General features: G+C 43.5%; 2 protein-coding genes across 5 annotated transcripts; one reads left to right on the forward strand and one right to left on the reverse strand.

The window, feature by feature from the left end:
- The first annotated feature begins 32,405 nt into the window (after positions 1-32,405).
- On the forward strand, positions 32,406-98,397 carry LOC147880676 (Mitochondrial import inner membrane translocase subunit Tim17/Tim22/Tim23 family protein). 4 transcript variants are annotated; one of them, XR_015540599.1, is made up of 8 exons: positions 32,406-32,646; positions 32,735-32,836; positions 33,066-33,321; positions 69,077-69,154; positions 91,096-91,275; positions 95,996-96,045; positions 96,458-96,511; positions 96,618-96,635. XR_015540599.1 is itself a non-coding variant. In XM_087371254.1 (6 exons), exons 1-5 carry the CDS (start codon positions 32,602-32,604, stop codon positions 91,257-91,259), a joined length of 645 nt encoding a protein of 214 aa, XP_087227380.1. In that variant the 5' UTR covers positions 32,406-32,601; the 3' UTR covers positions 91,260-91,275; positions 97,899-98,355. The 4 variants fall into 4 exon arrangements, 2 of the variants coding, with proteins under 2 accessions (XP_087227380.1, XP_087227381.1); XR_015540600.1 differs by lacking the exons at positions 95,996-96,045; positions 96,458-96,511; positions 96,618-96,635 and adding an exon at positions 71,118-71,290 and having other exon boundaries at positions 91,096-91,231; XM_087371254.1 differs by lacking the exons at positions 95,996-96,045; positions 96,458-96,511; positions 96,618-96,635 and adding an exon at positions 97,899-98,355.
- A 16,254-nt stretch (positions 98,398-114,651) lies between these two features.
- LOC147880677 (uncharacterized) lies at positions 114,652-117,421 on the reverse strand. Its single transcript, XM_087370787.1, has 3 exons — positions 116,443-117,421; positions 116,220-116,349; positions 114,652-116,118 (listed from the first exon to the last, which is right to left on the reverse strand). Exons 1-3 carry the CDS (start codon positions 116,573-116,575, stop codon positions 114,834-114,836), a joined length of 1,548 nt encoding a protein of 515 aa, XP_087226913.1. The 5' UTR covers positions 116,576-117,421; the 3' UTR covers positions 114,652-114,833.
- Positions 117,422-144,179: the final 26,758 nt, after the last annotated feature.

The following is a 144,179-nucleotide window of genomic DNA, read 5'->3' on the forward strand; positions in this document are numbered from 1 at the left end:
CTTTTTGTGTGTGTGAGAGAGTTCTTTGGAAGAGATATCCTCTTATGTGAGAAAGAAAGATATGGATCTTCTTTCAGATGTGCATGTGACTTTGCACACAACCAATGAAAGCAACCAGCCAACTAAGCCTCACAAGACTAAGCGACTCCGACCTATTCTATTCGATGACCTAAGCCTCTCCAACTGGCTTAACGCTGATGATCAGCAATCAACATAGCCTCTCCATGATAGCATATTTCATGAGGCTCTCTCCAGAGCAAACAAGGAGCTCCCCCGACTATTGCTATAAAGTAGCTTTCAATGACCTCCTCGACCTTACTGAGCTTCACAGAACTTCAGTTGAGGCTCATGATCAATGGACGCCCTTTACAAGCTTCTACCGAGTGGCTCTCCATCGACTTCATAGTCGACATGGCCTCCATAATGCGGGCAACTCCAATAAGGCAAATGGCCACAACGAGTATCAACGGACGCCCAGTCGATGGCCTTGGCTCAACTCCTGGTCACTCCAAGCACTCAGCTACTATTGCCAACAAGATGACACGCTCTAGCTGGCTACCACATAAGTATGCTAGCTTGTAGGCTGCCTTGCATAAAAAGAGAAAAGCCAAAAGCCAACACCCATCCAAAAGTAGAGGTTGAGAATTTCATAAATTCCCAAAAAACTCAGAATAATCACAAAACTTTAAACCAACTCAATCCTTAAGCACTGTCTCTAGGAGAGCTAGTGCTGATGACAAAGTTGTAATGATTCTGTATAGGGAGAATCTTAGTTTAGGTAGACTTGATATAAAATAGGTTGGTAGGTAGTACTCCAAAACATTTTTAAGTAAATGAGGTTGTATTTAGTCTATCAATGATAGTTTTGTAGGGAGAAGCTAAGTTATAGTAGACTTGGTATAAAATAGGTTGGTATGCAATATTGTAGGACATTTTTTAAGTCAACGAGGATAGATTTGGACTATCGAGATGATAGGACATTTGAGATGACCATCAACACATTTCAATCTAGATAAATACACTATAGTCTGGACCCTAATGAGCTTTCTCCCTCCTTTTCCATTGCATTCTAGATATTAAAGTTTTTATATCACAAAGCAATATATTGTGTGATATTTTAATGTTTCTATGTGAAAGGTAGAAACCATTAATTTTTCACTTGCATGTCTCCATAATTTCAAATGGTGGACTAAATATTTGGGATGCACCATTTTAGCACAAATTCTATTTATTGGATTTTTGTTTGCTATCATAGTTCATTTGTCCTTCAATGTTGCAGCAAATGTGGGTTCATGTGCTACAGTGAGCCACTCGTAATCCTAACAAGATCTTTGAACAAAGGATGTTCTTGTCATTTTGTTTGTATCTATACCAAAATTTATGATATTGTGCTCATGGATTGCATTCTTCACATGCATGCAGGTGTGCCATTCAGAATCTTGAAAAGATGTTTGCTTTGCATCACCTTTAGCATATTTCATCATTCTGTCATGTAGTGTTTCTACAATGTGTGTGAAATTATGGGTAACAAACATGGCGCTTGTGGACATGGGAGACTATCTATAGCTTTCCTATTGCCACACCGAAAAAAATTCTTATCTTGCAAGTGAGATTGTGTGTGTCAAGTAGTTTAAGAAGGCTGTGTTTCTTCTCATCACTTTAAAGTTTGTTATTTTTTGGTTTTCATGTTAGGGAGGAATGCTTTTTGCTTCTATAACTCTGACATTAAGATGCTCAACATAGAAGGTGCTTTTGTTTTACATAGCTTGTAGTTGTGGTTTGTCTTTCTATTTGGAGACCATTTTGTTTTTCATTCTATACTTCTTCATAGGCGACCATTGGTGCTTCAAACATTGATATTTGCCTACAAGTATTTTATTGTCATCTTCTGCTACTCATTTCACTCACAAGGGATGCTAGTTAGGGAGGAACACTTTATGGTTTGTCTTTCTATTTGGAGCCCATTTTGTTTTTCATTCTATACTAAGTCTTCATAGGCGACCACTGGTGCTTCAAACATTGATGTTTGCTTACAAGTATTTTATTGTCGTCTTCTGCTATTCATTTCATTCGCAAGGGAGGCTAGAATGATACAATGGCCAAGCATCCTCCCACACATAGGATTTTCTAGCTTTTGTAAGTACATTAATCCCCCTATTTTAGCTCTCACCTCTTTTTCTAGATTTTGTAAGTAGATTAATCCCCCTTTGTTAGCTCCCACCTCTCCATTCCCTACAAGCCTCTTTGTGCCCTCTTCCACTCCACTTCTGCTTGACCGTACCTCGATTACAACCATACTATTCAACTTTAATTTGATTGAGCTTTAAGTTTATGGCAAAATAAAATCATTGGAAGAGTTTGTTGCAATGCCTTCTCGCCTTTTCTTCCTCTCATTTTTTCTTCTTGCACTCTTCACCAACCTCCTATCCATTTTTCCAACCTTGTCCTTTTTCGCTCCCCTCTATTTTTATATTTTTTCTTTTATGTTATGTCCTTCAACAAGTGTTTGCTTGTTGTTGAAGGATATTAGGAAATAGCTCCAACATTAGTGTAAAATATAGTCTTATTTTTAGTCTTTCGCATGTATGTTTGCTATACTTGTACAAATAAATTGCAATTGTAGAAGTTTCTACATGACATTGTGTTATTGTGGTAGAAAGTAGTGCTCATGGATGTGAATTTGTGAAAACCTGGAAGCATTTATCAGTGAGGCTATTGTACTTATCAATATATATGGTTGACAATTGCGTGGCATTACTGAAGTTATTTGAGGTCTATATGTGTCCTTTTGATGGTTACATAAATGATATCTTTGTTTCATGATGTTTTATAAGGTAGGTTTTGTGAAAACAATTACTTTAACTTAATTTCGTTGTATGTTGAGATAATTATTATTTTTTTGCCATCAAAGTAAGCAACGTGTATTTGGTAACAATTGTCACAATGTACAAGTGGTTGCAAACATTTTATGTGTACATTTATAGAGTTAAAGAACATTTATAAAGTTGATGTGTGTGTAGATGCAATATTTGGTAGTCAACTATAGAAGGTAGTTGTTTGAGGTCAAAATCCCCATATATCATCACTTGACATTCAAGATAGTCACTGTCATGGCTCCAGAGTGGTCTTTGTTTGGAAAAGCTATTCTATGATATATTCTTTGTTAATTTGTAAGATTTGTATATGTAGAGCACTATAGTAATTTAGGAATACACTATTATGTGAAGGATAGTTATCAAGATCATGCAACATTTCTTGTCATTGTTGTAGTAGCTTTTCATCACTACATCCCTATGGAGTGAAAGGCAATGTTTTAGAAAAACTACTTGGTCCTCCCATCTCCTGATTGCTTTCACCATGCCCTAGAGTAATGATAGGATAACTCAACTTGATGGATCTCCATGGCCTAGAGGTTTAGTTGCTGAGAACTTTTGTACTGATTTGCTAGTGACTATGGATGACTTCCTTTGTAGTCTATTCCAAGCTGTCTTGTACCTCTGATGTGTCTCAAGACTCTTTTGGTTGCATTCCAATAAGACTGTTTTGGATTTGCCATAAACTGTGCTAGTGAGCTTACTGCATGACAGATATCTAGCCGTGTGATAGTCAGATATATAAGAGATCTGATGAGCTGTCTATAGTACCTATCATTGACTGTAGGCTTTTTTGAATCTTTTGTAAGTTTCAAACTCTGTTTTATGGGAGTGGCTACAATCTTGCAATCTGCCATATGAAACTTCTTCAAGAGACTGTCAACATATTTTAGCTGACTCATAAAGGTGCTGTCTGAATCTCTCCAGAACTCAATTCCAAGATAATAGTGCATAAGTCCAAGATCTTTCATGTCAAACTCTATAGATAAGTCTTGTTTCAGGCTTTTGATAAAGCTATCATTGCTTCCAGTCATAATCAGATCATCTACATATAAAAATGCAATAGTAATGTCTTCCTCTTGAACTTTGTAGTAGAGAGTATGATCTGCATTGGATTTCATGTATCCTAGATTAGCAAAATACTTGTCAATTCTTTTGTACCAACTTCTAGGTGCTTACTTTAAGCCGTAGAGACTTTTCTTGAGATGGCAAACCTGATTCTCTTTTCCTGGTTCAACATAACCTACACTGGTTGTTGCATGTAGACTTCCTCGTCTAGATAACCATTGAGAAAAGCATTCTTAACATCGAGCTAGTACACATTCCATATGTTGAGTGTCACTAGTGATATCAAGAACTATATGGAATCCATCTTTGCTACTGGAGCATAAGTCTCATCATACTCTTGACCATATTGCTATGCAAATCCTTTTGCAACTAGTCTAGCTTTGTATCTTTCAATGCTTCCATCTAGATTGTACTTCACTTTGTATACCCATTTGTTTGCTATGGCCTTCTTTCTTGGTGGAAGGTCACATAATTCCCAAGTATTATCCTTATATAAAGCTTCCATTTCTTCATTCATAGTAGATTTGCCATTCTGGCTTGTCGACTGCATCTTCAAAGTACATTGGCTCTTATATAGCCATGATGGTAGTCATAAGAGCATAGTTGGTGGTTTCAACCTAAATTGCTTTGCCTTTCTAAGCATATGTCAATCTGGTTGGAGGTCTACTTTCCTAGTAGACCATTTGAGTTGATTTGGCTCTTCTTGGGGTGCTTCTGGCAATTCTTGCGCTTCTTCATCAACCTTTTCTGTAGATGACTGTGTAATCGGTGCGTCTATCTCTTGTGTATTTGAGGTTTTCCATTATGATTCCTCATCAAAGATTACATCTCTAGAGATAATGACCTTTCGGTTGATGGGATAATACAACTTGTATGCTTTGCTCTCTTCATTGTAGCCAACCATGATGCATTTACATGACCGCATCCAATTTTTTGTGATGGTTGTCATGTATGTGGGCATAGGCTATGCAACCAAATATGCGAAGATTCCCAATGTGTGGCTTGTGTCTAGTGAATGCTTCATAAGGTGTCATACCCTGAATTGGTTTGGTCGGAAGCCTATTAAGCAAGTAGTTTGTAGTGGCTATTGCTTCTGCCCAATATTGATTCAGAAGATGCTTCTCACTGAGCATTGCTCTAGCACTATATCTGCTAAAGTACCGTTCTTCCTTTCAGCTCTTGCATTCTGTTGAGGAGTATTTGTGCATGTGAATTGTCTTTGAATGTCGTGATTTTTGCAAAAGTTCATGAATGCTGAAGACATCTATTCACCTCCTCTGTCTGATCTTTTTGCCTGTTTGGTTTTCTACCATGGCTTTGAATTCTTGAAATCTAGAAAAGATCTTAGATTTCTCTTTTAGAAAGTAAATGCAACAATATCTGATGTAGTCATCGATGAAAGCAAGTAGTAAACTGAACCATTGATGCTGCAAGATGTAACTAAAAGTGAACCACTTTCCAATTGTGTATATAGACATAAGTGCACATAAATGAGAGTGTGCGAAGGAACATAACTCAAAATGAAAAATATGGAATGAACCACTTCAAACTTTCAATTATAATGAATGCACATGCACTTATTAACTCTCACGTGCATTTAGAATACTCACAAAACATCTACAATTGCGAAGCACAAGATGTATTATTGGACATAGGGTGCTCTTATGAGTACATGTAAGTGCACATAAGTGCAATGTGTGTGCACGTAAGTGCAAGTGAACCAATTTCCAATTGAGTCTATACACATAAGTCCATATAAATGAGAGTGTGTGAAGGAACATAACTCAAAATGCATATGTGCATGCACATATGAATTCATGTACGTGCAATGTGTGAAAACCTGCCATTAGAGCAAAACATATGTGTGAATGCACATTGTGTGTGCCTTATGAAATTGATACCCTTTTGAAACATATATGCACTCTCACGTGCCTTTAGAATACACACAAAACATCTAGAGTGTGAAGCACAAGATTGGCATTGTATGCAAGTGCACATACGTGCAATGCATATGGAATCCACAATGAACCACTTCAAACTTTCAATTACAATGAATGCACATGCATTTATTTACTCTCATGTGCATTTAGAATACTCAGAAAACATCTACAATTGCAAAGAACAAGATGTATTATTGGACATAGGGTGCGCTTATGAATACATCTAAGTGAACATATGAATGCACATAAGTGCAATGTGTGTGCACGTAAGTGCAAGTGAACCACTTTCCAATTGTGTATATACACATAAGTGCACATAAATGAGAATGTGCAAAGGAACATAACTCAAAATGCAAAATACGGAATGAACCAATTCAAAGTTTCAATTTCAATGAATGCACATACATTTATTAACTCTCATGTGCATTTAGAATACTCACAAAACATTTACAATTGCGAAGCACAAGATGTATTGTTGGACATAGGGTGCTCTTACAAGTATGTAAGTGCACATATGAATGCACATAAGTGCAATGTGTGTGCACGTAAGTGCAAGTGAAGCAATTTCCATACACATAAATGCACATAAATGAGAGTGTGCAAAGGAACATAACTCAAAATGCATATGTGCATGCACATATGAATGCACGTACATGCAGTGTGTGAAAATTTGCCATTAGAGCAAAACATATATATGAATGCACATTGTGTGTGCACATAAGTGAAATTGATACCCTTTCAAAACATATATGCACTCTCACATGCCTTTAGAATACACACAAAACATCTAGAGTGCAAAGCACAAGATTGGCATTGTATGCAAGTGCACATATGAATGCACATAAGTGCAATGCGTATGCAAGTGCACACATGAATGTACGTGAGTGCAATGTGTGAAAATCTGCCATTAGAGAAAAACATACATATGAATGCACATAAGTGCATTGTGTGTGCACATACGTGAACGTGATACCTTTCAAAACATATATGAACTCTCACGTGTGCATTTAGAATACACACAAAACATGTAGAGTGCGAACACTTCAAACTTCCAATTACAATCTTCAACATAGTGCAAAGGAACAAAAGGCAGTATGCCATCAAGGTTCTGCATTTGCATGTCATATAATTGCATGATTTGGCATTTAGGCTTTGGCACACGAGTAGAAGACAATGACAGTTTGGGTGCCAAAGTAGTAGTGTTCTTTGACATCTTCTTTGAATGTGGTCTCTCAATGAATGGGCGAGACCTTTTCAAGGAAGTACCAAAACCATCATCTACTGTAGATAATGACCGTGCAGGTTGGAGTATATCATCATGCATGATTACTTTAACCCGACCAAGCTCACAATGCACTTATCCAGCATAGAGTCCAAGTGTTTGAAAATGGATATGAACCTGAAAACAAGTTTTTCTTATATAAGAATTACCAACAATCAATAAGTATCCACAACATAAAGAAAGAGTCCTACATACCTGCAATAGACATCAAGCATGAGAACTTTGTCTCAGGAGAGGCCTTTGTGAATTGCCAACATCTATCAAGAGGAAAGTAGCTATCACTAACACATTAAAAATTTGAAGGAAATCCAAGATTAAAGTCACATAAAAGTAGTGTGCAACATTTGAGGCTTACCCTCATCTGCAGTGGCTACCATGTCATTCCCATCATCTGCCATTGTTTGAAGCATAGGTTCGGGTTGCATTGCAATCATGAATGGTAATAATGAGACAATTGATAGGATGCAGATGCTATAAAATATTGCAATGTGAGCATAACCCATATCTAGAGGAGCATTAGAGGTCGCATCTTGATTGTACATGTCCATTGCCTTTGAGACAATGGTATGCACTAAAAGTCCTGAAACTATCATTACCTTGGCTTGATGCTTGCAATTGTTTCCTTTCTTTGCACATTCAATGCCCACTCACTATTGGCATTGTAAACATTGTGATAGTAATCCACCCGTGACATGCTAAGCACATGTGCACTAGTGCAATCGTGCGCGTCGAATGTGATATTCGAGCCTAGGATTTTCATTGCCTCTCGAACTGCATGCTCAACAATGCCTTGAATATTCCAATTCTTGTAGAAGCCTGCGGCTTTCAACTCAGTAGCATACCAGTAGGATGGTAAACATACTTTTGTTAACTTGTGAAGAAGCCAATCCAAGCACCTTCCAAACATGTCTTCTTTCCCTAAAGAAATCTAGCCTTTAATGTGCCATGGTAAGCCTCTATTGCACCGTTGGTATCTTGGTTGGCATGTGGTAAGGATCGTGTAGAGCATATCTACATGTCTATAAAATCCAAATGGCAATAAATAAAATATTGTATCATAAACAATAAGACTAGTAGTTAACAACTATAAGGCATGTACTGACACTAGCAGCCCAAAATGTTTGGAAGTACTCAACGAATTCTCTATGCTCCCAATATCATAAACAATAAGACTAGTAGTTAACAACTATAAGGCATGTACTGACACTAGCAGCCCAAAATGTTTGGAAGTACTCAACGAATTCTCTATGCAAGAATGAAGAAATCAAATTTTGAGCTTCCTCCTTGTGCTGCTCCATTGTCTCTTGAGTCTCCCAGGCCCCCACGCATGTTCATGATATCACCCAAGCTTTTGAACATAGTAGCCCGAGTAGGCCAATCATGCACCTTTCAAACAAGATGCTTAATCCAACTACGGCACACATGCCATAAACACAAGTAGATGGGCACTCCAAAAACACGTCTACAAAAGAGCATAATGGCTTATAATGTGAGAAACATACATATGGGCATCAGAAGTGTTTCACTGAAGAAACTTCTCCCCATGGGGGCTGGCTTTTCTACTCTAAAGACTATGTATTGATCATATCCTTGATGATATAATACATTACAAACATTTTTTTCTGCTTTAAAAAAAAAAAACATACATATGGGCAAGGAAACATTATACATACTAAATGTGAATCTCTATAGAACGCCTATGTGTGCACCATAAAGTTTGAAGTTCCACAGCGGCATCATCCACCATGAAAGCATTTGGCTCCCATGACTTGTTGTGGTCAAGAACCCGATTGTGTAATGCGATTAGCCAATGCTCACACTCTTCCTTACTAGGGACAACACAAAGTCACATATCTATTGGCCCTTATACATATATTAATAAATGTGTCTAAAAGTTTATGGAAACATATGATTGGGGATAGAGACACCCCAAAGGCATGAGCTGACTTGAAAGTGGTTAAAACCAAAAGAGCCTTCTTGCAAGACAAAACCATGCCGGCAAGGTGATTTTAGCAAAGGAACCCTGGGTGTTGATAGAAGTAGGAGACCTAGGTAAAGAGCATTATCACGTGTATGAAAACCCCAACCGGGTACATGCATAAATTAAAGAGTTCCTTTACTTAAAATGAAAAAGTAAGTGGTCTAAAGTCACATTACAACCTCCTCCTTGCAATAGGAGGTAATGGTCCAAGCAATAGGGACACCGTTGCGGTGCTCATCGAACACCAACAAAGAGTATAAAGGGGAAGTAGCAAGCTAAGGGTGTCCACTTTTTGTTCACTCCCCAATCCTTAAGAGGTGGAAAAACAAGCTTTTTAGCACACAAAAATGCAAATCTCACCTACTTCCCTATGGATCTAGTCTTTGAAGCCTTCAGACACAACATCACACATGCTATTGTGCACACAATGGTATAGTCTGATCAAAAATTCGATGCACACACAAAAAATTTCTTTGTGTCACACGGCATGGTTCCAGGGCGGTCACACCTTTGTCACAAATAGAGAGTGTCATATTAAATTCTAAATTTCTCACTCATTTTAGATTAAATGTTATTGAAACTTTGTAGGTGGTCTCTTTACATTATGTAGAGCTTAACTTGATTTATTGGTAATTATTTGAATGATTTATCTAATTATAAATAATTATTTATAATAAATAAAGTCATAAAATACATGCATTTTAGTAGCACACCACATTTTTTAAGTATTTTGAATAATGAAGCAAATCCAATTCAGTGGAAGGTTAGTAGGCACATAAGGGTGTGTGGTTTAATCATCAAATCCCAAATCCAACGGTTAGATTTAGGAAGATTGAAGTTTAATTTTTACTTTTACTCATTAGAGGATCAACAAAGAATATTAAAAATAAATCTAGTAATTCTCAAACATGACCAAACATTTCAAAAATGTCAATATTTTTAGTCCTCTGCATGATGAATAAGAGGAAAAAATTTTGGTTAAATTTGAGTAAGGGAAACATACAATATGGCCTCCAAGAGTGAAATCTCCCTTTTATGGGGGAAAAAGGGCCACCCAAGCCTAATACCAAGACAAGGTAGGCTTGGTATTAGGCTTGGTGAGGTAGGCTAGGAGCATCACCGACCCTAGTGGCAAGCCTTTGGAGTGTGCATGCTGCCCATGTGGAAGGCTGAGTCATCTATTTTTGCCTTGCAACCATGCCACGTTGTTAGACCGCATGGTGCCATGTCATTAAGGAGATGTGACCACTCCATGCCATGTCACCTTAGATTGCCACACGTGCTGCCACATCAGCCACATGTGCCGCCTCATCATTCCACATCATAGGAACTCTTGGAGCCATGTCATCACACCTTGCCACCTTGGCATACCTCGTCAACATTGCCACATCACCAATCCCTCCACCTCAATTTGCCATGTCAATCTACCACCTCATGAATGCCAACTCATCATGCCACATCACATTTCCATGTCATGGAAGAGACTCATATATTCCACACCATATTGCCACATCATCACCATGCATGGTGCCACACCAGCCACATGTATACACATCATGATGATGGCGAGCCACATCATCAACATGTATGGTAAGTTATACATGCATGTGATTTGAGTGCGTGAGGCATAGAATACCACAATCGAGGTTTATGACCACGATGTGCGTGAGGCATAGAATACCACAATCGAGGTATTTGGAGGTATTTGGAAGTGGCAAAATAATCAAATGACAAATCAAATTGTCATGGTTTATGACCACAATCGAGGTATTTGGAGGTATCCAACGGTGGCAAAATAATCAAATTGTCATGGTTTATGACCACGATCGAGGTATTTGGAGATATTTGGAAGTGGCAAAATAATCAAATTATCATGGTTTATCACATAGGTTATTCTCAAATTGCATTAACGAAAATATTAATCAAGATAGGCACATATATTATGTGAATATTAAACTGAAATAAAATCAAACGATGCAAATATTCAAAAATAACATTGGATTCCATGTATATATAATATGATTAAAATCAACTTATTTGAGTAGACCACAAAAATTAGTTTCAAAACAAAATCAAGCATAATTTTAGTAGCCAATTATTTTCAATCTTAGCACCTTCTCCACCAATAATAATCAAGAGCAATCTAGTGGATGAGTAAGAGCAATCTAGTGGATGAGTTCAGGCTCTCTATAAGACACCACGTTTTGGTTCATTTCACCCATTCTTAGCCATTCTTGCCTCCCCATCACTTTGTCACACCTTCCATCCTACTTTCATTGAGAATGGGTTCTCAAAGCCATAGAGCTAGTAGATGTGAAAGATGTAGGAACCCCCCCCCAAATCTCATTGACGAGGAGCGCAAGCGAAAGGCTCATGAGTGCAAGAGAGCCTCTAAGCTAGAGCTCGTGCTGCCACCACCGATCCACCTCCACCTCTACATCCCACCTCCACCTCCACCCCCACCCCCACCTCCATTGCCCCCCCCTCCACATCCTCATCTGCTCCCCTACCTCCAGCCTCCGCCCTTCCCCTAGCCACCTACATTTTGCCCTCCACCTCTACCTCTTCCCCCTCCACCCTCCCCCCTCCCCCTCCCCCTCCCCCCCTTCCCCTTGGTGCCTCCCTTCCCCCCTCCACCCTACCATCTCCCATTGATCCCCTTGCCCCACCTTGCAGCAACAGTGTTGCTTCACGACGTGACTTGCTGAAGTCCACTATCCGTCGTCGTACTAGCAAGATTGTGCAGTCTTTTTTTAGTGACCTTATGCCAGCTTCGGAGTGTGCTTTTCTCATGTCCCTGATTGATCACCCTGACTTGGTAGAGTGTAGGAGGCTTGCTGGTCTTGGTGCACGTAGAGATAGGGTTGTATGTAGCGAGGTCCTTAGCAGTGTTTGACGTTCCTATGCTTCTATTAAGCATAGGAACTCCAGTGATGCCTTGGTAGCATGTCGTGCTATTGTGGCTGCCATTCATATGACATGCCATGTGCGTACCGCTTCACGTCTTCTTCATATTGCATCGTGCACATTGCGAGCAGGCATGATTTTAGGAGGCAGAGTCTAGAGGATAGTGAGACTGATGCTCTTTGGGCTTCGAGTGGTCGTGCACCTCGCAACGATTGATTGTTGGATGATTCCACTAGGTCCTTCATACAACTATTTTGGGAGGAGCATTGCAGAGCATCCCCGGTGTTCAAGAAGGCATTACGGAAGAGGGTGTCATGCGGTGTGTACATTGAGCATGGTGCATATTTTTTGGAGTGTACCCAGACTAAGTTGTACACTCAGTTTGTAGAGGCGCACCCGGAGTTCAGGATTAGGCAGAGGTCATTTGAGCGATGCAGGCCATGGTTTGTGTGATGCTCTCAGGAGCGTGACACGTGCTGTTGTCGCTACCATGTGGATTTTGGATTGATGTATGACGTATTCCATTCCCTTGATGGTCATAGGGGAGTGGTTCCTACTATCCCTCGTGACTTCATTCATTCCATATTGTATACATGAGATGACAATGCTTTATTCCACTCCCTTGATTGTGTGGAAGGCATGTGTACTTTGTGTGGTGACTTTGCTAGAGAGCCACGAGTTGCACTAGATACTTGTGACGTGCAGATGGTTCGTTGGCAGCAGTATGAGTATAGTACCCTGACATTAGATGGTGGTGCATAGTCGAGGAGGTTGCAGCTTGTGGGGAAGGAGACACCACGTGTTATATTCATTGATAGTTTTCGAGGGAAGCTGTACCGCTACATACACCACTCGCACACTGCGAAGTGGGAGGATTGTCAGTTCCGTGCATGTTTGAGGACATTTCCTATAGGGGTGGTTATCTCAGTGGTGGACTTTGTGGAGAATTATACCTTTGCACCACAGCATGAGATCCAATCGAAGTATTATTTCTCTGAACAGGTGACGTGTGATTGAGTTATTGGTTTTTTTATGGCTTCATTATATTGAATTATTTCAATAGTCATATTTTTTTTCAATGCCATATTGCAGGTTGCTATATTTGTGCACATTAGCTATCGTCATGCACAGGTTCAGGTGGATGGCATTGATAGCACCATGGACTCACGCGTCATTGTGCAAGAGTATCACTTCTACATTAATGATGATCGATTGCATGGTGCCCATTTTGTGCAGCATTGCTTCACTTTGCATGATAGTTTCTTGAGGTATCATGGTGTCACATGGCAGCGGCGCTGGATCTGGTCAGACGGCTGTGGTGGTCAGTTCAAATCTGCTAGACAATTTTTTTGGTTCTGCAAATGGCACTGTGAGGCAGGCATTCGGATCACATAGAGCTACTTCGAGACAGGGCACGGTAAGGGAGAGCACGATGGTGCAGGTGCTTGCGTGAAGCGTGCTTTGCATCGATACCAGTTGCATCATAGTGCCGATCGCTTCAAGGATGCACATGATGTGGTGCGGTGGTGTAGCTAGCACTTATCCACTAGTGCTATCTCCTCGTTTCAGTCGCATGACGATAGGGTGGTGAGCCGATATTTTTGGTGCGTGGACATTGGGAGTCTTAATCGGCAGTCTAGGCCTTTTGATTGTCGTTCAGTGTCTAGCACCCTTGATTTCCATTCCATCAGGAGCATAGGTGAGTCTCACCCCATGATCTTTTCTCAACGGTTTGCATATTTTTGCTCCACATGCATTGATGATGATTGGGGAGGGTGCACCATGATACCATGGGCCGATCCATGGGCACGGCGAGTGCTTTCTCCCTTCCAGCCTTGGGAGGAGGTACATGATGATCAGGATGCGGGATTCAGTTCCTCTAGAGATTATGACCAGCTTACATATATGTTGCGTATTAGTGATATCTTCGTGGTCATTGCTTCGGAGGGCAATGAGGAGGGTGTGGATTATTACTTGTTGTGATGCTCTATGGTGAAGAGTGTGCTGAATGAGGATACAGTGGATGGGCATGGGATGCACTTCGATGCTCATAGCATGATCGTAAGTGGCCAATATTTTCAGCAGATACAGAGGCATGGTCATTATATTGAGTTCCAGGAGTACATGGTGGATCAGGAGGCATACATGTATTCCCATATTGTTGTTGCGATCAAGATTACTTTGAGTCGTGTTCGCACTCGCAAGGCGATGTCCACTCCATGATGGCGCCTTGCAGTCGAGGGTCACGAGAGCATACTTGCAACTATTGGCATGAGAGCCGATCTTGAGGAGTAGCACATTACATATCATAGTTTTGGGATCATCAGTTGATCAGATAGATTTTTATTAGGTATCACTAGTTGATTACATATTTTTGTATTCGATATGTATAAGCTCACTGTGTGACTGTACCATTGTAATTTTCATGGACTCATATTTTGTATTTCACTACGATGGTTTTATACACGTTCATACACATCATTGTATTAGATTCTATTTTATATATGATGTCCGTTGTCTTCTCAATGGGATTTGTTGTTTTTATAAAACAAAAATTGTTTATTAGTAGTTATGTTGTAATTGTGTTTTGTGCTTTAGGACATTTTGAAAATGTGACTAAGAAAATTTGTGCACGTACTAACCAAATACACATGTGGACTTATCTGTTGGGGATGAAACTCTGCATGGCTCTTAGGCTACCCTAGACCTACATCCATGCAATATTTGGTCTCGAAATGATTTGGTATGTGCCACGTGGAAGGTATAATGCTTACATTTTTGCAAGCACTCCCTACTAGTGACAACGTATGGAAAATGTCACACGTACTAACCAAATACGCATGTGGACTTATTTGTTGGGGATGAAACTTCGCACTGCTCTTAGGCTACCCTAGACCTACATCCATGAAAGATTTGGTCTCCAACTGATTTGGTATGTGCCACGTGGAAGGTATAATGTTTTGCAAGCACTCCCTACTAGTGACTACGTATGGAAAATGGCGCACGTACTAACCAAATACGGATGTGGACTTATTTGTTGGGGATGAAACTTCACACGGCTCTTAGGCTACCTAGACCTACATCCACGCAAGATTTGGTCTCCAACTGATTTGGTATGTGCCACGTGGAAGGTATAATGCGTACATTTTTACAATCCCTACTAGTGACTATGTATGAAAAATGGTGCACGTACTAACCAAATACGCATGTGGACTTATCTATTGGGGATGAAAATTTGAACGGCTCTTAGGCTACCCTAGACCTACATCCATGCAAGATTTGGTCTCCAACTGATTTGGTATGTGCCACGTGGAAGGCATAATGCGTACATTTTTACAATCCCTACTAGTGACTATGTATGAAAAATGGCGCATGTACTAACCAAATACGTATGTGGACTTATCTGTTGGGGATGAAACTTTTCACAGCTCTTAGGATACCCTAGACGTACATCCATGCAAGATTTGGTCTCCAACTGATTTGGTATATGCCACGTGGAAGGTATAATGTGTACATTTTTACAATCCCTACTAGTGACTACGTATGAAAAATGGTTAACGTACTAACCAAATATGTATGTGGACTTATCTATTGGGGATGAAACTTTACACAACTCTTAGGCTACCTAGACGTACATCCATGCAAGATTTGGTCTCCAGTTGATTTGGTATATGCCACGTGGAAGGTATAATGTGTACATTTTAACAATCCCTAGTAGTGATTATGTATGAAAAATGGCGCACGTACTAACCAAATACGCATGTGGACTTATTTGTTGGGGATGAAACTTTGCACGGATCTTAGGATACCCTAGACCTACATCCACGCAAGATTTGGTCTCTAAATGATTTGGTATGTGCCACATGGAAGGTATAATGCGTACATTTTTACAATCCCTACTAGTGACTATGTATGAAAAATGGTGCACGTACTAACCAAATACGTATGTGGACTTATCTGTTGGGGATGAAACTTTGCACAGCTCTTAGGCTAGCCTAGACCTACATCCACGAAAGATTTGGTCTCCAACTAATTTGGTATGTTGCACGTGGAAGGTATAATGCATACAATTTTACAATCCCTACTAGTGACTACGTATGAAAAATGGCACACATACTAACCAAATACGTATGTGGACTTATTTGTTGGGAATTAAACTTTGTACATCTCTTATGCTACCCTAGACGTACATCCATGCAAGATTTGGTCTCCAATTGATTTGGTATGTGCCACGTGGAAGGTATAATGTGTACATTTTTAGAATCCCTACTAGTGACTACGTATGAAAAATGGTGCATGTACTAACCAAATACACATGTGGACTTATCTGTTGGGGATGAAACTTTGCACGGCTCTCAAGCTGCCCTAGACCTACATCCATGCAAGATTTGGTCTCCAACTGATTTGATATGTGCCATGTGGAAGGTATAATGCGTACATTTTTACAATCCCTACTAGTGACTACATATGAAAAATGGCGCACGTACTAACCAAATTCACATGTGGACTTATCTGTTGGGGATGAAACTTGCACGACTCTTAGGCTACCTTAGACCTACATCCATGCAAGATTTGGTCTCCAACTGATTTGTTATGTGCCATGTGGAAGGTATAATGCGTACATTTTTACAATCCCTACCAAAGACTACGTATGAAAAATGGCGCACGTACTAACCAAATACACATGTGGACTTATCTGTTGGGGATGAAACTTTGCACAGCTCTTTGGCTACCCTAGACCTACATCCATGCAAGATTTGGTTTCCAATTGATTTGGTATGTGCCATGTGGAAGGTATAATGCGTACATTTTTACAATCCCTACTAGTGACTAATGAAAAATGACGCACGTACTAACCAAATACGCATGTGGACTTATCTGTTGGGGATAAAACTTTGCACAGCTCTTAAGCTACCCTAGACCTACATCCATGCAAGATTTGGTCTCCAAATGATTTGGTATGTGCCACGTTGAGGTATAATGCGTACATTTGCATTCACTCCCTACTCATGACTATGTATGAAAAATGGCGCACGTACTAACCAAATACGCATGTGGATTTATCTATTGGGATGAAACTTTGCATGGCTCTTAGGCTACCCTAGACATACATCCATGCAAGATTTGGTTGCCAATCGATTTCGTATGTGCCGCGTGGAAGGTATAATGCATACATTTTTGCATGCACTCCCTACTAGTGACTACATATGAAAAATGGCAAACATACTAACCAAATATGCCGGTGGACTTATCTGTTGTGCATGAAACTTTGCATAGCTCTTAGGCTACCCTAGACCTATATCCATGCAAGATTTGGTCTCCAACTGATTTGGTATGTGCCACGTGGAAGGTATAATGTGTACATTTTTACAATCCCTACTAGTGACTACATATGAAAAATGGCACATGTACTAACCAAATATGCATGTGGACTTATCTATTGGGGATGAAACTTTGCACAGCTCTTAGGCTACCCTAGACCTACATCCATGCAAGATTTGGTCTCCAACTGATTTGGTATGTGCCACATGGAAGGTATAATGCGTACATTTTTACAATCCCTACTAGTGACTACGTATGAAAAATGGCACACGTACTAACCAAATATGCATGTGGACTTATTTGTTGGGGATGATTTTGGACCAATCGTACATAATCATGTATTAATGTTTGACACATGTTACTACCAATGAGCGCCATTCCATGCTAAACATTGATATTTTTTTCTTAATCTACAATTTACAAAAATTAGTGACAATATTAGTGTAATAATTGCAAGCATTGATATATACGAAATTCAATATGATATTCAAAATGGTAAAGTTCATAGGAAGAGAGAGAGAGAGAGAAAGAGAGAGAGAGAGAGACCTTATACTTGAACACCTTTTCAATGCTTAATGTTTACAATTACTTCACACGGCATTATTTTTAAAATACCTTATGTATTAAATATTGAGATATCTGAAATTCAAAATGATACTCCTAATTTTAAATGTTTATGTTAGATTTGAACAAACTATAAACTGAGATAAACAAAGTAAGAAGAACATCATGAAAGTACCAAAATGCTCATACATCATAAAAGTAAGAACAACATCATGAAAGTACCAAAATGAATGTGTACATCATCATCATCATCGTGCAGAAGTGCATCCCTAAACAAGATATGTGTGAAGCCTAAACAATCATCCTAAATCAGATCTTAAGGCCATATCTAGGAAAATTTCCTATAGTATTTCTAGACGATATCCTTATTTATAGTAAAACTAGGAAAAAGCATTTGGAACATTTGCGAAAAGTGTTCCGACTACTTAGAGATAATTCACTCTTTGCAAAAGAATCCAAATGTGAATTCTTTGCAAAAGAAGTGAAATACTTGGGGCATATAATATCCCAAGAAGGGGTTCATATGGACCCTGACAAAGTAAGGGCCATATTAGAATGGCCACATCCTACAAATCTAGAAAAATTATAGATATTCTTAGGTTTGTCAGGATTCTATAGAAGATTCATCCAAGATTATGCAAAGATTACTGTTCCGATGACGGACCAGCTTAAGGGGAAGGGAAGCACCTTCATATGGGATGAACTTCAAAAGAGAAGTTTTGAAAAATTAAAGGTAGCTATAGTGGCAGCTCCTGTCTTAAAAGTAGTGGATCCCAATGAACCATTCGTGGTTGAGACAGATGCCAGTGATTTTGCTGTTGGGGTGGTACTTATACAAAAAGGTCGACCAGTGGATTTTGAAAGCAAAAAGCTAGATCGTGCCCAACGGAATTACTCGGCATATGAGAAGGAACTATATGCTATAGTCTATGCTTTGAAAAAGTGGAGGCACTATTTATATGGTGCAAAATTTGAGATCATCTTTGATCAGGAGAGCATTAAGTGGATTTGTAATCAGCCAGAGCTTAAAGGTAGAAAAGCCAGATGGGCTGAGTTAATGCAAGAGTTTGATATACAATTGACATATAGGAAATGGAAGTTCAATGTGGTAGCAGACTCTCTTAGCCGAATGCCAATGTTAATGAATTGAGTTTTACTCAATTTCAGAATGATTTCTTAGAGTCCTTAAAGGGGAAATGTGAGTTTGATCCTCACTTCTCTGAAATATGGAAAGTAATAAAAAATAGGGATCCAACTAATCGAGAGGCTTTCACTGAGGAGTCACATGGAAATGGCGACACACCACAGGTTGGTGATAAAGGACTCAAGTGGAGAAAATATACTATTGAAGATGGCTACCTGCTCTACAAGGGTAGAGTATGTGTCCTGGAGGATAATGACATTAGGTGCCAAATCCTTTTTGAATGTCATGATAGTCCGAGTGCTGGACACCCGGGAATTCAAAAGACATATGTGCTTCTAAAAAGGCAATTCTTTTGGCTTGGAATACCTAAGGACATCCAAGATTATCTATTGAAGTGCCAAAAATGCCAAGTCAATAAGGCTGAATGCCTTAAGGTAGGAGGTCTCCTACACCCATTGGAGATTCCATCTGGCAAATGGGAAAGTATCTCCATGGATTCCATTGTGGGACTACCTAGGACATAGAGGGGTCACAACTCTGTGCGGGTAATTGTGGATCGGTTGACCAAGATGGCTCATTTTATTCTTGCCAGTGAAGATGTTAAAACTCTAGAATTAGCTAGGCTATTTGTGGAGCATATCTATAGACTGTATGAGCTACCAGCCGGTATTGTTAGTGACTGGGATAGCAAATTTAACATCCATTTTTGGAGGACTGTGTTCAAGAGGTTAGAAACTTCATTGAATATGAGCATTGCGGATCATCCACAGAGTGATGGTCAAATTGAAAGGGTCAATCAAATCATTGAGGATATGCTTTGAGCATATGTAAGTAAACGGCAAACTAATTGGGAACATTATTTACCCATATTAGAATTTGCATATAACAGTGCCAAACATTCAGCTACAGGTTTCAATCCATTCATGATAATGTATGGATTTCAACCAAGAGCCCCAATGACAATGGGACTCGATAAAGAGAAGGTTCAAGCGGCCAAAGACTTTCTTGAGGATATGAATCAAACGCTTAAGTTAGCTAAAGATAGCATAATAAGAGCTCAAGATAGAGCATGAAGTTATGCAAACCCCCACTGTAGAAAGTTGGAGTTTGAAGTAAATGAGAAAGTCTACCTTAAAGTACCTGAATCTTCAGAATCACTAAAGACAGGTAAATGTCCGAAGTTATCTCCTAGGTATTGTGGACCATTCACAATACTTAAGAGGATTGGAGAACTTGCTTACAAATTAGCCTTACCTGAGGGATGTAGAGTACATCCAGTTTTTCATATTAGTAGGCTAAAAAGAAAATTAGGAGATGATGATAATCTCATTGGAAATGAAGTCCTAGTTGAACTCATTGAACCTGCATCTTTACCACATGAACTAGAAAGAATTTTAGATAAACAAGAAGAAAGAACGTGACATACTATATGGCAAGAATGTCTGGTTAAGTGGAAAGATAGATCTAAAGAGAGTTCAACATGGGAAAGGGTAAGCAGTCTCTAGAGGAGGTTTCCCGATTTTGTTTTCAAGGACATAAACCATTCTTAAGGGAAAGGGAATGTTATGTCAGCCATAATCCGGGGAGTGTGGATATGGTGAAGTGGGAAGCCAGAGGGCTTGATAGTGCAATGGTGGACACGCGAGATTAATGCCTAGCATTATAGAAGGATGCCAAGAGGGGTCAAAAGATTAAGTTCCTTTGAAAGGACACTTGGCATAAAAGGGGGTCCACATGTCATGCACTGGGTTCAAGGGAGATTTCTAGAGACAGGCTCCATAAAGGAAAAAAACTAAGGAAGCTCTTGGGGAATCATGGCTGGGTGGAATGAGCAGTAAAGAGCCCTCTTGTTCAGGAATTGTTACATTTCTTTTCCTTATGAGCTATAGTCTTCCATTAGCTCTACAAAGTGCACCTCAATTGAATGTACTACAGTTTGATCTACATCACCACTATGAGGTCTTCAGTGCTATGAGGACTACTTCATTGATTGAAAGAAAATTGAGATAACAATTCATTGATTACATGACTCATACATGTAATGTGAGGTGCAACATCGCTCTATACACGATAGCTAGTTCAGGGGCTTCTATGACATAAGAGTGTCAATATGTTCATATTGTTCATTATTTGATATGATAGAGCCTAGTAAATGTAGGCTCAGTCTCTCTTCGCCTATCCTTTAAATGCCTTATGTATCAATATAATTCATCAAAGGGCAACACAAGGGAAGTAAGAAGAGTAAAGTTGATGTTTCAAAGACAAGTTTTGGTATTGTACAGGATTGAGTAGAGCATGAGTTAAGCCATCCTTTGCCTTGATTTATGCATGCATCGAGAGATCGAGAGTAGTGGGTTTCCCTATGGCAATGTAAAGTGGAAGAAGTGCGAAGAGTCTTTTCAGGTATTCCGAGATGAATGGTGGTGTGATTGAAGTGGGTGAGGTGGTCTACCAACCACTCTTAGAGATGGTGCAAGGGTCTTGCTCTAATGATGGCACTCGGGGACTTGTCATGGAGGAGGAGTCCACTCAGCCTAGGAAGGAAACACAAAAGTTAGTGTAGTCTTATGCCAAGACATCAGCGAGGAAATTGCACAGCAGTTTCTCCCCACTCTCCCAAGAAGAAGCATGGAATCTATTGTGTGGGGACGTTTCCAAGAGAGAAGCTCACTTATCTAAGATGCCATAAGGTTGCGTGCATACTTGAGTTTGATTTGATAAAAAAGGAACTGGAAAAGCTGGCCACAACGAAGGTGTGCATGTGCTTTTACTGGTAGAGTTCCTACATTCAGTGAGCTTTGGGAGTTTTTGGCTTTGGAATGTGGTATTCCAGCTAAGGGATATGAAGCTACATTCTTGGGTAAGGAGCTCTTTGTGGTTTGGTGTGTTTCCAAAGAGTTCAAAAATGATATTTTGGGAAAACCATACATGTTCTCCGGTGTGGTGGTACATGTTCTCCGATGTGGTGGTGCTTATTTTTCCTTGGAGTCCCAATTTTAGCATCAATGATTTTATGTAGAGGGAATGCCTAGTCTGGGTGGAGTTTCCCACCATACTGTCTTGGCTAGGCTTAAGTTTGGATGCCATCATGAATGCCTTGGGAAAGGCATCGGTGGTTCCTGATTTAGTGAGGAGGGTATTTGGCCCCAAGAGAGCATTGCTCTTATGGGACAAGGGCCAAGATATACCTAGCTATCAGAGGAAATGTGTATTTTCTAGAAAGTGGTTTTGGGCCTTTTCCAAACTCTTGCTATCTTTGTCGGAAGACTAGCCACTATGCTAGGAACTACCCAACAAAGTAGGAGAACACAAAAATTGCCCAAGGTGTAAAGACTAATGATGAGACACAAAAGTCTATCAGGATGAAAATCGACCTCAACTGTCTATTTTGGCTAAGGACATCCCTAGCACAAGTGACGTCGATATGCAACACAAGTCTTAAGCCTCCCAAGTCACAGGTGAAAGACTTTTGAATGTGGTGGAGGTGACATGCATCTCTATCAAGGACATGCAAGATGGAAAAGAGGTACCAAGATGAATCGAGAGTTCAGATTCGAAGCATGCAACAAATGATCTGGTGTTTGACTCAAGGCAAGATGCTACATCAAAAGGCAATGGAAAAGAATGCTAATGCCAAATCCCTGATTAGAAAGTGGTCAGGAAGAAAGGTAAGACTACATGCCTCACTCCTACTAAGCCTAAAGTTGTTGGTAAGGGTGAGTCTCTTGCTACTCCCATAGAGGTGGACTAGGATGAAGAAATACCTGAGGCAAACCATCACAAGAGACTATTGGAAGAGAAAGTTGGCTCCAAAAAACCCTTTCTCTTGCTACTCCCATGGAGGTGGACTAGGATGAAGAAATACCTGAGGCAAACCATCGCAAGAGATTGTTGGAAGAGAAAGTTGGCTCCAAAAAACCCTTACATGAAAATAATCACATGAATTGAGTGGTGCCGTCTCCAAAAAGATAAAAAAAATGGCTAGGAATGTGGAGCAAAGTGGAAAGGAGAATTGGTTTCATTTTTTGCGGGATGACTATAAAGCATTGGCCCAAAACTTAGCCCTAGGGAAGGGGCTCAAACAATGTACTCTAGTTTCATGGAATGTGAGGGGTGTATGTGACAAAGTCAAACAAAAGACGTGTTGTCATGTGATAAGCCATTGGAATGCCAATATGATCTTGTTGTTGCAAGAATTGAAGCGTGGTCAATCTCATGATTTCTGGCTTACTCTGGAGAAAATTGGCAACTCAGCAACCATTCATAACTTGTAGAGACGTAAACGAGGTTTGGCTAAGCTTTCAGTGTGGTGCAAGGAATTGTTCCATTACAAGGTGGGTTGGTTTTTGGGAGTGGAGATGGATCTTGCTGGATTCTCCTGTAAGCTGGCAAATGTGTATGCCCCTAATGCTATCAAAGGCCATTTTGAATGTTGTTGCGGCCCTTGACTATGCTGGACAATCTTGATCCAAGACTATTCTGGTGGGCTTTGATTTTGATAAGGCATACAACCGCATTAGGTGGGATTGTCTCCTAAAAGTCTTAGTAAAGCTTGGTGTTGGTCGTCCTTTTGTTGAATGGTGGGCCCCTTGTTTAAGAATGCTTTTGATGTATTGTGCATTAATGGTGGAGTTGTAGGGAGGTTTGATCTTAAAAGATCAATGCAGCAAGGGTGCCCTTTGGCCCCCATTGCTATTTGCAATGGATACAGTCCCCCTTATAGTTGGGATAAAGAAAGAGATAGAAGCTATAAAGAAAGAGATAGAAGCTAGCCGAGTCAAAGGCCTGAGACTCCCTTCTAGGGTGCAATTATACTCACGGCTCTTTGTAGACGATATGGTGGCAATGTTTGAGGAGTGTAGGGAGAGTGTGGAGAATTTGATAAAAGTCTTAGAGAAATTTTGTGTTGATTGGTGCAATTGGGAGAAATATTTTATGATCAGATCTGATATAGGGGTTGAACCTGACTGGGTGAGTAAGTTTGCAGGAAAAATGAGTAAAAGAGGAGAAGTCATTAGATACCTTGGAGCACCGTTGGGGGTAGGAGTAACTCTTAGGCAATGCTATGAGAAAAGCTTAAGTAGAAACTCAGAGCTTGGAGTGGTGTAACACTGGGATGGAATGCTTGATTATTGGTAATTAAACACCTACTAGTAACCCATGGTTAGTTGAGTAACAAGTTGATACCACTACCAACCATGAATTAGATGCGATTTTGGATCCACTACAGGTTGATCTTTATCACTACTATGAGGTTTTCTTTGCCTTATGAGGTCTACCTTTCCACTAGCTACAAAGTGCACATCGATTGGATGTACTACAACATGATCTTCATCACTAGTATGAGATATTTAGTGTTATGAGGTCTACTTCATTGATTGAAAGAAAATTGAGATAACAATTCATTAATTACGTGACTTATACATGTAATGTGAAGTTCACCACCACTTTATACATGATAGCTAGTTAAGAAGCTTCTATGACATGAGAGTGTCAATGTGTTTATATTATTCATTCTTTGATAGAGCCTAGTAAATGTGGGCTCACTCTCTCTTCGCCTATCATTAAATGCCTCATGTATCAATATAATCAATCAAAGATTGCATGGAATTAGGTGAAGGGTATTGTTTTACTAGCCAATGGACACTAAATTTGTTATTCTTTACCTTACTTTAGTAAAGATGGTCTCTCTCTCTCTCTCTCTCTCTCTCTCTCTCTCTCTCTCTACGTTGCTCCCCTGCTTGCAGCTTCCACTGCCCTCCTCCCCTGCCGATAGCCTACTCCCCTACCTGTAGCTCTCACTGCTCTCCTCCTCACCCGCAGCCCCTCTTGCTGCTTTGCTGCCCCTCCACTCTCCCTCCACTCTTGCTCCTCCATCCTGGGGTGCCAACTCCCTTTAATAAGAAAACCTATCAAAATCTTGAGAATGAGATGAATTTAACAATATTCCATAAGTAGAAATTAGTCAAATTAAGATGCTTGTGTTCTACACTAAAAGAGCTTCAAATATGTCTTTGCACCTTGAAATTTTGGGTAACACATGAAAAGCTTACATTAATTTGAAAGCAGATGGGTTTTCATATTTTAGTGTATTTTTTGTTTTACCCCCCCCATCCACCCCCCCCTTTGGGCCTCACATATTATGAAAAATATAAATCTTAAAATCTTGCATATTTTTCAAGGTATATACCTTTTCTTTTGTGGGCGAGGGGACATGAAATTTCATATTTTTCCCTTGCATATTTGAAAATTTATTAATGAAATCCATGCATTTTCTATATGGACCATGTCCTCCCATACCCTAGATTTTAGACGAGGGTAGTAACACATTACATATTGAGTTGGCGCCCTAGGTCCACCATCCACCCCCTCGCTTGCTCCTCCACTCCCTGCACAACTAGCCTACCCTCGTACCTCTAGCCTACCCCTTCGCGCACCTCTAGCCTACCCCCACATAGCTAACCTACCCCATCCCTCCCCATGTAGTAGTTAGCCTACCCCGCCCTAGCCCCCCAGTGTAACAACATGCTGTTGTTGCTGCTTTTGTGCAGCAACTCCCCCTCCTCTACATCAAACCGCCCCCCCCGGCCGCCTCTTCATCGAATCTCCCCCCCTGCCTCTTCATTGAACCCCCCCTCCCCGAACAGGCTCGGGTGTGCTTGCCGCCATGGGGGGTCCCCTTGTGCTTCCACTCCCGCTCCTACAATAGGACCTGTACAAGACCTAGAAGTGGGAAAGGGCGATAAAGAGATGGACAAAACCAAGAAAGATGACCAAAAAAAAACACCAAACACAACTGAAACTCGAGGATGTGAACACGCACTACAATCAAAGCGGACTTAGGGTTGACAGCTTAGCAAAGGCGGTATCCACCTTAGCCTCTATCTCTGCTCCTACTTCTACTTCAACCCCTGCTTCAGCTTTAGTTCTAGCCTTAACCCCCCCCCCCCCACACTGCATCCTCATCTTCAACTTCAGCCTCAATTTCAGATGCGGCCTCTACATCCCCAACTATAGTTACTGCCAACAACATACCCATGACATTGGCCTCTTCCCTCTCCCTTGGGATAGGGGGGTTGTCTCAGATTTCATCCCTCCCTTCCTCTCCCGTTACAGCTCTCTCACCGCTTATGACACCTACCTTGGAGGTGTCATACACTGCTCCACATTACACCTCGACCTTTCTTTCCCATCTCCCTCTCAGTCAGCCTGGGCTCCCACACCTAGTTGGGATCGCCTCATCCATGCCACTATCATCTCCATATCTTACCCAGCTCACCCAGTCACCACCCACTATTCGGCCTCATTCTCATGCTTTTGTGCCACAGCTCTTCCAGTTTTAGCTAGGACATGAACGAGCTGACCAACCAGAGGCCTAGAAGACCTTGCTTATGGAGGTACACAGTATCCGTGTGCGCAAGATGGAGCTGACACATTTCACACAGGAGCACGTCCACTTCACCCAGGAGCAAGACCACATTTTACATGAGTAGGCTTGCGCCATTTGGGAGCAGGATGACATCATTTAGGGACTCAAACATGATATCTCACAACTCCGGTAGGAGGTCATAGCCATATGCATAGTCTCAAGGAGCACTCCAGTTGTTGAGGCACAAATTGCGAGCATGCAATCAGTAATTGAGGAGACTTCCAGATGGGTTGACATGGCCAAACAGGAACCTGCAAGGGCAACCGTTTCGACTATCCTCATGGAGCAACAATAGAGAGCCAGTAGGGCTCTCAACATTAGAGTGCGTGGGATCCCACACACTAAGGTTACACCAATGATAGATGCAACAGCTTTTGTGGCCACTACTCTGGGTGTAGCTAAGCACAGGATCGAGAGGGCATGACGGGTGGGGGGAGACCCCAACCAAGAGCAGCCCCTGATCATACGATTCCATGACACTTAGGCATGACTTTTGACTTTTACGAGATCAACTGCGATATCCATGGATGAGGACCTCACCCTCCTGCAGGTTGAGGAGAGGTGCTCCTGTTGGAGGAGAGGGATCAGGCGTGCACGGATGGGAAATGGGTGGTGGTGCAAGATGGATGACTCTTACAGGCCCCCGTCTGACTTCAGCCCCCCCTCCCACATAGGGAGGTGGGGTCTATGAGACTCAGATCTCCGAGACCCTATCCTGTACCATTTGGAACTGTAATGGTACCTTATGGTCAGAACCAGGAAACTTCTCGAAATCTTATACAAGTCACGACATAGTCTTTTACATAGAGACACATCAGAGTCCATAGCGCCCACTACCAGTAGTTAGCGGCGGGTACACATGGGAGTTTGCTTATAGAGATGAGACGAGGGACACAGGGGGAGTACAAGGGTCCGGAGGAGTAGTTCTTTACAAATCCACCCTTTTGGGGACCATCTCAGTAGAGAGAGATACACATTCTAGGTTTCTTTGGATCCAGATCTGCTGACACATGGACAGTCGAGATCTGTTTGTTGCAATATGATACTTCCCTCTCGAGACCTCCCACTTTGCTAGAGATATTCGAGATGAGGCTGAGACATCTCCATTTGCAGCTCTTTATTAGTCCATTGCTGACTTCTCGAGCGGCGGAGAAGTCTTCCTAGTTGGGGACTTCAATGCGAGGATAGGTGCCCGTCAGTTACCACTCCTCAACTTCAGAGATGATTCCATTCTACTGCCATACATTGACCTTGAGGGAGCAAGTATGCTATGGGTTTTGGTTGACAGACGAGAGGCCCAATCACATCTTACGGGTAGGCTCTATTGGATTTAGGCAGGATACATGATCTCATTATTTATAATGGTCTTGATAGATGGCCCATTGCCTCAGGTGGTCTCACATGCTTTCCACATGGGGGGGGGCTCTAGCGTTGTTGATTCAATCATGGAATCCCATGCCTTCACATCTCGCATCACTGACTTTATTGTAGCACCTCTTCCTCCAGGGGCTGATCATACCTACCTTTTCTTTAGTATTTCCACTCCCTGTCGCATAGCACCTTCCACCCCACAGACTCCTTGCTCCACCTATCATGACATATGCTTCGGACCGTGATCTCTCACCTATTTACTCAGGCCGTCTGTACACACTTCTCACTTATATTGACTTCATACGCCTATTAGAGGACCGTGCTACCCTGATCACCCACTCACTACACATGGCTACCCTCTATGCTTGAAACCTCACACCACTCGCTCCACCTGCCCACCACCACGTGGGACCGTACCTTGTAATAGTTGGTCCGATGATGAGTGTAAAGCTTTACGCCATTAGCTCAGATTTGAAACCAAAAACAATATTTTGAGCGAACCAGAGACGTTACGTGAGTATTGTCGACTGGTACGTAGAAAGAAACTAGATTCCATTCACTGGAACGAGGAAGAACTACTGAACATGTTGTTTAGTAACAACTCTAAGGACTTTTGGCAGATATTTCTAGAGGGACGGTCCCCCTCACCACTCACTAACACTCAAGTTTGGTATAACTATGCACACACGCTATATGATATCCCAAATCAGCCAGTTCCTGACCTCTCACATATGCCACGCCCCACATCCTGTACCCTCTTCACTAGGGGAGGAGTGAAGGATGCAGTAATGAAACTTCATAATGGCCAAGCGAAGGATCATGAGGTGCTATACATTGAGTTCATTGCATATGGGATTAACCTCCTGGCCCTGATCTTAGCAAAGCTCTTTAATGAAGCTGTTTGTTTGGGGTTTCCATGCACCTGGACCATTAACACTATTTCACCCATCCACAAGGTAGGGGATCCCATGAGCCCAAAGAATTACAGGACCATTATGATTGGGCATGTCATGTCCAAGATTTATGCATCAGTGCTTGATTTTGAGGTCAGTCGATTTGTAGGGTGTCAAGGACTTAAAGCAGCAGGACAGGCTGGATTCCAACGTGATCATGGAACCATGGATCACATTCTCATGCTCAGGTGTATCATCGAGGAGGCGAGAGCATGGAAGCAGAGGGTTTACTTTTGCTTTGTGGATTTTTGCAAAGCATTTGATACGGTTCCATTGATACGGTTCCAGAGCCTGTCTTCTCCAACGCCTTCAGCATTTGGGTTATGATTAGGAGATCATTTGGGCTGTCATGGCACTTTACGAGAGTCTCATATGGAGTCCAGGTAGGGTCTGGGTGGACAAATGAGATCATGAGCACTATTGGGGTCAAACAAGGGTGTTCTTTATCACCTACCCTGTTTGACCTCTACATTCACAACAAGCTCGAGATAGTGATGCAGACACGGGGGGGATGGATGCTCTCTTACTGGCATGTTGATTTGGATATTGCTGTATGTAGACGATGTGGCACTTTTGTCTTCCTCAGGAGAGGGGCTCCAGAGACACCTTGGCGCACTACAGTTTTTTTGTCTCATGATTTGAAGGTCAACCTTGGTAAAACTGAGGTTATGATCTTTAATACATCTCGAGCCGTCATGCACTAGGAGTAGTTCACTTTTGATGGGTCACCTGTTGAGATGGTTTCGTTATACATGTATCTTGGAGTTGTCTTCTCTAGACCCATCTTCACTATAAAACCTGCGAGGCAAGCCCGCTTGGGTAGGGGTTACTCTTCATTGGCCAGACTAGAGAGGCAGTGCTTCAGCTCGCACTTTTAGGATCCACGGGCCAAGGGGTTGCTTTTTGACTCCTTGGTCTGCCCACTGGGGATGTATGGCAGCCCTTGCTAGGGGCCAAATTTGTTGGATATAGAAAGGGCTCATGTGGAGCGGCTATAGGTACTCATGCGATCACAGATGTTTCATGGTAAGCCATCCATTCCTCACCAGATCATTCAGGCTGAGTTTGGGTCATCCCCATTACAGCTAGATGCGGGCATTTCAGGTCATAACATATCTGTATCGAGTCAAGGAGTATAGGGATTACGCTTTTGGTCGCAATAGACTACCATGGCTAACATTATCCTCCTCTATGGCATGTTCAGCAGGAGGTGACCAGAGATGCTGGTATGCACACACAGAGAGAGGGTTTGAGCGAATGGGGCTCCACATGGACAGACTCCCTCCCTTTCAGTATAGTATGGATGCTATGTTTTCTTCCCTCATGTCGCACGAGGCCAACCAGGTCATTCGGGAGGATCTCTTACAACTACACACATTTTGGACCTGGCTGGGACCGAGCGATCTTCCAATGAAGCTCAGCTTCTATAGGGATCACTGCTGGCATATCACAGAGCAGGGTTTCATTGACCCACCAGGATACATGCATATCAACTTACCCCACTCATTGAGGATCTCTATTGGGCAGTTTCATGCCTCTTCACATTTCGTATCGAGAGTGGTAGAGCAAATAATCTACCCAAGGAGAGGCGCATATACACATTATGTGACATACAGGAGGTTGAGATGGAGGAGCACTTCATCTTCAAGTGTCCTGTTTACTATGAGTTCTGAGGGCGTTTCCATTGCCTCTTCAGAGATAGCTCTGGGGTTTTGTCCCGATTCCTCTCCTATCCAGACCAGAGATGCTTGGCGGATTTCATTCATGAGGCAATCCGGCACCGCGAGTGGCTACTTTGATCACGGAGACAAGAGTAGACTTCTTCCTTGGCATATTCCTCTCAGAGCTCTATCACGGAGTTCTTCTTGCTAGATCACACGGACCCCCACGATACGAGGCCTCGACATGACCATGACCCAGAGCCAGTGACTTGACAGCTCAGACAGAGGGTCGATGCGCAGGTTACACTTGGGGATATCCCCTCTCTATTCAGAGTCACGGAGCTCGACCAATAGGGGTTACTGTAGCCCTTGTTAGGCGTAGAGCTATGACCAGGAGACATTACCCGTGAGTAGTTGACAACACTCTATCGTCGATTTCATGCCTTCATTGCCTCATCCACCCTACTGTCCTGATGATGATGATGGTGATGATGACGAGATTGATGTGTAGTCGACCACTGACATGACTATGTTGTACTTAGTACTATCATTTTGCATTTTTTGCATTCTGCATTGGTGTGGATGCTCGTTTCCTCACAGCTCATTTGTACCAGGATTTTCACAGTCTCATAGACCCATAGGTCTTCCGAAGACTTTAATAAACTTTCTTTCTTCTCTCTCTCTCTCTCTCTTTCTCTCTCTCTCCCCTTATCCTCAAATTCCTTGTATAAAAGATTGCATGGAATTAGGTGAAGGGTATTGTTCTACTAGCAAATGGCCACTTAGTTTGTCCTTTCAAGGGGTTCAACATTTTGTATGCTCAATCCTCAAGCATCATGCAGCTTAATGAATGGCTCATGCTAGGCAGGCATACATTGACAATTGTGAAATATTTGAAGACGTTTGTAGGACACATAGACCCTTGAATGGTTCAATTAGCCAATCTTGATAGTCCGTTCAACTAGTTGACCTCAAAGACCCTCAATTTCACCTGGTTTATTGGTTTGTAAGGGAGGGAGTGTTGAATTAGCCTATCTTAAGAACTCTCAAATTCACCTACTTAATCTGTCCCATCACTTTGGAAAAGATGAAGGGCACTTGTTTGATGGTTGAAGATTCAACACATTTTGGGGGATGGAGGTAGCATACCCCCTATAGGAGAGGGGACACACTTTGACCTTGATTTTGAAACTCCTATCTGTGAAGGAGGAGGACTTGAAGTTAAGCCTATTCTCTGCTTTGTTGAGACATCAGACAATACTTGAGAATGATTATTGAATCTCCATGGCAACCTTTGATAAATACGTGTATTGGTGCGCAGTGAGCATCCACTAGGATCTTTGGAAAGGGCCTAATAGAATGGGATGCCTTGCCCAAATGAGTAAATTTATCCTAGGGGAAGTAGAGCTCTAAAGAAAAAAAACATTGCATACCAGTGTAAGTAACAGGGGGACCCCTTAGCGGAGGAGTGGTAACTCCGATGGTTTGGGCGTTGACTCACCAAGAGCTAGTTGCTCGCATCCTACTCCCTCGAGGGAGCCTAGGCCACGAGTGGTTTTGCCCCTCGTAGATGGTGGGGAAAAGATACACATAGAACGGGAGCCCATCCTTAAAAAGGTGGTGTGAAAGGCTACCGTTCTACTTGGCTCAGTAGGAGGGATGAGCCTGGACATTGAAACAGAAGTTTTGAGTCCAATACCTCAAGGCCACCCAACACCAGGGGTGGCTGACATAACTTCCCACAAATCGTGATATGAAACCTCACGGGGAGGGGCCCGGTCATTGGCACCAATCACGCTTTGGGGATAATTAATTGGAGCCTTAAGTGTAAGTCATGGATGTCGGGTGGTGTGAACCAAAGCACCCGACCGTCGGCGACGGCCATTGGTGAGACAAGCATTTCGGCCCTAATGTCTCAAACAAGCCAGCTCATGTTGCCACATCCTCTCGCTTCTCAATTGGTAGTGTTGCTTTCTCTCTCTATGACATTTGTATAATCGTTCAATCATTAAGCTCATAACCTGCAAACAGGCCCTCAGTGTTTAGCTTAGTTAAGCTGCAGCGCTGCGCGATGCTGATCTAGAAGATTTTGCATTACTTTCAAGAATGGCTTCCCCTGCCCCTGAAGATCCCATCAAAGCTGCTCAAAAGGTTCGGATCATGTTTGTTCTTTTGCGCGATCCGAACTTATCGTGCTCGAGAAATATGTCAATTCCGTAATGGATTTCTGCCTTGCCAGGCTGCACTTAAAGCCGAGCTTCAGACGTGGGGAACAAAGACAACATTTGGAGTTTTAGCAGGCATGCTCTATGGAGGCTGTAAAGAGGCCATGGTCTTCTCTGTAAGTTGCCAAATATTTATTTAATGGTTGCTGTAATTGGAAATTCACCTAAGACTTCTTTACTGCGATTATGTCGGTCTTCGTCAGCTTGCATGCTTATCCCTACGATCTATGTTTACGAATGAATGATACTGTAACTTCTAATGTTAGCAACATGACTATGGCATTCTGCTGTCTTGTCATGATAATATATTCCTTTTGTTGCTTACGTTATTTGTGCCATACGCAGGAGCAGGAAGAAGCACTTCTTGCTAAGCAGTCTAGCACAGTCGGTCCCAGACAACGACGTAATCTCATAAGAGAAATAATGGAGTACAAAGTTTTGCGAGTTGCACGAGGCACAGCCATTGGGGGCGCTAAACTTGGACTGTTCACTGCTATGTTTTGCGCTGTGGACCAATATTTGGCTATTGAGCGTAAAGTGCATGATACTTTGAATGTAGTTGCAGCTGGAAGTTTGACAGCAGCCACTCTGGGTCTCTTATGTACTTACTAAACCTGATTCTACTGGATTTGAAGTAGATGTTTTAGAATGTGAGCATTTTTATATCTATTCTTGTTTGCAATGTACTAGTTTAGGATGCATGAAAAACGTAGACTAGTAAGGTTCAAGCTTACGTGCTGCTGTATGCACAACGCTCGCATTGTCAAGTGAGGGTGCCTAACTTATGCCAACTCTGGAACAAGGTATTAGTTACGCTGTCACAAGCTTATAACTCGAATTGTCGAGCAAGGTTGCCTAACTAATGCCAACTCTGGAACAAGGTGTTAGTTACAGATTTAAGGGCCTTTTTTATAGTCCCGATCTAGTCATTGCTGTCAGACAGAAGACAGTCTCTCTCATCATCGACTTTGTTGCAAGGGGAGGCTCTTCAATGGGAAGATTGACAAACTCCAAGCACTCGCCATAATTCTTTTTCCCAGACCGGGAGTAGAAGTCAGCGTAGACAACTCTATCGATTACCACTTTTGTCCCTAATATTGAGACTTTTCCAGCAGACCAAGGGGCTTGACGGAGAGGTTCTGAGGAGGTATCACCATTTCTTCAGATGAGTGTCCACTCTCAGATCAATTCTGTCTGCAGGATTTCTGGTTTCTTATTGGTCGAAGCACTTGGGCTCTTCCATTTTGGTACTATCTACTATTGTACATCGAGACACAAGACTGCCTATCCATGCTTATCAAGGAGTTGAATGAAGCGTGGCAGGGAGTCATAAGCATTCCAAAAGGCCCAGTAGTGCTGAACTCTAATGATTCTTACAAGGTTGCATCTGAAAACGAAGTGCTTCTCTGACTTGACCTTTCCCAGGGCATAGTGTTTGCATATTTTGTGTTCCATAGGGATCACAGCCTTTTGCGGATACCTGTCCTGATATGAGCTGGTGAGAGGAAATCCAAAGTTATCCCAAGTCCATGTGTGTGGCATGAGAGAGATGGATGCTACATACCTTAGGTGCTGGATGAGTCTGATAGAGGTGAGGCACGTAAAATGTTCGTAGACTTCTTCCTAGATTGGGGGAGAGAAGCGCACTCAATCTTCAATTGTGAAATATATTCTTTGATGAGATGGTCGATCGCTTATTTAGAGCACAAAGTCTGTCTTACCTATACCAGAACAGTTGCGTTGTGTCCACTGAGCAGCCTATTGACGAGCTCATTTTGCCATGGAATCACCAAAGATAAATTGGTGATCTGGAAAGCTGCTTGCAGCTAAAAAGGAGAAGCTGCAATTTCTACCATGAGCTCTTGTAAATGTTGAGGCGTGAACAATCAGTGTAGGAAAAACATGATCTGGAAAGCTGCTTCCAGCTTTCCAGTGTAGGAAAATCATGAGCTCTTGTAAACGTTAAGGTTGGAACAATCAGTGTAGGAAAATCATGATCTGGAAAGCTGCTTCCAGCTGAAAGGGAGGAGCTGTGATTTCTAATATTAGCTCTTGTAACTATTGAGGTGTGACCAATCACTATTGGGACCCAGTGTGTGTGCATGCACCTAGCTGCTGGTTTGAGTGAACAGTCAAAGAGCTCCCTCTACATCCTCAAAATGGATGTGGAAGCGCTGCCACTCACCCTTGTACTCAGTAAGGACTCTCCCTTCTCAGTCAACTGAGTTGAAAGGAAACAAATAGAAATGAAGACACAAAGAAATCATTTGCAACATGCAATTTGCAATTTTTGTGAAAACCACAAGTACTTATTGCCTGTAGATGTGATCTTCCTGAACAAGGCCAAATAATGTCTTCGTTGCCTTGTTTGCCTCTAGCAAGGACATCCATAGAAGCTTTGTTTCAATTGGGGGCTTCATGAATTGGAAGAAAATTCATTTTCTCAATGTGGCGTAGCTCAAAGGACCCTATCTTAATGCCAACAAATTAGCCATGCAATCATCTTGGATTGATAATGTGAAGTATCTAATGAGGAAGAGCAAACCATCCATAAATATAGGAAGCATAGCTTTAGTTCAAGCTAATCACTATAATCAATCTAATGTCAATACTTTAAGCTAAGCTATTTTGAAGCTCATGATACTATCAGGCTAAAGCAATTGTCAAGGAACACACAGCTAGCGGGGGAATCGAAATTTAATTTGCAGACGGCATCATCCTGTGTCGAAGGGACAATTTGGAAGCAATCAAAATTTGTCGGCAAACAATGGGGCTCTTTGATGCCCTACACATGGTTTGTACTATAGAAGAAAGATAACTGCAACTTCGAAACAAGAGGGAAGAGCATGAACAGCTCGGAAAGGCTGCAAGTGCCTTAACATTGCAGGAATCGCAAACACCTCAATGCAGCACCACAGATACTGCAGAGGTTCAACACATCTCATGGTTTTACGTCAAAATAGTGCTGTTGATGAAAAGGCTTCTCTCAATCAACCACGTGCCCCAAAGAATTATCAGGATATCGAATATCTATCCTGAAAAGAAGATAAGGGAGAGTTTTCATGCCACAGAGAGAACACCTTTTGCTTGGCTTTCTTCTGCTGTAGATTGTGCTTTGAGCCCCTGTCTATGAAGGAAAGAGGGTGTCAGGCAACCAGGAGTTGCTTGTCTGCCCATAGCCATTGTGCCCCACTAATAACACAGGAATTAACACTAGGGCCTGAGGGGACCACGAGAGTCAACCCACCCCCCCTTGTATCATACATTTTTTGATGTGACATCTCCACCCCCTGTTATTTTCTCCTAGACTTAAGAAAACCCAGTTACAATGAAAGCAGTAGACAGGCAGCCATAGCCAAGGCTGATTTCTGTGACGAGAAAAATATAAAATATTCGTGCTGTGGCTGCGAGAGAGAGAGAAAACCCAAATAAAGGAACAACAAGGGGAAGCTGCTGGTCATCTACCAATTAGTCAGCTATCCGTCCCAGTGGTTGGACCTATGCATGCTGTCTGTGAGACCAACTTCACTGGACGGCTGAGGAGAGACAAGAGGAGCGATTGTTGTAGTGTTAGGAATCCTTGCTTTTTGTGTTCAAGCATACAAGTGGAACACTTTTCAATGTGATTTATCCAATAAAGGAGAGGATGCCTGTGTACTTTGTGACACCAACTCATCCTTGAGGCTTTTATGTTCATGCATAATGTTAGGCTGTTGTATTGGTTGAGTTTGGGCATGTTCCTAGATGCAACTAGATAATGTTCTCACCTTATCAGTGGATATGAACTTTTGTTCCATTGTAACATGCAACGGTAATCTGATCGTGTAATTCACAGCAAGACCTTCTTTAAACCTTTAGCGAGGAATGAGCGTTGTTTACCATAGAGAGAGAAAGGAGATGAGGGTAGAGAGAGAGTAGAGTTGACAACCGATTGGGTCCTTGTACCCACTGAGGGCCCCCTCCCCCAATCAGGGGAGAATTTGCTTTATACTTCGAGAACTGAGAAATACAAAGAACACTCTTCAAGAGAGCATGGAACGCGCTTTGGAAGAGCTCACTGTGCACACGTATAGCAGACTCAAAGACCTAAGAGGCAACGCCGACCAATACCGAGACCTTGGTGCTGTCCACACTGACGATGTAGGATGCTTCTGCAAGGCAAGGAAGAGGCTTGAGCTGTCTACCGGAAGACAGGGTTACTGCATGAGTGAGAGAGTGAAAACTAGGAGTGATAGATCCTATGAGAGAACTGAGAGATGACTGAAATATAGAGCTGAGAATGAGCTGTGTAAACTGTAAAGAGAGGTGAGAAAGCTGAGGAAACAGTGTCCAAACCTCTCTCCGTTTGTTGGTGCAAACCTCCGACTGTTGTGCTGTGTGGTCACCTTGAGATCAGGCTGAACTGATGGCCAAGGGACTGAGGCTAGAGCAGGACCAGATCTGAGGATCTCAGGAGCTGCACAAGGAGGCTGAAGTGGAGCTGTAGGAGAGCTGAAGGCAGGAGCACTGAATGAGGAAAGAGGGCAGCCAAGGGGCCCTTTTATAGGGCTGGAACTGAGCCAACCCAGTCTGTAAACAGCTGACTGAGTCGGTCTGTTTTACAGACTGGTTGGCCTACAACCAGCCTATAAAAGCCCTCCCTGGCTCATTTGCCAGGGGAGTTTTTGGGCAGCCTTTGCAGGCTGCCTTCCCTGCTTACCTGTCCAGCCTTTGGGGTCCCTAAAGGGGCTCCTAACCTAGGCTAAGACCTAACCTATAAGATGGAAACACTTAACCTACTGTTCTCCAGTGGGTACTAGTGAACAAGAACTGAATTACTGACTTGACCTAAGGCTGAGAGACTGACCTATGTAGCTTGTGCCTCACTGTCCTTGGACAAGGGCTCACAAAGGGGTCATAGCATATGACAAAATCTCCTATGGGAACTATAATGCACTTGTTGATGTAGCCAGTGTGTCACCTTGCACCCAAGTGCAGGGGTGCATGTGACATTCCCTCCTTCTTAACTTGGCGGTAGGTTCATTGCTTCCAAGTAGTCCGCCAATATCTGGGGAAACTCCAGGAAAAAATCTTCGTGCAACCACACTGCTTCATGGGTACCTCGATGATGGAACTTGGTGTAAAACTCACGGATCCTGCGTCCTGACCCATGCTTGAATTTATGAAGAAAGATCTGTTCAGGCTGCAAAACTTCAGCTTCATCAAGAACTTCAAGTTGTTGCTCATCGGAAATCTCTGAAAGAGGAGGTCCAAAATATGGCTTCAACCAAGCTTCATGGAACACGTTATGCATAGTCCAAGTGTCTGGTAGGCGTAACTTCATTGAGACATTGTTGATCTTTTGAATAATAGGGAATGGTCCGAAGCTCCTGAAGGATAGCTTAGGGCATCGCTTGCCCTCCTTCTTCAATCTTTGCTTGATAATGCATAAATACACCCATTGACCCTCTTTATATTGGACATCTCATTTGGACTTGTTAGCCTGGCGCGTATACGATGCTTGAGCTTTGGCGATGCGGCCTGTCACGGACTCCGTAATCTCTACCATTGATTCGGTGGTTTTGTTGGCTTCAAGAGATGGAGACACCATCCGGGTGAGGAGTGAGGTAAATCACCATCCAAACGCTGCTTCATAAGGTGTGCGACCAATACTCGAAGAATAGGTATCGTTCAGAATGGCCTGCACAAGCGGAAGAAACTGCTCCCACTTTCCCTGAGCATCATGACAGTATGATTTCAAAATATCAAATGCCATACCATTATACTTTTCTGTCTCGCCGTTCGATTGCGGATGGAAAGTGCTGGACATCTGCAGCTTAGTACCAAAATTATCAAACAAGGCTGGTCAAAAGTTAGACGTAAACTTTGAGTCCCTGTTGGATGTGATGGTCTTTGGCAACCCTCCAATGGGATATCAATACTTGATAAACAAACGAGCTACATCTTCAACGCTGGCCGTTTGTTTGCAGGGAATGAGCATACAATATTTACTAAAGCGACAAACAATAGTAAGACATTGAGTATTACGCGTACCTGCGGATGCTGGAAGTGGCCCCACGAAATCCATACCTATGTCCTGAAAAGGACCAACGGGGATTGGCAATGGCATAAGTAAGCTTGCCGCTTTCTTGTGGGAAGCCTTGACCTTTTGGCATATTTGACAATTCTGCACATAGCCATATACGTCCTTCTGCATCTTTGACCAATAGAAATAGCGCTCTAACTTCTCCAAAGTCCCGTTGATACCTCTGTGACCACTGGTAAGGGTGTCATGGGCATCATGAAGAAGCAACTGCCGTTTGTCTTTGAGTACACATAATCTTTTCTTATAGAAAAGCCAACCATCCTCTAATTAGTAATGGCCTGGAGCAAGCGTCGTGGCTAACTGGAACTGCGTGCCAAACTCTGCTGACTCCGCGTACTGTGCCTTCATGCTATTAAGATCCTTTCCTTTGATTTCATGGCCTGCTCAATGGTCTTGATGGAACCTTTTTGACTGAGAGCGTCTGCAACGGGGTTGTTTTTGCCAAGAACGTATTCGATCATTCTCCCAAACTGCTAGAATATCTGGCTCCACTGCTGTTGCCGATCGCTCCATTGCGTACTAGGCATTGTCTGAAGCCACTTAAGGGCTTGGTGATCTGTCTTCACTGTGAAAGTCCGTCCGTATAGGAAAGGCTTCCAATGCTTTAATGCCTGGATGACACCGAGAAGCTCTCTATCATACACTGAATAGTTCTTTTCGGCATCGTTAAGCTTTCTGCTGTAGTATGCCACGGGCCTATCCTTTTGCTGTAAAACTGTCCCTATGGTGACATTGCTAGCGTCTGTGATTACCAAAAATGGATCATCCCAAGAGGCAATCTCATAACTGGTGCTGTTGTGGCCAACTGTTGCAAGTCGTGGAAAGCTTGCAAAGCTTTGCCTGTGACTTGAACTTTTTGTCTGTGTGTCTTTACCCCCTTGAGGAAATCTGTAAGAGGGGATGCGTATGTTGAGAAACCCTCCATGTGCGAGCTGTATGCTTGACACAAACCCACAAAGGAGCGGATCTCCTGGGCTGTCGTGGGGACAGCCTAACTTGTGATAGCTTTGATCTTCTCAAGGTCCAATCGAATCCCTTAAGCACTAATGATGTAGCCCAAATACTGAATTTCCAGCAATCCGAATTCACTTTTCTTTGCATTGAGATATAGCTGTTTATCACGTAATAACTGTAGGGCACATCGCACATCCTTAATATGCTGCTCGGCTGTCGCGGAAAAGATAAGGATATCATCGAGAAAGATGAACAGGCACTTCCGAATATACTCTTTGAATACCTAGGATGCCATCTTGTTGAATGTTGGTGGTGCATTCTTCAGACCAAAGGGCATGACGACGAACTCGTAATGAGCTCGCTCAATTCGGAAAGCTGTCTTTGGGATGTCAGCTTCAAAAATCCAGACTTGATGGTAGCCACTCTTGAGGTCAATCTTTGAAAAAAATCTTGCACCATTGAGTCTTTCCAAGATGTACTCGATGCGGGGCATACGAAACTTGTTGCTTACCGTAAGCTTGTTGAGTGCTCTATAGTCGACACATAGTCGTGTGGACTTATCCTTCTTTGCCACAAATAGAATGGGTGCAGCAAAAGGCGAAAAAGAAGGCCTTATAAACCCTGCGCGCAGTAATTGAGACAATTGCTGCTCTAACTCCCCCTCCATAGACTTTGAAAGTCGATAAGGGAACTTACTTGGAGGTGTCGAGTCTGGAAGTAGATCGATGGGACGGTATTTCGGTCGGTTGGGAGGCAGCTGGGGTGGCAGATCGTCCCGAAGCTTGATGTCTTTGAACTCTTGGAGTAGATCCATCATTGCTTGCCCCATCGGAGGAGGGGCTTGAACTGCAGTGATTTGGCACTGGACATAAGCAAGTGCACACATGGCACCCTTGCGGGCGGCGTGACCTGCTTGAATATGAGAGATTAATGGAATCCCTGGTATGCTCCGATCATCGCGTATCACGACGGGCTCAGATAAACATTCCACAATCGTGAAGGTGTCCTGCCGCCAATCAGGCGTCGGAACATGCTCATGGAACCACTGAATCCCGAGGATCATGTCGCACCCCATCAAAGGAGTCGATATAAAATCCCACGTAAACATGGCCTTCTGAACTGAAAAAGTGAAATGGATGGCCTTATGCGTGATGTGTGTGTGCAAGCCGGGCGTGAACCCGTCCACTGCAAGCTCGTGAGGCACCAAGGTGCACCCCACTGTCTTGGCAAGCTGAGGGGAGATGACATCTTTTGAACTCCCCATATTGAACAGGACAATAAATTGATGCCCGTTAGCTGTGTCGTATGCTCAAATGAGCGTCTTCTTTTGATCTGAGAAGTTGCCCTCCTTCTTACCTTGAAAGACCACCGTGGGAACGCGTTCAAAGCAGGGAAGACGGCATTCGTAGTTGAGGATGGAGGCGGGGCTGGAAGAGCCAATACATTGGCGACGGACGAAGTAGGGCTTTCGCAGCCTTTTTAGCAAGCCACTTCGGACAATCCTTCTTGCCATGCATGCCCAGCGATGTGGTGGCAATGAAAGCAGTGATGTTCTTGGTGGTACCGCTTTTGCTCGTCGGGTTGTAGATAGCCTCCCGTAATACCCGCTTTAGCCTTTTCATCTGGACGAAGTAGGTGCTTTCGCAGCCTTTTCGGCAAGCCACTTCGGACAATCCTTCTTGCCATGCCCAACGATGTGGTGGCAATGAAAGCAGTGATGTTCTTGGTGGTACCGCTTTTGCTCGTCGGGCTGTAGATAGCCTCCCATAATATCCACTTTAGCCTTTTCATCCAGAGTCATCTTTGGCTTGGACTCCTTTTGACTAGAAGCCTGGCCGTCTTTCTTTTGGAACTGGTTGTCCTGCTTCTGATCCTTACCCGCTGTGTTGTTTGACTGCTGCGGGGCTTTGGAATCTTTCTGGACCTGCTTGGGCTTTCCCCCATTCAACATCATCTCCTGATTTTGTGCGATAGTCAACGCCCGCTCGTAATTCGGTGGATCGAAGTTTCGAATGGTAAAACGTATGTTCATGTGCAATCCTCGAATGAATTGCTTCATTTTGGCGCTCTCCGTCACACCCAACTGTTGCGCTAGCGTGATGACCTTGTTACTGTATGTCAACACAGGCAAACCATTCTGGGAGAGATTGTCACGATCTGTGACGTATTCCTTTCTCTTTCTAGACTTATGGATGGTTTAATGAATGGACACTTGTGGAAGGGTATGACCTTTCGACGGGACACTTGCCCTTTCGACGGGACACTTCCTAATGAGGCATAACTCTTCACAAGAGGCATTCTAATGAAGAGACATTCCTATTGTAATGTACCCTCTCATCAAGGGTCACACCCTTCACAAGGGGTACACACCTCTTCATGCACATAACCTTTGAGTTCACACCTTTTCATGTGTGACTCTTCACTCTCTATATAAGAGAGGCCAAATTGTATGGATGACAATCACATCCACCCTACAGACATTCAAGCAATACAGTTATTCCTTGTTCTCTGCTATCTCAGTCTCCTTTCTGTTCCTTGGCACAGTTCTAAATATAGTAAATCTAGGATTTCTTACAGTGGTATCAGAGCAAAATTCGCTCCTGCCTGTAGGAAATGCCCCCCACCTTCTAGCGCTGATCTGATACATTTTTGCCGCTAGAAGGACATCCGTGCACATTGTGCATGGAAGAGATGGAGAGGATGAGCGTAAAATTTTTAAACGCCTACCCGGCCTAAAGTCATCCTGGCCTCTCCATCTCCCTCACATCACAAGTTGATGTGAATGGACACGACCAAAATCGTGTCCTTTAAGGTGCTTGGGCTGTCCCAAAACCAAGGGACGCGCCTTTTCCACCATGGGACACACCTTTTGGTGACGAGTCTCGACTCCTCACTCATGGGACATACCCCATCGTGGGCAAAGGGACATACCTATTCATGCAGGGTCGCATCCCTTTTAACAATAGGGACATATCCCCTCATGAACAGGTGCACCTATTCCAAGGGTCACACCCCTTCGAATAGGCACACCTCCTAGGCCCCAAGTACCTACAAAAGGGTACCTAGAGGGGTAAAAAGGGACAAAAATTAAACCCATCCCCTACCCCTAGGTTTACCCTAACTACCCTAGGGTTAAACTAAACCCCCATTTAAATTTTTGGGGCAACTAACCCTTTAGGCAGCCTTAGCGAAAAGTCGTAACTTCTCCTTCAATAAAAGACAGAAACAGTACGGACGTCCGTACCTGCGCCATCACCTGTGCCATCACGTCCGTACCCTCCTGCGCCATCTCGTCCGTACCCTCCTGCGCCACTTTGCAGCCAGCCGTACGCTTGCGCAGTCAGCCGTACATTCCTGCGCAGGGAGTCCGTACATTTTGTACGATTTTTCGCCCAGCCTGCCGTACAGGCCGTACAGCCTGTACCGTACACGCCGTACGGTCAGCGCAGATCTTTATCAGTCTGCGCTGCCAGGCCCTACTTCGTCATCTGCGCTGCCATTTCCTGTTTCCTGCCATCCTTGCCTCGCCATTTTCGCTGACAGTCCGCTCCCTATTTGCAGCCCTGGATACCACTTTTCCTGACAGTCTGCTGCCCTCTCCTTGTTTCGCCATTTTCACCCTGCCAATTCAGCACCAGTTGCCACATTTCTCGCAATGAAGACAGCCCGTTGACAGCCCGGACCAGACAAGCCTCGAGCACTCTTTGCAAAACACTGCAACATGGACCTCCGGACAACGATTTGCAGCCTTCTTCTACGCAATCACTTGGCAGATTAAAGTATTGCCAGGTGGAGTCTTTCCAATCTGCTTTTTCAGGATTCTTTTTAACAAATTACAGCAAATGAAAGAATCCACATTAAAGCATGGAAACCCCTGGTAATTCACCCGGCCATTCAAGGACACCTCAGGCACTTGCTACTACACAATATCGTGTTCAAATTGCACAGCCAGCCCATTTTGGAGCCTTTGCATCTTGGGTCTTCTGTGTCACGTGCCCTCCGAGTGACTTGGATCACATCCTCTACCTTCTGCGTGAGGCACCTCAGTTACATTATTTCCTCAGCACAGTACAGGTTGTGGTCCACGAGACACGAAGATATCCGGAACACGATATTCCTCAGGAGTTTGCTGTTCATTTTTGGAGAGAGTTTTACCCTTCACCTTCGGCATCCCCAGGGTACTCTCCACCTCCTTCAGCTCTCCGATATCCTCCTCTACAGGGTGTACCTTCTCCAAGTCAGTATTTACATCCTGAAGGCACTCCCTCCCCTGGATATCCTCCTCTTCCGACAGCAGCTCCTTACCCTTTTTCAGATCCGTGGACTCTGCTACCTACCCCTGTCTTATCACGAGCAGTAACACCTTTTTCAGAATCTCCAGTGTTACCTCCGACAGGACCTCCCTTACCAGATTTCCACGGGTGGTTCCATCCTGCCTCGCCTGCCCCCTCCAATATGAGCAACCTCAGGGAGCAGCCCGAATCCTCTTTCAGGGATGGTACAAACTAGAGCGCAAGTTCGCGCTTTTCTTACAGGGATTTCCGACATGTCGCACCGCTCGCGTGAAGCCTCTCCCGAGATTAAAGAATCAAGTCCCAAAAAGATCCCTGAAGGCAACGTCCAAAGTGAATCTCTATTACAACTTCAAATATCTCAGCTTCAGGACAGCATCTCCGACCTGGTTCAAAAAGTTCAACAACTCCAAGATTCTCGAAGTCCAGCACATACAGAGGACGACGTGACGCAACCCGATGACGATGCGGACTCTTTCCCACTAGAGGTAGAAAACACTGAATTGCGTACTCTCTACCGATTACTTCAAGCTTCCAAAACAAAACGACTTGACGTCAAACTTCCGGAAGCCTACACTGGTCAACGTAATCGCCGAACTGTTGACCAATGGCTCGCTAAAATGCGCATGTATTTTGACACTGTTGACCTCACGGAAGGCAAAAAGATCGCCTTGGCAGCCTCCCTCCTGAAGGATACAGCATTTCTATGGTGGCAAAGACGCTTAAAGGACGGAAAAAGTGTGTTAACTTGGGAACGTTTTGAACACGTGCTCCGTAAGCAGTTTGTACTTGCCAATGCGGACTTCCAAGCACGATCAAAACTTCGACAGTTGGAGCAAACGGGTTCCCTGTCTTCTTATATCTCTCAGTTCACCACATTGGTGCTAGAGATTGATTGTTTAACTGAGGATGATCGCCTTCATGCTTTCATCTCAGGCCTACAACCCTCGTTACGCATTGATGTTCTTAAAGCCAATATCACCACCACAGATGGCGCTATTGCTTACGCTGAGCGCATTACAGATTTCCTAAACACAGGGAAGCAGAGTGCTAATCGCACACAGAACTCTCCTATGGCCAAAGGTGCTCGCCCTCAAGATAACACCAGGTTTCGAAAAAACTTCGGTAATCAAGGTCAGCGACAGTCTCAAGATCCCCAGAAGCCTCCGAAATCATTTGCTGGATTCCAATAGAAGCACTCCCCCAAGGATCGTGTTTCTTCTTCTTCACAAAGTCATTACCGACATCCCCAACATAAAGGTGCGGCCACTGACAAGAAGAACAACTCCAGCTCCAAAGGACTTTGTACCATCTGTACAGGCGACCATAGATGGTTCGATTGTCCCAAGCGACCAAAGCAAAATTCTAATATGGAACCTAGCACTTCCCCAAAAGAAGATGCTACCTCAGCACAAGACAAGAAAGGCAAAGCTGTTCGAATGGCGAATACCATCCACTTGAGCCTTGCCAGCAACCCCGAACCTTCCCTGGCCACTCAAGTACTTTGTGTTCAAGGATCGATTCGTGGAACAACGGTCACCATCCTCATCGACAGTGGCTGTTCTCATAATTTCCTAGCCAGTTCTCAACCAACCTTTTTTCCAGCCTTACCTGGATCTTTTTCCACAGGAATTGCCAAAGCAGTTACCACCTCGACGGCCAGTGGATCACCCAATCGAACTTATTCCCGGCAGTAATCCACCGTCGAAACCTCCTTATCGGGTTTCTCACACTCAAAATGAAGAAATCCAAAGACAGGTCACCGAGCTACTCGACAAAGGTCACATTCGGCCCAGTCGCAGCCCTTTCGGATCTCCTGTACTACTTGTGGAAAAAAAGAACAAGTCTATGCGCCTCTGCATCGACTACCGAGCCCTCAACAAGCTCACTATCAAAAACAAGTATCCATTGCCTCGCATTGATGACCTCTTCGATCAACTTCTACATGCAACACACTTCTCCAAGATTGATCTTCGTTCAGGTTATCATCAAATTCGTATACGAGAAGGCGATGAATACAAGACAGCTTTTCGAACAAAGTATGGACACTATGAATGTTTGGTCATGCCTTTTGGGTTAAACAATGCCCCGGCCACATTCATGACATTAATGAACGACATCTTCAGGCCTTTCCTCGATAAGTTCGTCATCGTTTACCTCGATGACATCCTCGTTTTCAGCAGATCACTACATGAGCACAAACAACATCTACACCACGTTTTTGAAGTTCTCCGTGCAAATTCTCTCTACATCAACATTGAGAAGAGTGAGTTCTTCAAGACCCAACTCGAATATTTGGGACATGTTATTTCTGCTCAAGGTATCTCTGTGGATCCCAAGAAGGTCGAGGTAATCCGCAACTGGCCTACTCCTAAGAATGTTCATGATGTCCGCTCTTTTCTCGGATTGGCAAACTTCTACCATACAAAGGTCTATCAGTTTTCCGAAATCGCAGCTCCTATGTCCGAATTATTGAAAAGCACAGCAATTTTTCAGTGGCTTCCCGAAATAGAGTATAGTTTCCAACAACTCAAGCAAGCACTCACTACCACACCAGTTATGGCTATTGCTGACCCAAATCTTCCATTTGAGGTCATGACCGACGCTTCCGACATCGCTACAGGAGCAGTCTTGATGCAAGAAGGCAGAGTTATTGCTTTCGACAGCCATAAACATTCTGATATCCAAACCCGATATCCGGTCTATGATAAGGAGTTTCTTGCTGTTGTACATGCTTATCGCTCTTGGAAACATTATCTCATGGGTGCCGACTCTGTGGTCAAAACAGACCATCATTCTTTAAAGTACATCTTTACTCAGCTAGTCATGAATGCTCGACAAGCACGCTGGGTTGAGTTTCTGGCCAACTTTCACATGACCATTGAGTACATACCAGGACTACGCAATGTAGTTGCAGATGCTCTCAGCAGGTTACCTCTAGCATCAGCCATGGTAATCTCTACATTATCTGTGGATGTTCCGAATTCATTCAAAGGAAAGTATTTCAATGATAAAGACTTCGGCACCGCAGTACAGGTTCTTTCCAAAGATCAACTTTCGACTTCCGAACAAAAGATTTTCTCATCCTATTCCTATACGGACGACCTTCTGTATTATCAAGATCGCGTCTGTGTACCACATGACAAGGATGTTCGACGTCTTTTGTTAAAAGAGCACCATGTAGTTCCTTATGCTGCCCATCCAGGCATCAATAAGACTTATCGGTTACTCAGTGTAACATACTACTGGCCTCAGATGAAACGAGATGTCATCAAAATGGTTACATCTTGCTTATCCTGTCAACAAATGAAAGCAAGTCGATGACTTTCAACAGGACTTCTTCAGCCTCTTCTAGTTCCAACTGAAAGGTGGGAAAGTATTTCCATGGATTTCATTACAACACTACCACGATCTTCCCGAGGTAACACTCAGATTATGGTAATTGTTGATCGCTTGTCCAAATTGGCACACTTTGTTGCTTGCAAAAGCAGTGCACAGGCCCCGGACATAGCCAAACTTTTTATACAACACATTTTCCGACACCATGGATTACCCAAGAATATCATATCCGACAGAGATCCTAAGTTTACCAGTCACTTTTGGATTTCACTGTTCGAATCTTTGGGTACTACTCTACTGTTCAGTTCAGCTTACCACCCCGAATCAGATGGCCAGACTGAAAGAGTCAACCAAGTTCTGGAAGAAATGCTTCGACATTATGTTCAGTCACGCCTCGCCGCCTGGGAAGAGTATCTACCACTCCTTGAGTTTGCTTATAATAACTCTTTCCATAGTGCCATCAGCATGACTCCATTCCAAGCAGCTTATGGACACACTCCGATTGTACCAACAAATTTTGTACTTCAACATCGAGTGGCCCTAGCTGATCAACTGGTTCAAGAAATGCAAGACATTCTACTACAAGTCAGGGATCATATGCGAAAAGCGCAAGAGCGGTATCAACGGTCTGCCAACAAACATAGACGTCACCTGGAATTTAACACTGGTGACATGGTGCTATTATTTGTAGCCCCACATCGCTATAAGACGGTTAAGTCTGTGTTTCCTAAGTTGCGATCCAGATACTATGGACCTTTCCGGATCGTCAAGAAAAATTCACCTTTAAGTTATAAATTGGAATTACCACCATCATGGGGTAAAATCCATCCAACATTTCATATTTCTTGGCTAAAGACGTACATTCCAGGCGATGAAGCAGTTCCTCCTGCAGGTGATTATGTCCTAGAAATCGAAGACGATTATGTTCTCCTTATTCCTGAGCGTATTCTGGACCATCGACAGCGAGAGACTCGACATCGACTTATCATGGAATTCCTTGTTCTTTGGCGAGATCTGGACGACTCCGACGCTACTTGGCAGTCTGATGAAGACTTACAGCAGTACCCTGATCTTTTACAGCAGTATTTTCAGAATCTACCATGATATTTTCTACATCGGTTCATTATCTCCACCAGGGTCTTCTTTTGAGTGGGAGGGGATGTCACGATCTGTGACATATTCCTTTCTCTTTCTAGACTTATGGATGGTTTAATGAATGGACACTTGTGGAAGGGTATGACCTTTCGACGGGACACTTGCCCTTTCGACGGGACACTTCCTAATGAGGCATAACCCTTCACAAGAGGCATTCTAATGAAGAGACATTCCTATTGTAATGTACCCTCTCATCAAGGGTCACACCCTTCACAAGGGGTACACACCTCTTCATGAACATACCCTTTGAGTTCACACCTTTTCATGTGTGACTCTTCACTCTCTATATAAGAGAGGCCAAATTGTATGGATGACAATCACATCCACCCTACAGACATTCAAGCAATACAGTTATTCCTTGTTCTCTGCTATCTCAGTCTCCTTTCTGTTCCTTGGCACAGTTCTAAATGGAAAATGAGCTACAAACTGATGAATAAATTGCAAAATTGCTGAATGGTCACACTTACCATCATACTTAACAAAATTTGGAGTGGACCGAGTGAGTGGTGTTACCTTTGTCGATGGCGAAGGGTGGCGGAGACGGCTGTTGCGCTCAACCTTGCCTGCATAGCGGCTAACATCTGTTTGTGTTGGAGAAGCATCGCCTCTCGGTCTAGATTTTGTTGCCTCTCTGCCTAGGCGAGCTCTACGCGTCGCAGTGCCTTCTCATTTTTGCGTTCCTCACGCATCAACAAGAGCAGTTTTTCAAAATCTGTGGTTCCTCTTTCTTCCAGCGGCTTTTCTGCTTCTTTTTCCTCCAGACATTTTGTCTGGACCAGTTGTCTTCTGCTTTCTTCTAGCTGGAATGAATGTTCTTCGAGTTGCTGCAGGAGGACCCGATTCTACTCTAGAAGGTTCGCTATCACTTCTTGAGCATTTGGCGGAAGCGTATCTTGTTGCTAGTCTTTCTCCAATTCAAAGTCTTCGAAGTTGAAATCTTTTCTTGACCCTTCCATGGCGCTTGATTGTGTGTCCTTTCCGGATCTCAACACAACTATACACTTGCGGTAGTCAAGCTGGATACAGACCGAAGCTCTGATACCAATGTAACATGCAACGGTAATTTGATCGTGTAATTCACAGCAAGACCTTCTTTAAATTTTTAGCGAGGAATAGGCGTTGTTTACCATAGAGAGAGAAAGGAGATGAGGGTAGAGAGAGAGTAGAGTCGACAACCGATTGGGTCCCTGTACCCACTGAGGGCCCCCTCTTGCTTTATACTTGGAGAACTGAGAAATACAAAGAACACTCTTCAAGAGAGCACGGAACGCGCTTCTGAAGGGCTCACTGTGCACACATATAGCAGACCCAAAGACTTGAGAGGCAATGCCGACCAATACCGAGACCTTGGTGCTGTCCACACTGACGATGTAGGATGCTTCTGCAAGGCAAGGAAGAGGCTTGTGCTGTCTACCAGAAGGCAGGGTTACTGCATGAGTGAGAGAGTGAAAACTAGGAGTGATAGATCCTATGAGAGAACTGAGAGATGACTGAAATATAGAGCTGAGAGTGAGCTGTGTAAGCTGTAAAGAGAGCTGGGAAAGATGAGGAAACAGTGTCCAAACCTCTCTCCGTTTGCTGGTCCAAACCTCCGACTGTTGTGCTGCGTGGTCACCTTGAGATCAGGCTGAACTGATGGCCAAGGGACTGAGGCTAGAGCAGGACCAGATCTGAGGATCTCAGGAGCTGAAGAAGGAGGTTGAAGTGGAGCTGTAGGAGAGCTGAAGGCAGGAGCACTGAATGAGGAAAGAGGGCAGCCAAGGGGCCCTTTTATAGGGCTGGAACTGAGCCAACCCAGTCTGTAAACAGCGACTGAGTCTCTTCATTGGCCTCGGTTAGTTCCTATGGGGCTTCTACCCTTGAAGCCCAGTTGGCCACATCAGTTTTTGTTGGCATGACTAACATTTCACCTTCTCATTAGGAGTGTTCAGGACTAGGGGGCTTAGTTTTCAGTCCCACTGGCCATGATGCTCAACATGAGAGGGCGTCTCAGGGGTTTGCCAGTGTCAGGCCTAGTAGGAGGGAGTACCCTCATAATTGGAGTTGCAGGCATAGCTATCACTAGTATGGAGGTTGATGATTCCTCGGCAGTCCGTGAGGATAGTCATGTAGTTCCCTCTGCAGCTCCCCTTTGTCAATTCTTTAAAGAGGCAGCAGTTGTAGTACCAGTTAGCAAAGAGGTTGACGAGGCCTTCCCATTATTGTCTCCTTCACTCTGGGAGGTTAGTCATACAATGTCCTCTCCAACAGATTGCGAGCCACCAGTGTCTACATTGGCAGTTCCATTGGTGATGACAGTAGCTCGGTCGATTCATTAGAGGTGTGCTCATTAGCCTTAGTTCTTCCTCAGTCTCTTAGGGGGACATGCTTAGTCCCAGTATCCCATCAGGAAGAAGCTATGCCAGCCATCTCTCACTCCTTTCGAGAGGCATACCAGTCATTCATGGTAGACGAGGTGTTCTCAACAATTCTAGGGTATCCACTTTTTTAGTTTTAGTTGCCCAGCCTCAGTGGTTTTCTCATTACCTAGTGGTTCTCGGAGTAGCACTAGCATTTCTATGTCGGTGGATCTTCGGTAGTGGGGAGAATGCATGCCAACAGTTGGTAGCCAGTTTCATGCCAATGGACTTCCAGAGTGTAGTGCCTCCACGTCAGCAGCCCAATGAGTCCTCAGCAGTTCACGGGGATAGCATGTAGTTCATCTTTTCAAGAGCCTATTAGAGTGCCATACCATTCGAGGATCAGGAGTTCGTAGTAGTGGCATGGTGGGATAACTAGTCTCAGCAGTTCGGCTTCCAGTCTTAACAACAGTACCTGTTCTCGGGAGTTTTTATTGAGCCGCCGTGTCAGCATAAGAGAGCATTTGTTCCTCAGCCTCTTGGAGTGGTACTAGATCAGTCCTAATGACAGATTGTTATGCCCCAGTTCCTTGGGAGGATAGTCAAGTTTCGAGCAACTGTTGGTGGTCATCAAGATCACATTTGCTTGGCAGATTCACTGAGGCACACAACAACTATCATCATCCAAAATTTCACCAGGAGGGAATGCCACATGCACCCCTACACTAGGCAGCATTGTGACACTCAGTATGACCCATTTGTCGTACGCTGTGACCCTGTTGTGAGCCCTAGTCCAGGGATGAGTCAGGCACGAGCTACGGGGTTCCATTCGCAATTCCCAAAGTCACAAGCCATGATTCACTGAGTCACACAGCAACTATCATCATCGAGAATTTCACTAGGAGGGAATGTCACATGCACCCCTACACTAGGGAGCATTGTGACACTCAGTATGACCCATTTGTCGTACGTCGTGACCCTGTTGTGAGCCCTAGTCCAGGGATGAGTCAGGCACGAGCTACGGGGTTCCATTCGCAATTCCCAAAGTCACAAGCAATGGTGCAGCAGTTCAGGTCGCTAGGGCAAGGTACCCACCTTGCAACAAGTTCAGAAGAGGGGAATGGCACATGCACCAGTGCTAGGCACAGGTGGCAGTGACAACTAATTGCACAGCCATCAAATCTCAGCAAAGTTGCAAACCTTCTTGGGGTGGTTTGACGGCCAATTAGCAGGCCCATTGGGTCGTCTAGGGGCGGCCTTCAATAGGAACCAAGTCGGGTCAATGGAATCGAGCTAAACAGGTCGGTCAACTGACTAGTCTGGTTGGTCAATTGACCAGCTAGTCGGCCCATGGACCAGCCGTATCAGCAGCATAGATCCCTCTCCCTCAATCGTAATTAGGGGGAGTATTTAGCTCAGTTTTTGAAACCAAAAAGGTAAACTCTTCCACACAAATTCACCACTTAATCAATTGGAGAAGAAGAACACAAATCACACCATGAAAGCGACAACAGGCTGGGTACAATCTCCCTCCCCTAGATGAGTGGCTCACCCTTCCTCATCTAGAGTATTTATGATATTTCATAAAAGCACCAGGAGCCAAAATTATCCCTCTCTTCCAAAATGAGGGATTTGCTTTACATAGCCATCTTTGGGCCCCAAATTGAATTATGTCCCTCCAAAATATATTGCTCAAACTTGCAATAATAAAGAAATACAAATTGGCCCATGGTCATAAATAATGCACTGTGCGACACCTCCATTGGTACCCTCGCACTAACTCCAATCCTCGCTATGAGTTCCATCACCTGTACTCAAGCCGCCAATTACATTAGTTATTAACAATCGATTGAACGAATCACCGAATCAACTGATCCCAACATAACCGCGCTCAAAGCACAATAATCAAGCACAACACCAATAACACTAGCGACATCAGTATTAACATGGAATCACCAACAATATCGACCATCTAGCATGGCAAAACACAAGCTAGTCAGGCGTCCCCAACTAACCACACAAAGTATCCACTAGGACCCTTGTTGGGTCCTGTGCGCCCCTGTGGAGTACTTTGCCATAGTCACACTTGATTAAAGTAATAATATCCTAAGCAAGATATATCCGAAATATAATTTTTGTAACAGTTTTGTATGCCAATTTGGCAACCATGTACAACCGTAGTCAGGGCATTTACGCCATCAATATGAATTAAAGCAGTGTACTATTGAGTTTTTCCTTCATCTCCAGAGTGCCAACAGAAACTCAGTACGAAGACTTTGTATAAATGGATGCTCAAGTATGTGTGGGTGTGTGGATTTGTATGTGTGAGAGCGTATTTTTATACTATGATCTACACCCACTCTTGGACGCTGATGACGTTAATGGGGATGTCATAGTAGCTAGTCCCTGCTATGCGTGATGGAGTTTATGGTTTTCAACCTTATGAGTGACTATCATGAGATTGAAACTGCACTATGTTGTGTTTTTAGAGGATGAGTTTGGGAAGGTTCCTGGATTCATCTAGGTATATGCTTCTTTCGTATTAGCGGACATGCAAATTTCACCTTGTGAGGTTTTCGTCCATGTTGTGGCTTGTTGGTATTGTGATAACTCTTTCTATCTTAAATGGTGCATTGCCATATCTGCTAGATTTAGATGCTCCTTTGGGAGAGACTAATATGAAATGGTTTAGACTTCACAAGCAGTTGTAGCTTGAATGAAGAGATTTTGGACTACTTTTTGATTAGCCTTCTCCTTTAGTGCTAGCCTTCATCATAGCTGAGTCTGCCCTTCACCTCCGGAGTGCTGATAGAAACTTAGTATGAAGACTTTGTTTAAATGGATGCCCAAGTATGTGTGGGTGTGTGGATTTGTATGTGTGGAGCATATTTTTATACTATGGTCTACACCCAGTGTTGGGCGCTGATGATGTCAGTCGGGATGTCATAGTAGCTAGTCCGTGCCATGCGTGATGGAGTTTATGGTTTTCAACCTTATGAGTGACTATCATGATATTAAAATTGCACTATGTTGTGTTTTTAGAGGATGAGTTTAGGAATGTTCTTGGATTCATCTAGGTATATGTCATACTAGCTAGTCCCTGCTATGCGTGATAGAATTTTTGGTTTTCTCCTTTAGTGCTAGCCTTCGTCATGGCTGAGTCTGCCCTTCACCTCCGGAGTGCCGACAGAAACTCAGTACAAAGACTTTGTATAAATGGATGCTCAAGTATGTGTGGGTGTGTGGATTTGTATGTGTGAGAGCATATTTTTATACTATGGTCTACACCCACTGTTGGGCACTGATGACGTCAGTGGGGATGTCATAGTAGCTAGTCCCTGCTATGCGTGATGGAGTTCATGATTTTCAATCTTATGAGTGACTATCGTGAGATCGAAACTGCACTATGTTGTGTTTTTAGAGGATGAGTTTGGGAATGTTCCTGGATTCATCTAGGTATATATAGTCTGACCTAATGTGTCAACTCCATGTCGATATCCGTCTACACATGAAGACCCTTCAGATCAAGATGTATCAATGCATTGTAAAGAAGCTTTGTGAGGTTAGCCGGTCAAAGTGGCAATATTGAAGGTGATTGGGGTGTTATGATTGAAAATTTTGGATTACATTCTCCATTACATGCTGCTGATTTTCTCTTGCATCCATCTAGGAGAGGCATGGGCTAGGAAACATATAAAGAGAGGTCCAGGCCGAGTAAATGCACAAAATTGAGAGATACTCAAGAAGTAATTTTGGGAATTTCCCAAACCAACTGGTCATGTACTGGAATGATTTTTGTGAAGAACCAGACTTCTCAAGGATGCAAATGTGTGCATTGCATGCAGAATTTGAATGCCAATTGGCTCTCCAATGGGGGAAGTGCGCCCTCGTGAGAGTATTTGTTTCTCTTTTCGACCTACATGTAAGGTGTGAGAGAGATGGCAGATGAATGCAAGGTGAATAGAGAGAATGCTACATGAGATTCACAATGAAGGGTGATACCCTTTCATTTATGTCCCTTGAGATCACTCAAGTTCCATCTTTCCATTTAGGCCTACCCTTAGTTGTTAGAAAAGTCACTGCCCCACCTGTGAGCCCCCGTTTTGAGGGGACAAGGGGGCAGGAGACTATAGGGGTAGGGGAAGAAAAGGGCAGAGAACCTACCTGGCTGGAACCCGCGCAGCAAGAGAGATTGGTGCAGCTTTCTACGCGACTCATGCAGCAGGTATTGACAGGGCCTACGGACTGCATCAGCAGCCCATGTGCTGGGCACATGGGCCTACTCATAGGTCTGGCCCAAGCCGGCCAGCCTGGTCGGTGGAGGGGCCCTTGAAGTCGGTGCTGCAAGCAGGGGGCCGACCCCCTGCTGGTCGGTTTTCTTCAGCCCAGCAATGGGCCTATAAAAGGCCCCCTCTCTCCCCCTCATTTCTCATCACATGCACAGAAAGCCTTGCATAGGCAAGCGCGTAGGGAGAGGAGTAGGCTCAGCATCTTGGACAGCTTCACTTGGCTGTTGTACACGCTCATCTTTTGAGCTTTTGTCTGCCCACTATTGTGGAGGAATATATCTGAGTTTTTTGCTCTCTCTCTCTCTCTCCGTCTCTTTGAGTGTTGTATGAGCTAGATCGGGAGTGAGGTGTGAGTGATTCTATCCTCTATTTCCAACATGGTATCAGAGCAAGGTTTACAGCTCTAGATCAGAGTACCTCAGCAAGTAGGCGACTCCAATCGACACTCAAGTTTGCTGCGTGGTCAAATTTTCCACTGCAAATTCAGTTTTCAGTTTGCTGTTCTTTATTACTGCAAGGATGGAGGACAAGGATTCTACTGTTTCCTCTTCAGCTCCTTCTCTTCCTTCCTCCTCCTCTAGATTTCTCTCATTGACCATCCCAAACTTCAGAGAGTCAGGGAAGCTAGACGGGTCGAACTACCCGATCTAGAAGGTGAAAATACGGAGCCATTTAGTGGCTCGGAAGTTGACAATGGGGGTGGAGGCAAAGCCGAAAGATATGCTGGACAGCAAGGGGAAGATTCTCATCCCAGTAGATGGAGAAGAGCTTGAGAATTGGGAAGAGAGAGATGCCCACTCCCTAGCATTAATCATTGGAATTTGGGACCACGGCGGACTCTGTTCTTCCGCACATCTAGATGGCCGAGACGTTTGTAGAGGCATGGGCTATCCTGAAGGATCTGTATGAAATAGACAACACATCTCGTATTCTAATGCTCCAACATCAACTGTACAATCTGGACATGAATGAGGCAGACAATGTTCATGACCATCTGACAAAAGTCAAGATGGTAAGGGACCAGCTCGCGGCAGTTGGTCAGAAGGTAGACTCAAGTCATCTAGCATTGTTGACTTTACACAGGCTACCTCGCAGTTTTAACAGTTTCGTGATTATGGTCACTGGAGGACAGAGGACCAAGCCTCTCACCTTCGAGGAGCTTGGCCCTTTACTATTGTAGGAAGAGGCTCGGGAAAAACTATTTACTCAATCGGACAAGAAGGCTCTCGTGGCAAGGGACAAGCTCAGCAAGGGTAAGTTCAAAGATTCCAAGAACAAAAGCAAGACCGAGGATGCAGAGAAAAAGAGGCAGATGAAGTGCTTCTACTGTGAAAAGCTTGGTCATTCTACTAAAGAGTGCCGCAAGAAGAAGACAGATCTCAAGAAGAAGGAAGGTTTTGTTAGCATTATATGCATCTCCTGTCTACAGTGTACTTGTGTGCACACTGCTCTGAGTGAGGGCTTCTTTGTGGGTGTGCCCGCCCCTCGTGAGGTTCTTTCATTCCCGGTTCTACACTTGTATCTGACACTATTTTCCATCGGTCGGAGGCTATTCCTACACTCAGAGGGGGCACCCACGAGACAGGGCTGAAGCGGGGGACAGAGGGGGACAGCTCCTGGCCGACCAGCTGGTCGGCCTAGGCCAACTGGACCGACCACCTACCCTGGCCTCCCCTACATAAGGGCCCTTCCCTTTCCTCATTTGATTATCTTCTGGTGCAGCGCCTCAGGCTCCAGCCTCCTCGCTCCAGGCTCCTCCAGCCTCCTCGCTCCAGGCTCCTCCAGTCTCCTCGTTCCTAGGCTCCAGCCTCCTCACCTCAGGCTCCTGCCTCCTCACTCCAGGCCCCTCCTGCCTCCTCGCTCCAGGCTCCTCCAGCCTCCGTGCTCTCAAGCTCCAGCCTCCTTGTGCCCCTATCCTCTGCTCCAGTTCAGCCCCTTATGCAGCTCCTGTTTCTCATCCTGTTGATTCCTTGTATTACAGTTGCTGCCCTGGTTTATGGGCTGAGTTACAGCAGATCTGTTTGTGGCACATCTTGTTGTCTCTAGTGTTCTCTGTGTGATTCTGTAGCTTCAGTTTGCTTACATCTTCCACTGCCACTCTTGACATGGTATCAGAGCACTAGGTGCTCCCCATCCTCTTGGTTACTGAAGCATCCACCAACACCTGGGTGATTTCTTCTCTGCTTCTCTCTTGCTGGTCGGTAGCCTATATTCCTCCTGCCCCGAGATCGGCACCTTGGTTACTTTTCCCTCTGGTTGGCATCACTGCAGGCTCCCAGTTTGCTGGTCGGCATCTTCCTAGGCACCTGTCTTGTTGGTTGGCAGTACCTCCTGCATGCCCAGTGCTGGTCGGCAACACCTCAGCCACCTTCTGCTCCGAGATCTGCTCCTGTTCCCAGTCGGCAGTACCCTGGGTGGTCCCCGTGGTGGTCAACAGTACCCCAGCCTACTCCTGCTCCAGTTCCTTGGTCGGCAGTGCCTCTTGTGCACCAATTTTGGTCGGCATCCATCCTGCCCCGAAGCCAGGCACCAGTCGGCATCTTGCAAGAGGGTTTTGTGAATTTATATTTTGAAATTTTGCTCCCTGTAACCCGGACTATCAATAGCAGCCTACTGCTTCATCAAGAGCCTCTCCCCCCCTTCCTTCATCGCGCATCGGGTCAGCTCCCGTCTTCACCCGTACGACTTTATTCAGGGGTTCCTGGCAGAACTTATTGGCTCTTGATCTTTGGGTTCGATAGTTCTGTGTTTGGTATTGAAACACATGGGGGGCCTCAGCCACTCAAGAAATCATGAGTCCTGTCTAAAAAGTACGGATCTCCACACCCAGATACAGATCCCAATCCTTCCCCACTTCTCCGAAACTCAGAAGTTTGATGGTACTAACTATGACACCTGGAAGGATAACATCGTCGCAGTTTCAGAGGGGGACAGACATCCTCTTCTCCATTTACTCTCTCGTACAGGTTCCCATCTACCGGATTCTCTTCACCGACAAACCTTCCTCATTTGCACTACACTCCGAGTCTTGGATTGTTTCTTTACATGGCCCCAACCGGGAACATACTCTCAAGGGGGACTCTCCCGTTCACCATCCTTCAACAGTACGGCTCGTTATCGACAGTACCAGCTTCTTGCGGACTCACCCAGCTTCCTGCTTCTTCGACAGGAGCTGAGAGGGGGTGTTAGCATTATATGCATCTCCTGTCTACAGTGTACTTGTGTGACACTGCTCTGAGTGAGGGCTTCTTTGTGGGTGTGCCCGCCCCTCGTGAGGTTCTTTCATTCCCGGTTCTACACTTGTATCTGACACTATTTTCCATCGGTCGGAGGCTATTCCTACACTCAGAGGGGGCACCCACGAGACAGGGCCGAAGCGGGGGACAGAGGGGGACAGCTCCTGGCCGACCAAGCTCCTGGCCGACCAGCTGGTCGGCCCAGTTGGCTGGCCGACCAGCTGGTCGGCCTAGGCCAACTGGACCGACCACCTACCCTGGCCTCCCCTACATAAGGGCCCTTCCCTTTCCTCATTTGATTATCTTCTGGTGCAGCGCCTCAGGCTCCAGCCTCCCCGTTCCAGGCTCCTCCAGCCTCCTCGCTCCAGGCTCCTCCAGTCTCCTCGTTCCTAGGCTTCAGCCTCCTCACCTCAGGCTCCTGCCTCCTCACTCCAGGCCCCTCCTGCCTCCTCGCTCCAGGCTCCTCCAGCCTCCTTGCTCTCAGGCTCCAGCCTCCTTGTGCCCCTATCCTCTGCTCCAGTTCAGCCCCTTATGCAGCTCCTGTTTCTCATCCTGTTCAGGACTCCTTGTATTACAGTTGCTGCCCTGGTTTATGGGCTGAGTTACAGCAGATCTGTTTGTGGCACATCTTGTTGTCTCTAGTGTTCTCTGTGTGATTCTGTAGCTTCAGTTTGCTTACATCTTCCGCTGCCACTCTTGACAGGTTTTTGTGATAGTGATTAGGTAGGTGACATTGAGACCCGGAGATCGACCTGTGGATATTGTTTCTTACTCTCATTAGGAGTTGTGTCATGGCTGAGTAAGAAACAACCTACTGTCGCCCTTTCATCTATAGAGACGGAGTAGATGCGACTGTGGTTATGTGCGACAACCAGAGTTGCATAGCGATCGCCAACAATCCAGTGTTTCACGCACGGACGAAGCACATTGAGGTCCACTACCACTTTGTTCGAGAACTCATCGACGAAGAAGTCATAGAGTTGATGTACTGCCTGACCAACGACAACATCTCAGATGTCTTCATGAAGGCGCTTCCCAAGGAGTAGATGGACATCTCATTCGACGCATGGGGATCGGCCCACAGTTGTGTCATTGAGAGGGGGTGTTAGAAAAGTCACTACCCCGCCTGTGAGCCCCCGTTTTGAGGGGACAAGGGGGCAGAAGACTATAGGGGGTAGGGGAAGAAAAGGGCAGAGAACCCACTTGGCTGGAACCCGCGTAGCAAGGGAGATTGGCGCGGCTTTCTACGCGACTCATGGAGTAGGTATTGGCGGGGTCCTACGGACTGCATCAGCAGCCCATGTGCTGGGCACATGGGCCTATTTATAGGCCTGGCCCAAGCCGGCCAGCTTGGTCTGTGGAGGGGCCCTTGAAGTTGGTGCTCCGACCCCCTGCTGGTCGGTTTTCTTCAGCCCAGCAAATGGGCCTATAAAAGGCCCCCTCTCCCCCCCTCATTTCTCATCACCTCCACAAAAAGCCTTGCACATGCAAGCGCGCAGGGAGAGGAGTAGGCTCAGCATCTTGGACAGCTTCACTTGGCTGTTGTACACGCTCATCTTTTGAGCTTTTGTCTGCCCACTATTGTGGAGGAATATATCTGAGTTTTTTACTATCTCTCTCTCCGTCTCTTTGAGTGTTGTATGAGCTAGATCGGGAGTGAGGTGTGAGTGATTCTATCCTCTATTTCCAACATTAGCCTATGACCCTTGCATCTACCATTCAAGGCACCTTAATGCACCCTCCCTTCCTATTGCCTTTAGGACCTAGACGCATGGATGCACATCTTTATTAATAGAATTAGTATCACATGTCCAAATTTGATGCCGTTTGAAGCAGTGGCTCTAGCTCAACTAGTCCTATCTACTTAGATGATCCACCACCATAACAATTCGGTCGGTGTCCATCATAAATACAAATACATGTTACACCATTGGCATATAATTTATAATAATGTTCTAATGTCTACTAATCATGGATTAGTGATTTCTCTAGTCATGACACTCCCTCGTGCTTGAATGGGCAGAAGTTCTCTTCTGGATCTTCTCTTGTCTCTTTCTCTTGCGTTTGCTTTTCTCATTTACTTCTGCATTTGCATCTCCTCTTCATAATTTGCAAATAGTCTTCTCTTGATAGTACATGATCTCTTTTAAGTCAGAACTTAAATCTCATCTTCAAGTTCTCGTTCCTCTTGATGCTGTATATTCAAAATGTAGAAGTACCACTGCAATGCTTCTTCAATATCTCTTCATGCTCAGAATCCTCTTTTGAATACCAAGCCGCTGAAATCTCTTCATAATAACCTGCTGAATAAGCTGTAACATGTTCTCAACCAATTGGTCAGTATTAAAAGGATTCTGTCACCCAAATGTGTTATTGAACTAGGTAGACCTTGACCATAGATGATTTTGCGATGGAGAACTGCTTAGTCATATAGAAACTATAGATCATCAATCTCTTTTTCCAACTCTTCTGTTTCAGCCCTATTTATCCTATAAGGACGCTCTGCATGGAGGAGAAAATTCTTTATTCTCTATCCATACCCTATAATAAATATACCTACTCTCTATTCAGCTCGCACATCCATACACCAATGTTGGCTGAATGGATAGCATTTACTCTTGGTTCAATGTTCAACTCAAATCCCTTGGATGAGGAGGTAGAAGCCTCACCCTCTGCCAATTTTGGCTAATATAGTAGGACATTCATGCCATGGATGCCCTGGCTTATGTTTCTTACATCCGAAATATTTACCCTCCTTAATCAACCTTTTCTTCTTATCGTCAGTCATGGAAGAAAATGGTATCCATCCAAGACGTGATTGGCTGTTAACATTTTGTACAATAGCGTTCTCCTTTCCTTTGTTGAAGGTTTTATGAGGATTCAATTTCCTCTCAACAATCTCGGCCAATTTAGTGAGGTTCTCTAGGGTGATTGGGTTAAAATTTTCAACCTTATACCTCACTTTCAGGCTTAGGGCTGCTAAATACTTCTTCCTTCTATCATCCTCACTCTTCTCAGGTAACTCTAAAGAGAGTTGCTAGAACCTAGCTGTAAATTCAGCGTTACTTTCCCAATGGAAGGTTAATTCTTCTTCATGCCTCAGAGGCATGAAAGTGGCTTTCAGCTGCTCTACAAACTTGGACCATTGAAGAATAGGCTCTTTTACCGTTCGTAATAAGGACAACCACATCAAAGCATCCTTCTGTACATGCAATGTGGCAAGAGCAAGCTTCTCGTGATCGGTCTTATCTTGATGGGCAAAATATAGCTCAAAATGGCGAATCCAATTAAGGATTCTATTTGCCTCTCTTGCTCCATCATATTTTGGGAATTCTATTCTCTCTCGAGGTTGGCTCTCTTCAAGGGAGTACTTAAATCGTCATCCCCAAAATTCAGCACTCTCTTAGTCCCTAATTTTGTCATAATGGGCTGTTCAATCATTTGGCTAAGCTGAGGAACTAGCTTATCAATGGGAGACTCCTCTCTCCCTCTTGCACTTGGATTATAATCCATGTGTATGGGATTTTGAGTTAAAAGCGTAAACTCAACACCTTGCTCTTGGATGGACTCGTTTCTCCTATCATTTCTGAAGGAGAACTCCCTCTTGAGTTACTCTCATCTAAATTATCCTCTTCAGGAGGAGGCGATGGTGTTCTCTCCCTATCCCCTTCCGGTAGTGGAGGAAAAAGGACAAGTTCATTATTAAATCTCCCTTCCCTTCCCCTTTCATTTTTTTCTTTTAGTAATACAAGAGAGAAAATGACTTGCTGTAATTTCAGGAAAGGGGTTTATTTTACAGCAAAAGTCGAGTGTCATAGAGTTGATGGTACTTATCCTACTCCCACTTTACTTGTGTCGAAAAACCACTTTAAATGACCTCATCTTCCTTCTCTTTTGGCCTTTCTTCCTTGTTTTTATGCTGTAAACTGGTACACTCCGTTTGGGCTACTTGTTTTGAGTAGGGGGTACTTGGTGGGTGGATCACCCCCTTAAAATCTTGTTCCAATCTATCTGACTTTCCGTTGGGGAGAATGGGGGGTTCTCTTTTCCTTACGGTTTAAGGGTTATGAGGGTATATTTGCACAGTAGGGGCTCACCCCGTTCCCCGTCCAAAGACAAATTTTCCTGAGAAAGCCCTTACCTCAGAAGCTACGATTTGTAGCCGGGAAGGATAGCATGCACAATGACCTTAATCCGTAGTTCCCGCGTTCAAACCCTTCCTTCGTGGGCTATTTGTCTGTGTGGGTTTGCGAGTATTCCGCACGTTCCTGCTTGTCAGGATCTCTTTCGCACGTGCATCTTTCCACGCTTTCCTGGTCGTGTGGATCTCTTGCGTGTGCGTCTCTGCTCGTGTTGACTGTACGGGTCATGTGCCGTCTTTGCCTGTGTGAAGGATTAGGGACGAGTAATCCCCCCGTGAAGAAATCTCACCTAGCAGTTGAGTGGCATTAACAGGAATCAATTTAGTGATAAATATGCACCTCCACGTCAAGTGCAACAGTTAAGTAGGAATATAGAATCTAGCTTAATGTATCTTCTTGAATTTGCTGAAGCATTTGTCGGGTCTCAGCATCGGCGGTGGTAAAAGGCCAGCCAAGCCATGTGGAAGGAACTTCTTGATACTTTTTGTTAGAAACATGGTGTGTGAGAGAGAGAGAGAGAGAGAGATAGGCTAGGGAGGAAGGAAATGACACTCAAATGAAGACATAATAGAAAGGCTCATATTCATTCATCAAGTATGATATGACAAGTGAAGTACAAGCCTTTATAGGCTACACACTCACACACCAGCACCAAGTGCATATGGGATAAATCCCATGGTGACATGTGGCACTCGCACATCAAACCACTATAGATCTCTAGTACAACACACTAATACAACACAACACAACACATCTCACACACTCTTTGGCTACGATATCTCCAACACCCCCCTTCAGAGCAAATAGTGTGAGACCCCACACGCAAGGAGTAGACCGATTCCCCCTCCACTGTAATACTGCAAAGAGCAAGTCCAACTTTCCAAACCTCCCGTGTGATAGTGACTTCTCAGTCAGCTTGCAACCGGCAAGGGCAAACCATCACTCGCCACCCTCCCCCCTTTATTCTAAATTGGGTGGTCAATACCATTATACCAAAGTAAATGACAATACATTCATTTTTGGGGGACAACTTAGGGTAGAGTACCTCTTATTGACTCCAAATACATTCATTTTAGAGGGTCAATTCAAGGCTGAGAATCTTTATTGACTCAACATAAAAACACCTAGCATATAGGACCTAGAAAGTCCAATCCGAGTCATATGGCTCCTCAAGAGACAAGCCGTGAACCTTAGCTGTGGCTGCATGTATCTCCTTAGGGGGCTCTTCAGGTTTGGCCTATTCTTTAGCAAGAATATTGCATGGTGCTTCTCTTGTTCCTGTTCCTTCTTCTTAAAGCAATGAGCCTCAATATGTCCTTTTCTCTTGCAAAACCTGCAAATAATATTCTTGTTGGTCTTCCAGTTGCTTGTGGAAGCAAATGCTTGATCACTAGGAGAGGCAAGAGTGGCTTCCTTGTTATGATGGTCCTTCTCAATGAGTAGAGCCACCATATCATCAAACGTGGTAGTGGCAAGGTGTAGAACTTCAAGAGTTAGCTCAAAGCGGGATATTCCGTGCATACTCTTCATAAGGACAGTCATCTTATCTTCATCATCAGGCTCACTTTTCAAACTTGAGAGTTGTTGAACAAGAGATTGAAACCTTGCTGGATGATCACTCAACTGATCACTTTCTTCCATTTTCAAATCATAGAACTTGAGCTTCAAAAAGACTTTGGAGTTGGTGATTTTGTTACCAAATAATGTCTCAGGTGATCACAAATCTCCTTAGCTATTGACTTGAAGTCCACATGATGGATGAGAGAGTCGGCCAATCAAAGACCAATGAGGGCAATGGCTTTTGTATTCTGTTGCTTCTGCTCAAGGTGCTGCAACAGGTTCGAAATGTAGAGGAGAGCTCAGTTGGGCAGCTCCGAATTGCAGAGGCAGGTCACTGAGGTGAAATTTGGCTATCTGGAGGCCTTGAAACAGATCGAGAATGGCTTTGTTGGCGGCGGTTATGCAGCAGCAGCCTCAAAACAGGTCGGAAATGCCTTCAAAGGCCTCGAAGTGCTACAAATGAAGCGCACAGGTGGTCGGCTATGGTGCAGCAACAATGAAAGACTGTTTTGGGCGCCGAAAACCTCCACACATTGCAGGCGCCTCTGAGAAAACACGCCGACCAGCAGGGAACAGGCTGCCTAGTGCTCCAAGAGAGCTCGAATGGAGGCGGATGGCTGTAAGGGCATAGAAGAGAGGTGAAGTGGCTATGGAGGAGGCTGAATGAAGGCATCAATGGAGGTGGAAATGAGCTGAGAGAAACAGACTGCTAGAGGCGGCTGCAAGAAGAGCTGAGCAGAATTAGGGTTAGGACATGAAGATGATGACATGGCAGGGCGCCTAGGGCAGGACTGACCTGCTCTAAAACATGTGTGTGTGAGAGAGAGAGAGAGAGATAGGTTAGGGAGGAAGGAAATGATACTCAAATGAAGATATAATAGAAAGGCATGAATTCATTCATCAACTATGACATGACAAGAAGTACAAGCCTTTATAGGCTACACACTAACGTACTAGCACCAAGTGCATATGGGATAAATCCCATGGTGACACGTGGCACTCACACATCAAACCACTCCTAGGTCTCTTGTACCCACCAACACAACACATCTCACACACTCTTTGGCTATGATATCTCCAACACTTTTTATAGAAGAGTTGAAAAAAAAAAAGAGATTGATGATCTATAGTTTCTATAGATTAAGAAGCTCTTCAACGCAAAATCATCTATAGCCAAGGTCTACCTAGTTCAATGAAACATTTGGGTGAGAGAATCGTTTTAATACTTACCAGTTTGTTGAGAATATGTTTCAGCTTATTGAGCAGGTTATTATGAAGAGATTTCAGCAGAATTCTGAGTATGAAGAGATACTGAAGAGTTACTGCAGTGGTACTTCTGCATTTTGAATATTCAGCATCAAGAGGAACCAGAACTTCAAGATGGGATTTAAGTTCTGATTCAAAAGAGATCGTGTACTACAAAGAGAAGACTATTTGCAGATTATGAAGAGGAGATGCAAATGCAGAAGTAAAAGAGAAAAGCGTACGCAAGAGAAAGAGACAAGAAAGGATCCAGAAGAGGACTTCTGCCTATTCAAGCAGGAGGGAGTGTCATGACGAGAAATCACTAATCCGTGATTAGTAGACATTAAAACATTATTATATATTATACGCCAATGGCGTAACATGTATATGTATTTATGATGGACACCGAATGATTTGTTATGGCGGTGGATCATCTCAGTAGATAGGACTTGGGTTGGAGCCGCTGCTTCAGATGGCATCAAATTTGGACACGTGATACTTATTTTATTAATAAAGATATGCACACACGTGTCTAGGTCCTAGTGTCACCAGTTGGGGCTTCTCCCAAGAAAATAAAGAATATTCTTTATTAGAATTGGCTTTGGTCAAAGAATGGTTGAGTTAATTAACCAAGAATAAGTTTTGTTTTACTTTTGCTTTGCATCAGTAAAAAAAGAACTGTGGGGACGCACAAGGGACTAGAAATAGTCCAAGAACTAGAATGCATGCATTAGACTAACCTTTAATGGGTTAAAGTGTTGAATGTTGTTTGTGGCAATGTGTAGGACCAAGGAAAGTACAAAGAAGCCCTAGAATTAGGGGAAAAGTGTAAAAAGCAGGTCCTACCAAAGGCAAAAAGCATCCAGAAAGTGGGCGCTTATATGGAGGAGGGCCCTAGCTAGGCAGACAAGCAGAAAAAGCAGCTTAATTCTCAAGAAAAGCCCTAAAAGCAGCAGAAAAAGCTAGAAAGCTTGGTTTTTGTATAAAAGTAGCTTTTAGGAAGAACAAAAGCATAAAATAGCTTTTAAAAAGCACTAAAGCTAGAAATAGCTTTCAAAAAGCAGGTTTAGCTTTTTGCTAGGCCAAGTTTATAAAAGAAGAGCCAAAGAGCTCAAGATCATTCAGTTTTGTACTCAGTTCATGCTCTTGTGAAGAGCGAGTTGTACAAAGACTATTTTCTATTGCAATGAAGACCTTTGGTGGGGGGGGGGGGGGGCAGCCTTCTTTCTAGCCCCTAGTGTTGTGTTCTTGCTTCTCTCCCTCATCTCCCAGCTACTCTACTTGTCGGCAATCACGTTTCAATAAGCTCTTCAAAGTTCCCATGCTTTGTTCAAGTTCCAGTTACAAATTCTAGTGCAGGAGCAAATTGTGATTTCTTCTATAGAGCCTGTCTTGGATTGCGTGCCAGGTTCTTGAGCCTGAGAGTGTTTCCTTTGCTGCGATTCTATGCCAGAGTGTTCCTTTTGCTGCAATTTTGGTTTCTACGCGTGGATTGAAGCCTGTAAGTGCCTGAAAGCCGTGCCCGGGAGTCCATGAGGAATTTGCGATTGGTTTGAGGGCTGTTCTTTGGTTTAGTTACGGTTTCAGCTAGAGGCAATAGGAAGGGAAGGGTGCATTAAGGTGCATTGAATGGTAGATGCATGGGTCATAGGCTAAGGGTAGGTGTAAATGGGAAGATGGAACTTGAGTGATCTCAAGTGACATTAATGAAAGGGTATCACCCTTTCATTGTGAATCTCACGTAGCATTCTTCATTCACCTTGCATTCATCTGCCATCACGCACACATCTTGCATGTAGGTCGAAACAGAAACAAGTACTCTCACGAGGGTGCTCTTCCCCATTGGAGGGCCAATCGGCATTCAAATTTTGCATGCATTGCACACATTTGCATTCTTGAAAAGTTTGGTTCTTCACGGTTGATTCCCATGGGTGGTAGATCCAAGAGGCGCAACATGTGTGCGATTGACTGAGCTGAGATAGCCATAGGGGTGGAAGATCCTTGAGAGCTAGCTGTGGAAATGGTTGCAATAACCCCTGGATGGAAGACCCTGAGGAACTGCATGCAGCTACTATGGAAACTGAATGGTCCGTGGACTAGTAGACCCAAGAGAAGCCAATGTTTGAACTGCTGCGGAATAGTCCACTGAACTGTGTTGTGAGACGGAACCTGCGGAGCAGGTAAGATGAAGAACTGTCTGTGGGTACTGTGGGAGGATAGTCCACTATATTGTGCTCTAGGGTACCCTTGAGCGGATGATTGACTCACATTGTTAGATGTTGATTGGGAGAGGAAGTGTGAGCAGGGCTTGAGAATTGCTGATGTTGTAAAAGCATCTGCTCTCGGTCTTACCTGCGCTAGATCTCTTATGCTACCAAGTCGGCATGACATCTGGCCTGATGCGCGGCCAACTCAAGGCATTTTTGTTTTGGCAGAAGCTGGAAACGGTCCATATCACTGCATTTTCCCAGCCAACTTGGCTCACCAGCCAGTCAGCTGGTTGGCTGGCTGGTAGGGCCTGCCCACGCAGCCCCATGGGTCGACTTGAAGGGGGTTGAGTCTACCTCATAGTTCAAAGAAACGTTTCAACACTTAGAAACATGAAATGTTTTAAAACGTTTCAAAAAAACAGGGGGTGTTTCAAAAACTGAGTTTGTATCTTTGGGTCTTAATAAATGCAAATTTTATGCCCTGCAATAGTATGCTGAAACTATGTAAAACTAAGCTAAAAATTACAAAATGCTTTCATACAATATCTATGATGCCCAATGATTTTGGAGTACTCTAGTATGTAAGTTGCTACTAGCTAGTTGTTGCAGAAGACTAGAGATAGAGTGTGAGCTTTGAACTTTAAAATAGAGACTAGAATCTAGGTTGCAAAGTTTAAATTTCAAACTTTAACTAAAGTTTAATATTTTTTATTTAGGTTAGTACAGGTAAAGGTACTCCACGTTTCATTGGTAATGAAACGTTTCGAAATGTGTTGCAAGTTTTGAAACGTTTCGTTATCAATGAAATGCGTTTCATTGAAAATATGCTGCGTTGGGGCGTTGTGAGACGGTGAGTGTGCAGCCAATTGTCACTGCCACCCGTGCCTGGCACTGATGCATGTGACAGCTCATTACTAAATCTACTGAAAGTTTAACCAGAGGGGCTTTTAAGTTAACTTCCAAGTGTTCTTGAAGATGTTTCAATGAATTTATTATTTCTTACATTTTGCAACTCTAAAATTCTTTGTTTAGATTTACAAAAGCAAGGATGCTATGTTTTAGCATGTAATTTATACACTTTCAGAACAGATATTCTACCAGGCTTGATCTCGTGCGCAAAACCCCTGAGACATTAAGTAGGGCTGTGGTACTTCACACAGTGAGGTGCAGTTATGCAGTTGTTTGTCCTGCCTGTTTTATTTTAATTTGGTTATGGACTTGAGTATCATTAATTTACTTTGCTTTCCCCCAGCAACTCCCTCTAATTTCTCCAGGCAGCCCCCAGTGCAACAACCCATGCATCCCAGGTCCCTCATAAAGACAGTGAACATAAAAGAAAAATTAAGAGGTGATATTTAGGCTTGCTGGAAAAAGAGCCATTCAAAGAAATCATATTTAAGCACTGTTAGGACGTTTAGAGTTCTTTTTGGCAATGCTAGGTTTGAACTTTGTATCCTTTTGCAGAGAATGTTCAATGTGACCATTTGAAATGTGTGGTGTGATTTTGCAGTACCAGGTTCATTCTCCTGGCGTATGCGGACTGCTTTGGTAGGCTCAGTGCTGGGTGCAACTCTGGGCATACCTATAGGTGAAAACTAGCCCCCCCTTTCCCTTTTTTTCTGTTTCCTTTCACTCACTCACCAGCCAAGTACTAAAGAGACACCATCCTTTGAACAAATAAAAGAAAATGCAAGAGAAAATCTCCCCTGAATTCAAATTTCCCTTTAAGTCAGTCACCCTTTCTCCTCGATCTGTAGATCCATATACATGTGAGCATGGTGTTTACAACCTCAGCATTTGTGCAAGTTCTTGCTGTGTCTCGTATTTTCTCAAGGCAGAACACATTGCAATCTAGATTTCTTTTGTCAGTTATCCTGTTTTGCCTTTCCACAATTTATTGGTGATGCATCCATCTAGAACGCACTTTTATTGTCTGAGATAATTCAATATGAAATGACACCCTTGAGATCTTATGCTTTTCCTATGTAAAAAAATGCTTAGTACTTACACACATGCCTTTGGGCTTAACATGCATATCCTTGGTTGCTGGAAGGTGAGAGGATAGAAGATAAATACATTCATCTTATCTTGTAAGGGGTAATGGCAGTCTGGCATGCATCTTCTTCGAAAGGGAAATTCAGGAAGGAGTAAGGTTGGATTTTGGGGAAGGTTCTTGTTTGTAAGTACTTGGACCTCTCAAACACCTCTTAACTGCTGGTTTTAGGGAATTATATAAGGAAGTAACTATTAGATTATGAGTAGTGTGGGGTGAACATGCCCTTGGGGCTCTAGCTAGGAGGTTTTCGTACCTAGGGTTAGTTTCCTTTGTAGAGGATATACTCCTCATTTTGGCTATTGTTTGTAACACAACTCTTGCATTCTTGATACAAATCCACATTTTGATGTTCTATCATTTCCAAATCAAACATTTGGTATGAGAGCCTTGCATCTTTTCAAATAAAAGCTTGACAGGTAAAGACGGGAGCCGGTACAATGCTTGATGAATTACGGGTGGGAGTGGCTTTCAGTTGTTGATCCAAGTTTCAACCATCCATCCGGGTTCAGGCAAAATGTTCTTTCATTTCCAAATCCAACATTTGGTATGAGAGTCTTACATCTTCTTTTCAAATAAAAGCTTGACAGGTGAAAATGGAAGTCCGATGCATGATGAAGCAAGGGTGGGAGTGGCTTTTGGTTATTGATCCAACCATCCATCCGGGTTCAGGAGAAAAATGCAACCATTCTCGAAGAGCTGCCACTCGTCTTAGATCAGCCTTGCTTTGTTTGTCATCCAAGAGCCACCCGCCATTGCTCTGTTCGTCGTGCTGCACATCTTTGTCTGCCTTCTCGCTTATTTTGTTCCGCTCTATACAACTCGTATGTCTATTGTTGCCTGTCCGTACAGAGGCTCCACAGTCCGTATAGTTTTTGATTTCCCTACTATCCCTGCACCGTACAGTGCAGCTGTGTGGATAACGGATTTAGACAAGATCATTTGTACAATCTTGTGCTACTATACACTGCTGGCCTTACAAAATCTTTTGTATCAATCTTATTGTGCCTTCTTACAGTTTCAAATGTTGGCACTTTTGTCAATCTTATTATGCCTTCTTACAATTTCAAATGTTGGCACTTTTGTCAATTTTAGGTGTATTTGTTTATAGAATTACATATACAAAGAGCCGTTCCTGCCTCAGTTCAATGTGTCTTGCTCTGTCTGTCGTTTGAGAGCCACTAGTCGTTGCTCTGTTTGTTGCGCTACACATATTGGCCTACCTCCATCGCCTATTTCATCGTGCTTTGTACAACTCATCTGCGTCATCATTTGTTTGTACACACACGTCATTCTGTGTACAATTGCCTTATGGATTCAAACATCGTTGTTTCTACAATCTTGTACTGTTGTATATTGCCGGCCATACAAGATCTGCCGTATGAATCTTATTGTGCCTTGTAGGCATTGTAGATCGCAAAGAGATTTGCAGATCTGGTAATTTTTGTAGTCAATCACTTAGACTGAGTATGTAATTTTGGGGCTTTGTCGATTTCAGGTATAATTATATGTAAAGTTACATATATGAAGAGCCGCCACCCACCTTGGTTCAGTGTGTCCTGCTCTCATCGTCGTTTGAGAGCCACCCACCATCGCTCTGTTTGAAGATCTGCCGTACAAATCTTATTGCACCTAGAGGCATTGTAGATTGCAAAAAGATTTGCAGATCTGGTAATTTTTGCAGTCTAAATCACTTAGAATGAGTGTGTAATTCTAGGACTTTGTCAATTTCAGGTATAATTGTATGTAAAATTACATATATGAAGAGCTGCCACCCACCTTGGTTCAGTGTGTCTTGCTCTCTTCGTTGTCTGAGAGCCGCCTACCATCTGTTTGTCGTGCCACACACCTTTGCCTACCTTTTCCACGTGTCTTGTCGTGCATTGTTCACAGCTCATTTGCATCATTGTTACCCGTCCGTACACACATGCCATTGTTTGTACAATAGGTATGCACTATCTTGTACATTTGACTTTTTTATAATCGTTGTGCCGTATATTTGATTTTCGTATAGCCGTCGCGTCATATGGATTCATGTAGGATCGTCTGTAGAATCTTTTGTTGTGGTACACTGCTGGCCATACAAGATCTATCGTATGAATCGTATTGTGTCTTGTAGGCATAGTAGATTTCGCGCTTCTTGTAGATTTGAAATAGATTTGTAAGTTTGATCATTTTTGCAATCAATTGTGAAAATTTGGGGCTTTTGTCGATTTCAAGTATATTTGTTAAGTAACTTGAAATTTGCATGAAATTAGAGTTTTGTACGTTCTTTCGTAGACCTTTTGGGGTAGACTTAGGGCTATTTTTACTTGGACCCAATGTGAGTCACATTTTTGGGGTAGATTGCGAGCATTTTATGAACTTTGGTTGGCAGAATAATGGGGTTTTGGCACAGGAGGACAATTTGGATGGAACCAACTACTCCTTGTGGAGCTTTATGGTAAAAAATCTGTTGGTTGCAAATAATTTATGGGGATGATTTTCGTCCTATAGATATTGCCCCTACTACACCAGTCATAGGAGAACCGTGAATAGGAAGCTGCTAGACAAGAAATGCAAGACCTTCAACTTCTATACAAGAGTATAGAAGGTGGGATTACGTGATGCGTAGGCCCTAGCCATGATCTCTATGTCAGTGAAGAAATCCATCATTTCTCACATCCGTGCATGCAAGACTTTGTAATGTGCATGAGAGATTCTTGAGATCATGTATCAGGCCGAGATTGAGGTAAGGGTTGCTTTTCCTAAGAAGGAGCTTGAGGATTTGGAGATCCATGAAGGTGATAGCACGGCTAATCATCTTACAAAGATCTAGGTTCTTCCGGAGCGGCTCCTAAATATTGATGAAGCCATTTCTGAGAAGGAATAGATTCTAGGCCATTGTTATATTTTGTAACTTTCATTGATGTTTTCTCTAGATTTGCTTGGGTTTATCCATTGAAAGAAAAGTCTGAAAATTTAAGTGTTTCAGCATTTTGTTTCAATGGCTGGAAGGAATCAGATTGCAAGGTGATGCCCTCCGTGCATATGGAGCGGGGAAATATTTGTCAGATGCATTCAAATCATACTTGGTAGCATAGAGAAAGCCGAAGGTATACTATCTCAGAAAGCTGAAGGTTAACTATCTCAGTACTTATCGCAGCCTTGTTTAAGTTCATATGCCTTAACAGATGAGAGGCAAATTAGATGACAAGGCTTTAAAATGCATATTTGTTGGTTACAACTGTGGCAAAATGGATGCCCTCTCTTATATCCATACAAGCAAGGAATCTTTGACAGAAGAGATGGTTTTGCAGAGAATTCACCTCAAGCCGCTTGCTGAATTCAGTAGACAGTTAACAAGTAACTCACAGAATATGTTTGAAGGTCTGTCCATTGGGCACAGAGGTCCATGAAGACCAGCAGCTTCTGATGCCTAGTGGACAGCATGTGGAGGCAAAAAATTAGCTTCAAAATCAGCCCATTGCAGATTTTGAAGTGGAGGAAGCAGTACAGGAAGAGAGAGCAGCCATGGAACAAGCAGAACAGTTCCATGTTGGCTGATTGTACTTGTAGGAGGGTAAGCTCTCAGCTCCTCTATCTAGTAGGACACAGACTAGAGCAAGAAATGCCACATAGCATGTAGGTGTGGCCTGTATGAGCACTCTCTATGATGCAGAGGAGCTAGCTTCAGTTAGAAGATGAACATTGGCAGGAAGCCATGTAACAGGAAATGAATGCACTTCATAAGAAATGGTGTGGATCTGGCACATGGCAAGAAGCCCATACGCACTAGGTCGGTATACAAAGTCAAGAGAAATCTGATGGTACCATTGACGGGGACAAGGCCAGACTTGTGGCTAAAGGCTATGCTCAGTAGAGGGCATTGATTTTGAAGAGACTTTTGCTCCTACTTCTAGGCTGTCCGCTATCAGATGTGTAGTTGCATTGGCTGCCCATCATGGATGGAATGTGTCTCATTTGAGATATAAAAACAGCCATTCTTAAATGGGAAATGCAGGAAGATTTTTTGTGAATCATCCCATTGGTTTTGTTGTGAGTGGTCAAGAAACCAAGGCGTGTAAGCTGAGAAAAGCACCTGATACAAGCTCCTAGAGCTCGCTATGAGAAGATACAAGCCTACTTCATCAGCCAGAAATTCAGAAATTGTCCAACTGAGAGCACCTTCAAAATGTTAAAGGGATCATCTGTATGTGGATGACATGCTGCTGACTGGGAATAATCATGATGCCATCTCAGCTTTTGAAGTTAGTTTACATAAACTGCCCCCCCTTCATAGAGAGTGTTTTATGTTTTTATTGACTGTTTGCCAATAGCTGAATACTGTTTGCCTAATGGCTGAGAAAAGGACACTGTAGGTGAAGGGTGAAGTTGACTACTGCTGCTCACTGCTGGTATTTTTTGGAACTGCTGGAGGGGGTGGGCTGCTGCTGATGGGGAAATGCTCCCTTATATAGGCCTTTAGGTCAAACTCCTTCCATAGACCGAGTCTTTAAATTTACAGACTGAGGCTGTAAATCTTCAGGCTGGTTGTTTGTAAGTCCACAGACAAATCTGTATGGACGCTGTCTTGCTCGTGTCAGCTGCGGTACAGGCTGTGCAGCAGCTTCTTCTTACCTGGATGCCCCTGTTTTTGAGCTGTACCTGCTGTTACAGTCAGTTCGACCAGTTTTTGGGGCATCTAATCACTGCTGCAGATCTGTTTTTTCATTTAGAGGTGTCGGTCACGTAGGTGCTTAGACAATTCTGCAGTACACAATCTGAGCATAAAACAGAGTTTGTACACCTCTACAGACTAGTATTTTGCAAAAAAGTAAAAACCACGTAATCTGAGCATAAAATAGAGATTGTACACCTCTATTTAAGGCTGGAGCAGCAAAGTACAGAGCTGTACTTGTCAAAATGTACTGCAGAATTGTCAAAATGTGGTGTTTACTGTGGGAGGTATATTTGCTTTGAAATTGAGCATTTTTCAATGATTGTTTGGACTGTTTTCAGAGGCATTTTGCTGCCCACTTTCAAGGTGTAACATGCATACAGTTATCTTTTAGCTTGCATTTGGAGTTATGTTCCTTCTCCATTGCTCGCATTCATTAGCCCTTGTGCCACTTTGAGCCAAGCATGGGCAGATTGATTCTCTTTGGGACAGTTTTGGAGGTGCATTTTAAAGCCAAGCATTGGCTTTGAAAGAGACTTCTATTAAGTATGAAACAAGAAACTGTCAAAACAGCAATTAAACCTCCTCTGAAAGTGGAGAAATCAGCTGTTTCAGATGCGACCATGAAGAAGGCACTTGCTGCAGGTATGAAACCTTCAAGAAAAGTGTCGGCCAGCTTCAAACGAGATGTTTAAAAGGGAAAAAACGGATGCACCCAGCCTGAGTATGATCAGACTAGCCACAGAAGGACGTCAAAACTCTGATAGAATGTGTTGCCCAATCAAGGAGGGATCCTGGAAATAGCAAGGAGCGGTTCTGGAAATATATGCCTTGCCTTGGAACACCTGTTGGAGTGGTTGCCTGGCTCTAGACAGCATAGTGACAGAAGTGTAGGTTGGCGCATGGGGGTGTGGGGAATGGTGTGGGAGCAACCAGCAGCTTGCTCTGATATGAGAAAAACTGAAAGCTGGAGCGCAAGGTGAGATGGAAAATGGAAGCTGTATGTGTTTGGAGCAACAACAAAAGAGAGAGAGCACTAGGGTGGTTGTAGAGACAAAGCCTAGGATGGACCCTAACTGGGGTCAACATGCATGTGGTGACTAACTCAACCACAAACTCAGTCTCTAACTGAGCTCAGGGATGGAAAACCTTATGGGAAAAACTGTCCCTTGTCCCTTATTATGTTGGCTACTTCCTTAGAGATTCATGTTTCCGACCATGATATTTTTTAAACACCCAGATTTGAATGGCCGCCAAGCTTAGTGGACAGGATTCATGCTGAATTCCATATGGGAATCTGTATCGAAGAGGAAGGAAAACTAAAGTAGTTGCAGCCTGATCATGGATATACATAATTTGAGTCTCAGTGTTAAGAGAGTGAACTCATGACTGAGACTAAAGAAACTCAAAAGGTGGTCGAGTATGTTGAGAGTCTTTTGGTCTAAGGCTATTATGATTGTGGGGTAATTGATGACTTGACACCTAGAAAGAAAGAAGGAAAGAAAGTTTATTAAAGGCTGCTAAAGAGCGATGGGTCTATGAGACTGAAAGAAAACCTGATACAATGAGCAAAAGGGTGGAGCTACTAAGCGAGCATCCTAACCCATGCCAGAAAACTGTGTAGACATAGTCAGTGATATCATCTTACATGTCCACCATAGTCATATACAGCCATCCTGGCGCCATCAGCCTCATGTGGAGACGCAGTTTGATCGAGTACAATATTATATGCATACATAACGTCAATAGGTGTTTGGATAGGCCCTCCAATCCGTCTCTGAAAATGCAATGGGAATCTCATAGTAGAATTGGAGCCATTTTCAGAGACGGATTGGAGGGCCTCTCCAGACACCTATTGCCTTTTCAAAGAGCGGCCGAGTAGAGGGGATACCTAGAGAGAGTCGTAGTGGTACAGGAGCCATAAGCGTGCACGCGGTAGAGGTAAGTGATAGTTTGAAACGCCGCATCTAATTGCAGTGGGGATGCCCTGAACACAGCTTGAATGATCCGATGAGGGACAGATGGCTTGCTGCATATCATCCGTGATAGTAGGAGAACTTGTAATCTCTCCACTCGAGCCCACTTTGTGTTGGAGAGGTTTCGTCCCAAGCAAGTGCTACCACACATGCTCGCAGGTTGAACCAAGGAGTCAAAAAGGAGAACCTTGGTCCGCGGGTCCTGAAAGTGTGAGTGGAAGCATTGTTTCTCCAGTTGGGCCAGGGAGTCATAACCTCTACTCAGGCGGGCTTGCATCGCCGGTCTCATCGTGAAGATAGGTCTAGAGAACAGAACTCCTAGGTATGTGTGTGATGAAATGATCTCAACTGGTGCCCCGTCAAACGTAAACTACTCTTTGTGTGCAACTGCTTTGGAGGTGTTGAAGATCATAACCTTGGTTTTACCCGGGTTGACCTTCAAGTTATGAGACTTGCAAAAACCCCGTAATGCATCTAGATGTCTCTGGAGCCCCCCAGCGAACGACGATAAGAGTACTACATCATCAGTGTATAAAAAAATCTGGAGCAAGTAACCCGTGAGAGCTCAACCAGCTCCTTCTAGGGTCCTCATAAAAGACTCAAGCTCGTCTGTGTAGAGGCCAAACAAGGTCGGTGAGAGTGGACAACCTTGTTTGATCCCAATGGTGCTCATGATCTCATATGTCCATCCACCCCCTGTTCGAACCCTACCAGAAACCCTCTTATAAATTGCCATAACAGCCCAAACTATCTCTGGCCCATATCCCAACTCCTGTAACCGCCTGATGAGACGTGCTCGAGGTTTTGCCTTTCCTGTGGCATATTTAGGATGGGTGTTTGCTGTGGTAATCACACCAAAGAAGAGTGGGGAGGGGCGGTTATGTGTGGACATGCATCCATTAAATGCTTGCACAAAGAGGGATTTTTATCCCCTTCCGCTCTAGGATATATATATATCCCTTTCCGCTCTAGGATATATATATATCCCCTTCCGCTCTAGGATGAAATCTTAGATCAAGTGCCTGGTCATGAAAGATATTGAATGTGATGGATACTCAAGGTACTATCAGATTCGTATTGCTGAGGAAGATCAGAGAAAGATGACGTTTGTGCCACCAACGGGACTTATACTTTACATCTCATGCTGTCTACTTTGGTTAATGCTTCAGCACCTTTCCAAAGTTTCATGTGTCAGGTGTCCGCACCGTATTTGTAAAATTCATAGACTCATTTGGATTTGAAAAGAATTGGATGATGCCCATGGGAATTTGAAACCCAGTTAATGTCATATAGCAGAAGCCAAAGTGATACTTTTGGGGCACATCATTTCAGTGGAAGAAAATGAGATGGACCCTGAAAAGATCTCAGCAATACAGGCTTTACAATTGCTGAAAACGTGTCAGCAACTGAGGACTTTCTTGCAGAAAATCACATATTATGAGAGGCTTTTGTTAGAATCGGGTGCTTCATCGCTTGCATCAGTTGACAAAGATGGGAGCTGAATTTATATGGACAGAGAAGATCCAAAAGATGTTTGAAACTGTGAAAGCGATGCTTCAGAAAGGGCCTGTCATGATCCCGCCAGATTGGGGGAAGGACTTCTTTGTTAGTGTTGGTGTATCTAAGGATGCCTTAGCTGCTATCTTGCTGCAAAAGGGCAGTCCACGCGTACGGATTTCTGTACTCTAGCCGTATGATGTACGGCACATTTTCATACGGAGTGTCAGCGCCGTATAGCCCGTACATTGTACAGATCGCGTACTGTACACTAACCCATCCGTACATTGGCAGGCTGTCCGTACCTTTGCAGGTGTCGTACCATTTGCAGGTCTGTACAAGCATCTGTACACAGCTCCGCCGTACAGTGCAAGACTTGCTTCGTGATCTGCTTGTGCATTTGCAGATCTTCCGTACAGGTTTTCTTTGTAAGGTCTCCTTGCAGGATCATTTTGCAGGTGCTTTCCTTTGCAGGTGTTTCTTTTTGCAAAGAAATCGGGGCTTGTGAGTCCTTTGCAGGCACATTGCAATTTTGGAGTGCTTTTGTGCATTCTTGGACAGACAATGCAAGCAGATTGCAGATTTGTCCAGAAATTGGTGCTTTTGCAGGCGAAGTGCAATTTTGGCAACATGTGGGGCTTTCAGTCAATTTTCACTCTTTCAGTTGCAATTTCTCACAAAAATTTGGGGCTTTTGCATTTTGGATGCAATTTGGCAGTGGATAGACAATTTGGGAGTTTTGCAAGCAATTTTGGACTCAGATCGAGTCACATTGCAGACATTTGCCAATTTTTGTAGACATATTTTGCAGATTTTGGGCATTGCAGAGCATTTTGGTGCATTTTAAGCCTTTGATAGGCTGTGACAGCAACCTGTCATTTCGGGCAGATTTTTTGCAGACTTTGGTTGTGCATCTTTGATCCCAGGAAGGGAATTCACTTGTCAGATTTGCTGCATTTTTTGTTTTATCTGGTAGATATGGCTCAGAACAACCCCAATGAGGTTTTTGGTGTCCTCACATAGGAGGATAAGTTGGATGGTACCAACTACTTATGGAGTTTTATGTTTCGCAATATTTTAGTTAGCAATCACCTATGGGATTATGTCAACGGAGATGAGACACGGGCAGAGACTGTGGTTGCACCTGTCACTTCTCAAATGGATAGATGCATGTCACTAGCAAGAAGTTGCCTCACAGATTCTGGCTCGAAGGACTCATGTGTGCCAATTATGTCTTGACTCGGGCTCCCACAAAGGCTTTAAAGACAATCACTTCCTATAAGGCTTGGCATGGGAGAAAGCTTCAGTGGATCATTTTCATGTCTTTGAATGTGTTGGATATGCCCATGTGGACTTTCGACACAAGTTGTTAGCTAAGGCACTGAAGTGTATTGTTGGGTATAGTGTAGAAAGCAAAGGCTATCGTCTCTACAATCTTGCCACATGCAAGATCTGCTCCACATGCCTTGATTCAGCCACCTGCTGATTTTGTCCGTCCACAGGCAGTGGATGATGTTGTCAAGCAAGAGATTCAAGAGATACATGCAGCAAAAATAGTTCCAAATTGGCTGATACAAACTCTTAAGGAGAGTAGACTTGAGGCACCTTTGCCTGGCAGGACTCGTAGTGCAGCAAGGCACGAAGGGGGGGCTTCTTTTTGTTGAATCATCTTATGCAGGTACTCTTCTTGATGAGGAATACTTTCTAAGAAGCCAAGAATAATGTGCACTGGATGAATGCCATGCACAATGGATTGCAGTCCATTAGCCATCGGTACCAAATGGGTTTTCAAAGTGTACCAAATGGGTTTTTAAAGTGAAAAGGAAGCCAGATGGATCCATTGATCGGTACAAGGCACGGCTGGTTGCCAAAAGATATGCTTAGAAAAAGGGCATAGATTATGAGGAGACTTTTGCTCCTACATCCCGGATGACAACTATCAGATTAGTTATTGCAGTGGCTGCAACTTTTGTTTGGAATGTTCATCAGTTGGACATAAAAACAGCTTTCCATAATGAGGACTTGCCTCCTGGCTTTGAACTTTCGGATAATATACATCAAGTTTGCAAGCTGAATAAAGCTTTATATGGGCTGAAACAAGCCCCACGTGCATGGTATACCAAGATTGATGCCTTCCTGGCCAGCAAGGGGCTGCATAATAGTCCAACTGAGAGCACCCTCTACATCAAGAAGGATGGGGGGGGATATTTTAGTCATCATTCTTTATGTAGATGACATGCTGCTCACAGAGTCAAATGAGGAAACAATTGCAGATTTCAAGGCTGATGAAAGCTGAATTTGACATGATTTTTTTTCCGAAAAAACAGTTCTAATTATATTACTTCGAGAACAAGATACAAGAGGTCAGCTTATAGCTGACGGGCTGCGTACACAAACCGGACGCAGCCCAAAAGGTAGCATAATAAATCATACTCTCACGGAGGAATATGCTGAGTGTGAATGAACAGCCATCGGGGTGGTGAGTAGTGCCACCGAAGGCCCTGCGTAGTCTGCTCGAAGAAGAGGCTCTGTGAATCCCAAGCCTGGAGGAAGCGTCTCCGCTTCTCCTGACCAGCCCGGGAGTCTCCCTGAATCTGGTCCCACTGGCCTCTGAGGGTATGAATAATCTCACTCCAAATCTCCGCCATGATCTGGGCAGTCGATAAGGAGGTGCCACCGAGGATCTGCGCGCAGCGCGAGGTCCAGATGTGCCATCCTGTAATGCTGCTGATAATCTCCCAGACTGGCTGCCTCTCCCGAACTCCTGTATCAGCCTCTGCTAGGTGCTGTGGGATACCCTCGAGCGGCCCCCACGTCCCCTGTGTGATAAGGAAAGTGGGGTCCTGCTGGCATGCCTCGAACAAGTGATGAAGACCAGGTGCGGTGCTGCACCAACAGAACGCGCCCCAAGTGATCACTCCTAGCTCTGGTGCTGCACGAGTAAGAAGCCCGAAAGTCCACCTCCACACTTCCTGGGCGCGCATGCAGCTCCACAGGCAGTGTTTTGGTGACTCCTCATCCGCATGGCAAATCTGACAGCAACCCTCCTGGCCTATCTGCCTCAACCAGCTCCCCACTGGAAGACCTTTGTGGGTAAGAAGCCACAGGAAGTACGAGATCTTCCGCGGCCGCCAGCTCTCCCACAAGGCCTTCCAGAAAGCCTGCAAAAAGAACCTGGAGATACCCTGTGCGTACCAGCTAGGACGCTGGGTGGGGGGGCGGCTCTGCATCCTCCCGAGAATTCGCCTGCCCAGAGTCGTGCTGTAAGCGAAGAAGGAAGTCTGCCCCTGTCCTGTCACAATCTCTGGCCACCACCACTCTCCTGGGTCCCACTCAAGCTCTGACAAGGCCCGCCCCTCCCAGAGCCAAAGACGCCAAAGCTGCAACTGGTCCTGCTCGATACTAGGGTCGGTATGCCAGACCTTCCCCAGAAGGCCTACGACCCTAACCCTCTGCCACGGTAGTAGGGGGTCAATGAGCGCATCCTCTCTCCTGAGTCGTCCGTCCCCTGAAACCGCGAAGAAGGCGATAGAGGAGTCATCCAAACGTCCTGCGACCACCAGTGGGATGCCACGGGGGGTGAACTGTCCCAGCCAGTGGGTGTCTCCAGGCATGAGGACCTGAGGCTCAGGTGGAGCCAACCAAGCGGCTGGGATCGCTCCGTCGATCTCCGTGCGTCTCGCCTGGACTCCGCGTGCACCTCCCGCTGCGTCTGCCAGATCGGCCATCTCCAGATGTCTGTACGTATCCCTCCAAACTCGAAGGGACCGGGCTGGCTCCCTCATCCAGCCGTCCCACCTGATATGTGATCTCTCCCCCAACTGAAGGCCCTCGGCGTCTCTGACCTGCCCATTCCAGACGAGCGGCTGGCGATCGATCTCCTCCTGACAGCTGGGCTGGGACTGAATGAGACTGAGACGGAGCCGCCTCCAAACCATGAGGAGGCTACGAACGAGTGGGGAGCGGGGCTGAGTGAGCGGGGCGGAAGTGAAGATCCACCTGAAGGACGGTAGCCACTCTCCACCTCGGCGCGGGACACAAGAGCCGACTCCCTGCTGGAGTAACATCTTCCACGTCTGCCCCCCTGGGGTCAAACCGCGGATGATAAGCTTGCCTAACAAGGCCTGACTCTGAAGCTCTGGATCAATGACCCCCAGACCCCCCTCCGCCTGCGGAAGAATGACTGTCTGCCAAGCAACCCTGGCTCTGGTATCTCTCTGCCCATCCTCCCCAGACCAAAGAAAGTTCCGAACCAACCTCCTGAGCTGTGCCACGCTGGATCTCGAGAAGCACCAACAGGAAGCCACATACCAAGCCGTGGCTAGAAGGACCTGGTTAACTACTAAAGCACGACCTGCAAGGGACAGCTTAGCAGTGCTCCAGAAAGCCAGCTTCCGTCGGATGGAATCTAGCACCGGGAGAAACTGCTGAGCTGGCGTAATGTCTAGGCCAACCTGGAAGCCAAGGTATCTAGCTGTCTGACCACGTGGAATCCATCTGAAGCCCAGGAATCGCCCCCACTGAGAACACGCCCCCGGGTCTGTGAGAAAACCAACTGATTTGTTCCAGTTGATTTTCGCACCAGCGGCCGAGCAGAAAACCTCCAGGGCCATCCGCACCCTCTCTAGCATCCTCTCATCGTCCTGGACATAAAGGGCTGTATCATCTGCGTACTCTGAGTCCAGAAGCTCCGTGTCCTCCCGGAGTGGAAGGCGAACACCCCTGAGCCCTGTGGACCTCGCCCGAAGGTAGTAAGTCATGGCCTCGGCGAAGAAGAGAAACAGATAAGGAGCCAGGGGACAACCCTGACGAACTGATCTCTCCAAGCTGAAACGCTCACCCATCCTGCCTCCAATGATGACTCTGCTAGACGCTGTCCTGTACAAAGCTGAGATACCCTGAATCCAGCCTGCCGGGAAACCTAGCCGCTCCAGAGTCCCCTCCAAAAAGGACCAATCCACGCGATCGTAGGCCTTCTCGAAGTCGAGAAGTAAAATGGCAAGGTGTGAACCGCTGTACTGAGCCCACTCCGCCGCCTCTGAAAAGGTGAAGACATTATCCAGGATACTGCGGTCCTGGACAAAGCCTGTCTGAGTGTCATGGACGAGGTCTGGGAGTAGAGGTCGAACTCTGGCACTGATCATCTTGGCGAGGATTTTGTAGGCAGTGGTAAGGAGAGTGATCGGACGCCACTGGCGGATCTCCTGTCTATCTCCTCCCTTCGGGATGAGGCAAATCAGTCCCGAGGAGAGGCTCTCTGGCATCTGACCGCTGCTGAAAATCCCCTGCAGAGCTGCAAGGAGGGGCTGATGGATCTGGTCCCAGAAGGAGGTGAAGAAAGCTCGGGATAGCCCATCCTCACCTGGGCATTTCTGCCCATCAATAGCCATCAAGGCCTCCAACATCTCATCCGCGGTGAATGGCGCCAACAAAGACGCCTGCATGCTGGGCTGGACCAGGGATGGAATGTGCCTCCACACCTCCTCACGGTCACGACTAGCACGAGGGGCAAGTGGCTCCTGCTGGAAGAGGGTCCTGTAGAAGTCAGTGGCCAACCCCATGACCTCCCCCGGGTCCGTAACAATGTGACCATCCGCTGTCCTGAGACTCCGTAGCTGATCACCTGCAGCTCTCTGGCCGTGTGTCCTGAAGAACTCCCTGCACATCCGGTCACCCTTCCGGGCCCAGAAGGAGAGAGAGGCGTGATAGGAGAACTCGGAGCGACGCTGGAGGGTCTCCTCCAAGAGGGCTCTGGCTCGAAGGGCCTGGATCCGAAGCTCCTCCGAGCCCGGGGAAGACTGCTGAAGTCGCTGAATGGAGGCGAGGTCCCTCCGAAGAGCTCTCTCTCTGCCCCACCAATCCTGTCGAACCTGTAGGGCTGCGAGCTGGCAGATCTGGCTGGACTCCTGCAGAGCCTGCGCGACCGAGTCTACCAGATCCATGCCCTCCCCCCAGTCTCTGTCCCAAAGACTGCAAATGCTGCTACGGACGTCCACCCTCGAGAAGATGGAATCGGGAATCCTGCATGATCGGGGGGGGAGAGTCTGGGCTGCCGAATCTAATGAGAGGAGCACAGGCGCATGGTCGGATAGTGTCGTCCCTGGAACAATGCCCGCCTGGCCACCTCTGCTGATGGCCCAATCACTGACATAAAACCTATCAAGCCGCTCCAGGAGTCTGCCTCCTTCCCTGCGGAAGCCCCAAGAGAAGTCCAGGCTCCCGTGCCAACGCCGGAAGGACGGGTCTCTCCAACTGTCCCTCCCTCCTGTCGCGAAGATGAAAGAGTCCCAAGCTGACTGCTCTGCCTGAGCCATACCTGTGAACTCCGGATCTCTACCCTGCTGGTCCTCCAAGGTCTCCAGGTTGTTGAAGTCTCCTCCAACAATCCAGGAATCCATGTCTGGAAGAATCCCTGTAAGTGTCCTCCAAAAGGTGGCTCTGCATCTGAGGTCTGTGGGAGCATAAATGTTGAGGATTCCTATCTTGGATCCCTCCAAATTCAGGCCTACCCAAAGGGCTCGGCCTGGGATCAACGTGCCGTGACCGAAAACTGACTGAGCTAACTGCTCGCACACGGAGGTACAGACCCCCCCGCTCCTCCCCTGTGCGCCGATCGAAGGCTCCCAATAAGTGTAGGAGCGTCCAGGGAGAACCTTCCCGCAGCTACGGGCATGAGCCGCAGAAAGCTTGTGCTCCTGGAGCAGCAGTACATCCAATCGACCAATCACTGCAGGCTGAAGTTCCTGACGCAAAATGAGCTTCCTGGGACCACGGGTACTCGAAGAGTGAAACCCGTTTACATTCCAGGAAACGAGGTGTAGGCTCATGGAGAGGGATGGGGGGCTGCGAACAGCTGTCTGCTCGCAGAAGAAGTCGAAGAAGAATCAGACAGATCGGAGTGGAGGCGCTGCCGCTTGTGAGAAGGTTTGGAGGGGGAGACGGGGTCGTCCTGCCCGTTCTTCAAAACCTTCAGCAAAGGCGAGAGGCCCCTAGTGCCATGAACAAATGCTTTCTCGAGCCAGCTCGAGATCTCTGAAGCAGTCATCCCGTAGAAGGTTCGGAGTTTCTGTTGGGACCAAGCTCTGACATCCTGGGGAAGAGGCCATTCCAGGGGGGGTCTGAGGATCACGATCAATCGGAAACGTTTGGCAGCGCAACGCCACCGCAAGCGCACATCGCCCTCGGACCACTGAGTCTCGAGGAGCTGCCCACCGGACGGGCCTATCCAGGAACAAATCTGGGCGTGTGTCTGCTCTCTGAGAGCCTCCCACACCGAGTCGTCTGTCCAGGTCTCGGTGCCATCGCTGAGGAACGTGAAGGCGAAGCTAGGGCCATCCCTGGGAGCCAAGGCACCAATCCTCCCATCCGCCCCTTTGCGGAGCATGAAGATACTAATGTCGAGACAAGCCGGGAAGGTCCCAAGGTCGGCCACATCCAGGTAGTCCCAGGGGCCAGATCTGTAAAAGTCTCGAGGGAGCTCTCTCTCCTGGAGCTGAGACCCAGCTGAGTCTGCCACTGAGGGGCTAGCGGGAAGGGAAACCTGCTCCACTGGTGGTACAGACACCAGGTGTCCTGCAAGCGGGGGAGGAAGGGGAGGAGGCTGCGGGATAGGCGGCTCGGGCTCCACGGAGGCGACTGGCGGAGAAGGTGGAGGAGGTGGAGCGGAGGCTGCACTCGGCTGGGAAGGCGACGGTGCAGCTAACTCTGTAGGAGGGGCGAGGGGAGCAGGGGGGGGAGGGGGATGGGGATGCATCTGGAACTGGGGCTGAGAGGGAGGGGGAGAGGGAGGGGACTGAGGAAAAGGAGGCGGGGGCTGAAACTGCGGGGCGGGCGAAGGGGGGGGGAAACTGGGGAAACCGGGGAGAAGGCGGGGGGGTGGGGGAGAGGAGGATCTGAGGCTGTGGAGGGTGGGCTGCCGTCGAAGAAGAGGCTCTCCCAGGTCCCTGGGGCATCTGCCTGTCAGGCCTGTGGAGTGCTGCTGCAGGAATGGTGACCTCTGCCTCCTTGCCTTTATCCGAAATCTTCTTATTCTTTCCTCTTTTCCTTCGAACCTCGGTCCAACCGCCCACTACCTCTGGCCCAGGCTCCGACTGCCTCGGCTCCTCCTGACGTGGCTGTCCGGGGGGGGGAGGTGGGGGCGGAGGGGGCGGGGGCGGGGAGGGTCGAGACGAGCTGGCAAAGCGTGGACAAGCAGCCGCCAAGTGCCCAAAGCCATGGCACCGCAGGCACTGACCTGGCTGTCCGGTGACTATCATGCTCTGGGTGATACTGTCGGCACCTGTAACGATCTCGATCACTGCAGGGAGAGTCGCAGGATCCGCCACAGCCACACGGACTCGGGGAGCTCCTGCCGTGGTCACCGCATCGGCAAAGGTGTCGTGCATAACCCAGCCAAAATGGGAGCCCAAGTCCCTGACAATCGGCCGCAGCTCAGTAGCAAGCCCTGGAAAAACGAGTGTCACTGGGTGGCGAGGTATACGGAACCGAGTATCGAAATCCGCTGCGCTGAAACCACGGTACCACGGGACTATCATGATGATCTTCCCATCCATCGATGTGGGGGAACCGGCAACCAGATTGCTCGCAGCTTTCTCACTGGAGAGTTTGAGCCAGAAGATGCCCCTTCCCATAAGGGCCACCTCCTCAATGTGGCCATCCTCTAGCAAGAGAGTGGACTGGAGCCAGTCCCTGATGGTAGACCTGGAGGGGGAGTGTCCAATGACTCTACCGTAAACAGAGGTACGAGCAAAGTCACTGGCTACCGCCTGAACACGGGATGATTGTTGCTCTGTCAGGATAACGCGGTAGGCATCTGGAGAGGGAGGGTCCGACTGGGCCTCCGGATCCGGGCTGGGGGCCGCCATACCGCCAAGACTAACTGCAAGCTTCCGATGAAGAAAAACAGGCTGCCACCCAAGAAGGGGATGAAGCGGCGGTGGAGCCTGGGGGTGAGGCGGGCGAGGCGAAATGAAGGGTCGGAGGGGTCGAAGCTGAGGGCGGGGCGAAGGCTGCGGGGTGCGGGGAGTACGGAAGGGGCGAGAGGGCGGGGGGGGGGGTGAAGTTGGAATGGCGGGGGTGGAGAGGTGAAGCGGGGGGGCGAGGGGAGCGGAATGAGGCGGAGGCGGGTGAAGCGAGGGGTGAAGGAGCAGCGAGGGGGCGGGTTGGAGCGGGGTGGATGGCGAGGGAGCAGCGAGGAACGGAATGGCGGAGGCGGGGCGAGGGCGAGGCCGAGGCGGGCTGAAAAAAAAAAAAAAAAAAAAAAAAAAAAACGCGGGATGGAGCGCGCGGTAGGAGCGGCGGCGAGGGGGGGTTAGAGCGGCAGCGAGGGGGGGGGTTAGAGCGGGGGCGAGGGGCGGGGTGGAGCGAGGGGGCGGGATGGAGCGGAGGTAAGGGGGCGGGATGGAGCGAGGGGCGGGTTGGAGCGAGGGGGGAGGGGCGAGGGGCGGGTTGGAGCGAGGGGGCGGATTGGAGCGAGGGGGCGAGGGGCGGGTTGGAGCGAGGGGGCGGGAAGGAGCGGAGGCAAGGGGGCGGGATGGAGCGAGGGGGCGGGATGGAGCGAGGGGGCGGCTGGAGCGGAGGTGAGGCGAGGGGTAGCGGGAGGGGTGGAGGTGGTCGCAGCGAGGGGGAGGGGGGGGGAGCGAGGGGGGAGGTAGGGGCTAACGGCGAGGGGGGGAGGGGAAGCTCGCAGGAGCAAGAGACTTGAATTTGACATGATAGATTTGGGCATGTTAAATTTCTATTTGGGGATCCATTTCATACAAGACAAGCGTGGCATCGTTATGTCTCAATCCAAGTACGTGCAAAAGCTCTTGGATAGATTCAACATGCAACATTGTAAGCCTACAGCCACTCCCATGGAGCCAGGGCTGAAGCTTACTATGTATGATGCAGGTGAATCAATGGATGTTACACTTTACAACCAGGCTGTTAGATGCCTCATTTATTTGTGCAATACATGGCCTGATATTCAGTATGCAGTGTCTTAGGTGTGCAGGTATATGCACAGCCCAAAAACAACACATTGATAGGCTATAAAACACATCTTTCGTTACTGCAAGGCACAAAGTCTTATGGCTTGATGTTTCCTAGGGGGGATGACTTGCAGATGCATGCTTACATTTACTCAGATTGGGATGGAGACTATGATACTAGGCAGTCCACAAGTGGTAATTGTTTCTTTTTGGGCAAAGCTTGCATTTCTTGGCTGAGCAAGAAACAATCTACTGTAGCTACTTCCTCATGTGAAGCTGACTATAGGGCAGCTTTCACAGCGACATTTGAATGTGTTTGGCTGCGTCTTTTGTTTGCTGTGCTTCATATCTCATTGGAGGGTCCTTCTTCGATTCTCACTGATAGTCAGAGTGCTATACCAGTGGTAAAGAATCCTGTGTTTGATGCTCGCACGAAGCACATTGAGGTTCATTATCATTATGTCAGAGAGAAGTTGCATGCAGAGGAGATTAGTATGATCTATGTGTCAACACATGACAATGTTGCAGACATCTTCACCAAAGCAATTTCACGTGAGAAGTTTGAGGCATTTTGCAGTGCCTTGAACTTATCTCCTTTTGGTGATTGATCAGTTGTACATCATCACATTGGCACTGTAGGGGGGTGTTAGAATTATTGACATATTCGAGGCAGTGACCAATGTAATCCATAAGTGAGTTAGGGGCACTTTTTCCTCACTAGAGGTCTTTCCCCCTGACCACAGTTAATGGGTTAGTGTGGTTTTTTCACTTACACAAAACCACCTCCACTCTTGTTTCTTTCCATCTTATCTATTGCATACTCTACGTTTTTCTCTCCAGCTCTCTTGCATCCTGCTCGTCTGTTCATCCCTCACAATAAGTGTTGCTTTGCTTGCTAAGTATGTCTTCCTTTTGTTTTTCAAAAAGTTTTTGTTGCCTCTTTTTTCTTCTCTTTCGTTTTCTCTTTTATTTTCTGTGTAGATTTTTAGACTTTAGAACAACAAAATCTCTAAATTCGTATGATTGGATATTTACAAAGGTATTTATAAGAACTGCTGTTGCAGAGCATGATTGGGAAAGCATAACTACAAAGGGTGATGGAAGCCTGCCATGAGGAAATATGTGGTGCCACTTCGCACACGGAAATATAGCCATAAAGGTTTTGGCAGCAGGGTATTTTTGGCCAAGTATGCATAAAGATATTCAGGAATGGTGCCATACCTGCCAAGCTTTAGGGAGAGAGATCTGAAAACGGGCCCACTGCACCCCATCCTTGTATTAGGCCTTTTCGAGAAATAGGGGCTGGATTTGGTGGGGCCTTTGCCATGCTCCCGCCATGGAAAGTATTACATTATTGTGGCCACAAATTTTGTTATTAGATGGGCGGAAGCAGATAGTGCCAAGTTGGTGGCCAATTTCTTAGCGGAAAACACGCGTTCATGGTTTGAATGCCCTCTTGAAATTGTAAGAGATCGTGGCCTGGCATTCAGAGGGGAGGTGTTGTAGATTTTGCTGTTCAAGATTTTTGTGGAGCATATGTTTTTGTCAGCCTATTAGCGTCGATGTAATGGTCTAGTGGAGAAGACCAATGGGACGCTGCGCAATATCATAGCAAAGATGATTGAGAGGAACAAGAGTGAATGGGAAAAACGCATAAGGTGGCCACGGGTTTGACCCCGTGCCATCATATTTAGTTAGGACGCTTTCCATAAAGCAAGATGCTCTTCTATATAAGAGTGGCCAAGGCTATTGTTTTGGTATGCAGTCTGCACACAACATTAGATGGTCTGGTCTGGATCTTGAGCGTAGACACAATCCAGACAAAATAATCAAAACACAAAGATAATCAGCAGGCAACTCACCTCCCAACCACCCCCGAGCACGTGGGCTACTAGGCCTATAACTCTGGTGTCCCATTCCACCAGAACCCATCACCAAGGAAACATCGGCATAGCATCTTGTGACCTGCCATGTAGAAGTCAAAAGTCTAGGCTAAAAATTGAGACCAGACCATCCATGGTGTGTGCACTCTGAATATCAACACAATAGCCTTGGCCACTCTTATATAGAAGAACATCCTGCTTTTTGGACATCATTTTGTAAATTCTTTCTTTCATTCCTACATGAGAGAGAGAGAGAGAGAGAGAGAGATTTTATTCCTGTTTTTTGGAATGATTTTGTTTCTTGATTTGCTTGTATAGTTTTGCTTAGTCACCTTCTTCCTTTCTTCTTTATTTCTTGTTTTCTTTCTCCTCTATTTTTTTGACGTATTTTGGTAAGCATTGGGTTTGCCCAAGAGACTCTGCGGTCTTTAGAAACCCAGTATAGCTGCTTATGCTTGGGCCCTGATGACGACATAAGTGTTGCTTTGTTTGCTAAGTATGTATTCCTTTTGTTTTTCAAAAAAGTTTTTGTTGCCTCTTTTTTCTTCTCTTTCATTTTTTCTTTTATTTTCTGCGTAGATTTTTGGACTTTAGAACAACAAATTTCTAAATTTGTATGATTGGATGTATTCTAGTCTTACAAAGGTATATCATATAGCCAACTGGCCCTTTGCTAATGTTCAAGTCCTCTAGTCCCATGTTAGCCTGCTTCCCTTAATCCCAGGGCCCCCTAACCTGCTGGAGTAAGTCCATAATCCAAGGATTAGCGTCTAGGTACATAACAGTTCTTCGACCCACTTAGTCCCCTTCCATCTGTTGGGTCCCATATGTGCCTGGATATTGTTTGAAGTCCGAACATTTACAACTGATAACTGTTTGATTGCTAGGCACACCGTGCTGTCAGCTAGCTTTTTCTGTTATTGGTAATCGTGCTGATTATGTCTGGTTCCTGCTACGGTGGCTACATGTAGATCTCAGTCTTATTATCGTCCTAAACTGTAATACTTTCTTCCTGCTAGGTTGGTTTGGAATGGACTTTTAAGAACATCTACCTCTTATTATTGACTTAAACTGTAATACTTTCTTCCTGCTAGGTTGGTTTGGAATGGACTTTTAAGAACATCGATTTACTGCATTTGAACATTCCTTGGTTGTAAGGATGTCTGCGTGCACACTTCTAGCTGGTGGAAGATCAGAAAACAGAAGCTGTTGAAGTGTTTACCCTGATGATACTTTCCTGGAAAGGGAATGTGTGAAGCAGTGTGGAAGAAGTATGGTTGCATTGTTGAGGATTACACTTATTTGTGTCTATAGTGATATGTGTCACATCTGTTATTTGTCTACCTGGAAAATGAATTTGAGGAAGAATTATGACCGCATTGTCCTCGAAAATTAGGTGTTCATAGGAAAATGTGCCACATCTGTTATTGTCTACCCTGGAAACTGAACTCTCCCTGTCTCTTTTTTGGGGGGGTGGATCATTCAACAGGTTTTCTTCAATCATCCGTCTATGAGCTGAAGAAAAAGGCTGAAATGGAAAACATGGCAAACATGGCTGATTCAGTGAGGCCTGCAGAAGAAACCAATTCCGTTGACTTTGACCCGGTCGGAGATGCAATTCGGCGCCTTGAGGAGAGAGTGTCACAGAAGTGAGACTTTCTGCGTAGAGGTTTGTGCTCCTATTCATTTTATCTTTGTGATTAGAAACAGCATGTTGATTTGGGAGGGAAAGACAATTATATCAAAGACTTTCCGTATGGGATCTGAGGATCAAAAAGGCACACAGATCTGGCTGTTCAGAATTTTTGATCCAACACCACTCCATTGTGAAAGCAGTTTATATATAAAGAGATCACTCTTAACGAGTCTCAAGGCCCTGTAACTTTTGAAAGCATTTGTTAAGATATACACCATCTTCATGTGAAAGAATTTGTTAAGATAAACACCATCTTCATTGTGAAAGCAATTTACGTATCAGGAGATCACTCTTAGAAGAGTCTCAAGGGCTTTTGAGGATTCTGTGATGCCAAGTTAAAAAGCTTTATGATCTTTGGAATCAGCCATAGTTACCAGTGAATGCCGTTCCCCCATCTTGGAAAGGAAAGGCTAGGAGTCTCGGAATAACTGGAACGTTTGTGGAACATGTACGGGTTCTGAAACATCAGGGAAAACCGTTCCTAGTGTTCTTGGAATGCCATATGGAAACCGTTGCAGCGTTCTGGCTTGCATTGCCCGGCATCACTGGTAGGATGGGCCCTTCCGCCCGTAATGGTGCCATTCCGTTGCTATTACTTTTTGCCTGCCCTCCTCTCAGCCCTCCTTGACTCGTAACTTCTCTCAGCCCCTCCTCTCAGCTCCCCTCACCGCTCAGCTCTCCTGTCAGCACCTCCTCCTCCAGGGTCTCAGCCCCTCTGCTCTCCTCTCAGCTCCCCCTCTGGATTCTTCGCTCCCCTCATCCTAGGGGATCTGAGCCCCCTCCTCTCAGCTCCCCTCAGTCTCTTCCTCCTCTCCTTTCTCTTTCAAATTTCTCTCTTTCCCCTTGCTTTGCTGCAAAATCTCCAGCCCCTCTCCTCGTTTTTGCAGCTTCTTATCCCTCTCTCTTCCTCTCTTTCATCCTTACCTTTTTACTTTTTTAATACCTCCTGTGGCATTGATAAGTCTCATTGGTAGGAGGAGGTTGATTCCCTTGCCAAGTATGACAAGGTGAAAGGAGGCACACACAATTGGAATTGTTGCTTTTGTAAAGCGACAGGCTGAATGCATAGAACAAGTGTGGGCTGGAGTGAAGGGAAAGACATCGCCCCTTGCCGTTAGTGTTAGTAGTAAACTTTGCACATTTGAAGGCACGTGCAGAGAGGTCAGACAATATTGCAATACGACTTGTGATTCTTGGTTCTTAGGGTTGAGCAGTCCCATGCACAATTCGACTTCCCAGGTACAATAGGTTCTTTAGTGTGTGGTAGCACAACTGCTTCTGTTTTCGCATCTATTTTTGTCTCATTCTTTTGGAGGAGAGCTTTATCCTTACAAGCTAGCCTTGTGGCCTCATGGCATCTTGGGAGGAGAACAAGGAGTTTCCAACCTCATAAATAGAACCCTCCAGAAATGGCTGTTACATTTGCTATCCCAGTCACTAACAATACCCGCCAGTAGTCCATACAATCGATAAATATCCACAAATAGCTTTGCTAATTTGGGAGATCTAACGTCTTCATTGGTTGGAATAAATTGAGCCCTCTTGGTCAATCGATCCAGAATTACCCACACAGAGTCATGCCCGGCTATGTCCTAGTTAACTTTAAAAAAATCCATGGAGATACATTCCCATTTGCCATATGGGTGCTTCAAGGATGGAGGATGTAAGATGTTAAGCTTTAATAACTTGGCATTTTTGGCACTTCAATACATAATCTTTTCCCCCCGAAAAAAGAACCTTCGATTAATGCTTGAAAAGCACCATACAAGTCATCTTCCAATAGGAGCTATTGATGGTAAATACAAGAGAAGAAACTGGTTCACTGCCTAGGGTCTCTACGGAAACGGGCTAACAATCAAGGTGGTGGTCTATACATCTAGTGAATAGCTCTCACGGAAAGAGTGTAGAAGATGCCGGTAGGCACGCCTTGTAGAAACGCTCCCACCTTTCGACGGTTGCACGTGAACTTGGAGTACTGCGCTCTGTGATGGCGTACAAGGTAAAGATGATATCCTGCCAGATAGTGACTAGGGTAGCTGTTGGAGGGACCTGATGGCCTCCCATTACCTGACTACAGCGGGTGACCTAGATGTTCCAGGTAGTAATGCTAGACAATCTTCCATACACTATCCTCTGGTGATACAATCGGTTGTGCACAAAGGGACTGCGTCATGGATCTCAGTACGAGGGACCACCTGGCCTCGAATCCTGTAGGCGGGAGAGATTGGATCGATAGAGAAAGCATGCCCCTCCTCTGTGATCCACACCACTATCCCCCAAGTGAAGTCTCGCTGCATTTGTTGAGTGCTATCTTGATCCTGAAGGCGACTGACCATATCCTTTGCGTAGTTGTACATTTCAATACATAATCTTAGGTGTCCTCTACTTCAAGTCAAAAGAATTGTCTTTCGAATTGCGCATGTCTTCTAAATTGTTGGATGTCCAGCAATAGGACTATCATGATACTCGAAAAGAATTTGGCACCTAATTTCATTATTATCTAGGACACATATTCTACCTTTTTAGAGCTAGTAGCTGTCTTGAATACTATATTTTTTTGCAATTGAGTTCTTTATCGCCATCGTGTCGTGTGTCAACCATTTCCATGTGACTCCTCGATGAAAGCTTCTCGACCTATGGGATCTCTTAAAATAATAAATTTTATTTTGCAATTGCATCCCAGTTTATGATTTATGAACAACAGTCAGGTTCTCTTTGAGCCCATCCCACTTCAAAGACCTTTATGCTCAATGAGATGGAGACCTTAAGCAAATGATGAACAATAGTTGAACCACCTTGTGAAGACTCCGAAACAAAGGCAGTTGCAACCTACTACACCTAGCCTAGCCGTATCACTCTGCCATGCTCTAGTTTAGGCGTAGTTGCGATGGACAGCTTACCCATCTTCCCATTGAAACAAGAGTGAGATAAAGTATCATTGTACTCGACGCTACGTTGACTAGATTGAGTATGGCTCTAATACCATTGTGACATTGGTAGGAATTGATGTGCGCAATGATTTGCCACTCGAGATTCTTACTTTGCACTTACAAAAAATAACACACGAGATGATAGGAAAGATTGTAGATATGAGAGATTAACTTTGTATCATCATGACCAAAGACACGATTGACAGCCTGCACCCTACCAAGTTTTTTGGCTTTACAAATGACTCACACAACTCAAGATATTGACTCGATTAAGGACCTTAAAGACCAACAAGCTAATATTGCACTACAACAACAATAATATATTGAGGTCTGCTCTTATCTATAGTCCACATGCATGGGTAGGCCAAGCCCGCGGCAAAAGAGGAGCTGAAAACCGCCTTCCCTTGCGAGATTGTAGAAGCCACAGCTCTTGGATTCGCCAGCCATGCTTGAAGGTGATTGTTGTGTTCTTAAGATGCATTGCCAAATGTTCATGCATGCAGTTACATATAATGTCGTCTAACCACAAGTCTTGATTCATCTAAAGCACCAATCACACGCCACTAAATGAAGAGGCCTCGTACTCTGAAGGTGCCGAAGGGTCCCCCATGAGGGATTTTCCAACATTCTCCCCCTAAAACGAAATTGTGGAAAATAGCCTTAACTTCTCACCAATGAACTTGTCAGACCGAGGAAGAATAACCTGCTGCTCTAACACAGCTTGACGCAAGAACAACCTAAACGAGTGCAACAAAAAACCGGCTTATTGACTAAGAGGCAAAGCCAATATTCCAAGAGAAGGCAAATTACCCACAAAGAGTCAAATCACCTCAAGACGATTGCGCACCCACTAAGAGCCAATACAATTCCAAAACACACTTCGCAGAATAAAAATGCCCAGTCATACTAATCTGCGTCAACCTCTGTAAGACTAGCCACCTCATTTACTATTGTAGATTCCTCATCAACACATGCTTTGTCTCTTGAAGTCTTTTAATTGCTCGTCACTATCTTTTGTAGGATTATTTTTTGATATGCCCCTCCTTTCCACAATAGTGGCAAACTTGATGCTCCCTCCTTTCACACTTTTCCTTTACTCGATTGTGTAGGTTAGTTTTCCTCTGGGTGAAAAGGCTTCCGATCTTCTTTCTTCACTTAAGCGTAATGCAATTAGGTCATTTCTGATCTTATATGAAGTATTTGCACCAAATCAGGATATCTATGCGATAAGTTCGAAAACAAGATTAGCCAACAGATGCCAACTGCTTTCACAAAGCTTGCATCCGATATCAAAGCTGAGCAGTTCGATGAAGTGCTTACAAACCCTTAGACAACATCGTCTGATACCAAATGATAGAAATTGATGCACGGAATGAGACTTACACGCAAGATTCTTACTTTGCATTTACTTAAAATAGCACGTGAGATGATAGGAAAGAAACTGAGTAGTTGATACTATAGATATCAAAAATCAACTATGTATTATCATGACCAAAACACACGACTGAGAGCCTCACCCCTTTTACATGAATAACACAGCTCAATGACTAACACAATTCAACTGACTTGACTAAGGACCCTAGAAACCAGCAAGCTAAGCTTGCACTATAGTAGCAAGAAGATACTGAGGTTGACTTTATGCACAGGCCAAGCCCATAGCAAAAGAGAAGTCGAAAATTGCAATCAGACATAGTCTCATCCAATCATAGGTCTTGATTCAATGAAGCACCAATCACACACCACTAAATTGAGGCCTCGTGAAGGTATCCAAGAGTCCCCCATGAGGTTTTCACCATCAACATCAACATCAACATTGATAAGAGAGTTGCCGCAAGTTACGACCTAGCCATGGGTTTCTTTTGAGCTCATGTTGTTGTTGTCGAATCGTTCTCTTGTGAGGTCTCTGTATTACGTCGACCTCCTTCCATAAGAGCTCCCTCTCTAGAACCCTGTGCCCATGCCCACTGCTCACGAGGTAGGTCCTTAATGTGCCATGTGTCCTTAATGTAATTTCACTAAAGCCCTCTTAAGGGCATTCCACTTGCATCTAGAAATTAATGCCTAGGCCTAGGAATACCCCTAGATCCTAGCCCTTTAACCCGTATATGCAAGCATTACCTATCCCTCTTGGTTTTCCGACTAACCATAACCAACCACAAAGTTCCACGATTATAGTTGACTTAACACGAGTTCTCTCAATTTTTGACTCTGTGAGGGACCTTGGCGGTGGAGGAAGCAAATAATCTGACAGCGAACTTAAACTTCTACTTTTCTTACAGGTATTGATGCTAATCTTGCATCTCCTCTTTCTCACACTTTTTTGCTATGTTGAAAGCAAAAATTGATGCTAATCTTGCCTCTACTCTTTCTCACACTTGCTTACAGAGGAGGGAAAGTAAACCGGGAGGTTGGCTTACATATGGATGGATGCCATCGAGTATGTGGGTGCAAACAATGTTACTCAATGTATTTCTGATGTGGATAACCCCAATATGGTAGTAGGGAAGAAGTTACTTTCACTCTTTGCATGACACTATTGTGTTCAAGTTTGAATGATCGGTTGACAGAAGTCCACCCCAATATGGTAGTAGGGAAGAAAAGTTACTTTCACTCTTTGCATGACACGATTGTGTTCAAGTTTGAATGATTGGTTGCATAAGTCTTTAAAGAGACCATAAGATGGTTTGATGTAACCCAATTGTGTAAATTATTGATCGTATCGATTTGGTTTTATATATGAAACCATGGCGTGGTTTGTGTTTGGTTTGCAAGTTACATGGTGAAACTAATAGATAGTTTTGTCAAGGTGCTTGATGGACTAGGGGTTCCAGAATTCCTTTATTTCTGGATATGTATTTATTATATGGAAATTTCCTAGTGGTTAATGAGGATAGTGATAAATGGTAATCCCTATAGAAGGGGCACAAGAATGCCCTATGGGGGAAAGCGTAAGGGGTTAATACTTGGCAAGATGCTAAGTGTAGATAGGAGCCTTCTAGGATAAAGTGTGTCAACACACATGAAGTTAAGAATGACAAAGATACATAGGTGGTGTTATGAAGTAGATGTCAACCCTTTGTGCATGTTGAATTGTTTGGAAGGAAGTGACTCGCCTTTGGGCATTTGTGTGGTTTACAGTTTGGCATAGTTCTCGATTAGAGAAGGGTTATATAGCTCTTTACAATTTGGTCTGAGAGCAAGGTCAAATGAGTTCGTGCACTGATTACAAACTTGAGAGCATGGTTCTACGGTGGACATGTTAGCTCGATGAAATGAAGTTGTCAGCTTTTTGGAGTTGCGTGACCTAGTGATGACATTAGTTGTGCTACACCATTTTGGAATCTGCTACTATAGTAACAATCGGTTGCGTACTCGATGTGTTGTGGTCGTTGGATGTATTTGCAGACTGCAAGTTGATTGTAGGGTGCTATAATGGATTGATTCGGCTTTGCTTATGCACAAGAACAACCACAAAACCACCACGTGGGGTTGGGGATAAATCTTGGACCCAAATTGACAGAGCCATAGTTTGTAACAGGATTGGCATTGGGTGTCTATTAGTAAATTGGAAGACGGTTAACATGGAGATATGCATAGGTACATAGGGATTCAAGTCGCCGTGTCTTGCACACCTATATTTGACTCTTTTGATTTGGGATTTTGCAGTGCATATAACAGTGCAACGTGACGCATAGCGAGCTCATGGAAGCACACAAAGAGATTGGAGTTTTTCTAGTTGTATATGTATATGCATTTGTGATCATCTAGTGTCCATTCCTTCAAAATAGTCTCAATGTCATACCACAAATGAAGTCTTTCAGTGACCTATCGTTGGGATACTCCTTATTGGGTACATTGGATGGTGCTACTGTTGTGAGTTCTTGGTGAGGTGATGGCTTAGGCTATGATCAAGGAGTGCATAACAAAAAAAAAAAGCCTGGAGATTTTAGAGGGATATCAATACAAGCCCTTAGAAGGAGTAGAACTAAAGTTTTTAATAACTTTTTAAGGCTGTGTCCTATTCTTGCAAGGTTTTTTGTGTGCTGGAAATTTAAATTTATTGAAAAGAAAAGGGGAATTCACAGGTCTTAAAGACGAGATTCAAGCAAGACATAAGTTATGTGGAGCATTGTGAGACAAATCTTGCAGATTACATCATATAATAATTCATCAATGTGCCCAAAAACTATGGCATTCATAAAGAACCAGATCAGGTCCTGTTTACTGTGTCCCTAACTAGATTCGAAATTCGGACTTGTAGTTTTTTTAGCACACTAATTTCATCCAAGAGTGCTCATGTCTAGGTGAGCAAAATTGTAATTTGTGCCTTAGCTAGCCATACTTAGTTCCTTTTTCAAAACAGATAAAAAATATTATGTAGATAATACTTGATTTGTTTGAATGTGCACTAATCGGTTTTTGGTTTGATGAATTTCCATCTCGTTGTCAACATTATTTGTCAACAAGTTGAAAGAAACTAGGTTAGACTATAGCAATGATTTAGTTTGCATGTCTGAAGAGAGAAAACCGGAAGTTATTGTCTTTCCTCCCTTGCAACGTTTTGTGGAGTGATGAGTCTCTAACTGCTTTGATGGTAGACATAATTTTATATGCTATTTACTTGTCTTTCAATTAGCTCTTTGGCTTTTTTCTTACAAAACATAGCAAGGATTTTTTAGTATCATTGAACTTTGCTAGTAAAGAGGATCGATTGTTTAGTAAAGGTAGCTACGTTTAAGAAAAGTTAGGATGTAAAAGAGAAAACATTAGTCTAACTAGGTATTGATGGGAATTATTTGTGAGCATATCTGAAGAGGTCGACTGTCCACGTATGTAGCATTAAGAGGAAGTTAGCAATTTAGCCATCATCTTGATTAAGCAATAGAATCTAGCGATCTAACCATCTAGCTATCTCATGTTCAAGCTTCAAGTTTCCGAGTATGAAGTTTATTGATATTGATTTAGGACATGTAGTAATAGCTGGCCTCCGTCGTCAACCACAATACTTGAATTTTTCTTTCTAAGAACTTAAGAGATCTTTCCATGAGAGGCACGAAATTTCGGTTGTACTCTTTTAAAGAGTCTTGCCTTTTAAAAGCTATTGATAAGGGAATCTCAAAGTTTGCTTTGCAAATCGAAGAAAGTTTAGGAGTTCAAAATATCTTATCAGAATGGAAAGGGAAGATTTTGAAGAAAGTTGCTTTAAAACTAGAAGTCCTTTCAGTTAATTGTTCAAAGCAAAGTAACCATCTTTCTAAAGAAGATTCTTCTTCGGAAATATCATTGGAAATTCGTCATTTCTTATATGGACGAATGTTCCAATAACTTTATTTTTATTTGCAAAAAGTTTTACATAGAATGTTTTTTGAGAGAAGTGAACTCGTCTACCAAAACTTCACCCTGGCCTTAGTTTCTCAAACATATTTGATCTTAAGACACTAGAGTTTTTGCAAATCTTTAGGGTTTGTTTGCAATCCAAGTATTTCTTTTCTTTGTGTTGCTTGAAAATTTCACAAAACTCTAAAAAGCCAACATTTATTATAGCTATTTGTGAGTTTACTTTCATAGATGTCTCTAAATGGCTAATCTAATACTTCAAAGCCATGTTGCCAAGCGTCCATGAACTTTGGAAGGACTTATTAAAGGAGGCAAATGTCCCCTTGCATTCAAGCTGGATTTTAAATGACACTGTAGGAGTGCTTCCTATTGTAAAATTTTGTAATTCCTCTCGAAACATTCAAGAAAAAGAGTCTCCTATTCTCCTTTTAAACCTATGATTTTACTATGCGTTCTACAAAGATCGTTCTAGAATATCTGATGTTTAGAATCATAAAGCTAATGGTTGAAGCTTTTTAAGTTGAGGTATGACAAAGATAGATTGAAAGTGCTAAAAATTGAGAAACAACTTTATGTTTTGACTTTTGGTGGTTAAATAATAAAGATTGTGACATCGATTCTAAAAAGAAAAGATACACAAAGGTAGTAAGTGTTGAAGATTTACATCACAATAGGTGATTCTTTTATCTTTTGACTAATTTGATTTTATGCAATGTCTTATTCCTATCAATACCTGCTCTATCATTTTACATAAGCTTAGCCAAGTTAGGCATTTTATAGATGAATTATTTATACTAGATGTTCTTGACTTTCAAGACTTTATGTGCAAAGACGTCGCTTGTGCTTTTGGAGAATGGTGTATCGGCCTTAGGCATGTTTAGAATGATTGAACATTAGTTGAAAATAAAACGCGGGGAGCTGAATAGCCCATTTTTCAAAAGAGAGTTTGATTGACTATGCATGTGCTTTCTAAGTTAGGAATGTAATTTTGCATCTTTGTAGGAAGCAGTATATAAGTGTAAGGAGATCTTTTAGTTTTTTATGTTTTAAATAATCCATTCTTTCTATAAATTCTTTCGTTCATTACTACGAGAGAGAGAGAGAGAGAGAGAGAGAGAGAGAGAGAGAGATTTTATTCCTATTTTTTTGCTCGATTTTGTTTCATGATTTGCTTGTTTATTTTTGCTTAGTCACCTTCTTGCTTTCTTCTTCATTTCTCTCTCTTTTATTCCTATTTTTTTGCTCGCTTTTGTTTCTTGATTTGCTCGTTTATTTTTGCTTAGTCACCTTCTCTCTCTCTCTCTCTCTCTCTCTCTGGGATGTATTTTAGTAAGCACTAGGTTTGCCCAAGAGACTTCGTGGGTATTTAGAAACCCAATACAGTTGCTTCTTCTTGGGCACTAATGATGACATAAGTGTTTCTTTTCTTGCTAAGTATGTCTTTCAAAAAATATTTACTAGAACTTGTGATGAATTTATATTTGTCATCACTAGTGAAGTATGTTGTTGGTTGAGATGTGTTACCTCTATCAAACAAATGACGTGACTATACATCATCTGCATGTGTTGATTAAAAACGAGTGTTTAATGTCATTATATGATGGTGAGTTGCATGTTAATCTTGTACTTGTAAGATTGAAAATTGCCATAAGGATTTTGTTAATAGTCATTCAATTTTTTCTTCAACAGCACTGTCTACCTGGAAGTTTGAAGTTGTTAGTGGTGATAGTAGATATATGTGACATTACAATGTATATCAAGCCATGCCTAGTAACATTGTTGGGCAGAAAGCTACTTGTTCTTGAGTTAATCCCTATGAATGATGTATTGTACGACCTGCAACTCTTTGTATTGGAAATTGTTTTTTGATAACTATATTTTGTACTGTGGTGTCCTATTTGTATTTCTTTTGAGATAGGAAAGATGCATGTCCAATAATGTTGTATGCCATTTGTATATAAGTTTGTATGTCGAGCTCATGATTTTGTACCTACAGATGATTGAAGAAACTATGTCCAAATGATTGGATCATTGGTAACATCATGTTTGTTTTAAAATGGTTGTTGTAAAAGTCTTTTGCTTTGAAAATGTGAGTTTCACATTGGGTTTTTTGGAAAACAATGTGATTTATAGCCTTTTTAGTATATAATAACTATGCTATTGTCAAGTATCTAGGGGTTTGGGAAAACATGCTTCATTTATGATATCAATTTCTTGTTGTGTTTGCTTGTTTTTTCGTAATTTGTTTAGAATATTTAGAAACTCAATATTAGATTGCTGTATAACTTGTGAGAGTTCATAGCATTTGAAATTTTGTATCCAAATTTTTGTTGTTGGCAGTATATCTTGTTGTGCAAATATCCACTTATCATGCACAAGGGGTGCTTGATATAAGTCACCAAAGAAGAAGACGTGTAATCCACCAAATGATAGATGTTGTACATGTTTAATTGTCCGTAAACGCTTGTCTAATATTGTAAGCATCAATGCTCCTATTAAGGATATTTTATCTATAACAATTGCTTGTAGTTCTGAATACACTTTTGTGAGTGTATCTAGTCGTTCATATGGTATTTGTGACTTTTCTTTTTGGTTGATAGGAATACATAAGATTAGTGTAGTGTCATTCGATCTATATTGTATGTGAATTTACCAATGTATTCTAGTTTAAGGAGTTTTAGTTTCAATGGATCAAACATATTTATTTTAATTAAATTTCCTTGTTAAGTATTCAGTGAATACCTTTAAGAGAGTTGTTTTTCCAATACCAGCTCCTCTTGTGATAAATGCATATATTTGCTATTCTTGTTGGTAAGTTAACTTGAATGCAATGTCATAAAAAATTTGGCGTTTTTGTAGATTTACCTATCATATTTACTTGTAGTATACATCCAAGGATAAAGCAACTCCTTTTGGTGTTAGCAATTAATATTGTAGTTTTCATTCAATATTTGTAGCATTTGTTAACTTGATACTGTTTTCACGAAAGTCGAATGTTGTTGAGCTTATGAAATCATCGTTGTCTTTTGATAATTGATGAGCGTTTTCTTCAAAGTTATTCCAGCTAGATTCATGATTATTACAGTAAGCATGTGTGTATTTCTTTGCATTATCTGTTATATTATCAATGTGGAGATTGTAGAAATCCTTCCATGCTGTATATGAACCTTTTAATTTTTCTTCATTTGCTAAAAAAGATAGATGTAATAAGATCATCTCTCTGTTGTAATTTTCAGTGTCACAGTGTCTATTATATTTTATTAATATTTTCATTCTATCTTCTTTTCACTTTCTGTAGCTTTCATTGTAACTATAAGATGCAACAATGTCAGATAGGGTACAATTGTCAAGGGAAGAAGGATGTGCCTTGTATTTTTCTATAATGGACATGCACATTATGTCTGTGGGATTGCCAGGTAAGGCCTAGAGCTCATAATTGCGTTTTAGCACCAGAGATTGATCTTATGGCGGTGCTGTGTTGGTAATTGGAATGTCCTAGAGGCATGCTCTAGTGGTAGTGAGAGTATGATAAAAACATCTTGTTGAGCAGATATTTGTTGCATGTTTAGGAATGCGATCCAAGTTGCTTGATACGTGTCGTAGTATCGTTGTGTTCACGCTTGTATTTTTCTATAATTGCATTAAAGGTTCTTGTTATTGTATTATCACATTTTGTGAGGTATGATGATGTGCAATATGATGCAGCTGCACATGGCTCTAAAATATATTGAGTGTCTATATTATATTTTCGTAGATTTATAAGTTATAGTGTGAAAGGATTAGTATGTATATTTGCTAGATTATATTTTAAAATACTATTCCTTTGCCTTTCTGAGCATATGTCAATCTCGCTGGTGGTCTTACTTTCTCTGGTAGACCAATGTCGGATGCCACATATCTCAATCGTGTTATGGCAACTGCCATGTCATCGGTCGAGCATACCACGATCGAGGTATGTGGCATCCGACGGTACCTCGATTGAGGTATGTCAGCTGCTATGTCGGATGCCACATACCTCGATCGTGGTATTTGACATGCGGCCAAGTCATCGGTCAAGCATACCACGATCGAGGTATGTGGACTTGCCACGGTACCTCGATCGAGGTATGTCAGCTGCCACGTCGGATGCCACATACCTCGATCATGGTATTTGACATGCGGCCAAGTCATCGGTCGAGCATACCACGATCGTGGTATGTGGACTTGCCATGGTACCTCGATTGAGGTATGTCAGCTGCCATGTCGGATGCCACATACCTCGATCGTGGTATTCGACATGACCCATGTCATCTATCGACGATACCTCGATCGAGGTATCTAGACTTGCCACGATACCTCAATCGAGGTATATGTGTCTTGCCAGGATACCTCGATCAGGGTATAGGCTCGGTTTGGTGGATGAAAATGGAAGACCTCGATCGAGGTATTGGCTTGGTTCGATTGTCCTCGTGTGCCAATTTCATTGGAGACGATACTCGATCGAGGTATTTCACACTGAAGCAAAACCTTTGTATTTTCACTCGAGGGGGTGTCACACTCCCCCGCAAGTGGTTCGGAAGTGGACACCCTTAGCTTGCTACCTCCCAGCAAGATGTGATTTGCAACTCAGTCCCAACCAAGGACTTAGACCAGAAAATGCTTGATACAACCTTGTACATTTTGTGACATGATGGCTCATAGCATGATCATTTTTTGGAAATTGTTGACTCCTCAGTTACTTAAATATTGTTTGTATAATTTGAAATTAAGTAACTTGATTAAGCAAGTGTCATGTTGGTATGATTTTAAAAAATAAGTTAATTGAAATAAAGTAATGTTGCTACAATTTAAAAAGTGTCATGTTGCTACGATAAGTGTTATGTTGCTATTCTTTTATATGGTTTAATGAAATTATCATTATTTTATACACGTCTACATGTTCTTGATGCATTAATTGTGTCATTTTTAAGGGTTGATTTTAGGATTGAAATGAGCACAGAGGGAGAGAACGTACTCGATTAAGAGCATCCTGAGGTATCTATGGACACACTCCAGATGATGTAGGGTCTCAAGAGGCCGATTTGGATGAGCAACTGAATCACGTTGAGGCTCAAGACATTTTGAACTAGCGAGAGATTCTTGGAAGGGAGGGATTGGGTGTGTTTGCGCCACGGGTCCGATGGATGATGAGACCATGCTGCAAGAAGCAATGGACTTACAAAATGATGTGAGGTTGTAGAGAAAAATGATGCATATAGCTGTGGGTGGAGAGTGTGCTACAACTGCAAGTTGCTCCTCGATGAAATATTTGATGTGAAGGGCTCACAATCCTCAATGTCTACATATTCCGATGCAAAACTATATACATTTGTGGCTCATACCATTCGATACGTAATTGCTCAATCTCCAATTGAAGTAAATGAGACACCCAAGTCTGCATCAAAGGCTCTCGAGCAAGTAGAGACTCAATATCCTCACAATCCATCATAGCCTTTAAAGGAGTCTACTCCCGAAGCATCACAATCGAGTCCAGCCACCGCAAAAGTAGAGATTCAACATACGTCCGAGGAGTATAAACCCAAAGCATCAAAAGGGAGTCCACTCGCAGAAGTAGAAACTCAATCTACGGCCAAGGCATCACACCATTTTGGGGAGTCTATGCCCAAAGCATCCAAGCAAAGTCCACAAGTGGAAGTAGAGACTCATTCTATGCCACAAGAATCACAGCCTCCCGAGGAGTCAATGCCCAAGGAATCACCATCTACCCCACACTCAAAAGCAGAGATTAAATATATGCCCGAAGAATCACAACCTCCACTATATTCTATGCCTTAACCATCACAACCGAGTCCACACTTGGAAGTAGACAAATTCTATGCTCGAAGGAAGAGTCCATATATGCCTAAAGCATCAAAGCCTCAAGAGAAAGAGTCTGCTTCCAAAGCATCACAACGGAGTCCACAAAAAGCATCAGAATACACTTCATTGTGAAGATTTATGATGGGGCTTAGCATGTACATGGGTTTTTTTAAAAGTAGGAAAAACTTTATCAGCAAGCGATGCATGTACAAGCGCAAAGTCGCAAAACTTGTATTTGTGATTTTGTTGCTCATAATGTTATTTTGGTTGATGTTATTAAATGTGTGAATACATAATGAGCATTTATCATGGATGCATATTAAATGTGTGACTTGTTTTCCTTGGCTCACAATGTTATTTTGGTTGATTTTATTAAACATGTGAATACATAAGGGGCATTTACTCATGGATACATAAGGGACATTTACCATGGATACATATTAAATGTTTGATGATAAAATAAAAGCATCTTTTAGTCCAATCTATTATATACATTAAACTCATGATAAGAATATAATAATTATTTCTAAGATCTCACTTTATTTGAAATCTATCGTCTCACATTACAGTCTTGCACTTGTTACCTCACACTATGTAGTAGTGTGTTCTCGTCATCAACAACTCCTACTCTCTCAATTTATTTAATCAGTTTCACTTTATTTAAAGTCTAGCTTATTATACATAATAAACATCTCATGATAGGAATCTATAATTATATCATTCTTGTCTTCATTTAAAGTCTAACTTATTATATATAATAAATATCTCATGATAGGAATGTGATAATTATATTATTCTTGTGTTCAATCACTTCATTCATAGATTTAATTGTATTCAAAATCTATCCTCTCATATGTCTCTCACATTATGGGCTTCCATCTTTTACTTCACTCAATCGACAACTCACCTCTCTAAATTTATTTAATCGGTTTCACTTTATTTGAAGTCTAACTTAGTATAAACAATAAATATCTCATGATGAGAATCTAATAATTATATCATTCTTGTGTTCCATCACTTTATTTTATATATTTCAATGTACTCAAAATCTATCGTCTCCCATGTCTCGCATTACGATCTTGCATCTGTTACTTCACACAATCTAGTAGTCTAGCGTTCTCCAACCATCATCTTAGCGACATCTCAGCCTCTCCCAATTCTTTATTCTAAATCTTTCATCTCACAATCACATTAAGTCCAAGCCATCCCAATCTAGAAATCAAGTGGTATGTGACTTGAATAGTAAGAAATTAAATTTAACTAATTTAAGTACTAAGAAACACATTAATTTCAACCACGAGGACCGGACCATCAACAACTAATGTATGTTCAACCACGCTGGTTCAAGACAATCATAGGACTGGTAATGGAGCTAAAGCAGCCACGGTTGCATGATGTTCCAACCATCAGGCTGGTTTAGTAAAATAACAATATATTGCTTTTCTGATGTGAAATATATTGTTGTTCAGTTCTGCTCAACCACGCCATCGGGATGGTCAACATTTAATGTCTGTTCAATCATGTTGGTTTAAGACAATCACATAACTGGTGATTGAGCTGAACCAGCCATGGTTGTATGATGTTCCAACCATCGGGCTGGTTGGTTTAGTAAAACAACCATATATTACTTTTATGTTGCAAAATATATTGTTGTTGATTTTTGCTCAACCACACCACCGGGGTGGTCAATGTTTAATGGCTGTTCAACCATGTTGGTTCAAGACAGTCACATAAATGGTGATTGAGCTGAACCAGCCTACCGTTGCATGATCTTGCAACCACCAAGCTGGTTTAGGACAATCACATTTAGTCCAAGCTTGGTTTAAGAAATGAAACAAGTAAACTATCCCAAAGCTCAATCATAAATAACCACTGGGCTGGGTGAGGCACCACTCACCTGCGTTGTATCAAGCATGTGTATGATGTGCTCCTCAAACACCTTGCGTCTCATCTGCTTTTTACATATGTCCTTTCTATTTGAAGAAACTCTCGTATTTTTGTGCCAAAACTTCGTCACTGTAGCAACGACTTCCGCACTTAGGCTGCCTCTCCTATTCTTGCATTCTGTTGAAGCCCACAGACTTCTCGGATCAGGATGATCATGCATTGCTTCTGCTCTATGTTTAACCGCTAGAGCCACGTTGGTCCTTTTGATTAACAACATCTTTGACATTGTGCGCCCAAGCCGTTTCTCTGTTGTTTCATAGGACACCAACATAGCTAATGTCTCCCTCTTTGCAGCTAGTTGATCTAAGCTGTGCACCCCTTTCACGTTCCGTAGGCCATTTCTTAGGTTGGAGAGCATCACCTCTTGGAAGTGCATCTCCTGAGGTGTTGGTAGGGCTGTTACTCTACGAAATTTAGGGTGCAGGCTAAAGCTTATGAAGACTCGAGACTGGTACTCACATGAATGGCTTGATGTTGATGCCTCGAATGCTCCCACCAATCATTACACCACAGCTCATGTTCTTCGCTCCGATGGCAATGATCAAATGTGTGCATCTCCGAAACTGCTTCCTGCTGCTTCAACACCTTCCCTCAAGATCAACATCAAGAAGTAGGCCTTCCCTCAAGATGATGATTTTGGGGAATCGAAGAAGGGCTGAGCATTACATTCCATCACACCCCTTTAATGGGAATGTCCTTCCCAGATGAAGGGTTTAGGACAGTCAAAGTTCAAGACATCGTAGACACAGGGAGAACAGGAAATACAGGCACCAAATCCCTATCATGGGAGATGACATTCATCTTCCTTCTCCAAGAAGGAAATTTAGAGGAAGAAGCCTCATCGTCTAGCACCCTCTCTATTAGAATTACTGATCTGGTCATCCCTAGACTAGACTCGGACATCTACATGGAAGAGAGTCTTGACGATCCAACAGAGGAGATGGAAGCAGCTCAAGCATTGAGTCGCGCGCTATCGGATACTCCAACATTACTCGGAAGGAGACAACGTCCCCCACCACAATATGAGACAACCTAACAGACATAGATATGAGATATCTTCACGGCTCACCAAGCAACATTTTCTTTGTTATCACAATGCTGCAGTGTGATGTCACCAAGTAACACTCTTTCTCTGATCTCTGACATCAATGTGCTTTGTCCTAGAGTGATATACTAGATTTTTGGCCAATGCTTGAGCCGATTGATTATCACAGTATATTGTTGTTGGCTTTGACTCATCAAAGTAATCTATTTCTGACAATAGTCTTCTGAGCCATATAGCCTCACATGCACTTGTAGTGAGTGCCCCCTATATTCTGCTTCAGTCGAAGACAAAGAAACAGTTGGCTGTTTGTTTGACAACCATGATATAGCACCTTGACCAAGGAAAAATGCATATCCCTGTGTCGATCTCCTGGTCTCATGATCTCTGGCATAGTCACTAACACAGTATCCATGCAACCGTGGATGACTTCCTTTGTATTCTATCCCAAATTGTCTTGTACCTCTGATGTATCTCAAAACTCTTTTGGCTGCATTCCAATGAGACTGTTTTGGATTTGCCATAAACTGTGCTAGTGAGCTTACTACATAATAAATATCTGGCCGTGTGATTGTTAGATATATAAGAGATCCAATGAGCTACCTATAGTATCTGTCATTGACTGTAGGCTTTTCTGAATCTTTAGTAAGTTTCAAACTCTGTTCCATGGGAGTGGCTGCAATCTTGCAATCTGCCATATGAAACTTCTTCAGGAGACTGTCAACATACTTGAGCTGACTCATGAATGTGCTATATGAATCTCTCCAGAACTCAATTCCAAGACAATAGTGCATAAGTCCAAGATCTTTCATGTCGAACTCTACAGATAAGTCTTGTTTCAATTTTCTGATGAAGCTATCCTTGCTTCCTGTCACAATCAGATCATCTACGTACAAAAGTGCAATAGTAATGTCTTCCCCTTGAACTTTCTAGTAGAGAGTATGATCTGCATTGGATTTCATGTATCCCAGATCAGCAAAATACTTGTCGATTCTATTGTACCAACTTCTGGGTGCTTGTTTTAAGCCGTAGAGACTTTTCTTGAGATGACAAACCTTATTCTCCTTTCCTAGTTCAACATAACGTGCTGGTTGTTGCATGTAGACTTCCTTGTCTAGATAACCATTGAGAAATGCATTCTTGACATCAAGCTGATACACAATCCATTTGCTGAGTGTCGCTAGTGATATCAAGAACCGTATGGAATCCATCTTTGCTACTAGAGCATAAGTCTCATCATAGTCTTGACCATATTGTTGTGCAAATCCTTTTGCAACTAATCTGGCTTTATATCTTTGAATACTTCCATTTGGATTATGCTTCACTTTGTATACCCATTTGTTTGCTATGGCCTTCTTTCCTGGTGGAAGGTCACATAATTCCCAAGTATTATTCTTATACAAAGCATCCATTTCTTCATTCATAGCAGTTTGCCACTCTGGCTTGTCTACTGCGTCTTCGAAGTACACTGGCTCTTCTATAGCCATGATGGTAGTCATAAGAGCATAGTTGGTGGTTTCCACCTGAATTGCTTTTCCTTTCTGAGCATATGTCAATCTGACTAGTGGTCTGCTTTCCCAAGTAGACCGTCTGAGCTGCTGTGGCTCTGCTTGGGGTGTTGTTGGCAATTCTTGCTCTTCTTCGTCAACTTGTTCTGTAGATGACTGTGAAATCGATGCTTCTATCTCTTGTGTAGGTGAGGTTTTCCATTTTGATTCCTCATAAAAAATTACATCTCTGGAGATAATGACTTTGCGGTTGATGGGATCATACAATTTGTATGCTTTGCTTTCTTCACTGTAGCCAACCATGATGCATTTGCGTGACTTCGCATCCAATTTCCTGCGATGATCATCATGTATGTGGGCATATGCTATGTAACCAAATATGCGGAGATGCCCAATGTGTGGCTTGTGTCCAGTGAATGCTTCATAAGGAGTCATACCCTGTATCGGTTCGGTACGAAGCCGATTAAGCAAGTACTTTGCTGTAGCTATTGCTTCTACCCAATATTGATTCGGAAGATGCTTTTCACTAAGCATTGCTCTAGCACTGTTTGCTAAAGTCCCATTCTTCCTTTCAGTTCTTGCATTCTGGTGAGGAGTATCTGCACATGTGAATTCTCTTCGAATGCTGTGATTTTTGCAAAAGTTCATGAAGACATGTATTCACCTCCTCTGTCTGATCTCATGACCTTGATCTTTCTGCCTGTTTGGTTTTCTACCATGGCTTTGAATTCTTGAAATCTGGAAAACATTTTAGATTTCTCTTTCAGAAAGTAGACCCAACAATATCTGCTGTAGTCATCGATGAAGGTCAAGTAATAAAGTGAACCATTGATGGTGCGGGTCTGGGCATAACCCCATACATCTGTATGTATCAAATCAAGAGTACCTCGTGCACGAGAGGTACTTCTGACAAAGTTGGTTTGCTTTTGTTTGCCAAAGTAGCATGCTTCGCAAACCTTTCCAAGAAACTGTAGCTTCGGAATCCCAATTGCCATATTCTGATTCCTAAGATCTAACAAGTACTTGAAGTTGACATGACCATATCTCTTGTGCCATTTTGCAGATAGTGGCATCTGTTGCATTTGAGCTAACATGGCATGCTTATCTGGTACTGTAGCTAGCATCCTGTATAAGCATCCTTCCTTGACACCTTTTGCTACTAGCTGACATCTTTTGGATTTGTCTCTGATAGTGCATTCATCACCGTTGAAGATGAATTTGTAATTGTGTTCCGTCATTTGACCTACTGACAAGAGGTTCTTGCTAAGCTTCGGAACATAGAGCATATCTTTGACTAATCCTTTTGTACCAGTGAAATTGTTCATAGGGATAACAGCAGCCACATGGGGCATAGAGCATCCGCTACTTGGGAGCTCAAGCCTATAAGAGTGATGATTGGCTTGGCGGGAGCCTTCTGAAGAGCCGTGAGCTGTTTGGTTGGTTGGAGACGCTGCGTGTCGATGAAGTAGTTGTAGCTACTATAGGGGTCACCCCCTATCGATAGGGATCCATAACGTCTGATGGCTGTGTAGAAGGCCGCAGAGTAGTCAGTGGGAATGCACGCTGAAGGTCGCTTGTAGGAGGCTTGTGGAGCGACTGTGTAGAAGATATTGGGCCTTATGGAGGCTGGCAGCTCGCTTGTGCTACTGTTATGGAGCACTGCCAGTTGAGGAAAGCTCGTATGAGCTTGTTGATGGCGGCTGGCAATAGAGCTAAGAGCTCTTTGGAGCTCGATTTTCTGCCTTCATACTGTGCTGTCAGCCGACTTGGAGCGGCTTGTTGGAGAGTCGAGGGTCGCTGCCTCTTGAGCTTTAGGCAAGACAACTTTGTGAAGGGTCTCTCTCAATATCTCGCTCAGAAAAACGATCTAAGTCACAAAAAATCTCAGAAAATTGTCTCACTTTCTCTCCCTAAGAAGAAGAGATGAACGAAAATCTCTCATGCAAGTGTAGACGGAAATTTCTTTCAAAGGACGGAATTTTCTCTCCAATGAATGGAAATTCTCTCAACGGAAGTGAACGGAAGAAACTTATGATCACTCAAGAGAACTCTCACAATCTCTCTCACACTCTCAAGAATCGCAATGCCTCAGCGGAAGGCAAGGAAGCTCTGATACCATGACAAAATATGAAGAGGGGAGAGGAGAAGAGTGGAGATGAGGAGAGAGGGCACAGCTAGAGAGCACACTACAAATGACTAACTGTATACTAGATTTAGTTAAAAAAATAGAATATATACAAACCCTTTTAGGGTTAGGGTTAGGGGATCTAACCCTTTCCTTTATAGCACTCTATAAGGTTAGTGCTATGCACATATGATCACGTGATGGTGCTATGCACACATGATCACATGATGTTGAGCATGAACTCTCAACACAAATTGCATATTTTTAACTTCTTCCATTTTAGGGTGAATCTAGATGCCAATACCAATAGCTATCAATGTTCTAAGACCACCATGTAGTAGTCCCAATAGTTTCGATTCCAAAATTTCAATCTGATTTTGTTCAACAAATCCCAAAAAAGTTATGGATCGTGAGTGGAGCATGCCCTCAAATGGGTGTGCATCACTTTAGCACAACATTGGAGGCTCATTAATCCATGCTTAATGTTCTCATTTAGGTGTGTCCTTAGGTTGAGGAGAAGCTCACGTAGTGTACTTTTGAATGATTACTGTATGTATAGACTAAATTTTAATGTTTTTAAATAAATTGCTATATCCTATAGTCTTTAGGATGCATGCTTCACATGCAACATAGCACTTGTAATGATTTAACTATCTCGTTCCAAATCCTTATTCCATAATTTTTTGGTCTCATGTTCAAGTTTGGAAAGTATACTACAACTTAAAGACGAAGTTTGCCAAATTCTGTTGAGCAATGCATAAGTTATGGGTCATGCAAGATACCTATTTACAGAAAATTCCCTGAACCTCAACAAAAATGGCTACACCCAAGCAAACAATTACCTCAACGCTCAATATAATCACATCAAGGATCTAGTCGTGAATCTTTGCATCTTCAAAGACATACCTCTTTCAATGAGCATTTTGGACCACATACCACTAGTTTTCACCTAGTTAGTTAGGTTGAGAAACAGCCTAATATATAACATTTATAAATATGCCACATAGGAAAGAGTAAATGTGTAAACTAGAAGCATTTGATATCATCTTGCCTACTCACATAGAACAAATGTTCCCATTAGACTAGACCATAACACATATACCCTTGCAAAACTTTTGTATTATATGCTCAAGGCTTCCATTGATACCTTTCAAAATTTTTGGATTTTAATGTTTTCTTGTTCAAGTAACTTTTGAATCCAGTTCATTGCTCGCTTATTTATATTGATGCAGCTATGCTTGTGTATGCCCACAAAGTAACCTGGAGTAGGATGGCAATAAATAGTGTGCCCTTCCACTATACTTTAAGGAAAAAAGTTGTGCACAACTCCAGGGTGAGGTTTCAAAAATTAGCAACTCAGGGTTTTATACATATAAAATTAGAAAATGGGTATATAAAATGTAAAATTTGAAACATGTATACATACAAGAAGGGGTTGATAAATTGTGTTGAAGAAAAGTAAAAAATTAAGTTATAGGGGTATTTTAAAAAAATTCTCTAATTCAAGTGCTATGTAGGGTTCTCATATAGTGAACCCGTCACACTATGTAGGGTTCTTATATTGACCTTGATATTAGGTCAACATGACAAATAGAACAAGGTAGAAGGAGCATGACCAAGCAAAAGCATCACACAAGAAAATGAATAATCATGAAAGTGTAGTTCATTCAGTAGAGAGTGTTTAAAGAAGGGGAGGGAAGGAGGTGGTTCGGGGGAAGGAGCAGGAGGAGGGCTTGGGGGGGTAGGGGGGCGAAGGAATACTTAAAAAGTTATATAAAAACTTTGTCTCCATGCAAAATGGCATGTAATTATACATGGAATATAGTTTTTATCAATAAGGTCTTCCCTAGGAGGATACGTTTCTCTCTACTTATCAATGTTCACCACCCTCTCTACTTATCAATGTTCACTATGAACTTATTTTGTGGACTCATTGACTATTCACATTTTCATGAATTGTGAATTATGAAACAATACTCATTTCTTTTGCATTTTACCCACATGAATTTAAGGGCAATGCTTCGTTTTGGGATCTCTTCTTCAGTGTATATATTTTATATAACCACACATAGTGAGGATGGGGAGGCGGCATGCTTCCTTCCCCAAATAGTTATAGTCTCTCTACTTATCAATGTTCACCACCCTCTCTACTTATCAATGTTCACCAGCGTTGATTGTTACTCTACCCAGTTCATGCTACTTTTGCTCATGCTTTGCCACTATTGTGCCATCCTACTCATTAATTGTTGAACAATAATTCATGGAGATATTGGGTACATGAATGAAGATACATTGACCCACCTTCCTTTTCACCCCTCTCCTCTCCCCTTCAAACTATATCATTGGTTTTGGGGTTATGTCTTGCTTGGTTTTTGTGAATCGTATGAGCATGACATATGTTGGTTTTTTTGGCCACACACTTGTGAGTATTTCATACCGACGTTCGAGTTGGAAAGCAACGTCGCTCGAGTGAGACAACTAAAATACATCTGTAAAGCTATGAAAATTACCTACGTTGCATGGCGCATCATTCAGAGCTGGTAGCAATCGAGTTTAAGCGATGCACGCAAGCTGGATGCAAGCAGCAAAGTTAGAATGTCCACCCTTATTTGGGTCGGCAATGATAAACCCGTCTCCATTTCGATCGTCAATCGGATTGTACAATTCGCCGGCAATGATAAATCCTTCTTCATTTCGATTGTCAATCGGATTGTACAATTCATATTATGACCTTTGGATTAGTTGTCGCTGATAGGCAGTGATAGCACTCGAAAATTGTTGAATTGTAGCGAGCAAAAGCTACCTTAATCATTGAGTACAGTGTCGGACTGGAGACGTGGTAATGCGACACCCACGAGCTTCAACACGTTACTCCAGTAGTCCTTGTCTTCAGATAGCAACGTAGCAGAGAAGTTCAGCGGAGTTGATGTTACTGGAGTAGCCGTAGCGTTAGCTTGATGTACGCCGTCCAACAGTGATCGCGGCGACGTGGAGCCTGCTTCACACACGCTCATGTTGCTGCTCCCGCAGCTGGTGTTGAAGCTGCTCGGGGAATTGGCCGTGACACTCCGCACAACAGGTGCCGATTGAGCTGGATCTGGACTTTCTGTTGAGAAAATTTGAGCTTCCGTCCATAAAAATGGAGGATTTTGGGCCTTTTGCGGACAGGAGTTCTCGTCGTGCAGGCTCGTGGGGATGAGATCATTGCAGTTAGACTGTCTGAAGAGATCGCCAGCTTGCTGCACCGTCAGTTCGTGGCCGCTTGAGCACGAAATACTCAAATCAGAATTCCTTCTGCCTTCAATGGCATCTTGGGGAGCTCCCATATGGACGAATGCACCACATTGATTTTGTAACGTGCCACCTTCCTGCGATTCCGTCGTGCCCCCAAGGTATTTCTTACTGGGCACCACATCACTTTGGAACTCAAGCTCGGTAGTGTTCTCGAAAAATGGCAGCGTCTGCGTATCAACAAAGGAGCAACTCAGAGCTGCTGACGACGCAGCGGCCATGTCATCTAAGCCTTCGAGCTTGAACGAGGCTCCCTGCAAGCTCTGCGAGCCGATATCTTGCAGGCACGAGAGGGGGCTGGCAACAACTTGACTCTTATTTGGGGCGGAAAACTCGGAAGAACAAGCGAATGTAGATTGGGCCTGTAGAGATTGCTGCCAATTTCGATTGAGATCCATTGCCCCTGTCTCATGCGTTCCCCAAGTGAAAGGCCTCGCTTGATTTGGATCTGTCCGCATGGATTGTTGAGCAGCTTCCTGTCCCAAAAGTCTCATCAATATGTGGTGTGGAACAAAGTTGGAATTTGCGTCCATGATTGGTTGAGGACGAGCAATCTTCAAGTAGTTGCGCGCTAATCGAGCCTCGGCCTCGAGCCTAGCAGTCTCCCACTGAGCCATATGGCTGATGGTGGAGGAGATGCTGGAATTGGAGCTGAAAGAGTCGTATAAGTCGAACTTAGGCAGATGGGTTACGGGATCAATGCCCATTTGCAACAAGCGCTTCTTCAAATGTGTATTCCAGTAATTCTTAATCTCGTTGTCAGTTCTGCCTGGGAGATGAGTGGCGATATTCGACCACCTGTGTTCAATCAGAGAGTGAGTGACCATAGATGAAATCCATAAAGGAAATCGAGCATTTGAATCTGATCTCTATTTCTCAAATGCTGCAAGAGAACGTACCGATTTCCAAGCAACGCATGTAGCTGGATGATCGTCTGTTCTTCCTCGAAGGAGAAATTCCCACGTTTGATGTCTGGACGAAGATAATTTGTCCACCTTAGGCGACAACTCTTGCCGCATCTCGAAAGCCCTACACAGAAGGATGACCATCTAATGTTGTTAGTGGAACGAAGCCGGAGCTGATTTTTGTAATGTTTTCCATCGTATCGTGATTAGGCGTTACCCGCAAGTTTTGGTAGAGCTCGCCAACTTCCGTGGCCGTTGCACTCAATGTAAGCGATCAACTTGCGATCCTCTTCGGGAGTCCAGGGTCCTTTTTTGACTCCGAGCTTGTCGCAACAAGGCGCGCGGCCCATGGCAGGAATGCAATGGTACGCTGAAAGGCAAACACGAGCAAAGAGGAGCACGCCAACTGCTATATAAATTATGGCGAGCGATACTGCGGCTCCAGCAAAATGCTGCGAGAGAACTTGGGGCTAGGTAGGTGCACGGTGCACAGCTGCGGCAACAATCAGGCAAAGAGCACTAGCAAACGGTCAGAGTAAGGGATGGCAATAGCAGACAGCTTCTGGAGCAACAGCAGCCTGCAAGACGAGCACGGGGAAAGCAAAAGGAGCAAATATTACCAAACACAGGTGTTAAAGATGAATACGATGAACGAACAGAGGCAGATATATAGAAAGCAAGAGCAAGCCAGCAACAACAACAGAAAAGAAATGGAATTAAGCAAAAAGAGTTACTGATGCAGCTCGATGGGTAAGGGGAAGAGAAGCAAGCATCTAGAGCTACAAACTAGCAGCTGCGGGTGGAGCCTGGTGATTGCACAGCAGCGCAAGTAGCAATCGGAAGAGATATCTAATCAGAAAAGGAGATGGCAAGAATATGGAAATTGCAAGAGGTTGAGGGAAAGATTGGTGCAGGGAGACGTCTATTGCTCTATAGCCATAGCCACAGCTCTTATAAGCAGTGAACAACAGGAGGGCGAGCTCTAGATAAATGCTCAGCTTTGGAAGAGATGACAGGGGCGCGCTACCTACGTGGCACCCTCTCCTGGCCCCACCTCCCCTTCCGACATAGCTTTCCGCTGATGCTGTCCTTACGTCTCCGCCATGTGGACCCCTCTTCCATCCGCCACGTCTGTATGCGCCCCTGCTAATCGAAGCTTCGATGGTTGACGGACCCGATTAAGACCTCCCATCAGCCTGCCGTCCACGTGTCCAGTCTGGAAAAAAACAAAAATGAGCATGCAAGCTGAGGACATTGAAGATCTTTGTGCGCCAAAATACAAAGGACTTTAAGAGACTCTTTTGGATTCCGGACCTGTTTTAGAGCCTGCCATGCCCCTAAAATGTGTTGGATGCTTGTGGGAACTATCCAACCCGTCTCCATGTGTCAAGCCTCACCAACAAACCTCATAGCTTTTAAGTCGATAAACCACCTTTGATTTTTTAGCATTACTTTAGCTTTTGGATTTTGGTGCAACGTGATCACCTTATTCAATCACTCGCTCTCGAAAATTCAATCAATTAGTCGATCTCTCAACTCAATTTGTGACACTTATCGCAAGCCTTATCGCGCGATTCACGTATTCACAGGCAGCGCTTAATCACTCTTGCCCTCGCTGATCCCTTGCCTCTCGCTCTTGCAACTCCTCGCTCCCTCTCCTCACTCCATCTCCCCTCCTCCCCTCTTCCTCTTTGCCCTCCTGCCCTGGGGGGGGGTTGGTCTATATAGTGGTGCGCAGAAGCTTCTCGAGAAGCTGTAAGTGCCAGAAGAATCGAGCTGCAAGTGCCAAAAGAATCGAGAGCTGTAGCTGCTTCCGAAGAAGTCGCAAGTAGGGTAAGAATCCAAAGGTAGATTAATCAAGAGGCATTATTTTGTGAGCATACTTTCATTGCGGCCGATTAACACATTAACCTTACCTTAATACCTATCTTCTTTCAATGCTCACAGTAACTAAATAATGGATTCTCTTTTTGGGAACATCGTGGGCACCTATTGATTACATTTTTATGAGCACTTTTAGAGATCAAGATGTGGCCTTAAAGTTCACAAACATAAAATAAATTGAATCATCATTCTTACTTTTAGTCGTAATTATGGCATTCGGTGTAACAGGAGTCTAGAGGACTTTTATTGGTCGAAGATCAATAAATTACATTTTTATGAGCACTTTTAGGGATCAAAATGTGGCACTAAAGGTTACATAGATAAATAAGGTAAGTAGAATTGGAGTTGGGAAGTTATGTAAATTTGAATATTCTTTAGAGGTGGTTTGCATGTTTATTTTAGTGCTTGTTATACTATAGCAAAATGTAACAATGCAAAACACTGATAACATATTTTCTCATATCCAGTTTTTTCAATTGGAAATCTTGTCATGCAATCTATAATCCTTTGTCGCTACTTTGTTTACTATGTTCATATAACAATATTGATTGTTTGAACCCAACTTAATAACTATATGAGCCTATAAACCATATATTTTCTTGAATTTCATCAACACATCTCATCATTTATATAATAGTTCTTGTTGTTATAACTTACACAAGACAATCTGGATATTGCAAAATAGGAAAGTTAGGATTCTCTAATGAATTAGAATTTACGTATCAAAAGTAGTTTACAAACATCAACATGATTTTATTTTTTGTTGATTATCAAATATATCTATGTATACACACATTGAGGATTAGTGGAAAAGCAACAAAAAACTAGCAATATGAAAACAATGATAATCAAGTACACTAAAATGCCTAGCATTTAAAAATTTGAGAGAGGATATTTTCCTTGAGCATTGTGATGGGTCACCAGTCCCACCTTGACCCTACTGGGCTTTTTAGGAAAGAGCTTGACCAGCCTCAAACGGGGCTCCTTTCTTAGCCGCCCTATTCACCATCCTTGTCAAGTCTGAGCCTATCAAGTCCCAGAACGTTGAGACTCAGTGCACGGTCATCTTCCAAGGAGTCTAGAGCGATATTTAGCTCCTTGAGAAGGGCTTAGCAAGAGCCAACCCTTGCGTATCCGAGATCTTGCAATCCAGACCTAGGAGCAAGTCATGCATGTTGGTCTGCCACTCGGTCGTCTACACCACGACCTCACCTACCACCTTACTTAACTACAGATAGAAGACCTCTGCAATGTGCCAGTACTCCATGACTATTTACATGTGAATCCTCCACTCTATCCCCACCACTTCCCGAGCTTGCTTAGGCTTACAGGTCTGAAAGAAAAGCTTGGACCACTCCAAGTCCTAGGTGTCAATGCGTCTTCAATTTCCTGGGCACAAATCGCAGACTCTACCTCTGTCATAAGATTACGTGATCTAGTCTGGGCAAAAGGCCCTCTTCTTCGAGCTTGACCTCGACAAAGCCTATGACAAGGTGAGATGGGACTACATTCTGGCTGTGTTTGATTGGCTGGGGTTTGTCTCGGCTTCGCTAGACTTGTGAGTCCTCTCTTTGCGAATGCATCAACGGTGTTGTGTTGAATGGCAGGGCAGTTGGGCGGTATGAACTCAAAAGTTTCGCGAGGCAAGGGTGTCCCCTTGCCCACCTCCTCTTCGTGGTTGGTACGGTCCCTCATCCACATGCTCAAGTCAAATGCTGAAGCAGGGCTCATACAGGGCCTTAAGCTCCCCACATGCAATCTAATGGCATTACAGTTCTTTGCTGATGATACTATATCTTCCTCAAAGACCAAAGCAACGTGAACCACCTTCTTGAGACCATTGAATGCTTCTGCCGTGCTTCTAGCTCTAGATGCAGCTAGCAAAATACCTTCATGCTGTGCATGGCCGACGACCCCCCCGAAGTGGCTAGTGAATCTTCAAGTGCAAGTGATTAATAAGGGGGATGTGGTGCGGTACTTGGGCGCCCCACTAAGCATGGGCGGTACCCTCAAGAAAAGATTTCTTTGGTTCAAAGAGCAAGTCAAAGCTAAACTCAGGTTATGGCACGGGTTGAGCCTGGGGTGGAATGACTGCTTCATGATAGTCCAGCATGTCCTCTCAACAGCAGCAACCACTTATGTCTCCTCCATCTCGAATTTTAAAAGATCTCACTAGTTAGATTTAGAAAAGCTGCTCCGTGCGTTCCTCTGGGCTGAAGAAGACAAAAGGAGGAGGATGCACTACATTTCGTGGGAGCTGATGAAGCTTTGTAAGCACTTGGGTGGGTTGGGGCTTCCAGACATCGCCACCAAGAGTACTTCCCTAACTAGCAAGTGGTTGCCAAAAATGTTCACTGATGGGGTGCCATGGGTTGATCTGATGCAGTTCTTCATCAGCCAGGGTAGAGGAAAAGGAGTCAGAAGGTGGCCAGACCCCCCATGGTATGATCGCTTGCTCTCGTATTTCTTGCTACTGTGGTAAAAAGGTCTGACTTGGTGGCCTAGCTAGTTGTGTCATGGAAGGAATGCTGTAAATACATTAGTGGGTCCCTAGGCATGGGCTACGTGGTGATGCCACCTTGCAGGAATCGATTTGGTGGAGTAGGGCCTTCAGGAAGGAGGGCGAGGCGTTTGGTTGGCATAACCGAGTCAGGGCCTGAAACTTATTCAAGAAAAAAGCCATAGTATGGCTTGATCTTTGGGACCGAAAGCAAGCTGACTACCTCCCCTTGGACGCCTTGCAAGCCAAGTTCCACATGACTGTGGGGGAGTCGGATTTGATGGCGGCGATACTGGAGCGCATTCCAAAAGATTGTCCTTCGGATTATGTTACCTCATTGGATGGGCGGGCGCTCCATTGGCGGATTGACAACACCCGCTTGAAGAGTCTTACGACCAAGGCGGCTTACAAATCTCTCACGCAGGCCCACATCGTAGCTATAGACTTAAATCAGAACTAGGGGCTGAGAAGAGGATTCAAATGGTGGAAGTCTAGATTCCGTGAAATATGGAAGAATTGCAAAGTGGGCAAGGCCCATTTTATGTTATGGAAAATCGCCCACAAGTGCCTTCCCCTTAGAGGCCATCTAGCGAAGAGGCTCATTGTTGTGAACCCCTCGTGCCCCCTCTGTGGAAGAGCCAAGGAGCTAGAGCTCCACACCATGTGGGGGTGCATAGTTACGAGATAGGTTTGGTTCAGAGTTGAGGCCACCATTAGAGCCTTCAGTTTGATGAGATGATTTTTCTTGGGTAACAAATAGCGCAGAGCTCTTCTTAGGGACACTGCAAATCTCTCATCCACCTTGGCCGCCAGCTGGCCATATATCTGCTCCTGCGATTCTATTGGGGGTGTGGGAGGTGAGGAATGGTAGTGTGTTCTGCCAGCCGTTGGGGGCGGCACTGAGGGAGTCAACTGTCTTGGGAGTCGTGAAGGTGTTGTTGCAAGACTTAGCCGCGATTTTGAAGGAAATTGACCCAGTGGTTAGCGGCGTGCTTGCTGAGGTTGAAGGTGCTTTCACTGGGGGGTAATCGAGGGTAGGCTACATGTAGCGTAGGTCCAAGGTGAGGCCCACTAGGGACCAAAAATGACTGCGCCACCATGATTCTAAAGGAAATCGACCCGGTGGTTAGCAGTGCGCTAGCTGAGGTTGAAGGTGCTTTCATTGGGGGGTAATCGGGGGTAGGCTACATGCAGCGTAGGTCCAAGGGCGAGACCCACTAGGGACCAATTTTTGCTCTGTAGGCCCTTTAGGGCCCAATTTTGTATAATGGTAATTTTTGCTTGGGTTGACCACCCTCTTAATAAAATTGGCATATTTTTAAAAATTTAAAAAAAGAGTGATAGAATTGAACTTTTCTGAGTCTGTTCATAGATATAACATCATCTTTTAACCATTAGGAAGATTCAAAATCTTAACTAAGCATTATAGTGAAACCTAGTGAATTTAAAAGGTATTTTGACAATGATCTCACATACCAAACATCACCAATCTATTGACATTCATGCAGTAGATGTGATATTATGTAGTTCATAAAACTAATTGTGTTCTTTGATGCATTTCCATCAACCTACAAGAAATTTACTATGAGAGGTTAGATCAAGCTCCTTCAATTGGAGTCTCGTGATTTAACAATTGCAATTCTCGATCCAAATAGGAAGCCATGTTCTAAACAATTTGCATAGTAGCATGTTTTCTCCTTAAAAGGTTCATGAATGCTAAAAGCATGGATATTTGTGTCTCTAACTTGTTGATTAACTTCAGATGCACTTTAAAAGACAAGCTTAGAAATTAAATGTTATTTACTTCTTGAAGATCCTATATTGAATGTTGTGAGGAAGTATATAGTATAGTGCCTTTAATATTTACTCAAATTAAAAGCCCAGTATTATAAATCTTTTTACTTGAATTACCATTTGGGTGTTAAAGCATTGAGAAGTTAGAATGTAGTTCTAGTAGCCTTGCAGAAAGATAAAATCCAAACAAAAATCTCGTTCGATAATAAAAGCTGTTCAAGAACTTATGAGTCCATAGTAGAATAAATATTAAACAAAATAGATTTCCCATGAGCACTAAACAATCATTCAAATAGCATGACTATTTCTTCTAGCAATACTCGCTACAATAGGTTACTGAATTGCATAGACCTAGATGAATAGGAAAAAGCAAAGTTGACTAAATGGTCAACTAGCTAAGGGCCTGCAGTAGCACCAATTCAGGTTCACCAACAGTTAATAGGTTAAACATCAAATATTTTGCATCATTTTGATAATAACAACATTCACAACGGCAGTCTAAACTTGCCCATCAATTATTGTGAATCTAGTGTCTTCTTATTATACCTTAGAATTGGAGATCAACAATATAGACTTGTATGATAACTTCTGCATAGTGGTTAGTAAATTCATATATAGTGAGAGAAGAGAGAAAGGGTGGTCATGAATGAGAGAGGGACAACAATGAAGAGAAGGAGAAGGGTAGGGGGAATATGCAATGAGAAAGGGGGAAGTGTGTGTGTGTGTGTGTGTAGATTAAAAAGTCCCATCAATAATTGAGCCATACACTTAATTCCATCAATTGGATAAAAAGTTAAAAAAGGAAAACATATAAGGAAAAAATGTTTGAGACATCTAAGTTGAAAAATGCAACTAGAGTTTGCAAAAATTTTGATCAAATTAAGAATTTTTAATAATATTAAGTTTGACAAACATAATATTGAAAAACAATGTCGAATCCTCAGGCAATCCAGGTTCCGAGGGGTCGAGGTCCACTTACCTGCCACCATCCAAACAAACTAGGTGTTAGAACATCATAGTTACATTTGGCTAGATAGCTAATGCCTGTTTTCCCCGGCTTGTTATCGCTTTACCTAGGAATATAGACAACCATATGGATTCTTAGATAATAAACAAAACAATTTAGCCACAAGTGGAGTACGGAGCGAATGAGTGCATGGGTTAAGAAGGGATTAGAGGAGGTATGGGACGATTAGTGGGCTTGGTATGTGGGGTGGTTCAAAAGAAAGTGTAAAGGGAAGATTTCATGAGGGTACATAAAACAATAACTCATAGTTAGGGAACTATACATGTGTCTGTGTGCATGTGTGTGTGTGTGTTCGTGTGTAAAGAAATCAATGTCTATTGAGAGAGAGAGAGAGAGAGAGAGAGAGAGAGAGAGAGAGAGAGAGAGAGAGAGGGAGAGGGAGAGAGACATAGCTCATGATGTGGCTTTGATTAAACTCGCTTTTCACCTCAGGTGGGTCACTTAGTAAAAAATAGAGAGAGAGAGAGAGAGAGAGAGAGAGAGAGAGAGAGAGAGAGAGAGAGAGAGAGAGAGAGACATAGCTCATGATGTGGCTTTGATTAAACTCGCTTTTCACCTCGGGTGGGTCACTTAGTAAAAAATATAAAATGATAGGTCCCTTAAAGGAAGGAGATTTTTTAATTTGGGGGACTTATGGGCCATTTATGGATAGGAGGGGATTCAAAATATACTTACCAAATAGAATTATGGTATGTACATGGAGTATACATGTGTGGAGGCGACTTCTAAATTCCAAATTACAACCGTTAAGAGGGGTAAACAATTATACCAAAAAAACTAAAAATTTTAATTTAGGGATATTTTAAATATGTTCTTGCTCAAAGAGGTTTTTAGGGTTTTTAGAGAGTGACTACCCTAGGCTTTTCACCCTTTCTGTCATTCCCTCCTTCTAATCAGTGAATTTACATGTTGGAGGGGCGTATTGTTATAATACAAAATTTGTTAGATGGTTTCAAATTATGGGATTTCAAATGGTGAACAAAGCACCATACACACTTATGTCAAACATATTCAGCTAATCTTTCTTTTAGTGGGCTCTTAATGGAACTTATCATTAATCATAGTTTCCATATAAATAAACATATGCTTCCTTTCTAAATGAAAGGATTTTCCTCTGGTCTATATTTGTACTAAATTAATTAGTTGTAATGATTTGTCACATCAGTATCTAAAGTACAATGTTGTCAAGTTTAAATGTTCATCATTCTTGACATGAGAATATTATGACATCCCTTAATGCTTATGAATACAAATCAAATAGCTTAACCAAACTTTCCTCTTTGGTCATGTTGTATTTGAAGATCTACTGAAAGAAGAAGTCCACACTTGATGATGGCTCATTTTCTTAACAAAGGGAGCTCCTAACTTCGCTCAATTTTCAAAGGAAGAAGCAAAAATTTTCAAGATACATTCAAGTTTTCATATAAGCTCTATGAATTTTTGAATACAATAACCATTATAACCTATAAGGTAACTAGGGAAAGGCATGTTGGCCGATTACCACATCTACAGTATTCATCTCAGTCTGTTGAGGACAGTCAAACACTTTAGTATAGGGTTTTCAGAGCTCCACATAGCTTATGCCGTGCTTGAAGTTGCGCTTTAAGAGCTCTAAAATTTCCTTTTCTTTTTAATAAATTTAAATTTCTATCGCAAAAACAAAAACTTAGAAAACCTTGGGAAAGGGTGAAAATCTTAGAAAACAACCAACAAGATTGTGTGAAGTGGCAGTGAAAGCCCATTAGGAGCAATTTTCAAAAATTGCTGCGGCAGCTGTTTTCATTATTTGAAAATGCGTGTCTAGGCCCAGTGGTGTCGGAAGATGATTTAAGCATAGCAGCATTCCGTGCTACGGCCAAGAGTAAAAAGGGAGGGATGAGAAAGTGAAGATGACTATGATGCCATACAATTTACTCAACGTTATGACAGAAATTCATTGAAAAGAAGAACCAAGAGAAGGCAGAGCCAAGGATGACGGGACTGCGGAATCCGGCCCACAGGACAGCAAAGTCCAGCACGGCAACAACTTACAACGTCCATGAGTCACGGTGAAAGAGGCAGGCTTAAAAAAGATTGACAGTTATGAACAATCATCGTGGCGGAGCGTGTGTGAAGCAGGATTCAACAGGAGGCCTGTGAGGGCTAATGCTTTTCAGGCGCATGCGCAGCACGCCGCCTCGTCAGCACTCAAACGCAAACCCCCAAAAAGTTTCCACCGTCAGCGCGTCCACCGCCACAGCCCGCATCTCCATACACCTGGCACTTACCCCGCGTTGCCGGACCGCCTGGGTCGATCCCATTGGCCCAACCCATGACCACGGCGCCACGTTAATAGCCGCCATGTGAATACGCGGCCCACCGCCATTAACTCCGGTCTGGGATTGACTTTTAAAAGTGAGGCCAATGTAAAGTTCGTCCTTGTCGTTTATCCCCGTCATACGGCGGCAAAGGCCGAAGCTCGACGTGACGTGTCCGTGATTGCCGTGGTATCCGCCCGTCATCGCCTGGCACGTGGCCTCCTGTAAATCGACATCCTGGGCCTTTTTGGCCGTCGTCCACGAGCCTGGTCGGTTTTTCACCTGTGACAGCTCGTGCCATTTTTTCCTTGGCCGCTCACCCTTCCCTCCGTAGTCTCCAGATTGCAGCCTTCAACTGGTAGACTTCCTATGCTCCCTCACCTCTCACCAACACTAAAGACCACCTGGTGGGGAGGACCACACCTCGATATCACCCCCCCTCGACCGAGTTCATGTTACTTCGCTATCGCACCACCATGCTCAAATTCGCATTTCTTTTCTTCTTCAGCACTATCAGAAGTTCGAAACAAGCATTAGCCTTTGCAGAACTACCTTCCCAACCTAAAATGTCCACTCATGGCTACAAGGTACTCTCCAAGCTTTCAGCAACAACATAGTCTCACTATCACCCATTCTCATACCAAAAGCAGTCACTCTCAATATTGAGCCTTCATTGGTCAATCCTTTTGAGGGTGGATCACAAAAATATGAGACATTATTGTTTGCACTCTTCTAGATCCTTTATATATAATTGTGTGCAGTGTATATGAGAGGAAAACAAGATCCCTTGGTAACCACATCTACCTATAGACTTATTTTCATTTACCTTTTAAAATGTTAAATGTTGTACTCAATAGCAGCAACACTATTAATTTCATCAGGGACACAACAAAAACCACACACAATAGAAACAAACCACATAGGTCCTCTCCTCTAGCTTAATGGTGACACTCTAGAACACAATGAGAGGAATAATACGTGCCACCCAAGGTCGTTGATATCAAGCTATGGAAGCTTAGGCACTCAAACTACTATGATCCATTCCTAGATTCATGGAATTTGATCTATAATGTAGATGCTAGGGAATCACACTACTAGAGTCCACCTTTTCTATCTCCACATGCATGTGCCATGGTATTCTAGATCCATTCAACTCTAGTATCTTTCAACCTTTATTTCATACGAGCCACTTCACCTAATCCCATTTCCACTCAATCTTTGGATCTCCCACTTGTTGTAAGCTCCAAGTCAGCCTTTGCTGATGACTTGACGTCTACTTATATAGCACTCTCATAAATTAAATGTTAGGCTAAAAGCATTAAAGCATCCCATCATATTTTTTGAGTAACCATGTGAGGTCCCTATGATGTAAACCAAAGCTCATTGAATTTTAATTAGCTAGACTAATCTTAATATATCCAAGAAATTTGATGATTTAGAACAAAATGTCCTCATCTAAACAATGGATCTCATAAATTATAACACACTGGGACTATACATTCTTCTAGCTTTGAGTGGTCTATTTTTTTCATTGATCATATAATATCAATGAAAGCTCTTAAATCTTATTAACAATTAGCCACATTGCATTTAAATACGGTAGATTGTAGCTTATTATAACTGAAACTTATTAGTTTTCTTTCACATATAGAAGGGTTTAGTTTAAATCCTTTATCAACATCTTTGCAAGTGCATCAATGAGTGTACAACAAATATTGTCACTTCATGAGCACTTTAAAAGGAAAAGAAAGTAAGCCTTCAAAAAGCAACTTTGATTACCAAAAATACCTTTAAATACAAAACATTTTGTATAAAGATCAATGTAGCATGTTTCTAGTTTGACACATGGTTTAACCTCGGGCAGTGCACTATTAAGAAATCCTAGGTATCACATGCAGTCTAGGGGTATTTAAAAAACCCCCAACTAAAACTTCCCCCTTATAAAACGACCAATCTTTACTTATGAACTAACTGATTTTTTTCTAAAGATGAATAAAAAAGCTCCTCTTGTTCTTGGAATCTTGTTAAATTTTTCCCAAAAGTGGGATTAAAATGCCCTTCCTTTTGAATGCATGTGGTGCACTAAATTTTTTGAAGGTGAACCCCCCGAGGGCTTAACATTCTTATATATAACAAGATTAAAAGTAATGAACACATCTAAAAGGATGCAAGAAAATAGGATATTAATCGAGTTCCCCATGTTATATGAATCTTGTAAACAACTATACATAAACATTTGTCCAAACACTTGATATTGTGCATTAATTGTCTTGGATAAATAATGTGAAATTATGTAGTCTCCTAAGAGGATGCTTGTATTGTATTTATGGATAAGGAAATCAATCGGTTCACACTACAACCATTTGCACTATTTCCAACACTTATTTAGACAAAACGTTAAAAAGAAAGTTTTTCATAATGAGAGAAAACATCAATATTAGCATAGCAGTTACCATTGCAAAGGAAATGTTGATCTAACCATTGACATAAATATCAATTTTTCCTATATTGAGAGCTTTATTAATCAATAAAGGGTTGCCTCATATTGATCATGAGGGAACTTTGAATGCTTTAACTTATTTTGTTAGAAGTAGGTCAATGTTTGCTTGGGTGTAGCCATTTTTGGTGAGGTTCAGGGAATTTTTTAAAGATAACTATCTTGCTTGGACCCATAACTTATGCATTGCTCAATGGATTTTGTCAAACTTTGTCTTCAAGTTGTAGTACACATTCCAAACTTGAACACGAGACCAAAAAAATACGGATTAAAGATTTTGACTGAGACCGTTAAAACATTACAAGTGCTATTTTGCATGTGAAGCATGCATCCTAAAGAGTATAGGATATAACAATGTATTCAAAAACATTAAAATTTTGTCCTACACACGTGAATAAAATGGGATCAAGCTATCCTAGTGCAACATGGAGTTAGCAACAAGATCAAGGGGGATCAAAGCATAGAAGAAACTCCATGAGAGAGACATTAGGTAGGCAACACTCAAGTCTATGTATTCTCAATGTCCTTATCAACAATACAAGAGAGACTTCTTATATATAGAGAGACTTTTAGAATAGTCAACCCATGTGGTATCCTCTGATCCACATCTCATCTAGTGGTAGCCCTTGCTCCACATCATCTTCTCATGTAGTCCACATTCTTTGGTGGCTTCTTTAATTCACTCACAACACCATACCTTAGCTCATACCTTTTCCTCTAATTATGTGTGCATGGCACCATATTCAAGTTCTCTCCACCTCCCCTTGGTGCCATGATTCATTGACTACTACAAATGTCAGATGTTAGTAAAAGTCTGTCAAGTGTGGTATTACAACATGATCAATACCTCCCCTGGGTTCTTACATAGCTACTTTGAGGTGGTCAGGTTTAATACCTGGAAACCAAGGTATACTCTTTTGGTGACCTTTAAAAAACATGGGCTAAAGGTGGCAAGGTTTGATTCTTAATACATTATGTTGATGGTGTACTTCTCTTTGTTTGATGTAGCTTGGTTCATGATTCTTTGCTCTTCATGCGCTTTTATTGCTTGTTGTGTGAATGCCATGTTCTATGTTATGATCATCTCATGCACATGTGGGGTCAACGTTAGCTTGGGTGTACCCAATCGCGAAACTATTTTCGAGGCCATTTTGGGGCCGCGACTCGATGTGCTTTTGGGTGAATATTTGAATTTTGCGCGAACCCGCACTCTCGACGAAAATTTTTTCGACGTCATGAAGGCGCACTGGCATAATAATGAGACACAATCTATTTGTTCAGAACACCACATCGCTCAACACATGGCATCTTTGTATTGCTTCATGCAGCGCAGTCTCTGGCCTACGCCACCTAATCACTTATTATCGCACAGCCTTTTGCTGTAGCTTAGCCACCTGTCACTGGGCACGCACCCATGTAGATCATTAAAATTGAAGATTGGCTTGGAGAGACCACTATGCTAGTTCTTGCCGTAATAATTAGACGCAATCTATCCTTTTGAACACTGCTGCAGCGCAGTCTTTGGCCTGACCACGTGTCATCATGCAACCTTTTGCCGCTTCTTTGCCCGCAGCCCATGCAAATCATAGGTGGGCTTAGAGAGACCACCGCGCTGGTTTTTGGCATAATAATGAGACACAATCTATCAGTCTGAGCATCGCCTCAATGCAGAGTGACCACCTGTCATCACCCAAAATTAAAGGTTGTCTTGGAGAGCACACCACGCTGGTTTTTGGAGTTATAGCTCTGTTACCTATTTTTACGTAATACAGGAGGAGATCTATAAAAGCCACTGCGTTGGTTCTGGGAGTTATATATTTGTGTACCAAGGAAAATGTATTCCATTGTGGAACCAAGCAAAATGTAATTGACAATATGGCCCTTGAGGGGTACCCTTTAGGGGCAAGGGCCATATCTACGTGATTTATACAATATCCAAGATGCCACTGGACAGAAATGGCATGTCGATATGGCCCTTGCCCCTAAAGGGGACCCCCCAAGGGCCATATCGCCAATTGCATTTTCTGAAAGTTTAATTGTATTTTTCTAAATGTATCTCCATGCAACCACAACGGTGGGGTCGTTGGAGTTATTTTAGCGCTATTTTGGTCATAAACCAAAGAAATTGTAGTCCTTCTTTCTTGGTATTTAGTCCTTGTTACAGTAAATATAAATGATGGCAAAAGTACAATTTGTCAAGTGAAAATTGAGCAAAAGAGATTACAATGTACATTTACATCCGATAACAGGTTATATAAAAATTATCAACTTATACCGAGCAAAAATTGAACAGAGTATCTTACATTTATAAAAACTTGGCAATTACTAAGGGCCTTAAACAAAAGATTACAGGTAGCGGACATAACCATTCAAATATGAATATAGAAGTTAACAACAGTGTATACTGAGAGCCTCAAATTGAACAAAAAGAGATTACATAACTGCCTTAGTCTCTTAGAGACCAAAACATTACATAGAGTGAGGAATTTGTTTAACTTAGTTTTCAGCCAATCTAGCTTGTTGCATTAACAATTTTGAGGGAGCCAAAGGAGGATATGATGGAGAGGCGAAAGACCATGCACATTGCCAAGACTCAGTTAATCAACCCCCCAATAAGTCGAGAGTACTCCATATTAAGGGCTTCATTGACATCTAGGGGGAACCCATACAGCACAGCCACAAAGAGGCCCTCTGTGAGCACGTTATCCAAGGTGATGACATTCAGATGTGTAGGGAGTCACCTGTGGGAATGAAGAGTCTCCACTAGTGTGAGCATTTCTATTCCATGTGAGTGCATTGCAATTACCTTATATGTGAAGGTAGATATTATTGGAATCACAGAGCATCGAGGGGGGGGCCAACTAGGCATGCTGAAGATGAGTGGGTGAGTAAAAGATGAGCAGGGGAGCAGATGCAGTGATGAGAGTTGGAGGAGGGAGCGAGGAGCAAAGTAGAGCAAGGGCGGAAAAGAGATAGAGGATAGAGGAGGGGCGTGGAGCAAAGTACTAGAGCATGGGCAGATCAGAGCAACGTAGTAAAATGCCAAATGCCACGGATCTTATATTTATATAAAGTTCAAGACATCGTGGTGGTGGCTGGAGCCTGTGAGGTTCCATCCATATTAATTGTTGCAGGGCACCGCAGTGGAATCCCCCGGACGGGGCTGGTAATCATGAAGAAGACACCATGTGGTGCCACTCTGGTGGCTGGTAATTAACTTAGTCATGACAGACGTGGCTGATGAGAGCCACCACCACTGAGCAGTAATGCTCATTACCATGTCTAATCACTCATTACCATGCACTCTAATTCTCTACTAAGTATGCGAGCCCGGTGACTGGTAATTTTTATTGCACTCGTAGTAATCATGCATGCTAAAGCACGGTGCCAGGTGAGCGGTGGCATGACTGGTAATTTTTACTGCACTCGTAGTGATCATGCATGCTAAAGCACGGTGGTGGGTGAGCAGTGGCTCGATGGAATCGTAGCCATGGTTGATGACAGCCACCACCATTGGGTAGTAATTCCCACAAAAGTAAATTGATCATGAAGCCTAATCGCCTCTAATCCCTCATGATTACCATAATTTACTGCACTCATAGTAATCATGCATGCAAGCCTGGTGGTGGTAAGTGGAAGCTGAGTAATTGCATGCCACTGTAGTGGTTGGTAATTAACTGATAGCCCGGTGGATCGTAGCCGCCACCATAGATGTGGCTAGGAATCTTAGATGCCACCACCTTTAATCATTCATTACCATGCAAGTCAGTACTGCCTCCTTGAATTATTCAAAATTCGGGCCAACCACCACAGTGGCTCACCTTGACTGTAGTCAAGCTACAACCACCGTGATGGCTCTCACCTTGACAGTCTAGTCGGGTATTCCATTCCCTTTACCATTTTCTCTTATATCCCTGTTGAACGTTTCATTCTCCCTTGCAATCTCAAGCCTCCACTATTTCTTTTCCTTCACTGCTTCATATTCTATCCCTCTTGACCATTTCTTTCTTCCTTGCACTCTTCCTACAACTTCTATCCCCTCTCGTAATGGACCTTGCACAGTCTGGGAGCTCCTCACATAATCTTTCCTCTCCCTCTGCAGCACAGTGCCAAAGCCCCTCCTCCCCTCATCTTGAAATCGTGACATATGGGAGCTCCTCTCTCACTTTTCAAAAGCCCAATTTGGATGCTCTCCAAAACTTCACCAGGAGGGTGCAGGAGTGAACGTGAAGGAGGGGCAATTAGTCTGTCAAGGTCACAAGATTGAAAAGGCTCTAGGAATTTCTGGAGGCAGTATGCAAGCACACTTTTTCAAGAAGCAGTGGAAGAGACATGATATTCTTGATGTATACCCCAATGCTCAGATTAGTAAAGATGGTGGAGTCAATATTTCGAGCTTGCCAATAGACCTCCAAGATGTACTGAAGAAGACAATTCACTTCTTTCCTAATACGAGAGGAACCTACAAGTTTTGGCAGGTTCAAGTAGCAGTAGAGCAACTGAAAGGACGTGATGTATCTTTCTCAAGGGAGATCTCCAAGAGCGTGTTAACCAACCTTAAGAATTGCGTGGATGGCAAATCCCAATTGTCATCTCAGTCCACTGGAGTTGCAATGCACCTGATGGCATCCACCCTCAAAGGGATTTTTGAGCAATACGAGAAGCAGATGTCTCAAAAGGTGACTTTTCTACAAGAGAAAGCCACCAATGTAGCAAAGGCAACGCAACTTGAGAAAAGTCTCAGGGAAGGTGCAGAAGACAAGGTAGAGGAGGCACAAGAGCAAGCTGAGGCCACCACAAAATTGGTCGACATGGAAAGGCATAGAAGAGAAGAAGCAGAGAAGCGCATGAAGGAGCTCTGGGATAGGCTTTAAGAAGTGAGAAATGATGGGGACATGGTAGACAAGGAGCTAGAAAAGATGCAAAAGGACCTTGAAGATCAAAGAGCCGAAAAGGAAGGTCTTTACAAATGGCTCTGCAACATGCATAACTCATTGAACATTGAAAAAGACCAAATGATGGAGGAGCTGAAAAGGGAGAATGTAGAAACTGGAAAGGTGATGCAGGAATTACGAGAGAGCTTCGAGGCCAGGAAGGATGGGGCAGAGGGTGGAGAAGACAACAAGGCAGCTTCCTAGGCCAGGAAGGATGCAGAGAGTAGCCACCATGGTGGAGCAAGTTCTAGCCACCACGGTGGAGAACTTTGCACAGCCATGGTGAGGGTTTTTTTTTCAAAACACTGTTGGAAGTCCAAAGAGCAACCTATTATACCCTGTAAGAAGATCATGATAGATGTTTGCACAAGCTTGTTGTGGCTTTTGACAGCTATGAAAAGCAGTCCCTTGCCCTGCGAGATGTCCAAACTAGAGTGGAAGTCTTGGAAACCACCCATGAAGAAGTTTTTTAGGAATTTACAAAAGTTCAACAAATGCTAAGGGATTCTGATGCAGCTGTTGCACAGAGTGAGCAAAAAGTGGAGGAGATGAAGGAGAACATCCGCAGCCTTAGGATGAGGGAGGAAGGAATCAAGAAGCAACTTTGTCATGTACAAAGCAAGACTGTGGTATTGACGGCCACAATAGTTAAATCGGATACCTATCCTGCTATGCAGCAGGGTCCGAAATGCATGGTCTGCCATACCCCCATCATAGATGATTGCTGTATCTGATGGCCTGCATGCTACCACCCTATCTACATTTTTTTCGTTGGAGTGTGGGTTCATACAACACCGCTATGTAGAGAATGTCATTTGACATTGCCCAAGCCATGGACAGATCAAATGTGCTTGCCTACTATAGCTATCTATGACGAGAAAGTAGATGCTGCAGCTCAATTTTCCATTTGGGCAAAAGATCTTAAAGACAAGGAGCTCAAATTGAAGAAGGCCAAGACCGAACCTGACTGCAAGGAAAAGGAGCCTGAAGGGAGGAACTAGCCCCCTTCTAGAAAGGAGCAAAAAGGGCTAAGCGTGCAACCAGGAAGCTCAAATCAAGGAAAGAGGAAGCGGCATGAAGGGAAGGAGTCTTTGAGATTGTAATCTATGTAATCTGTGTGTAATCTATTGAATTGTTAATCTTCTCCACAGTTTACTTGGGCAATGTTTTCTCAGCTAAGTGAGTAGATAGTGTCCTTTGATCCATGCCAGCGTGGTGATAATAATGAGACAAAAGATTTTGATTTGACACATAATGTGAGATGAAAGATTTTGATTAGATCACTATATGGGGGTTAAAGGTCACTGTGCCTTTACCCCGGTTATGTACAATACTCAAACACATATATAAATGAATGAAAAAGAAGATTAGGGTGGTTCTGCACCCACCAAAACTTGTGTAGCTCTCAGTTTCTCTCTCTTCCTCTTCCGTTCTTGCTTCCGTTGAGAGCACTCTCAACTGGTATCAGAGCCCGGGTGATCTAGCTGAGCATGCATGAATGCTTGGAAGCTCATCAGCTTTGTGGGAGGAAGGAGAAGCTCTGTGGGAAGCTTTGTGGGTGACTTTACTTGCATCTGAGTGTGCAAAGACCTTGGAGGAACCTTTGGAAAAGTCACTTTGGTTTTGCGAAGTGGTTTTGAGAGCCTGATAAGTGTTTTCAAAGAAAAAGTCGTTTTTTGAGCTTTTCCCTATTCCGTTCGATGACAAGGGCTCCGTATTGACTTGTAAAGGCAACTATTGCTTGCTTTTGGTGTCCACTTCACTTCAAGAGCTTGGAATCTTGAATCTGGGATCAATTCATTGGATTTTTGACTCACTGTGTCAGTTTCTATGTTTTTCTACCCGGGTGTTGGAACTCAAGTTTGGAGCAACCATTTGCAGATCTGTCAGTTTCGGTGGACTCAGGAGGTCCTAAAACTTCTATGTTGCTCATCATTCGCACTCCGGTGGAGTTTACAAATAGTTCTATTTCCAAAAACGTTTTTCAGTCCATGTGTTGGACCTAGTGATTGAGACCAAAGTTTCCAAAACCGTCTGTCCCATTGCATTTCGGACGCCCAAAAACCCCTACCTGTCAGTTGTTGTGCGATTCGGTGGAGTATTTTCAGAGTTATAGATCTCTGTGTATTCGATTTCATCTCTCTGTTATGCATTTTTCATTCTAAGGTTTTGAAATCTTAGATTTATGCCACATGGCAGTGGATAAGTGTTGACTCCCATTTCTCACTCATCGGTTGGGATTTTGGAGTTCCGGTAGAAGAGAGATATTTGTAGATTTTCTTGCTGAGTCCGATTATGCAATGGCACCCATGTTTTGAGGCATCTCAGGTTCTATTTTCAGTAGCGGTCATTTTTGTAAGACCATGATTTCTTGAGCATACCTTATGCAGATCACTCTGGTTATAGTTTGAGCCATGTGCGCTCATTTGTGGTGTGCATTGGGTTGCAGTGGATGATTTATAGGCTATTTTGATGCAATGCGATCCTTATTGGATGCACTGATAGGCCTAGATTGCCTTGTGGGATGTTATTTTTATGGACGCTTTGCACATGGATGCTATTTCATGCTGAGGGACAGCTTTGACACATTGCAAGTGATGCATGATAGTGTTATGCTCTCTTGGATGAGATATTATTGATGCATATACCCATGGATGGTGTTATGCTTGAGCCATTTGGCACTTATTGGCATTTTTGGATTGCCATTGCAGTGGGCATTTTCTTTTGGGCCAGATTTGCTCATATGGATGCATAGTATATGCACATGAGTCAGATGCATCTTTTGATGCTTTGAGCTTTGAGTTTTGATGACATTTCACTCTATTGTGGCATACACATTTGGGTGCACCTAGTATTTGGTGTGATTCTCTCTTGCAGGTACTAGCATTTGGGATTTTGTTTCATTTGCATCATGGCATCCTCTTCCATGTCTGAAAAGGAGTTTTTTAGCATTAAAAAGTTTGATGGGACAAACTTTTCTTTGTGGAAAGAACAGATAAGGGATGTGCTTATTCAAAAGAAGTAGATTAAACCCTTGGCAGGTATTGAAGCTAAGCCTGTAGACTTCATCTTACGGAGTCAGTTTATTTCACAGTAGTAAATGAGCAGACTACGGAAGATTTATGGAAGAAACTGTGTGCCACTTATGAGAAGGAAACTGTCTCTAAATGAAGAGGTTGTTTGAGCTACAGATGAAGGAAGGGGTCTCCATTGCTTCTCACTTGAATGAATTCAATATTATTTTCAGCCAACTTCAGGCTCAAAAGATGAATTTTGATGCGGAGACTAAGGCAATATTTCTCTTATGTTCATTGCCATCCTCATGGGATACCTTCTGTACAGCTGTCAGTAACTCTGCACCTGGTGGAGTACGGAAGTCTATGGACAGCAACAAGCAGGATGTAGCCTTAAATGTGCAAAGGGGGATCACAGTTCAGGGGGAAATCCCAAGAAAGAGGGAAGTCTCATAGCAAATCTAGGGCACGGAACATTGAGTGTTACCACTGTGGCAAGAAGGGCCATATGAAAAAGGATTGCTACAAGCTGAAAAGAGAGCAAAAGGATAAGAAAAAGAATGCAAATTGGGGTGCAAATAAGAAGGAAGAGAGTCCAAGGGAGGACAAAGGAAAAGTGAAGATCGAGAAGATCAATGCAGTCACACATGATAGTGACAATGACATTCTCTTCATGTCTAGTTTATCTGCAGAGTTGCTTACCACTTCAGATGATGCATATATTTGAAGTATATTCCCAAGATTGGATTTTGGATTCTGGTGCTTCATTCCATGTTACTCCTCATAGGGAATGGTTCTCCACTTATGACAGTGGAAAGACAGATTGTGTGCATCTTGGAAATGACTATGCATGTGACATAGTGAGAGTAGGTGACATAAAGTTTTCTTTTGCAAATGGGTCTGCATTTATTTTGAAACATGTGAGACATGTGCCTAAGTTGACCAACAGTCTTATTTCAATGGGTCAGCTAGATGATGCTAGTTTTCACACCACTTTTGGCTTTCAGAGTTGGAAAATTCAGAAGGGCTCTATGCTTTTGGCCAGGGGTGCCAAGTGTGGGACTTTGTATCCCTTACATGTATTAGGGGTGTTTGATCATGTTGTTGCAATAACCGAGCAGCCAAGTACTTCTTTGTGGCATTGCAGGTTGGGGCACATGAGCCAGAATGGAATGAAACTCTTATGCCGTTTGGGTTATGTACCACATTTGAGTTTCTTTGATTTTGAATTTTGTGAGCACTGTCTCTATGGGAAGGAGACTAAATCAGCCCATAAAAGAAGGGGAAAGAAAGAGTTTGAAAAGCTTGATTTGGTGCATTCAGACGTATGTGGTCCCATGCCTACACGGTCATTAAGCAGGGCTGAATACTATGTGACATTCATTGATGATGCAACTAGGAAAGTGTGGGCTTATGCTATAGCTCAGAAGAGTGGTGTGTTCCAGATATTTCAGAAATGGCTGGCCTTGGTTAAGAATCAGTCAGGTAGAACACTTAAATGCCTACGGACTGATAATGGTGGAGAGCATCTCTCTCATGACTTTTAGCATTTCTATGATACACATGGGATTAAGAGGGAGCTCACATCCCCTCGTACTCCAGAGCAAAATCCAGTTGCAGAAAAGATGAACCGTACCATTCAAGAAAGGTTGCAATGCATGCTTTCCAATGCAAGTCTTTCTGGTGGTTTTTGGGCTGAGGCAATGAAGACTGCAGTGGATGTGATCAATAGATCACCTAGTAAGAGTTTGGATGGTGGTATTACTGAAGAGGCATGGAGTGGCAAGAAGCCCTCTTACTCTCAGTTGCGTATATTTGGTTGTGAGGCATATGCACATGTGCCAAAAGAGCTTTGAAAGAAGCTAGATCCTAAGTCTAGGAAATGCATCTTTCTGGGTTATGGTGAAAGTGGAGAGATGGGCTATCATCTCTGGGATCTAGAAGCAAAGAAGATCATACACAGCCATGATGTAGTGTTTAATGAGAAGAAGATGCATAAGGCACCCATGAGGGCTGTGGAAATGAGGAGAATCACTTTCTAGGATGTGAATCTGCCTGCATATGTTGATAGACAGCAAGCTGTCCATGCACCAAATGTGCAAGAAATGGTACCACCAAGTACTCCCACAGGTATACAATCAAGGGTGGATGATGGATCATCTATTAGTGGAAATGATGAGCCAAATGTGGCTGATATGCAGGCGGGACAGGAAGCTGAATCGCCCTTGAGAAGATCATCTAGAGTATCTAGACCGCCTGATAGGTTTGTTCCAGGGGTAGACTATATGATGCTTAATGATTGCGGGGAGCCTTCTTGCTATAGAGAGGCTATGATGCGTGAGGATCAATGCAAGTGGGAGTATGCTATGCAATCAGAGATGAGTTCACTTATGAAAAATAAGACTTGGGACTTGGTTTCTTTGCCACATGGAAAGAAAGCATTGCCATGTAAATGGGTCTACAAAATGAAGGTCACAGGTGATGATGTGCCTAGGTACAAGGCCCGTTTAGTCACTAAAGGTTCAAGCAAGAGAAGGGTGTGGACTTTGATGAGATATTCTCTCCAGTTGTGAAGATGACCACACTTAGATGCATGCTTGGACTAGTGGCAGCAGAAGATATGGAGCTTATGCAGATGGATGTCAAGACAGCTTTTTTGCATGGGGATCTGCATGAGGAAATTTACATGGTGCAGCCGGAAGGCTTTGAAGAAAAAGGCAAAGAGCATTTAGTTTGCAAGCTAAAGAAGCGTCTCTATGGTCTTAAGCAAGCGCCTAGAGAATGGTATCAGAAGTTTAATGCTTTCATTCGGTCCCAGGGTTTTAGAAGGAGTGAAATTGATCAATGCCTCGACACTAAAAGGGCTAAGGATAATAGCCTGATAATCCTGGAACTATATGTGGATGATATGCTATTGGCTAGCAAGAATACTTATGAGCTAGATGCATTAAAGGACAAGTTGCATGAGGCCTTTGATATGAAGGATTTGGGACTTGCAGGTCATATTCTTGGTATGCACATCATGCGTGATCGGAGTAGGAAACTCCTTTGGCTTTCACAAAAGGAGTATGTTACAAAAGTATTGCAGCATTTCAATATGGAGGGAGGGAAGGCAGTGAGTACTCCATTGCCTCCATATGTGAAACTGAGTCATACAGATAGTCCCAAATCAGATGAGGAAAGGGCCATGATGGCCAAGGTTCCTTATGCATCAGCGGTTGGGAGTCTTATGTATGCTATGATAGCTACTAGACCAGACATTGCATTTGCAGTGGGAGTTGTTAGCAGGTATATGGCTAATCCAGGAAAGAGGCATTGGGAGGCAGTTAAGTGCATCATGAGGTACATGAAGTGTACCAAGGAGATGTGCATCTGCTTTGGTAAAAGAGACATGCATGTACTTGGGTACACAGATTCAGACTATGCAAGGCATGTGGATAGTAGGAGATCCACTTCTAGTTATGTGTGTACCTTTGCAGGTGGTGCAGTGTCGTGGATGTCTCGCACACAGAAGTGCGTTTCTTTGTCTACCACAGAGGCTGAGTATGTTGCAGCCACACAGGGTTGCAAGGAGGCTATATGGCTTGATCGGCTAGTGGGAGATTTGGGGATTCATACAGGTGTACCGACATTGCATAGTGATTCCATGAGTGCTATTCAGCTAGCACAGAATCCGGTCTTTCATGTAAAGACCAAACACATTGAGGTCAGGTACCATTTCATTAGGGAGGTACTTGAGGACAAGTGCAGAGAGCTTGTCAAGGTTCATATAGATGATAACCCTGCAGATATGCTAACGAAGAGTCTACCTAGTCAGCGGTTTGAGTATTGTCATGTATTAATGGGCATTGGATAGTATGCTCACTGGTTGTTCTCCCTTAAAGGCACATTGTCCTTTAAGTGGGAGGTTGTGGGGGTTAAAGGTCACTATGCCTTTACCGCGTTATGTACAATACTCAAACACATATATAAATGAATGAAAAAGAAGATTAGGGTGGTTCTGCACCAACCAAAACTTGTGTGGCTCTCTGTTTCTCTCTCTCCCTCTTCCGTTCTTGCTTCCATTGAGAGCACTCTCACACTAAAGTGAGACTGAAAGATTTCGATTAGTGAACTATTGTACCATGAAAGATTTCAATTAGACAACTAATGTGAGATGAAAGATTTAGATAAGACAACTAACATGAGACTGAAGAATGAGAAGGTCGGGCTCAATGAACTCTCTCCCTATTTAAGTGCAGTGCAGACACAACTAAGAGCCCATTACAAAATCTAGCCTCAAAACTCTATACACCGATCCACCTATTGTGAATCTATGGCATACCCAAAAGACTTTGGAATGCTTTTGTTCTATCTGAAAATGATGTTGGATGGCATCCTCACAGAAAGAGAACTGGAGAAGGAGGAAAATAGCTGCAAGGAGGACATGCTTTGGTGGTGGGTGTATTACTTGGAGTCGGAACAAGCAATGATTATTAATTTCTTTGGCTATTTGTTTTTCTACTCCTTTAAGGTTCTTGTCAAGCTCATGATGTAGGTTTCTTTTGGCAGGCATGATAGAGGCTCAAAGATGTATAGAGCGCAAAGAGCAGGATGAAGAGGACCCCAAGCGAAAGGAGGAATTACTATGGGCATATAAGTTGGCAAAGTCAAGAAAGCAGTGTGTGATCCCAGTGTGTGAAGAGGTCTACCATAGTGCAGTAGACTGGGGCCTCCAGAGCTGGGAGATGCTTGCTATAGGGAGGTTGATAAGATAGTTGGGAGTCTGGAATTTCCTTGAAATAATTAAAATCTTGCAGACGTTTCTTGAACTTGTGGATATTTTCATGGTATTCGTAATACCTGATTTCGTATCGACCTGCTTCCATGTTAGTACTTAAAGTTTTAAGTACCCGATGGTTGAAATCTGACGGTTAATGATAACCAGTCTAAAGGGCACTAGCACTATGCAACAAATTTTAGGATAGCATGGCAATAGTGTAGGGATAGCATGGTAGAAGTGTAGGATTAGTGCACGATAATTTATCGCTAGTGCAGTGGTTGGTTGCACTAGAATATGAACAGCCACCAGTGCGGTGGTTTGCTTCTATTATTACAAGATGAATGGATTCATTATGGAAAACTAGCATAGTGGTTGTTGGGATATACTAAAAGCAAGCATGGGATGAAATCTGATGGTTAATGAAATGATAAACAGTCTAAAGGGCACTGTTTTAGTATAGCCCTATGCAACAAATTTTAGGATAGCATGGTAGTAGTGCAAGATAAGTTATCGCCAGTGCAGTGGTTGGTGTGGATTCATTATGGGAAACCAGCATGGTGGTTGTTGGGATATACTAAAAACAAGCATGGGTTTTACCATTTGGGATTTACAAAAATAATTTAATAAAACCAGCACGGTGGTTGACAATGTTTGGGATATAAGAAGCAGTCTCAATACAAATTCCATTTTGTAGGATAGGTGGACATATTGTTTCCCTGCAATGGGACTACATACATTTTCTTCGTACTATCTCAGTCGTCCTCATCCACTGCTCTAAGACACCCCAAGATGTGCTCATGCGTGTCTAAATCCAAGACACTCTTGCCCTTCTTTCATTGTTGTGGTACAGGTTGCATTTGGAACTTAATAGCTCTTACTAGATGAGGGTACACACATGTTTGTGGACTCTTATGTAGCAGTTCATAATTGCGGCCTCTCTTGGATGTTTTTTTGTACCAAAAAGCTCTGATACTACATCCCACTTCTCATAGGTTGTTCCCTAATTATCCTTAAATGTTTCATCAACCTTGTACTTAGGATTTGTGCACTGCAACATAAAGTATGGGTCATCTTCCTCATTCTCCCCAGAATCTACGACAACTACAAAGTTATCCCCCTCTTCCAGACAGTCAGTGAGGTCATCAAAACTCTCCTCAAACTGTGGCGAGTCGTTTTTCTCTCCATTGTTTGTGAATCCATCTGAATGTGGAGGAAAAACTTGAACTCGATCCCATGTCTTCGCACTTGCAATGTTCTCACAATTGTCATGGTCCCCTATGATGCACGCATTGCAGAAACAAGAAAGTTTTCTCGTTTTAATCAGTTGGTTGTTTGAAAAGCCCTATATGCTGTACAGACTATGAACTCCTTTAATTTTCTCACAATCGTGCCGGCTTCTCCTTTGCACTTCATTCACTTTTACTTCATATAACACTCTACGTACTACAGTATTCTTAAGGCTTTGTTTACTGTATGTTGAATGCACTCCTGTGGAGAGGTTTGCTGTAAGCCATGTTACAGCATCATGGGCATCATTGAGTTTTTCTTGAGGGCATGCTAATTGGTGTTTAAACAGAGCTTGCTTAATAATAGCACCGCATCCACCTTGCCATGGCTAGACCGAAAGAAATTCCACATCTAGACCGATCAAGGATTTGAACCTTGAGACGAAGTAGAATCCACGTGCTAATTTAAATTGAGATGCAACACCATCTGACCACACCCAATGTTGTTTTATGTTTTCTGCATGGGGATTTTCCTTTTTCATCCATTCCCAATTCAGTAGAAACACATGTTGCACAAATAGGGTGTCATGTTCCCTATCATCTGAAATGTATAAATGGTAAGTGTGTTGCACTGACCTGGACTCCTATGAGTCATCAAGCAGATTGGCATCAGGCATGGAAGAATCAAGCAAATGACTATACGTGATATGCACAAGAATTGTTATCTGCTTGTTGTACCAGTGAGCACTTTGTATTTCATCTTGTTCTTAAGAAGAATAATTTTTTGCAAAATCTACGATGGATACAATAGTGTCACGAGGAAAATTGGCAAGGCACATCCTGAAGTGCTTATCCTGCTAGCTGGCCGTGAAATTGTGAAGCACATATTTTGGGATGGATTGAGCCATGTGACCTACAAGCTCCCTTGGCTGGGTGCTCTTATATGATAATAGCCATCTCTTTTTATCGGATCCTTCAACATTGACATTTTCAAATCTCCTCCATTTTAGAGCAACGTGGTCGTCTTCCCTCATTTCATTTGGACATACATTGAATGTCTTCTTCTTCAGCTTCAAACTACAATGCTTGCATGTGTCGCAAATGCATTCAATCTTGTGCTACTCATGGTCTCCCTTTGGACAAACCACTGGCTCCCACAGAGACCTCAAGCTAATAGTCACAATTTCAACCACCGAGATGGTTTAGGACACTGTCACGGTTTCAACCATTAGGATGGTTTAGCTTGACGGTCTCAACTTCACATATTAGACAATAACAAGTATATTTCTTTTCATTTTTGAATTTCAGCATTAGAAAATAACAATTAACAATGGTATATGACCCGAATAGCAAGAAATTAAATTTAACGAATTTAAGTACTAAGAAACACAATAATTTCAACCACCGAGCTGGTCAACAACTAATGTCTATTCAATCACGTTGGTTCAGGACAATCACATAAACTGGTGATTGAGCTGAAGCAGCCACAGTTGCATGATGTTCCAACCATGGGTTGGTTTAGTGAAATAATAATATATTGCGAAATATATTGCTATTAATTTCTGCTCAACCATTCCATTGGGCTGGACAACAACTAATGTCTGTTCAACCATGCTGGTTCATGACAATCACATATTAGATAATAACAAGTATATTTCTTTTCATTTTTGAATTTCACCATTAGAAAATAACAATAGATTGCTTTTCATTTCTGAATTCCATAATTTAACAATGGTATATGACCCGAATAGTAGGAAATTAAATTTAACAAATTTAAGTACTAAGAAACACAATAATTTTAACCATCGGGCTGGTCAATAACTAATGTTTGTTCAACCATGCTGGTTTAGGACAATCACATAGCTGGTGATTGAGCTGAAGCAGCCACGATTGCATGATGTTCCAACCATTGGGCTGGTTTAATAAAATAACAATATATTGTGAAATATATTGCTGTTTATTTCTGCTCAACCATGCCATTGAGTTGGACAACAACTAATGTCTGTTCAACCATGCTTT

This window comes from Dipteris shenzhenensis, chromosome 32 (genome assembly GCF_047967505.1).
Source record: "Dipteris shenzhenensis isolate YYH24624 ecotype China chromosome 32, Dip_SZ_1.0, whole genome shotgun sequence".
NCBI lineage: Eukaryota > Viridiplantae > Streptophyta > Polypodiopsida > Gleicheniales > Dipteridaceae > Dipteris > Dipteris shenzhenensis.

What these genes read in the sequence shown, in the direction of transcription:
- LOC147880676 (XM_087371254.1), top strand. Translation starts at nt 32,602, where the DNA reads ATGGCTTCCCCTGCCCCTGAAGATCCCATCAAAGCTGCTCAAAAG. An exon ending in CCATCAAAGCTGCTCAAAAG is followed by an intron (nt 32,647 to 32,734) that starts GTTCGGATCATG and finishes CTGCCTTGCCAG; the next exon opens with GCTGCACTTAAAGCCGAGCT. An exon ending in AGCCACTCTGGGTCTCTTAT is followed by an intron (nt 33,322 to 69,076) that starts GTACTTACTAAA and finishes GTGATTTTGCAG; the next exon opens with TACCAGGTTCATTCTCCTGG.
- LOC147880677 (XM_087370787.1), bottom strand. Translation starts at nt 116,575, where the DNA reads ATGGGCCGCGCGCCTTGTTGCGACAAGCTCGGAGTCAAAAAAGGACCC. An exon ending in AGCTCTACCAAAACTTGCGG is followed by an intron (nt 116,350 to 116,442) that starts GTAACGCCTAAT and finishes CCTTCTGTGTAG; the next exon opens with GGCTTTCGAGATGCGGCAAG. An exon ending in CATGCGTTGCTTGGAAATCG is followed by an intron (nt 116,119 to 116,219) that starts GTACGTTCTCTT and finishes GATTGAACACAG; the next exon opens with GTGGTCGAATATCGCCACTC.